Source organism: Aotus nancymaae, unplaced genomic scaffold, assembly GCF_030222135.1.
Source record: "Aotus nancymaae isolate 86718 unplaced genomic scaffold, 86718_ANA_hifiasm-v0.15.2.pri h1tg000025l, whole genome shotgun sequence".
In the NCBI taxonomy this organism is placed as follows: Eukaryota; Metazoa; Chordata; class Mammalia; order Primates; family Aotidae; genus Aotus; species Aotus nancymaae.
In genome coordinates, this window is record NW_026988438.1 from 33,906,601 (window position 1) to 34,050,779 (window position 144,179).

Genomic DNA, 144,179 nt, shown 5'->3' on the forward strand with positions numbered 1-144,179 from the left:
TCAGTATTACACCCATTTTACAGGTAAACAAGCCAAGGCTCCAAAGTTTAGAGAGTTACTCAAATTTACATAACTAGCAAATTAGTAACTGGCAGGACTGGAATTCAAACACTCATACTTGACTCTAAATCCCAAGAACCTCTACACCATAATCCTGTGCAACATTCCCAAGATGTAATGGCCTCGGCCATATTTTACCCCTCAGCAGCATCTGACCCTGCCGGCTGTGCTGCTCTGGAAGCCCTCTGCTTTCCTTATTCTTGGGGATTGCTCTTTGATTGGGTTTCTGCCAGTTAGATTGTCTCAGTCACTTCCAGGGTCTCCTCTTCCCAGGTCTTTTGTCTACCCTCTTCTATCTCTGCCATCACTGAGCAATCTCACCCACTTCCACTCCTTCATTCAGTCATTCATTCGACAAATATACTTTGAGCACTTCCTATGTGGCAGGCACTAGTCTAGGCATGTGAGATACCACCGTGAACAACGGCCTATCTCCCTCCTCAGATAAAGCTTATATTGTCGTGGGGATGCGGAGGACATAGATAAAAACAAATAGAGATCTATTTAGATTCAGGTGATTGATGCTATGAGAATACAAAGCAGGGAGGAGAGATGGGGAAGGTAAGGAAAAGGGAATTAAGAAGGAGATTGCAATTTGGGGTATATGAAGTCCTCACTGAGATAACATTTGGGAAAGATGTCCTTCATCACTTCTCTCAGAAGATTTCTAAATGTTCCCCTCTACCTCTCACTCTATTCCAACCTCACATTTTTACCTCTGGGCATATCATCTCTTCCTGTACCCACATCCTGGCTCCACCTGAATTCATCCTCCCCTTCTCTTCCTTCTGTACCTCTTCCTGTACTTCCCACCCTCATTAATAGCACCACCATTCTTTATACCACGATATGCACCCAGTCAAGAAATATATAAGGGGAACCTTCTAAGGGAATGCACTATTGTATTCTAGGTGCTAAGAGAATGCATTGGTTTTATAAGAGCTATTTTCTCCTTGAAAGACCATATAGGGTATTAGAAACAGATCCGATTCTGTGTTCAATCCCACCTTTTCCATTAATCAGCAGTAGATTTATCTACACAATGAGAATAATGGTACCCACTTTCTATTAATGTTAAAGTAGTCCCTCCTCATCCAGTGGCGTACATTCCAAGACCCCCAGTGGATGATTGAAACCTCAGATAGGCTGAACCGCATATATACTGTTTTTTCCTATACGTGCATACCTGTGATAATGTTTAATTTATAAATTAGGCACACTAAGAAATTAACAACAATAACTAATAATAAGATAGAGTGGTTATAATGATATACTGTAATACAAGTTATGTGAATGTGGTCTCTTTCTCAAAATATCTTCTTGTACCGTACTCACCGACTTTTGGACCACAGTGGATAGCCAGTGACTGAGACCTCAGAAAGCAACTGGGGGAGCTAATAGGGATTAAATGCAACCGCACAGGTAAAGTCAGCAAGTGAGCAAATGAATGAATAAATTAGTGAATGATATGCTTACTGCAGTGCTTATGAGGACCCACTCCCTTCATCGCTCAGCTCTATTACCTTTGATGTGGGCTCCATTTTCAAGCAGTGGCAATATGAGCTTCCCAGAGTTCCAGGCTTTCATCCTATCCAGCCACCCCAGAGGAGGAAAGAGTTCTTTTCTCAACAGTAGCACAAAACTCATTAGTTTTGACTGGGCATGTGACCACTTCTGAACCACTCATTACTTGGGCCAATCAGAAAATACAATTGCTCTTATTGACTAGACTTAGGTTACAACCCCCTGTGGAGATGCAGGTTGACTCAGGTTCACTCAAACCACTGGGACTGAGAGTGGAGAGGGGTGGTCCCTGAGAAATATCAAGAGTCTTGCAGGAAGAGAATGGATATTGGGCAGGTAAAACAATGGATGTCCACTACTCCCAACTACGGCACCTGATTCATTCTGTCTTGCATTATAGTTAGATGTTTTCATGCGTGTCTGCCCTCAGATTGAGAGCTTCAAAGAACAAGGGCTGAAGGTTTGTTATTACCTATCTGTTGGAGGACCCAGCTCAATCTTCTGAATACCACACATGCTCAATAAAGGTTTTTAACATGAATTGATTCATTACACTAGTGTAAACTATTTCTTCTTTTGCATATTTTAAGTTCTGTGGTGTCTTGTTCTCTTCTTATTACATGGAAATACATAAAATCTAAAACACACATACACTTTATAACACCTTAAAAGACATAGGTTTCTAACAGCAGAAGCAAATACACCATCTTCATAATTTAGACATATATTGACTTTCTCTCCTCTAAAATCTTTAACTCAGCCAAGTTTACACAGGTGAGAAAAAGAGCAAGAGTGGTGGTGCCTCTCTAAGCCACTTCACTTTGCCATTCTGTTTTCGTTCAGCAAATGCTGAATTTGCTGAAAATTCGAGTGCATAAGATTTGCAAGACTTGCCCTGCAGCCCTCACAAGGTATCATTATGCACTGGGCATCAGTCATATTTCACAAAAGTGTAGAAATGACCTTGGTCTTCCTCTGAACCATGTAATTTCAACCTCTATGGCCTTTTTCAAGGATACCTCCTCAAATTCTGTAATCCCAAGGGTGGCATTCTCTCCTTCCTCCTGGGTACATGGCTGCCCAACTAGAGACATGTCCCAGCCTTGCTTGTGTCTGGTGTGACCATGTAACTGAGTTCTCACCAAGTGATGTGATGATGCGTACAACTTCCAGATCATCTTCTTAAAGATGTCTAAGATTTGATTTTAAATAATGCAGCAAAGCAGTGGGGCATATTTGGGGGATATAAATAATACAAGTTCGACACATGAAGGTAGCTGTTTAAGCTCAGTGGTAGACGCATGGGAATATCTTATACTGCATTATCCCTACATTTGTGTATGTTTAAAAATCTGTATTGAAAAATAAGTTATGCCAGGCATGATTGCTCATGCCTGTAATCCCAACACTTTGAGAGGCTGAGATGGGAAGATGCTTGTACCCAGGAGTTTGAGACCACCCTGGGAGAAACACAGTAAAACCCCCATCTCTACAACAGATAAAATTAGCTGGGCATGGAGGCATGCACCTGTAGTCCCAGGTACTCGGGAGGCTAAAATGGGACAATTGCTTGAGCCCAGGAGGTTGAGGCTACAATGAGCCAAGATTGCACCACTGCACTCCTGGGTGGCAGAGTGAGACCCTGTTTCAAAAAAAAAAATTAAAAGGTGCTTTCTCCAGTTGTGTTCTCTCCTTTCCTTTATCCTGGTTAGAAAGAGGAGCAATCCTGGAAATCACGTGTTAAGGATGGCAGAGCCACTCCTCCAACCTGGGTCCTGGGCGGCTTCCTGGAGCAGGGCTTGCTTACCTGCTTTGGAGAGTTACCTAAAAGCTAAGTCGATTTCTCCCTCATTGGAGCCATTGCCATCTCAGGTTTCTTTGTGACAGCTACAGCGTTGTCCAGGTGACTCTAGCTCATTTATTTCCATTTTATTTCAAACCGTCTCCTCTACTCTAACAGACAGTATAATCTTACCTGCCTTCACCAAACCTTTACTCATGTCTGGCTCTCTTATAGGTCAGCACAATGTTAGAGCTCAATAAATGTTTACTATGGTTACATTTTTGTTGTTTTGAGGTCAGGCTGAGTCACCAACTATAAAAATAACTAGACTCCACTAAGACAACTTAAATTAAACTGCTCACAATGCAACTCACTGTCAAAACCTTTCCACAAATTTCACATTTAAGTTTGGAGGTCATCATTTAACACAGTTATGTACAAACCTTTGATTCTGAAAAGAACCACAAATTAGAGCAAAACTTAGGATGATATACTAATGTTGAGAACATTTCAACTAGAAAATAAAAGGTTAAAGAAAACTTCATTTTTTAAAAAAAATATATATAAAATATAGTTGTGTTGTAAACCCTGCAAGTCGTCTCCAACCCACAAACACGTTTTGTCTTCCCCTCTCCAAATGCGGCACATTTCCACACAGCGTTTTAGGAGTTTTGAATTTCAGTGTGCTCAGATGGTAGCAGTGCCTCCTCCCTCCTGGTGGCCTCACACAAGGCCTCCTTACACATTTACCTTGAGGCCTGTGATCTGGCCATACATTGGGCTTAATGGGAGCAAGAGGCATGTAGACCAAATCATTTTCTAAAAAGAGTGGTTAATCCTCGTCATGGATTGCCACAGAAGGTCATAGACCCTTTCCTCGGTGGGCCTTAGAAATAAGGTGGGTTTTCACACAGTGGCTTTGGGGTGAGGTCCCCTGAAGGTCAGGGGATAAACTTGGTAGGTAGACCGACAAAGAGGAAAACAAAAATTGGATGCAAGGGTGTTCGTTACTACTAAACAAAATTAGGAGTTTCAGGAAAACCTTTTACACGGTTAGACTGCAGGCTTGTCTCTGATCACCACTGTGACAGCCGGTGTGCCCGTCCTCCACTCTCCCTCCCCTCCTCCACTACCCTACCTCCCCTCCCGCTACCTCCACCTCCCTCTGCCCCCATGCCCTCCACCCAGACTTCTCAGGAGAATTCCATCTTTGTCAGACTAGTTCCTAAGTGGCTGCAAAGGTTGGAATTAGAGTGGGGAGGGGCCGAGAGGACTGGGGACTGCCATTTCAGATTCACTCTGAGAGCTACTGGGAGAAAAGCAAGGAATAGATCTGGAGGGTTAAAGAAAAGGGGGAGAAAGACAAGAGCCAGAATGGGCTGGGTCTGGAAATTCAGAAAGTGGCTAAAGTTGTCGGGAGTTTGAAAAAAAGCTGAAGAGGAATGGGATAGAGATAGATATGTTGTTACGTGATGTATAGTAACATTTCAGTCAACAAACAGACCGCAGGTGCAACTGCTGCCTCATGAGTGTCATGGAGGTGCCCTCTACAGTATTTTTTTTTCTTTTGGAGATGGAGTCTCACTCTGTCGCCCAAGCTGGAGTGCAGTGGCATGATCTTAGCTCACTGCAACCTCTGCCTCCTGGGTTCAAGTGATTCTCCTGCCTCAGCCTCCCGAGTAGCTGGAATTACAGGTGCACAGCACCACAGCCAGATAAGTTTTTATATCTTTAGTAGAGGCAGGGTTTCACCATATTTGCCAGGCTGAACTCCTGACTTCATGGTCCACCCACCTCAGCCTCCTCAAGTGCTGGGACTACAGGTGTGAGCCACCGCGCCCGGCCTTATACAGTATTTTAACTGTATCTTTTCTATGTTTAGACCACTTATATTCACTATAGTGTTACAACTGCCTACAGTGTTCAGTACAGTAACATGCTGTACAGGTTTGTAGCCTAGGAGCACTAGGCTGGAGCCAGAGTGTGTAGTAGGCTGCGCCATCTAGGTTTGTGTAAGTACACTCTGTGATGTTCCCACAACAAAACTGCCTAACAACGCATTTCTCAGAACATGTCCCCATTGTTAAGCAATGCATGACTGTACAGTCCCCAATTTAGGGTGGTTTGACTTACGACTTTTTGACTTACAGTGACATGATAACAATATACATTCAGTAGAAACTATGTCAAGTTCACATACAACCATGCTGCTTCTCACTTTCAATATCGTATTTGAAAAATTACATGAGGTATTCAACACTAGATTATAAAATAGACTTCATGTTCGATGTTTTTGCCCAACTGCAGGCTAAAGTAAGTGTTCTGAATATGTATGTGTAAGGTAGACTAAGCTATGATGTTCAGTAGACTAGATACATTGAATTCATTTTTGATTTACAGTATTTTCTATTTACCATAGGTTTATTGGAACACAGCTCCATCATAAGTCAAGGAGCATCTAGTGGGAGTGAGAAAAGAGAAAAAAAGAAACAGAGGCTTTTAAGAAGTTTTAGAGGCCAGGCAAGGTGGCTCTCGCCTGTAATCCCAGCACGATCGCCTGAGTCCGGGAGTTTGAGACCAGCCTCAGCAACATAGCAAAACCCTGTCTATACCAAAAATACAAAAAAAATTAGCCAGGTGTGGTGGTGTGCATCTGTAGTCCTAGCTACTCGGGAGGCTGAGGTGGGAGGATGGCTTGAGACTGGAAGATTGAGGCCGCAGTGAACCACGATTGTGCCACTGCACTCCAGCCTGGGCAACAGAGCAAGACCCTGTCTCAAAAATAAATAAATAATAAGAAACTTAGTACCATACTCCCTGCCTCTTTGTAGAACCTGTTCTCTGAAGGGGAATCTTTCTCATTTCGTGATATCCACATGTTCCTTGCACTCTGGCCTCAAGAACACCCAGGGTGAATGCAAGTGCCCCTTAATCGTTTTCAGTAGAAATCCAAAGTACTATAGAGTCAAGGGATCACTGTTTAGCCTCTCTTTTTCGAATCAGTTTAGGAAACCTGTGCACGATATCCCTACACACAGATGCATACACACACACGTGTGCACACACACATGCACACATACACTCTCTCTCTCTCTCTCTCTCTCGCTCTGTCTCTCAGAGATTCACGTGAATTGTTTTTTTCTTGACGGTCTTGCTCTGTTGCCCAGGATGGAATGCAGTGGCACGATCACGGCTCACTGCAGCCTCAACCTCGCAGGCTCTGGTGAGCCTCCCACCTCAGCCCCCCAAGTAGCTGGAACCATAGACGTGAGCCACCACACTCAGCTAATTTTTGTATTTTTTTGTAGACACGGGGTTTTGCCACCTTGACCAGGCTGGTCTCAAACTCCTAGGCTCCAGTGATCAGCTTGCCTTGGCCTCCCAGAGTGCTAGGATTACAGGTTCGAGCCACCGAGCTGGCCTAACCGTGAATATTACCATATGAAAGGCACTGAGAAATCCTACAGAAAAATTGTTAAACTTTGTTTAGCCTAACATGTCCAAAATGTAACTGGCTGTGGAAACCTCCATCCTACTTGCCCCTGTTTCTTTTTAGTAGACTTACTAGCGTTCCTCAGAACTAGCACCATAGGGAACACCTTTACGACGTTCTGTATCCAGTCTTTTTATTGTACTGATGAGGAAATTGAGGTCCAGAAGGGTTGGGAGCTGCCTTTCGGTATGTGCCAGCTGCAGAGCCAGAACCTGATTCACAAACATCCTTCTAAATCAATACTCTCTCCAGTAAATCACACTTCAGTATGTCTATTCCATACCTCTGATATATAAACAGTACACACAGCACATGAGTTGATAGCCTTGCAATTGCCAACTTACAAATCACCCTTTAAAAAAAATACAAAGAAATCGCTAGGTGAGAGCTGAGATCATGTATACAAACTTGAAGTGTGTTTATACACACTATTAATCGCCCTTGTCATGGTTTATACTAGTTATCCAAGCCTTGCTGGTATCAGTTGTTTATTCTCATTGCCTTGTCACTAAAATAATACCAATAACAACTATTAGCTCCCTTTTTGCTCTCAATGTGAGGGATAATATTAATATTTGATGCAAATTTCTAGCATTTATCTTTATGCATTCATTTAAGTGGAGTCAAAACTAAAAAAAATCACTTGTTAACAATATAATCAAAAACAAATCTTTATACTGAGCACTTCATTGATAGATCAAATCCCATTATCACTAACTAAAAGGAAAATCCTTTACTTTAAAATTTGGTTGAAATTGAAGCAATTTTCGAAAAAGAAAAGAAGGAAGTGAGGAGGGTGGAAATCTTTGTTTCTGAAGGGGTTATAACTATTTGTCGTATTAAAAAGTAAATTATGTTTGACTGTAAACTTTAAAAGGTAGGTAGCACACAAATTTTTTTAAAGAATACATTTCAAAAGCAGTCAGTACCCAACTTTAAAGAGTATTTATGAATAACAACACATTAGGAAAGATCGATTGGACCTTCTAGGAAGTTAAATATTAAGTGCCTGTGATCTGTATTTGTTACCTAAGGCTTCTTAATCAGGAGAAGAAGGCAAATGATACCCTGCAAATGTTTCTAGCATGCAACTTGGCTTATCTCCCTGTATTAATGATCCTTAGGGCAGCTGTTATATTAACCTTATCACATAGTACAGCAATAAGGGAAAACTATTGTGAAGGATGGAAAAAAAAACCATTTTGTTTAATCTCTGGGACCTTTTTTGAGCCTAGCAATTTTCCAATTGTCAAAGGTGGAAAAAAAATGAAAGTGAAACTTTTACTGAGTTTATTTACAATCTCAAAGAAGAAACTGGATATTTCCAAATGGTTGATTCAGTAAATATCATACAACTTGAAGAGGACACAGATTAAATTATCGACAAAATGCTCATTATGTGAGTTCTGGGTTTCATGGGGTCCACTAGGGAACTCCCACCAGGAATCAGAAATTGGCGCCTGAGAAAGGCAGTCTCTCCTTCAGGGCTCAGAACTGCTCATTTGTGGATATGACATTACCAAAAAAAACTTCCATTTGCCGCTTTTAAGACTTCTGTCTCCTTCTTCATACAGTCTCTATGTGCACACAGAGGAAATGCAGAGGCTCTGTCTTTTAATCCCTCTTTAACTTGGATAATACCAAACCTGACCCTGACACCATTCTACCTTCTCTTCTCTCATGGTGTTGAGAAAGCACCTAACTCTATGATTGCAATTAATGTTTTGTTCAACTACAAATGCTTGAGCTCAACCCACATACTAGCAGAGTGAACACAAGCTCCTTCCATTCCCTCAGCTAGGTAATATGCTTTTTCATTTTTTTTTCATTATCCCTTTAATGCAGAGCAGGGCTACTGATTAGCAAGAGGCAGTTTGACTCCAGCAATAGGTCTTCTTCACTAAGCCTCACTGTCATGGAAATTCCAGCTGCTACAAGAATAAGAGGCTCAATCCATATTTGCCAGCTCTAATATGAAATCTGTCAGAGCCCAAATTAATGAGTTCCAAATTCCTTACATCACGATAACAGGTTAAGACTGGTCAATTAATTACATAAATCCTTCCCGATTCATTGTGCGTTTGCAGCCCAGATTGTGTCTTACATTACTCCATGACACAAGGCCTTTTGGCTCCTGTTGTTCCGCAGAAAGGCCCCATTTAAGTGGAGGCTGCCTGCCACGGCAAAATGTTAAATGTCACACGTTAAATTTGCACTTTTCTGTAATTGCTTTTGTTAAAAAAAAAAAAAAATTAAACGAAAGCACAGGGCTCCCAGTACACCGACATGCAGAGGGCTGGGATTGTACTGCCTGGATCCCAGGGCAGGTCAGCCTGTGTTTTACCTCTAACAGTTAGCACATGCTCCCTGATGCTGGGTCCTCTGTAAGCAGTGGAACCCAGAACGTGCATATTTGTGAAAATAAGCCAAGTTTCCCTAAGATCTAAGATTCTTGTCTTTATGAATGTATTAAGATAGGATTCTCTACATAGCCAGCTTCCCTTGTCTACCAGTAAAACTATGGAATATCTTAAACACTGTTGATCTAAGCACTTTTCGGAAGTATGTGCATATTGTATTTGCATAGGCCTTTGCCTTCAAAAAAAAACAAAAAACAAAAAAGATATTCCGGATGGCTTTGCTATTGGGATTTGTCCCTGTAACACACCTACAGAGTGGATTAACTGAGGACCTCAAAATCAACCAGGCCAAATCTTTTCCTTTTTAAAACATCACAATGTGCTTGGAATCACAGCTAGTTAGAATTCAACCTGGATGTTGAAGATTCCTAGCGTGGTCTCTCACCTCACTACATTTCTCTGTGGACTTTCATGCACTGGAAACGGTTCCAGTTGTATTTCCTGAACCATCTTATTGCGGGATAGGGGTTCTGCGAATACACGAGCGAGCAAACGATGCTCCTAAGTATAACCGACACCTACGTAGGGAGCAGGTTCTTTCTACTTGGGAGCCCTAACACCACTCCACTACGCGGGGAGCTCGCCAGACTCAAACAAGGGCGCGTTCTGCAGAGGGCGGCTGCAGCCTCCGCACTGGCCCGGCAGCGCCCCCTCCTGTCCTCCGGCGGCCTGGCACCTGACGTGTTACCGGCTTTCTCCAGGGACTAGAACACAGTCCTTCTTAAGGGATCTCAGCCTAAAGCGGAAGTCAAACTTGTATCTCCCCGCTTGCAGCCCCTACACACACACACACACGCCCGCGCACACAAACACATAGCACCCTGACCCAGGCCCGTTTCTGGACCTGGAGCCACGCACTTCTTCCCCAGCAGCACAGTCCCGCCGCCAGGCGCGACTGTCCCCTCCCTCTCCAGACGGGAGGGGACAGGTTAACGCGGCCGCGCGCCCGCTGGGCAGGTTTTAGCCTCTTGGGGGCCTACAAGGGAAAGGGGTTAACTAATGTGTGCGGTGAGTGTGCAGATGACAAAATTTAGGGCGTGGAGAGTTTGCCCGGCCCCACCGTATTCGCTCGCGGGAACCCTCGGGGGCTGGGCACCACCGGGCCAGGGCAGCACGTTGTCGCCCCTCCTCGGGCCGGGCGCGAGCGTCTACAGAACAAAGCCTGGAGTCCAGCCCCGGCCCCGGCCCCGGCCCCCGCGCGGCCGCCCCTAGCCCAGCCCCCGGGCGGCAGGGCCCAATCCACGCGCGCTCTCTAGTCCCGCGGGGCCCTGGAAGCCGGGACACGCGGAGGTCCACAGGGTCATCGGCGTTCACAGCAGCCTCCCACACCAAGCGCACCACCCGGAGCCCCTCTGCACGAGCTCTGCTTATGCTCTTTTCCCCAGCAGCCAGACTCGTCACGGTAGCGCGGGAAGGGGCCTCGCAGGCCGGTCTGCAGCAGGTGCGGCCGAGAGCCGCAGGCCGCGCGGTAAATCGCTGTCTCTTTGCGGTCGTTGTTCTCACTCACCGCCCGCCGCCCCCTCCACCAAGGTTTTTTTTTTTCTTTCCGCCGCGCAGTTGCCATGGGTTACCAGAGCGGTTGCCATGGGTTACCGGACCGAGGCCGGCTGGCTCGCTACCTGCCGCCCAGTCGCCGCCGCCGGCAGAGCTGTCCGGGTGGGAGGCGGCGGGAGCGCGCGTGTGCGGGACGCGGCGCGGGGGATGCGCGCGGGCCGCGGAGGCGCTGCAGCCAACAGGCGGCCGAGGTTGCAGCCGCCGGAGCGCCACCGCCAGTGGGGTGGGGGGCAAAGCTATAAAGAAGGCCCAGAGGTAAGAAACTAACAAAAACACAACCACAAGTTATGCCCGTGCTGTGCCTCTAGCAGCAAAGACAAGCGGTGTGGGCATTTGGATGAATCTACACTTCTCGTCGGGGGAGAAAGGGTATTTTCCTCTTTAGCATAAGCCATTTGCATAGTGTCTTTAGACCAGAGTTTAATTTCAGGAGGAAACTGTAGCTTAATGGGTTTCTCTCTCTCTCTCTCTCTCTCTCTCTCTCTCTCTCTCTCTCTCTCTCTCTCTCCTCTCTCTCTCTCTCGCTCTCTCTCTTTCCTCTATATCTTTTGAAAAGAAGTCTTTGGAATCGTGGAGAAAGAGAAAGGGTCATTAACTATCAGAGTTTGCGCAGCTAAAAAATTAGTGTCCAATGCACTGCTCATGATCTAGAAAAGTTTCCAGTAAGACTGAAGCGCAATTGTGTCTGCTAAAAAGGACAATGGTGACTGGTTTGTAAGATGCATAAATAATAGAACCAAAGTCCTCTGTATATATAGCAAATGTTAAAGAAATTGTTGCTTATTTACATCCTTCTGACATTTTTGAACTCCACTCTATTAAAATTATTTTCTTATGACCTTTATTTGCAAAGAAAATTCTATGCTTTGAATGTCAAATTGCAGTAACTAATTTCAGACAGTATTTTGTATTTGAAAATGTGTTTATATATAATCAACTAAGAAAAGGTCTGTATTCCAAACAAAAACACAGAATTGTATTGAAATAAATTGTTTCCTTCATTGAAAAGATGTTTCGTTGTATTCATAGGATACCAGCTAATAATTTCAATATAAAGAAGAAGACTATTTAGAAACAGAATAAGCTTTGTTTTTTTTTTGTTTTTTAAATGTTGAGGCCTCTAATGAAAAAGGGTCTTCTTTTACAGCTCAAATACTGAAAGCCTTATTTGTACCACAGTAGCTCAATCATAAGGAGGCACCCAAAAAATACAAACCAAATTCAAAACAACATCCAGTTTACTGTTGGATATAACAGTGATTGTGGCCAGGCTAAATGAATTTGTTTAACTTCTTAACTGTCATAAAAGAAAATTTGTTCTTTTACTTTATACTGCATATCAGTTGTTTGTATTTAATTATTCAATAAAATGTGGACTAGGTTTGAAAAACTAGTAAGATACTTAATATCTTAAGGGATAATATCTGCTTAAAAATAAATACTTGTTTTTCCCTAGTAATTTTCAAAACTTGAAATTTCAACTAGAATTAAGTAACTTTCTTTCAAGTGAGACTTTATAAGAAGCCTAAGTAACAGGTTGTTGACTTTCACTGTTGACACCTTTGGGTTACATATAAATCTGGTTCTACAACAAAACACATAAATTGGCTTTATAGGTGAATAGTTTACCCTTTCAGAATTAGCCGGGGAAAATGCCATTTTGCTGTATTGTAATAATAAAGAATCCAGGATTACAATTCTTTACATTTAAGTCACATTAAAAATAGTGTTAAACATCTATTCTATTCAGGTTAATTACAAAAAGTAATTATTTTCTTTTTCCTAAAGAAAGCTTTATAAAAATATGCCAGAGAAAAATAAGAGATGAAGCAAGAAAACCATTGGGAATTGAAGTTCATCTAAATCTCTCAGCTGCAAAAAATCAGTTTTCAGAAACCAGTGTGTGGACACCAAAACAACTGAACCAAGGCTAAAAGCCTCAAATATGTATAACTATAATGAATATCAAACCATGTTTTACCATATTTCACCATCAAAAAATTCAAAAACACTGAGTTTTGGTCTAAGGCAGAATATATTCTCTTGTATAAAATAAGTGATCCAGCAAATTTGATTTTTTTCACGTTTAATGTAAAAATGATGAACTCATGACATTTACATACCAAATATTAGGCATTACTTAATGTTAATTTTGATGGCTATGATACATTATCTAAAAATAATACGACAATTGGTGGCACAGTATGTGTTTTTCAAAACAGCTGTAAAACAAATGTCAACTCAAATACATATTGCTGAAAAGATGAGGATCGCTCTTAAATGCCTGGATGGCACAAACTTTACATATTAGCATGGTAAGAAATTGCTAAATATTTTCTTTTCCTGTATTAAAATAATGAAGATCTAAGACACATTAAATCAAAATATTTACCAAAATTTAATAATGTTTTAGACCAAAGAAAAAAGGACAAATTAAAGAAATCATTCTTATTCCGAATTTAATTTTTTAAATGTTAGTTTTTAGTTTTGTTAGCTTTTTTTTCTGTTGGCTCTTTGAAACAAGCATTGTAAAGACTTTTTAATAATACAATAACTTTTAAATTCCTAGTGAAAATGAAAAGGTTGCTTTTTGTAGCAGCTCTGGCCACTCTCCAATTAGGCTGGGTAACATTTAATTAAAGCAACAAGTTATCCTAGTTATCTGAAAATATCTTTTTGTTAGTTTCACAGAAATATTTTGTACCATTCAACATGGAAGAAACTTGGGTAATTATCTCACGAAAATTCTGCCTTATCTGAAATCTGAAGTTCAAAACAGTTTATCTAAGGTACCTTTGGGACACTAAAAAAAAAAAAAAAAAGACATTTTATAAAATTATACTAGTCTTCAAGTGGATGCTTTAAAAGAAAGGGCTTTTTTAATGAATATTTCTGAAATTAGCAAGTTGACATCCTTTTCTAAATTATGGGAATATTTATTGGTAAAATTAAATTTATTAATTTTTATAAGATCTTTCCACTGATTTAAGTAATAAGTAACCACCACTGATACTGAAAGTTATCTAGTGATAAGAAATTGCACATTTAGTCAGAAAATAAATCATTAACCTGTAGTTCTAATTATGTGATAATGAAAACAAATGATTCGTCTCCAGAAACCATTTGGTGAAGCTGATTTTGGACAATGAAAATGTCTTTCTGAATCTGTATATTGCAATTATAAGTAATATTACTAGCATTATCTATGTTTTTTTCTAAGATGTAAACATTATTTTAATATGTCTCTACTCATAAGATACATTTCCATCTAAGTGTGAAACAGAATACTGGAAAGGTTAAATACTCTTAAAATAATTCAGTCAAACACCCAAAAGCATAGTGTTTTGCCAGTGCATGGGAGGTATCCACAAAATATCAGCCACATGTCTAAGAGAGGCAGTCTCGTCTATGCTGTTACTCTTCATAGTGGTTAATAACATATACACCGTGTTTACAGTAACACTGCCCCATTGATACAAGAAGAAATGCTGTATCTTGATTTTAAATGCTACTTATTTACCTATCTTTTTAAATTCAATAAAGCCAACTAGGTTTTTTTAAACATGTAAGTCATTTCATTTGAGGGCAAGATCTTGTTTACCAATAATGTCTGCCTATAAAGGATCTTATTACATTCACAGGATTTTTAGCTTTACACAGCAGCTTACCTAAAATAAGACAACATAAAAATACCATTAATAAACAACCCAACATCTTTAAGAATTTAAATACCTAACATCATGACAGTGAGCTTTAGGTATGAATATATTGTTACGAAGCTATCTTCTCTATGACTGGACATAATTTGCTGTTCCTAAGATAGTAACATTAGAATTATTTTTCAGGATTCCTGTGGAGCTGTATTTACTTTACATCCATGTGAACTGTTGTCATCACTACTGTGTCCAAGCCCAGAGGATGAACTGGAAAAGAAGAGAGGGGGAAAATAATAAAAAGAGGAAATTGGTTTTCACAACACACTCAAAGCCTGAGTAACAGAGGAGAACTTTAATTATCTCCAGTCACAAAGAGAGACAGGAAATTTGGACTTTTAATTAGCCATTTGGAGTGCAGTTGGGTATTTTTTTAGCTAGATAATTTAAACGCGAATAATTCAAGTCTGACTAAATGAAAGTCACATAATCAGAATGCAAATAATTGAATTTCTACTGCATTCATTAATTCAGTGTGGAGGTGTGTGTGAAGACTACTATGATGAGCTGTCACAGCTCAATAAAATCTCAGTCAATTAATTTTTTCATTATCTTAGTATTACATCAACAAAAAAGGGAAGTGTGTACATTTATCTATACACATGCATATGTGTACTATGTGTTATATAAATACATATACATTAAATCAAAATGCAAGGAAATACCTTTCTGAATCATAATCTATATCATTTTCTTTTTTTCCTTCTTCATCTTCTTCAGGGAAACGTCTGTTCATCAAGGCAAACTTGTGAATTGCTTCTTCCACAGAGTACTTAGTCTGCCCCGAAACACACGCCTCAATGTCTTCTGAATTCAGATGGCTCTGTAAGAAGAGGTGAAGGCTGCTATCTGAAAGCAAAAGTGCATTCTGTAGGACTCTATATATAAAAAAAAGGAAAAATAATTGGTGAACAGGATGGTCAATGATAGGGCAGAAGAAAGAAAAATCATTAGAAATGTACCACTGAAGTTAATTTCTCTACTGTGGTAAACTTTGCATCAATTATGGGCTCTGCCCATTAAAGGGAGGAAAGCATATGTTAACTTTTATTCAATTATTTGGAAATTTAGGTGGGTAAAAAAATGCAGCTAATAGTTAAGAACATCTGTTAAAAGAATAACTTCAAGGACATTTCTTCAATTTAACCATCTGTTATTACCATGTGGATTAATTATGGAAATATTTTGCTTATATAGTCATAGAAATTTTATTCTACTTTAAAAAAAATTTACTGCCAACAGCATGTCAATTCAGTGATCTTTATGGGATAGGCTGTCATGAAACATCAAAACTTTCACTGCTATTAAAAATTATATGAAGAGGTTGATACACTTCTCAGCATAGTTTATATTTTAAAACTTTACAAGTATAGTTATATATTTAAGTGCATGTTTACAACAGCTCATAAGAGAGATGGGTTTTTTTTTAATACTTAAGGTTGACTAGAAATTTCTCCAAAATCTTTGGCGGCACTGAATCTCTGTGTTGTCAAAATGAGCAACCAAATAAAATTGATCCCAGCCAACTTTACCATATACATAATTAAAATATGATAATTTAGTAATGAGTACATACTGCTCTTCCCACATTCAAGATCAAAGTTTACAAAGACAGAACAGATTTCAACCAGGGGATCAGAACTACATGGAAAATTAAAAACTATCCTGTAGTTTTTAATTTAAAATCTATAGATGCTCAAATTCATATCATCAGTGAATTTGTTTTCTCTGAAATTCACATCTTAGAATATGAAATCAAATCAAAGTACACCTTTATATTTAAATAAAAACTGGTTTATCTTTTTAGCAAAGATGTTGACATATGATAATTTAGTCTCTACTAACAGTTCAATAATTATGTAAGAGGACACACTAAGACCAGATATAGGGGACAAAACTAAAACACTAAAACCCAAGTATAATTTTGTCCAACAAAAGATTTTTCCGATATAATGATCTATGAAAAATAGATCATGTATTTCAGACCAAATGAACCTTGCCTTATACGCTGCTTGTTTAAATAAGTAATAAGGAAAGTAAATCTCCTTTGACCATTAATATCGATTTAGTGAAAATCTTAAGGTCATTAGAATACCAAGTCCTTTTCTACAAAATAAAACAATTATTTCTTAAAGAAGGCAAAAATGCCTAAAAATGCACAGTATTCAAAACCTAGTTGTCTCTTTGCTTCAGCAGGTTTACAGTTTGAGAAAATATTCTTTACTGGTCTATTAAAAGGAAAAGGAAAACTTTTGTGCTTTTTAAAAGGCAAAACCTCAAGCAAAGCAGCTAAATCCTTCCTTTTCCTTCTGTGTCCTCGGCCCTGGGTCCTCCCAGAAGATGACCATGTCACATGATAATGATGAATTTATCAAGTACAAATAGCTAAGTAGTAAATCCCTTTTACTACTCTTTGAGATTTATTTTCTACATTTACAAATGTTTACCATTCTTGTTTTAAATACTTCAGATTAAGAGAAGAGTTATAGAGCAACAGCCATTAATATGAACATGGATTGTGAAGTCTGTGAAGTCTGAGGAGTGTTTCCTGTGGCCTCTGTCAGCGGTTTCCTGCCTGCCCTAAGTACAAGGAACTGTTCATAGGATTGTACTCACTGCTTTGTTTCTGTTGGAAATGTGTTTTATTTTCTTTATAAAATAATGGGTAATCTTTAAAATTGATTTTAGATGGTTTGAGGCATTACACCACAAAAGTAATGAGCACTAATGCCAATGATATTGGACACAAATTCATTTTAGCTTTATTTCATGTCTGAAGCAATTCTACTGAGCCTTGAACCGCTCACGTACTGTTATTAACTCACTAGTTACTTAACACATGGGTACAGCAAACAAAAGTGATCAGAGTCCAGGTTGATCGGGACCTCAAGGCTACTGTCCTTTTTCTTGAGCTATAATTCAATTTCCAATTTTACTGTACATTAGACTCATTATTTCCGAGTTTTCTTTTCTGCTCAATACTGCCATCTGGGGGACACACAGATGAAAAGAGAAAGGGCCAGGCCCACCCAGCTCACAATTCGAAAGAGGGAGAAAGATGTGGCTGGGGAAGGAACATCTGAAGCCCTTTAGGCCTACAGTTCAAACCAGTGAGTGGGACAGGCACAGTTTTGGTTTTTGAATCCCCTCTGTTTCTCTGTCTAAATTCATGCCACCATACTCCATGATTATGAGTTATAAATAAGCAAAAATAATTTTAAATGTATTTATATGCTTTTAATTTTATAGTCAGATAGTTCATTCTGAAATTTAAAATGAAAACATTTGAGAGTGTCTTCCCATCTGGTTAGGTGAGCATAATTAATTTATTTTGAGTACTATTTTGCTTACTATCAGAGAGGGCTGTGACTGTCACCATCATACTATTAAATCCTATTTTTTCTTAGTCATGTTTGTGCCATATTTTCCACAAACAAATCTAATAGCAGAAAATCAATTTCAAACTTAATATAAAGAGTACTCTGTAAAACAGTCAACAAAATGTCATTTGTAGAAACCTCCATTTTAAAAGTACATGATTTTCAAACCTTTATAAAAGGAATAAAAAATAGCCTATAGGATTTTAAAGGAATTTCTAAAAAGATATTTATAGTGCAGATCAGAAGTTATTCCTTTCCCCATAACAATTTCAGACTAAACAAAGCAAAATCTGTTTTTTCCTTGAAGTGGAACCAGTTGAAAATCAGTTTTCCTCAATGTGATTTTATTAGATGTATTGTATGTTAGTTTAGCTGAGAACAATATATAGCTATGCAAAATAATTTCACCCTAACTAAGGATGTCCTGGATCTACTGAACTCAATACAGTGATATATATACACATCTGTATAGTATATGGAAAGTTAGCAGTCTGATGTAGAAAAAAAAATTGACTCAGCTTGTTTAGCTCTTAATATAAGAAAAAATAAAACCTACAAATCTTCATTGAAGACATTCATGATCTGTGCTGTGGTGCCCTCTATTGAACACAAAGACATAAAAATCATGTGTGTGTAAAACTAGTCACATTTCAACAGTAGCCTTTTGTAAAAAAAAAAAAAAAAAATTCCTTAATATTTGAAGAAATACAAAACCGTGATATAAAAGTTTAAACTGTAGGGTAAATGTAATTGTATTAATGGGATGAATTCAGTAAAGAAAGGAAGCTGGCTCCCAGTCATGAATAAATCTGTTCAAACCTAAATTGAAAATCCCTTTCAACCTAAAAATTAGTAAGAATTTCATTTTTCATAATTGAAGACTTAGAGTTTGTATTTTTTAGTCTGTAACTTTCTTTTCATAACTATTAGAAATGACTTTAAATTTATAATTACTCCAGAGCAAGAATACAAAAAGGAGATTATAGTCAAGACTGAAGCAAAATGAATATATTTGAATATATATTTCACAATCATACCAAATGTAGCCAGCATTTAAGAGTACTGCTCATTTTAAATTTGCCAGGTCCTGGGATTCATATAGTACCTCCACCTTTCCTATAATTTCTTTATCTATAAAACTGAGATAAGACCCAACTCCTAAGATTTTTATAAGTACCGAGATTAAAGCATGTAAAATGCCAAACATGTAGAAAGTGTTCGATAGGCCGGGCGCGGTGGCTCAAGCCTGTAATCCCAGCACTTTGGGAGGCCGAGGCGGGTGGATCACGAGGTCGAGAGATCGAGACCATCCTGGTCAACATTGTGAAACCCCGTCTCTACTAATAGAAAAAAATTAGCTGGGCATGGTGGTGCGTGCCTGTAATCCCAGCTACTCAGGAGGCTGAGGCAGGAGAATTGCCTGAACCCAGGAGGCGGAGGTTGCGGTGAGCCGAGATCGTGCCATTGCACTCCAGCCTGGGTAACGACAGCGAAACTCCGTCTCAAAAAAAAAAAAAAAAAAAAAAGAAAGTGTTCAATAAATGGTAGAAATTATTCTTATTTGGCACCTAGTCAAAGAAACAATTTTCTAATTCCGCTACAAAGATCAGTGCTTTCTTATTAAATATGTAACATTTCACAAATTATCTTAAAGAAAAATAGGTGTATATACACATATACAAAGACATTGTGGTCTCAAAAGATTTGAACATATTTAGTGCTTCCAGTTCATAACTTCAAAACTTACATAAAAGCCAGGCTTTAAAAATACATGCTAAAACCCTACATACAAGCAGATTTCCATGTTTTAATGCTGTGGTTCCTAAAATTCCTCTACAAACAAGGTGCAGGCTATTGATGGCTGGCCCTACTTAAGAGGTAACCAATGGGGCCTCACAGGATGTCAAGCTGGGGCCAAGACACACAACGTACACATCACATCCAATTTCCCAAAGTGAACCTGGGTTGGGTGAGGGGAGGGGGCACCAGGGCAAAGACATGGAGGGTGCTAACTTACACAACTCGGGAAAGCACAGATCTGTAGGACACAAAAGGGAGGCTGGGGCACAGAGCCCAGGTGAGGCCTGAAGCCAGCCCTGTGGTGTCTGACTCCTCACTTCCTTCAGGTTTAGGCTGTATAGAAGCCCCAGCTTTCTTTTTTAAAATGAAATCTTAGCTTGGAGACAAATGTTCACATACCCCAGTGGAATAAATGATATCACAAGAGAACCACCTGCCGATTCCACGATTTGACAATCCAATCAAATGACAATCCAGATTCTGTGTTAATGAGTCTAGCCCTTGAGATGTACACAGTGCTCCCCACTAGAATGGAAGCGTCAAGAAGATAAGGACTTGTTCATTCTGTGCAGTCCTATGTCCATGGCACACATCCTGGCCCAAAGCATACACTTAATTAACATCTGAATGAAGGATCACTGCATGGTTTTTGGAGTTTTTTTCAAGTCCTTTTCATCTGTAGGACACAATCACCCAGTAAGGCTGGATATGTGTGGATAATATTATCCCAATCTATACCAAACAAAGGCTTAAAAGGAATGAAGTGACTATCACAAGGGCATGCAGCTGGAAAAAAAAACCAGGAACCATGATTATGGGAGACCTAGAACCTGCTCCTTGAGTACCTGAACCAGGATACTTTCTACCATGACATCTGCATCACATACATCCAGCAAACAGTCAAGCCATGCACTGTGCAAAAATAACCTGGCACAAGCATAACCCCACTATGCTGAATGACACTCACTGGGTCATTAATTTTGGTACATCAACTGTGGATAGAAAGGTTGTGTTCAAAACAGTGAAGTAATTCCTGGTCAAAAACACATACCCTGAGCTTAACTAGCAATATAATTCAGAGGCACATTCTGTCTTCCGACCTGAAGTAAGACCTCTACAGAAGACAAGCTGCCACAGCTCCCCCAGGACAACATCTATACTAGAGTGACAGGCAACTCTGTAGAATCAGGTGGCAGGGACCACATCACAAGGGAAAGGCCATCAGCCACCTGGGCCTCATAGAGACAATTAAAATCAGAGCTCTCCTTGAGGGGAAAGGGCAGGAAAAACTTGGCCAAGTCTCTGTCCTGCCATGCCTGTGATACCCCCCAAAAATACAATGAAATGTTTTTGGAGGACTTGGCTCTGCTCATCAGTTCTGGTCTCTTGCCATTTGTATTCCTCTGGCTTCTGTTCCTTTGCCCACTCTCCCTCAATTTATAATCTTGGATTTTTCTGTATGTCTCTAGGACACCTTCAAAGGAAAGACACTATGTCAATCTAATAAATATAAATATTCATGTGCATACTTAATACCCAAACCCTTTATGAGAGAGCCAAATGGGGAGGAGGCAGTATATTATTTCAGGCTAGGTCTAAGGTCCTATTTAGTGAACCCCAAAGGAGATGACTGATCCTGAAACTACTAGAAAAAGAATTCAAGAGTCTGGGAGATTGGGCCCTGTCACTAACTAGTAGTCACATGACTCAGCCTGTTTCCTCATCTACAAAATTGGAAATTAGAAAAGCAAAAGCTGTCTCATGTCTAAGTGCATTAAGACAACAACGGCCAACACAAAGATAGCACACATTCTATGCCAGACACTGTCGTGAGTGCTTTACAGTCAATAACTCATTTAAACTCTCAACAGCCCTATGAGGTAGGTACTATGATTACCCCATTTTATAGATGGGAAGACACAGTCAGAGGTGGTAAATTATCTGCCCAAGCTCCCAGCTATTAAGTGGCAGAGCCAGGTAGCCTGGCCTCAGCGCAAATCAACGCACTACATGGCCTCTAGCATTCTGGGTATTCTAGCATTTCAAAGAGTGGAGATACTATGAACTCCAGCGGCTTTAACTGCAGTACCCACCATCACAGAGTAATCCAGAGTTAACAACTCACTGAGATTGTTCACATGCCACCAAATACTCCTTTATAAACATTCCCTTCAAAGGTTAGAGTTAAACCATTAGAGGAACCCAGAGGATATTAGCAGCCCTTCATAGAGCTGATTTTGGTCTATAAATTCTAAGCATTGTAAACAAAGACAGTTTTTAAGAAGCGCCTTTTGGGCCAGTGGCTCACACTTGTAATCCCAGCACTTTGGGAGGCCAAGGCAGGTGTATCACCTGAGGTCGGGGGTTCAAGTCCAGCCTGACCAAAATGGAGAAACCCTGTCTCTAATAAAATACAAAAAAAATTACCCAGGCATGGTGGCGTATGCCTGTAATCCCAGCTACTAGGGAAGCTGAGGCAGGAGAATCACTTGAACCCAGGAGGTGGAGGTTGCGGTGAGCCGAGATCACGCCACTGCACTCCAGCATGGGCAACAAGATCAAAACTCCGTATCAGAAAAAAAAAAAAAAGCACCTTCTGATAATTAGGCATATTTGTTTCCTGACAAATTTTTGCTTTTGTCAGGTAAACTCCTGAGTAATTTGAATCTGCTTGACAGCTTAAGGGATCAAGTATTTGTTATCTACTTCAATTCATTCATTGTTTTCTTTCTAGAAGACTTGGTCCCAAATATGTACCAGATGATGTGAACCACAAGATGGTGCTCTAATATAGGAAATGGACCACTGGGTTTTGCATTTCAGAAACAGGAACATTCTTCCCCACACCATCATGCAGCTCTTGCAAAGCACTTGCTCACACTCCTTGTCTGGCCACAGAAGTTTCTGGACACTCACTTTCTAAGGAAATCTTCCAAACCCTGGCGACGCTGATCCACATGTTGGCGATTGTTCATGTTGAAAAATAGGTTTTTAGATGGAAGTTCTGGCAGTTGTCTTAGGAGAAAGAAAAAAAATTTTTTTTAATAATTAATTCAAGGTGCTTCTATTACAGAAATCCCTCAAAGTGAAGGCAAATTGTGTATGATTATTATTATCACACAGTTATTCTATAATTATGATTATACATTATATAGTTATATAATAAGGGTATGAGGAAATCAGTTAGCTTAAGGAAAAACCCATCTTTAAACATTTCTGAGGCCTTTCACGTTGGTGAAATTTAAGTGATAAATTTTAAATTCAGATGCAGTAGCTAAAAAACTAAAGCTACATATATTGTAATCAAGGCAAAAGCCTATAAAAATCCTTTGTATCTTATATATCTTAATGAACATCAATTTTAAACATTAAATATAATGACAAAATCTCCTCAAAATACTCTAAATCACTTACACCAGCAATGCATTACTTTGGAGTCTCTGCCTCAGCCACACGAATTCTCTATATCTTCTTCGTACACAGGACGTTTTCATTGTAAAACACATGCTATTAGTCTGTACAGAAAAAGTAGAAAGATATGAGTCTTACCTGAGAAAAAATGTATTCCTCGTATCTATAATTCACAATATGATCCCAGTATTCATTCTAAATAGGATTTAAATCACCAAACTTATATTTATGCCAGTACTCTGAAATCTTGCATATAACCCAGGAACATAACAGCCCTGAAGACAGCCGGGAGGATGGGAATGAGCAGTGCTGCCCCAGGGCGAGGTATGACCTGGGTCCTAAAGGAGCCGCCTACTCACCTATGAGCACTGCTTTCAAGAACAAATCATAAAAAATAAATCCTAACATATAAATGACAGGGAGGAGCTCAGGTTCATCTGCTGCATTTTACGGCCATCCATGTAAGCTAGAGGAGCCTTTGGGGCTTAGAGACACCTCCTTGGAGTCCTTTATGAGACATTGCAGAAACTTTCATCTCCTTGACATGGCCACCCTGCAGATCACACAAATCACCAGGAATCCTGAAATCACTTTTAAACTAGAGATCAGCCTTCCCTTCTTTATTGGATATGAGAATGAGCATGTCCAGGCCAGAGAGTGGCTGTGGTGCGTGGAGATAAGCATCTGGCATAGAGGACAGGCCGGCTGAAATTCCAGTCCTGGCTCTGCTACAGGGAAGTCACTCAGACTTCAGTTTCCTGAGTGCTAAAATGGGATGAACTAGCACATATCTAATTAACAGCGTGGTTGTGAGGCTTGATAATAAGCACTTGGCCAATGTTATCTATTAATATGATTATTAGTTACTAAGTGTTGGTTTCCTTCTAGCTACCCTAAGGCAGACTTGGAAAAAGCCACTTAAAGTGTACCCACGCTAAGCTCAGCCACAATGCCTCTACTTTAGGTAAATATGAGAGTAAATATACTCCTTCAAGTAAAACAAGAAACTAGCAAATATTTGTTTCTTCTGGGTTTTGAAAATACAAATATCTCTATTCTCTGTATTTATTTCAAAATCTGATTTTCTAATCTTTACTAAATGAGAAACAATTTTTTACCCCCAAGATCAGTACTATGTCAAAAATTACTATTCTACCACTTAATTTGCCCAGTGATTGTTTTCCTTGGGAAATCTAAGTAATTATGTGCATTCATTTTTATTTTTTATTTTTTTTGAGATGGAGTTTCACTCTTGTTGCCAAGGCTGGAGTGCAATGATGCAATCTCGGTTCAGCGCAACCTCCGCCTCCTTGGTTCAAGCAATTCTCCTGCCTCAGCCTCCCGAGTAGCTGAGATTACAGGCATGTGCCATCACGTCCAGCTAATTTTGTATTTTTAGTAGAGACAAGGTTTCTCCTTGTTAGGCTGGTCTCAAACTCCCAACCTCAGGTGATTCGCCCATGTCAGCCTCCCCAAGTGCTAGGATTACAGGCGTGAGCCACTGCGCCCAGCCACATTAGTTCTTAAACTGTTCTCATGAAATATATGACACGGTTTCTGGTATTCTCATGTTTCATAAAGTTCAGAAAACTTCAGAATGTAGACAGGTTAAGAGGCTCACCCCCAAGGTACCCACTGGTCTAAATCCCACTATCTTTAACATTATGGCAGCAAAACCCACTGGAAGGAGTTTGTGGCAGATGACATTCTGTGGGTGGACTTAGAGCACACTGGGGCCTAACTCTAATGTGCTCCTTGGGGACTAGGCTAGCAGACCATGTTATACCAGAACTAGTGCCCTAACGAGGCTTGAGCAGGTATCTTCCCAGTACCCTCTCCCTAAAGAATCCCAGACCACTGCAGGGACTCCTGACATCTCAGATACAGACTGGGTCAATTCAAATTCCCTTTAATTTTTCTGCTTACAACCACCATGGCTGTCAATAACTAAAAATCCACATGGTACCTACACCAGACTAAGGTTCATCCATAAGTCCTTCATTTGCAGGGAAGGTTCAGGGAAATATTTATGATGGCTACCCAGCTCTAGGGTCTACTAGTTTAAAATTCCAAGTAAATATTAAGATTCCAGAGTTACATGACATCATCTCCCTTGAGGTTAATTTAAACAAGTTTAAATTTAAACTTGTTTAAATTAACCAGCTTCTCTACCTCCAAAGCTCTATGGGTGTAACATCTAAGAGAAGCCAACCAGAACTCTCTAGCTCTGCCATCCACTTTTAATTGTATGAGAGGTGGAAGTCTCTTCAAGATTAGAAGATACTGAGTTCACTAACTGATTAAGTTCCTCTAAATCTATTTGCTTGTTTTGCTGTCCACCAAGCCCAGGCTTACCCATTGTCAATTTATTAGCATTTCAGAGAAGTGCCAGAACAGCATCAAATAATATTTGTGGAACCCATTATTTGTGGCTCTGGGTGGAGATTTCTGAATTTACATCAGGCTATTTGTAGAGCAGAGAAGAATCTATACTTTCATTACCTGCTGGGAATAATTAAATTTCATGCCTATCATGAAATGTGTGATAAAGACACACAATTTTTTTTTAGAGAAAGTTAGAAGGCAACTAAAAATATTTCATTTTACTTCAAATGCTTATTCTCATATAGTCATAATTTTCCACACAGAATGCAACTCTAGTGTGAGCTTATGAGTAAAACCAAAACAGAACCAAAACACGCGGCATATCCTGGAATGGCTTTACAACACAATCAAAAAAGCAGTTCTGAGTTTTTCCTTTATTTTCTAAGTTGGGGAAACTTCAAAGAAAAAAGAGAAGAGAAGAGAATTTAAAAAAAAAGAAAAGTTCTATGGCTAGTGTTTGGGTGTCCAACGTACCAAGTTAGCTATTTACGATGGAAGGATTAAATGATGGCTAAATTTTACTTCACTTGTGCTATTCAGTTATGGATACAATCTGGGCCAATTTCTGTGCTCCTGAGTTGAAGTAATTTAGTTTGCATCTGATATGCATCTGATTTAGATGCAAAAAGTATTATCCTAAAAATCAGGGGCCAATAAACTATAGCCCAAGGGCCAAATCCGGTCTGATATCTGACTTTGCACATAAAGTTTTATTGGAACACAATTATGATCATGTATGCATTGTCTGTGGCTGCTTGCCACCTGCAACAGCAGAAGTGAATAGTTTTGACAGGAACTGTATGACCCACAAACTGAAGATATTTACTACCTTTACAGAAAAAGTTTGCTTACCCTTGTTTAAGATGATCCCAGAAGGCCACATGCCACACAACATTGTTCAAGAGATTGTGACACAGTAGGACCCAAGCAAGGCACATCATTTCTAGTTGCTTACTCATTACATTAATTACTAAGATTCTAGACAAATTAATCACAATAATTGCACATATCCATTTCCCATCTTCTGATTCTATATGTAAAACACCACACATCTCTTTTCCAAAGAACTCTATATCCTCTCAAACTTTAACATTATCAGGCATTATATTATCCAGAAATATGCTATAGCAGATCATAAGAAATACCATTAATGAGCTATAAGTACTCTTTACCCATGCATTTTAGATGCATTCACATCTTTATATGTGAAGGCAATAAACATTAAAATATTAATATTAACAAAGGAACAATAAAGGATTCAAATAAGTAATTTTCCAACTTTAGGAACCATCTTACTATTTCAAGTAAGATAAAACATTAGTTGTAATCATTCAAATTCAGGTCTTTGAATTAGAAAAACTTTTACAAGTGTCACCTTTAAGTATTCCATAAAATGTATCCCATAAAAGTCCCTCAAAATTATACTCTTTCTACTGACTACTGACTACATACTTACATGAATACATATCTCATAGTCAATGTAAGAATGCCAGAAGTCCTCCTTCTGAATCCTAGGATCTCGAACCCAGACACTTACAAACTCCTGTAATGGCATCATAAACAAAAAAATATGTTTCAGAACTGCAAGTAGGACTGGAAAGAACTGAGACAAACGACTGCACTAAAACAAAACTGAAATGAGCTTTACCCAATGTGGTACTTGTAATCCTTTCAAAAACAAGAAGTAAAGTTAGTGAATCAGGAACCACGAGCAAATCCAGAAAACACTTTTGCCACATAATGGAATTTTTTAAATAATGTAAAACTGAGGTGGGTGCACTTCTGGATAGTTTTACAGGTTATCTGAAGACAAAGTATACTGCACAACTGATTTTTAATTTTTAATCACAAAATATTGGTTCAGAATTTTTTTTAATTTAAAAAGTGATAATTTCTTACTTTTGTCATCTCTCCAAATTGAAACTATGGGCCCTTCTGAATAAGCTGCTTCCTAGGACACAAATAAGAAAGGGCACCAGGCCAAGTATGGTGCCTCACACCTGTAATCCCAGTACTTTGGAAGGATCTCTTGAGCCCAGGAGTTTGAGACCAGCCTGGGCAACATGGCGAAATCCCATCTCTACAAAGAAAAAAAAAAAAAAAAAATTAGCCAGGCGCACTGCTGTGCGCCTGTAGTCCCAGCTACTCAGGAGGCTGAGGAGGGTGGATCACTGGAGCCCAGGAGGTGAAGGCTGCAGTGAGCCTTGATTGTGCCACTGCACTCCAGCCTGGGCAAAACTGCAAGACCCTGTCTCAAAAGAAAAAAAAGAGAAAGAAAGGATACCAAAGGTCATGGGAAAAGTAAGCAAAGAGGGTTGAAGTTGACTTTGTGCATGCAACCCAGCCGCGTGAGAATAAGCAGTAATAACTTATTAATAGAAAGATGAACACCTCCTTTTACATCCTTTTGTATTTTTAAAATACATTTCCCATACATTAAATCATTTCATCTTCATATCTTTGTGTTACATGTAAAAGTTAGAGATATTAAAAATCATATATAGTAGATAATTTTGTTCTTTTATAAAGATAAGAATAGGAAACATGGGGTAAAATTTAAAACAATACTTTTCAAGAGATGCTCTTTACTAAATAGGTTTAGTTTAAAAATATGAAAATGTACAGCAAAAAAGTATCATGTTTCACATGATAAGTTTTTAAGTGTAACTTATTTACTCAGTGATCATAAATTTGCTGAGTTTGACTTTAAATAATACAGCTTTTTGATAAGATTGGGACTTCAAGACTGGCATTCAGGCATTTCTTACTGCTTCCTGGGGCACATCTGAGAGGCAGGCTATGAACACTCAAGAGAAGTAAAAGAGAGATCAGGGGCTTTCTGGACAAAGCACCTCCATTGTGTCAGACAGATAATTAAATGAGACTCTTCATTAGACGATTTTTTTTAATCAAAAAAATACACCACATTCTTTGAAAGTAACTTTTGCCACCTATTAAGTTTCACCTTCTAGGGCAACATACAGTTTTTCCTTGCACTAGAGACTTCTGTCCTACTGCTTGTCTTCAGTAGACAGGGAGTATGAATTACTGTTCCAAAAAGTCTTATTTTAAAATATTTTCATTATGTATTTTTAAAATCATTTAGGGGGCAAATTAAGAACAAGATAGGCCGGGCACAGTGGCTCACGCCTGTAATCCCAGCACTTTGGGAGGCCCAGGCGGGTGGATCACCTGAGCTCAGGAATTCCAGACCAGTCTGGCCAACATGGTAAAACGCTGTTTCTACTAAAAATACAAAAATTAGCCGGGCATGGTAGCAGGCGCCTGTAATCTCAGCTACTTGGGAGATTGTGGCAGGAGAATTGCTGGAACTCGGGAGGCGGAGGTTGCAGTGAGCAGAGATGGCGCCATCGCACTCCAGCCCAGGCCGACAACAGCGAGACTCAGTCTCAAGAAAAAAAAAAAAAGAACAAGACAACAACATAGTGATGCTCTAAATGCTTTAGCCATTATTTCTTTTCTTTTTTCTGTTTTTTGAGATAGGGTCTCACCCTGGCACCCAGGCTGGAGTGCAGTGGTGCAATCTCAGCTCGCTGTAGCTTCCAACTTTAGGGCTAAAGTGATCCTCTTACCTAAACCAACCCCGCTCCCAGCAGCTGGACTACAGGCGGGTGCCACCATGCCCAGCTAATTTTTTAACTTTTTATAGAGACGAGGTCTCGATATGTTGCCCAGGCTGATCCCAAACTCCTAGGCTCAAGCAACCCTCCTGCCTCAGCCGCCCAAAGTGCTGGGATTATAGGCATGAGCCACTGTGCCCTGGCCATTATTATTTCTTCTTCTCTATTTCCTTTTTTTTAAATGCACATTAAGAGACAACCATTATTTCTTAAAATACATTCTAAATTAAGAGGAAATTTAAAAAATTTTTTATAAAAAAATAAATATTTTTTAATAAAAAAATTAGAGGAAATAAAAAAAAAATTTAAACCAAAGTATCCATAATAGCCCCTAACCACAATATGATATGGCACATTCTGCCCAGGGATGGAAACAGAAGCAAAAATCCAGGTACTCTGCTCTTGGTCTATGCTTTTCACCTCCATCTCTTGTCACTGTGTATGCATGTGTGTCTCTTAAATTCATTTTCCTATAGTACTTTTCACATACCCACAGTTCTCAGAATGAATGATCAATCATTTAAAATGAAAAATTCATTTTAATTTCACGGTGGCCCAATGCCAAGGCCTATGAATCAATGAACAGAAGGACAAATAGAAATAGGAGAGAAGCACAAGTCCATATATATATGTGTATATATACATATATATATATATATTTTTTTTTTTAGACAGGGTCCCGCTCCATCACCCAGGCTGGAGTACAGTGACACGATCTCGGCTCAATGCAACCTCCACCTCCAGGGTTCAAGCAATTCTCCTGCCTCAGCCTCCCAAATAGCTGGGACTACAGGTGTGTCTCACCACCACACCTGGCTAATTTTTGTATTTTTTTTTAGTAGAAACAGGGTCTCACTTCACGTTGGCCAGGCTGGTCTTGAACTCCTGACCTCGAGTGATTTGCCTAACTTGGCCTCCCAAAGTGCTGGGATTGTAGGCGTCAGCCACCACGCCCAGCCAAAAAATAATATATTAAAAACCATACTTTAACACTACACTGGTACAAAGGTGTATATATTAATATTACATAGTAAAACCTTTTCTTATCCTGAAAGTTCATTTTATTATTCTGATGTTAAAAGCAATTAAATCAGGGTATTAAATATAAGGTGGAAAGAAAAAAATAAAAGGAATTAAAATATTTTCGTGGGATCAGGTGTGGTTGCTCATGCCTATAATCCCACCACTTTGGGAGGCTGAGCCAGGAGGATCATGTGAGGTCAGGGGTTCGAGACCAGCCTGGCCAATGTGGTGAAACCATGTCTCTACTAAAAATGCAAAAATTAGCCAGGTGCGGCGGCAGGCGCCTGTAATCCCAGCAACTCAGGAGGCTGAGGCAGGAAAATCACTGGAACCTGGGAGGCAGAGGTTGCGATAAGCCAAGATCACACCACTGCACTACAGCCTAGGCAACAGAACGAGACTCCACCTCAAAAAAAAAAGAAAGAAAGAAAACATTTTCATGGGCCCCTAATAGTAGTATGGCCCTGGGCAATGGCTCTAACAGAGAAGCTGGCCCTGCCTTCACTGTGATTAAAGAAGGATGTTGACAACAGAGGACCAAGTCATCCTGCACCTTTTTCACAGAGACAATGCGGACAGCTCCCAGTCATCATCAGGTCACCTGATAGCCACATTCCCTCAGAAGGTGGTGGCAGCTTCACTTTTCCACTTAAGAGGCAGAAGTTCTTGGATATACCAAAAAGGGAGATTATTTCCAACAGCTCAGTGTTTCACATTAACAGTAGAAGACATGCACCCATTACTGATATAGCGAGCCTTCACACAGATTAAATAAATCAAAAAGAAAAGAAAACATATTTGTCAATTTGCCACAAATCTGTTATTGAAAAAAAGAATTGCTTTGGCATTATCTTTTATTTAAAAAGATAAAAGATTTGACTAAAAGGGAAGGGGATGTTGAGTACATATTCTAAAACCATGCTGGAAACAAAAATATCTTCTAAGAACACAGCAATGCATTTTAAATGCACTCAAAATTCAATGCAGCACTAAGACTCCACATATTTTTTCAATCCTGAAAATCTTTAACTTGGCGTGCTAAATATCACTATTCTCTTGTGGATGGCAAACTTTTCTTCCTTTTCTGCTCCCTGAAACATTTCTGTGCCCCTGAGAGCCATCCCAGGCCACTGTTCTTTGCACCCTATTGCAATTCTAGGGTGACCTCATCCAAACACATTCAACATCCTCGAATGAGTTGATGGTCCCCATCCAAAGCTCCATCCCAGTTCAGGTACCTCTCCCATGGATCCAGCCTCTAGCCTGATCCACCTAGAAGTCCCCTGAGTATGCTGTGCCCATACCCTTCCCACATCATCCTGCTTCCCTTCTCAGTGAAAAGCATCTCCCACCAACCCCAGCGAGAAACCCAGTTCTCCCAAACTTCTGTGTTTGACTCATTCCCCAAATCCACAAAGACCAAGTTCTTCAGAGTCATTCTTCTTGGAACCACCAACTATTCCCTCTGCTGTTCCCTTGGTTTAAGGACCTCTTTCCCAACATTAACGCAAGAACTGCTAATTTATCTCTGGGCCCATATCCAATGCATTCCCCACATGAAGACAAGAATGGCTCCACAACACATAACTGATGATGTTGCTTTCCTGCTGAAAATCCTTCAAAGGCTGCCCCATAACCTTCAAGATCAAGTTCAAACTCCTCAGCTAGTACAATACAGCCTTTCATGATTTTCACTCTGCTTATCTTCAAAGGCTAAGTGTAGGTCCCCATATGCAACATGCCACTTCACACTTCCATGCCTTTGACCAAGCTATTCTCTTTGCCTGGATTGCTGGGCCACACTACTGCCCTTTTAAATTTTTTTTAAATCTTCTCTTTTCCTCTACTATTTTTTGCTAACTGCAATTCATTTTTCAAATGCAATTTGGTCACCACTTTTTCTGGGAACCCTTCTCAGATTCACTCAGTCTGACTTATTTAACCCTCCTCTGAGCCCCTAACATCTCTGGGTTGCCTTGGGCATAGTCCCTGCTCACCACGACCTACCGTGCTGTATTGTAATTACCTGTAGGCCTCCTCTAACAGGCGCTAAGCTCCTGTAGGGCAGCTTAGGCTGTCTTGTAAGACTTGAATGCCTGATACATCCAATGCATTCTCTTAGTATCATTTAATGAATAAATAAATGCCTGCAGGAATAAATAAACTGCCTTCAGGGAAAGAAGATCAAACTTCACTTGAAATTAAAACATCATCTACGTGGATTCTTGGGCTCCATGAATTAATGATAAGTTATTTAGCAGCTGGTCTAAAGTTTATCTTAATTTAACAAACCCCTTCCTCTAAGGATGTGCCAATTAACAACATAAGGATACAAGAGCAATGTTTAAGATCTGGGAGAACAAACTGTTTTCCAGCACCCTGAAGAACTCCGGAAGCACCTATTTACATAGAAATAATTGAAAATCCTTCTGATAGCTTCAATAACTTGGTCCCCTAAGACTTACACCAGGCAACAATTTGTTAGCCTAGCTAGAGTTAAAATATGTACTTGAAAGTAATAAAAATACATTTATTTTAAAATATTCTATAATTCACATGGGTCTCCCCCTCCCCCACTCTGCAATTAGCAGGAATTAGTGAAGTTTCGCCATACTCTCTGCTACAAATAGCACACCCAGGAAGCCAAGGTTCACCTCTAATCTCTTAATTAGACGCATCCCTCACGACACTGCCCGCCATCCTTCAAAGGAATGTTGACAGGCTGTCAGCCACAGAGGACAGTTTCACAGCCCCTTACCTAGAATCATATGGATTTCCTAGGAAAATTGCTTCAGCAGCTGCAGTTAGTCTATTTAATAACCTTATTAAACACTTTAATGACTTCTTGGGCCTAATGACTATATGTAGTATGAAAAAGCCAGGAAGAGTGGAATTAAAAATTTAGACTAACTGTCCCTACTGTTCTCCATGTGAAAACAGACTTCTAAAGAAAGGCAGACTCCTAGACTCTTTGGAGATCTAATTCCTGTGTTCTCCTATAATAATCACCCTCTGATTTCAATGTACCCTGTTTTGCCCCCATTCCCACACCCCAGGCTTGACCATTATCCACTTCTACCCTGTCCTTTTTTTCTTAGCCCGTACATGAAATGAAACTAATAATAAAAATAACTGTATTGTATTTATACAAGGACACTTGACATGTGGCAGGCATTGCACTGTTTCACAAATGTTTTCCTTCAATCTTTCCAACAACTCTCAGAGCTCAATATATTCTCATCCTACTTACAGATTTTAAAAATGAGGTTTCTAAAGCTTAAGCAACTGGCCCAAAGTCAAATGACCAGGCTAAGCTAGGCTTCAAACTCAGATCTGCCTTGTCCCAAAGACTGTACTCTCAAACATGTTCTATCTAGTGATTCTTACAGTAATAATAAATATTAGGCAATTTCCAATTTTACTGTAATTGCATTGTTTTGGATGGGGACGTTTTTTCTGCTTTTATTAGCTAAAATACCAATTCAAACAACATGCTCTTCTCAAACTCTGTCCTTCTGGGTTCTTAAAGCTTTGTATTTCATTTTTGTATTTCTAGCACCAAGCATGGTACTAGCACATAGTAAGTGCATATTAAATGTTTCGGAATTAACCAACTGATTACAAGTAAGATTTTTTAAAAGGCAGAGGTTCTCTATGCTGAAAATCATAAGATGCTATTGAAAGAAATCAAAGCAGAGACATACTATGTTCATAAATTGGAAGACTCAACATAGTAAAGAGATAAATTCTCCCCCAATTGATCTGTAAGTTTAACACAATTCCTATAAAAAATCTCAGCAAGATTCTCTTTAAAGACACAGATGGGCCTATATTAAAATTTATATAGAAAAGGAAAGGTCTTAGAATAGCCAAAACATTTCTGAAAAAGAATAAAGTGGGAGGAAGCCTTCTTCCCAATGTTAAGGCTTGGGAAGTAGCAAGACAATGGAGTCCTAGAGAAGGACAGACACAGTAGATCAATGAAATGCAGAACAGAAAACCCAGAGACAGACCGACACAAATATACCCACTTGACAAAGGTGCAAAAAAAAATTCAGTGGAGAAGAAAAAGCCTCTCAACAAATGATTATGGAGCAACTGGACATCCATAGGCCAAGAGATGAACCTCAACCTAAAGCTTGCACCTTATACAAAACTCAACACTAAACAAACCACAGATGTAAATGTCAAACATAAAGCATCAGAGAAAACTTTTAGAAAAACTTTTAGAAAAAAAAATTCAGAGAAAATCTTTCAGCCTAGTACTAGGAGAAGAGTGCTTAGACTTGATCTCAAAAGGGCAATCCACAGAGGGATAATCAATTAAGCTTCACCAAACTAAAAATCTTTGCTCTGCAAAAGACACCATGAATAAGGTCAAAAAAGCACATTACAGATTGGAAGAAATATTTGCAAATTACACATCCCACAAATGACTTGCATTTAGAATACTTTTTTTTTTTTTTTTTAAATAACCTCTTAGACGGACGAGGTGGCTTTCTCTTGTAATCCCAGCACTTTGGGAGGCCAAGGTGGGAGTATCCCTTGAACTCAGGAGTTCAAGACCAGCCTGGGCAACATGGTGAAACCCCATCTCTATGAAACATTTAACAATTATTTAAAAATTAGCTGAGTGAGGTGGCTTGCACTTGTAGTCCCAGCTACTCAGGAAGCTGAGGTGGGAGGATTGCTTGAGCCTGGTGGGTGGGTGGGTGGGAGGTTGCAGTGAGCCGAGATCACGCCACTGCACTCCAGCCTCAGCAACAGACAGACCCTGTCTCAAAATAAACTCATTCACTCACTCTAAAAACTCAATATTTAAAAAACAGAATTCAATTAGAAAACAGGCAAAAGACATGAAGAGACATTTCACCCGAAGAGGGCATACAGATGGCAAAAAAGCATGTGGAAAGATGTTCAATATCATTAAACACCAGGAAAATACAAATTAACCCCACGGTGATATAGCATACATACCTATTACAGTTTCTATGGAGAGCCACACTATTTTTTATTTTAGCCATTGTGATAGGTGTGTTTTTAAAATTTCCCATCATAGCCTAGCTTGAATCTTTGTAGCATAGTAAAAATGCGTAGGTGTTAACTGTAAAAATATTTACTTAGATTACAGAAATATCACAAAAGACAAAAGCTAATAAAGCAGAATGTCTAGGTGTTAAGTGAATATTAATTTTTCATAGCTTTGATAAGAATTTTCTATCATAAAAATGTAAGCTTGTCTCAGTTTGTTCTTCCTTCTTGGGACATTTTTTTCCTACTTCGAAGTAGTGTTTTACAGGTTCATGTATTTAAACTGGAGACTTATTCATTCATTCATTCACTTAAAATATACTGTGCACCAACAATGTGCTAGGTACTTTTCTATACAACTAATGATTATAGAATTTACCAATGTCTTAATCACCAGAGTGCTATTCAGGACCCCCATATAACAATCTCACAACTAAAATCTAGCATATTTGACATGCTATATTCTTTACAAATAACAATAGAAAGGCAGAAGGAATATACCAAATAACCTTCCTTTATTTCCTAAAACAACTGTTAACAAATAACTTAAAGGACATATGACAAGTGGTATTACTTGCCACTCTATAGCATGGAGTATGTTTAAATACCATCCTCTGGTGGTACTGAATGATGATTTTTTGAACAGCTTTTATTACTTCAGGATAAACAACTGTGGATGAGATTTAGCTAGACCTGCCTTTTACATGATTTGTAACAGTTCATGAAGTTGCAAGTTTCTTTACACAAGTAGTATCCCAAATCAGCAAGAGTTACCTTTTCATATCTCATAACACATTAGGAAAAGTGCAGTTAAAATTAAAAAAAAAAAAACCCTCGTCTTTTGCAACAAGAAATAATTGGCATCCACAAGGATGCAATCAGCAAAATCTAGAATGTGAAAATCTCTATAAGGCAAACGATGCAATTTCTTCAACAAATAAATTGCAAAAGGGAGAAAAGAGAGAATTAAAGACTTTAAACAACGTTATCAACCAAATGCAATATGTGGTCCTTATCTGAATCCTAATTAAATAGATAATTAGAACAACCAGCTATATAATTTTTTTTCAAAATAATCAAGGTAATTTGAACACTGAATATTTGATGATATGAAGCAATTGTTTAATTATTTAACATGAGATAATGTGGTCCATTTTTTAAAAGGTCATTTGTTAGAAATGCATACTGAAATATTTACAGATGAAATTATATAATATCTAGAATTCATTTCCAAATAATTTACTGTGGTAGCAGGAGGAAATAGGTGGGGTAGGGGTATAGCTTGGCTATGAGTTAATAATGAGAGTAAATTGTTGAAGCTGAGTGGTAGGTACATACATGGGGGTTCATTATATTGTCATCTCTACCATTATATTATCATCTTTACCTTGTGTATTCTTTTGTTTCGGGGGTTTAAAAGGCAAGGTCTCACTCTGTTGCATAGGGTGGAATGCAGTGGTTATTCATGATTGCTCACTGTAGCCTCGAACTTCTAGGCTCAAGTGATCCTCCCACATCGGCCAAGTAGCTGGAGTTACTGACACGCACCACCACACCCAGCTTTATGCAATTTTGTAACACAGATGTGAGTATTTATATAGGTATAAATACTATTTTGTTTACTGGTTTATTCACCATACAATCTTTCAGAAATCTTTTTATGTGACCATATATACGTCAATGATATTTGTTTTAAAATAAACTTTTTTATTTTAAACAGTTTTAGATATAGAGAAATTATGAAGATGGTACAAAGAGGTCCTATATACTCCACACTCAACTTCCCCTATTATTAACATTTTATATTAGTAAATTCATTAATCAATACTGACATTATTATTAACTGAAGTCCATACTTTATTAAGATTTCTTTAGTTTTCACCTAATGTCATTGATCTGTTCCATGATCCCACCCAAGCTACATTATATTTAGTCATTGTGTTTCCTTGGGCTCCTCTTGTCTGTGACAGTTTCTCAGGTGTTCCTTGTTTTTCACTGTCAAGGGTGACCTTGACAATTTGAGGAGCCCTGGTAGGTATTTTGCAGAATGTCTCTAATTGGGATTTATCTGATGCTTTTCTCATTATTAGATTGGTGTCATAGGTTTTTGGAAGGAAGGCCACCCATTTCAGAGGGTAAAGTGCCATTTTTATCACTTCAAGGGCACATGCTATCAATGTAGCATCACCATGGTGTTAACAGTGATCACCTGGCTGAGGAAGTGTTTGTCAGATTTCTCCACTGTAAAGTTATTCTTTTTTCATTTCTTAACAAATGTGAAGATGAATTTATGTTTACTAATTCTTTCTTTTTTTAAGCCACTTCTAATTTAAACAGAGCTGGTGAAGTATTTCTTGAAATGTGTTAGAACACTAAGCTGGAAGAATGAGATATTAAACTATAAATTCTATATGATCTCAGTTTTCTAAAAATGACATATACATATGTATAGAAAAAGACTAGAAAGAAATATCCTCAAGTTTTATTTTTCCTGTATACTTTTCCAAAATGTTCTGCAGTGAACAATTATTTTAAAATCTGGAAGAAGGGTTAAAAAACAAAAAAAAAGAAGGAAGACCTTTCTCTGGGACAGGCTCAGAAAAAAATATCAGAGTCCTCACAGTAACTGTAACACAAATGTAGTGCTCAGAATGAGAGCAGCATTCTCTGAAACCTAGTGTGTATGTGTGAAGACAATATTCCCGGCTACTTTTCTTTGCTTACAGAAGACTGTAAATTGCCTCTTATGGAAACTTAGCTATTTTTCAAACAGGAACACTTAATAACTGAGTATAACAGAGACTGAGAATTGATGTAGAGAGGCTGGGAGATGAAAAAGGGAGGAAGAAGAAAGGAGGGAGAGGGGAAAAACAAATTTAGGTTTTGGGGAGTGGGAAAATGTTTTGTCTTGTTGCTTCCCATCAAAGTACCCAGCATCACAGGCTCCTAGATAATATTATTTATTTGTTAATGATATTCATCAGTTCCAGCCCAGTCAGTTTCCAGTCCGTTTCCCACTATCAAAAGCATGCTTTCCTAGATAGACCAAGTCCAAAATATTACCGCAGGTCAGCATAAGCATATCTTGGACATGGCTGCTCATCCAAAATGGCAACATATCCCTCCCTGCCTGCTCTCCCCATAGCACCCCATCTCCTCCCTCAGTGGTGGGGTCCTCATGGTTTGTGCAACTCTCTGGGGCCCACTCCGGCCTGCCCTACTCAGGATATTCCCTGCCAAAGAACTGATGGATGTATCTTCGCTAAGGCGTCAACAACCAGTAGTGCCCAGAAGCTGCTGTTATACCTACTATGAAGTATGTGCATTTTGGAAGGGAAAAAGCACTTGTCCTAAAGGGATAAATCTCTAAAAGGAGAATGCAGCCATCATGATCCAGGAGAGCAGGGGAGACATGCACGCATGCGCATATATGTCCAAAAAGGGTTTCAGCCTGCACTTCAGGTCACATCACACAGGGAGGAACAGTTTAGTTATACTAAGTGAGCCCTGGGCCAAGGAAAGAGCACAGTGCCCTTATGGAGGGAGCAGCAGCATAACAGGCGCCTGGGAGAGAGAACGTCCAACTCCATGAAATGGACTGTGTCCAGTCAGAGCAAATGCTCACTCATACACCCCATAAGATGAGTTCCAAGAAGCTGAGGCAACCATTCTGAGTAGGGCAGAAAAATCAAACAGCTCAGTCTGGACATTCGAATATTAAAAGAACAAAAATGCCTAGCTCCACAAAAGACACTGTCTGAAACATGCTTCCTGTCACAGCCACCTGCCTTTCCATTTGGAATCTGGGTTCTGTCTCATTAAACAGAAGAGTTGATTCAGTTGGGTCCATCTAATTATTCTTATTAAAATATGTAACCATAATATTTTAATTGTAAATTAAAGTTGCACGCATGAATGAATCTGAATTCATTTTAATTTCACAATGGCCCAATGCCAAGGCCTTTTTATGGAGAAGATCCATCAGCTAGGATACTGCTCTCCTGGGAATTCAAACCAATGTGCAAATGGAACATGTTTAACTAACAAGGGAGATTCTCACTCCCTTTTCTCCTCTTTCTAGATTTATTACAGTCATAAAGCTGTTTTAACAAGAGCGACTACATTTGATTCCTCACCCTCAAAATGTTAAAAAAAAAAATTACTAAATGTTAAAATTAATACTACCAATTAGATAGAACCAAGATGTCACTCCCAGCCTGTATGAATCTTGTACAAGGATGGTAAATAAATCTCAATTCACGTGCCAACCTCATGATTAATTAGTAATGTCTGCTGTGGGTGCTGAGAGGAAAGTGCTACTCAGTGTACCCTCAGTCTAGATTCCAAAACAATCAGTCCTACTGCATTTGGTGCTTACATATTCCATTAGGTGGAACCTGAATTACTTTCCACTAAACAACCAGACACTAAGATATTGAAAGGCTCGACCTAAACCTTCTCTATTTCTAACTGGCATTGACGACAGGCTGCTGCTGGGGAGGTGACTAGATAAATATATCTTTTACAGTTAAAGGTTTAGAAAGCTGCTTCTTGACTTCTAGGATAAGGAGAAGTTAGCCAGTCAATACAGTGTGAAGGCTAGGGGAAGAGATTACTCCAGGCAGTGGAAAAAAACATGTGTAAAAGTCCATGAGGGTGAGAATGCATGGAACATTCAAGGCTCTAAAATAAGCTCTGAAATAAGGAACAAGAAGTGCACTTGAGTGGCAGGTGGGGGGCAAGAGAGAAGTTTGGAGAAAGAAGCAGGTTTGGATCTTGCAGAGTGCTAGAGACCATGTGCAGGTGTTTTGACTTTGTTTTAAGAGCAATGGATTTGAAGCCAGGCAATCATTCTAGCTATACCAAGTGACTCTGCACACTGTCACACATGGGTGCTGAGAGGGTAACTCCACCCGAGACTCCTTTGGGAGGACTTTGTTTTAAGAGCAATGGATTTGAAGCCAGGCAATCATTCTAGCTATACCAAGTGACTCTGCACACTGTCACACATGGGTGCTGAGAGGGTAACTCCACCCGAGACTCCTTTGGGAGGATGACCAGAAGCTCCACTCTTGGACCCCACCTGACTGCCCACGTGTCCAGCTCTTGCTTTGGCTGGTTCTCATTTGTGTTCTTTTTCTATAATAAGTAGTATCTGTGAGGATAACAGCTCTGAGTTCTGTTTTTCTCGTAAATTATTAAACTTGAAAGTGGTTCGGGAAAGCCCCAAACTTGTAATTGGTGTTGGAGGCAAGGGCAGTCCTATGGGAACTATGCCCTTAGCCTTGCAGTTTCATTAAGTTCATGGGCGGGTATTTCCCAGAGCAAGCAGCTTGGTCTCAGTATTACTTAGTACAAGATGGAAAAAGGATGCATGGTCTAGGTATTGTGTAAGGTCACCTTTGGGGGTGGAAGTGAGGGGGACTGACTGGAAAGGGGCACAAGGTACCTTCTGGGGAGCCGGAAACATCTATACTTTGATCTGAGTGGTAGTTACACAGGTGTGTAAAAATCCATTTAGGCCATGCTCAGTGGCTCATGCATGTAATCCCAGTTCTTTGGGAGGCTGAGGCAGGAGGATCACTTGAAGCCAGAAGTTCGAGACCAGTCTAGGCAACAAAGAGAGACTCTGTCTCTATTTAAAAAAAAAAATCCATTGAGCTATATACATAAGATTAGGACACCTTATGCATTTTACTGTACATATTATAGCCCAGTTTTTTGTTTTTTGTGAGTTTTCTTCTGAGACAGATTCTCACTCTGTCACCCAGGCTGGAGTGCAGCAGTGTGATCTCAGCTCACTGCAACCTCCACCTCCCAGGTCCAAGAGATTCTTGTGCCTCAGCCACCCAAGTAGCTGGAACTACAGACGTGTGCTACTACACTTGGCTAATTTTGGTACTTTTAGTAGAGATGGGGTTTTCCCATGTTGGCCAGGCTGGTCTCGAACTCCTGACCTCAAGTAATCCAATCATCTCAGCCTCTCAAAGTGCTGGGATTACAGGCATGAGCCATAGTGCCCAGCCAATTTTTCTGGTTTTTGGTTTTTGGTTTGAGATACGGTCTTGCTCTGTCACCTGGGCTGAAATGTGGTGGCGTGATCTTAGCTCACTAGAACCCCTGACTTCTGGGCTCAAGCTATCCTCCCACCTCAGCCTCCTGAGTACCTGGGACCACAGGCACACACACAACCATGCCCGTCTAGCCAAATTTTTAAAAGCTAAAAAACAAACAAAAACACTGCCTTTGAAAATGGGGGAGCCCAGCCTAGGGTTAAGTGATGCAAGTGATCTGGACTGCTGAGGAGAACCTGAAGCCAAAGATAGGGCTGAAATTAAGAATGTGAGAGCTAGCAAAGGACTTTCTGGAAAGATTCTCTGAAATAAATTGTTAAGTGCTTTCAATCTGGGCAGGGTGAGCTGGGACCATGAGACTATGTGAATGTGTGACTCATGTGCATGTGTGTGTGTGTGTGTGTGTGTGTGCGCGCGCGCACATGCTCCCTAGAAAGGCCCCTATGCTGCTTCCTCACTTCATCAGCCTCACCAAGTGATGATGTGCACTGCACCACAGCAGGCAGAGCAATGGGTACTGCCAAAGGAGGAACACTCAGTTGGGGCTGGCATGAGGGCTCTCCTACCCTCCTGCCAGTCAGAGAGAGGCTCAGGAGGCTAGCATGGAGGCTTGGGAAGCCAGGCTGCAGGCAGAAGGGCAAACCTTGCCTATGTTGTATGAAACCAAGCTCAGGTGACAAAGGGGGCAAACCTGAAACTAATGGCAGAAATTCCCCTAGGCTGCTACCCAAAGGAGGGAGAATTCAGGGATGCCAGGCATGGTGGCTCACATCCGTAATCCCAGCACTTTGGGAGGCCAAGGCAGGCGGATCATGAGGTCAGGAATTCGAGACCAGCCTGGCCAACATGGTGAAACCCCATCCCTACTAAAAAAACAAAAAAATTAGCTGGATATAGTGGCACGTGCCTATAGTCTCAGCTACTCGGGAGGCTGAGGTGGGAGAATTGCTTAAACCCAGAAGGCGGAGGTTGCAGTGGGCCAAGGCCACACCTTTGCACTCCAGCCTGGGTGACAGAGTGAGACTCTGTCTCAAAAAAAAAGAAAAGAAAAGAAAAAGAAAAAAGAAAAGCAGGAAGGTAGACCAGAGGGAGACTGCTCCAAGGAAGGGGTAGGAGGCAAAGCCTGCGAGAATGCTGAGTCACCAGCCGTGGGTGGGAGAGTGCTCCACAGCTGAGTCACTGGAACCCAAAATGAAGGCCATGGAGGCACCAATGGTGGGAGTGGGGGCAGGTGTAGGAGGGTGGGCATTTGTTCTTTCATGAGCCCTCCTCTAGCAATCCATGGGTTTATGGTTCATGAATGAAGAACTAACCCGTGTGAGTCAAAACATATGGGTTATTTATTTTTGGATTTGTGATGACATACCTCTTTCTGTTGTTCCGGAAACATTTTCAGCACAGGACACGATCAATCTGAAAAATAAGATATCCACACTGGGTGATTTGGAACCTCCAAACTGGAGTGGATACACCACTCATGGCCTCCCACGCAAGTCCCCTGACAGAGTCCCCCACTCCATAGTCCCTGACACGTAAGCCTCTGCTCCTCCCATGCTGCCCTCTCCTGCTGGCAGGACCAATGTGAACATCAGTCCACACCAGGGGTGAGGAGTCTGGATCCTGGTAAGTCCAAGGCAGCTGGATGATGACAGATCTTCAAACTGCAAGGCTGACCAGCCAGTCAGGCTGGGGCTGGAGCCCTAGTGAACTGAAGGAAGCTGGAGATGCTGGGGAGCAGGAGCCATGAGCAGGGGGGATGCTGGCAGGCAGTGGGAGATGGAGAGGGCTGGAAAAGATGCCCAGAGAGACCCACCACCAGGAGCAGCCCTGACGCTTCTACTGGAAAGTCAAACCTTCTGGGACCAGGCCCTTCCTGTGACATTTAAATTACTCCAGAGGTCACCTAAGAGATGCTGTGGCCCTCAGTGGGGGAAGTCAGGACCTTGACTCTGACCTTCCGAGCAGTATAGCCAGCCTGTTATTTGATTCCAGGCCCTGCATGTCTCTGGGTTGTCAATTGTTCTTTAAACCCACTTGCTACGTAAGCTCATTAGAATTAACACCTGCTGCCTACCAACAACAAAAAACAAATTTAAATTCCCTGCCTATATCCACACATACGTATTCTTAGAACTGAGGGTGTCTATGACTGCAAGCTTACTATGTGCTTTCACTTTGATAATATTAGTATGTGTCTGAACCCACTTTCCGAATCCATATTATCCCCGACACGTATTCTCAGAGTCTCTGTACTCATGTCACTGGCACCTTAGGGAACACAGGGAAGCAGGAACACAAGCTCCGCCTCCAGGACCATGTGGAGGTACAGATGAGAGACCCCACAGGGCCTCTAGAAAGGGTGAACCAGCTGCACTCGCACAGCAGCAGGCAGCTTTCCAAGAGGAAGAGTGTCCCTTTCCCCTGGAGCAGTCAGAGGACCCACAGAGAGGGAAGGGGACAGCAGAGGATCTCAGTGTTCAAGGGAAAAAAGCAGGACCTCCAGGGGAGTGGAGGAGCAACAACATCCACAGAGCCTGGTGAAAAGTGTGCCCTACAGTCCAGAGAGCATGACCAGGCAGATCAGCTGGGGGACAGGGCTCTCGGAGTGGGGTGGAATTGTAGCTGCCATAAAGATAAGTCCATGTCCTGATCCACAGAATCTGTGAATGTGACTTTATTTGACAAAAGGGTCTTTGGAGATATAATTAAGTTAAGGATCTTGAGATAAGATCATCCTGGATGATTGGACTAACCCTAAATCTGATGGCAAGTGCCCATATGAGAGAAAGAGAGGAGACACACACAGAGAACATTTGAAGACAAAGACAGGAGAGGGGGAGGGATGCAGCCCCAGCCACAGAGCCCCTGTGGCTGGAAGAAGCAAGGCAGGATTCTCTCCTAGGGCCTCTGCAGGGAAGCCGGCTCTGATGCCACCTGGATTTTGGACTTCCAGCATCCCAAATTGTAAGTGAATAAATTGCTGCTGTTCTAAATATCAAGTTTTTAGTAATTTATTACCACAGCCATAAGAAGCTAGTACAGAGGGGATGGATGATGAGATTGGAAAGATAGGCTGGGGTTGGAACTGGAGATTCGGTTCAGTCACTCTTCATGGAGTTCCTACTGTGTGCCATGGGCTGACCTGGAAGCAGGACACAGTGGAGGACACAGTTCTTGAGGCCACTTCCTAATTATAACGTGGAAATGACAGGAAAGGAAAGGACACCGTGTTATAGTAATGGAAGGACATACAACAGGGATAAACCTGGAGGACACAGGCTAAATGAAATAAGCCAATCACAAAAAAGACAGACACCATACAATTCCACTTGTATGAAGTACCAAGAACAGTCACATTCAGGGGCAAAGGTCAGTCGCCGTGGCTCATGCCTGCAATCCCAGCACTTTGGGAGGCCAAGGCAGGCAGACCACCTGAGGTCAGGAGTTTGAGACCAGCCTGGCCAACATGGCAAAACCTCATCTCTACCAAAAAACAAAAAATTATCCAGGTGTGGTAGCGTGCCTGTGGTCCCAGGTACTCAGGAGGCTGAGGTAGGAGGATCACTTGAACCTGGGAGGTAGAAGTTGCAGTGGGCTGAGATTGTACTACTGCACTCCAGCTTGGGTGACAGACCCCATATCAAAAAAAAAAAAAATTCAGAGACAGAAAGTGGAATGGTGGTTGTCAAATATGGGAGGGAGAGGGGGTGGGGAGCAGCTGAATAGGTACAGAGTTTCAGTTGTGCAGATGAAAAGAGTTTAGGAGATCAACTGCAGGACAATGGGAACATCCTTCATGCCGCTGAACTGCACACCTAGAAATGGTACAGATGGTACATTTTAGGTTGTGTGTTTTTTACAATTTAAGACAAAATTTTAAAGAATGGAGGGACTAAGTGGAAGTGGAGGGGGTTTACTGAGAAAATGGCACTTCAGCTGAGGCCTAAAGGATGGTGTGAGATAGCCAGGAGAGCAAAAGGAGAAAGGCCCCCTAGGCAGAGGACCTGGGTCGTGCCAAGGGGAGGAGGCTGGGAGAAGGAGAGCGGCTCAGGTCCGGTCATCATGGGATTCCTGCACCACGGCCAAGTTAGCTGGTGGGTTCCACCATCTCAGGATCTGGTCGTGCTCCCCACACACATCATTTGCTCCACGCACTGAACCTCTGCCCTTGTACTTTCACCCTTTCTAGGACCAGCAAACTCCCATTCCTCTGCCAGGATTCTGCAGGGAAATCACTTCCCAGGCTCTCTGCCCCATTACACAACTGCATGCTGTGCAGTCCCCTGGTGCCACTAACCTCGCTTGCATCATGATGTTTAGATGCCCTCTGTCTCTCCCATTTGACTGAATTTCTCCAACAGGACATAGCTGTGTTTCCTTGTGTAATTACACTTCACAACCATCCTGTGAGGATTTGAATATCCCCACTTCACAAGTAAGAAAGTGGAAGGTCAGAGGGGTTAAGTTGCCTGAGGTCACACTATGAAACAGTGCGAGTGCTCAAGTTCCATTGCAACCAAAGCCAGTCTGCTTCCCTAGGGTGGCCTTCCAATGCCACAGGCTGCCTGCATGACTCTGTAATGTGAACAAATGGTTCAAAGTTGGGGTCTTAATTTTCCCCAAAGGGCTTGAGCTTTTCCCACCCAGGCAGAACTCTGCAGTTCTATCTAATAGGAGTCTGATACTTGGCCACCTTAAGATGCTATGGACCAAGTCAAACTATGAAGTAGGAAACTGGCCCCGGTGGCTCACACCTGTAATCTCAGCACTTTAGGAGGTTGAGGCTGGCAGATCGCTTGAGCCCAGGAGTTCAAGACCAGCCTGGACAACATGGCGAAACCCTGCCTCTACAAAAAATACAAAAATTAGCTGGGCATGGTAGCATGCGCCTGTGGTCCCAGCTACTCGGGACGCTGAGGTGAGAGGACTACTTGAGCTCGGGAGGTCGGGGCTTCGGTGAGCCATGATCACGCCACTGCACTCCAGCCTGGGTGACAGTGAGACCCTGTCTTAAAATATAAAAGTAAAATAAAATAAAAAAGAAAGTAGGAAGCTTGGGAAAGTTGAAAGCAGTTTCAATCAGTTTCAACAAGTTGTTCCAAAACATCACTGTGAACTACCACGGTCAACCTTCAATACTGTAAATCTGTACGGTGAAAACTGTGGCAGGCACAGGGAGATAATTTCATTTTCTAAGCTCTAAACACTTCCATATTATGTGAATTTTTCTAGCAATGCAATAATTTTAAACTTTTTAAAGTAATAATTATTTTAAATACAGTAAATAGCATAAAGCTCTCAGAATAAATAGTAATTTTAACATAGATTATTTTTACCTCAGTAAAATAAATAGAAAATTATTTGATGCTACCTTTATAACACAAAAGAAAGTATCATTTTGTACTAGACCTTGCAATGGCATTTACTGGTGGAGAGAAGGAAATTCAATGATAGCACAATTGCATGGTTTGAGATTAAAGGTCAACTGTCTATAATTTAGCAAACCAAAGCTGTCAATCAGAAATTGCTCCCTGAGGCCAGGCGCAGTGGCTCACACCTGTAATCCTAGCACTTTTGGAGGCCAAGGTGGCTGGATCACCTGAGGTCAGGAGTTTGAGACCAGCCTGGCCAACATGGTGAAACCCGTCTCTACTAAAAATACAAAAATCAGCCAGGCATGGTGGCGCGAGTCTGTAATCCCAGCTACTCAGGAGGCTGAGGCAGGAGAATCACTTGAACTTGGGAGGTGGAGGTTGCAGTGAGCCGAGATCATGCCACTGCACTGCAGCCTGGGCAACAAGAGCGACACTCTTTCTCAAAAAAAATAAATTGCTCCCTGACAAAACTATGCCCTTTAGGTGAGTTGAGAAATTTTAGATTTGTATAGATTTCCAAACTCCTCAGACTAGCTTACGTGTCTGACATAATAATGCACATAAAGGGCCGAGCACAGTGGCTATAATCCCAGCACTTTGGGAGGCTGAGGTGGGTGAACCATGTGAGGTTAGGAGTTCGAGACCAGCCTGACCAATATGGTGAAACCCCGTCTCTACTAAAAATACAAAAATTAGCCAGGCAGGGTGGCACACACCTGTAGTCCCAGCTACTCGGGAGGCAGAGAAAGGAGAATTGCTTGAACCAAGAAGCAGAGGCTGTAGTGAGCCGAGATTGTGCCACTGCACTCTAGCCTAGGGTACAGAGTAAGACTCTGTCTGAAAAAAAAAAATCACATAGAGAATTCTTGTCTCATCAAAAGATTGTTATGCCAAGTACGGATATCTGCCTCCCAGTGACCATCTGCTAGGCTGTCTCCAGAATATTCTCTCTCCCCTCCACCAATGAAGAACCTCCATCACACCTGGATGGCCATCCATTCTCCTTCTCTCTTACCTTCATTGTAAGAATTATTATTTTTATTTTATTTCATTTTTATTTTAGAGATAGGGTCTCACTGTCACCCAGGCTGGAGTGCAGTGGCACATTATAGCTCACTGTTGCCTCAGATTCCTGGGCTCAAGCCATCTTCCCACCTCAGTCTCCCTAGCAGTTGAGACTACAGGAGCAAGCTACCATGCCTGGCTAATTTTTTAAATTTTTGTAGAGATAAGATCTCCCTATGTTGCTCAGGCTGGTCTCAAACTCCTGGACTCAAGCTATCCTCCTGCCTCAGCCTCCCAAAGTGCTCGATTACAGGTGTAAGTCACCACACCCAGCCCACTCCAAGAATTATTATTATTATTATTTTTTTTTTTTGAGACGGAGTTTCGCTCTTGTTACCCAGGCTGGAGTGCAATGGCGTGATCTCGGCTCGCCGCAACCTCCACCTCCTGGGTTCAGGCAATTCTCCTGCCTCAGCCTCCTGAGTAGCTGGGATTACAGGCACGCACCACCATGCCCAGCTAATTTTTTGTATTTTAAGTAGAGACGGGGTTTCACCATGTTGACCAGGATGGTCTCGATCTCTTGACCTCGTGATCCACCCGCCTCGGTCTCCCAAAGTGCTGGTCCAAGAATTATTAAATCTCACAACCAAGCTGGGCATGGCTTGGTTTCCATATTGTTTGAATTTTTCATTTAAAACCAAAAAATCAGCCAGGGATGGTGGTGCACACCAGTAGTCCTAACTACTCAAGAGGCTAAGGCAGGAGGATCCCTTCAGCCCAGAAGGTTAGGCTGCAGTGAGCTATATGCACCACTACATTCCAGCATAGACAACAGAGCAAGACTGTGTCTCTAAAATAAACAAGTTAAAAATAAATAAAATCTCACAACCATATCAAACAACAGGAATGATTTCTCAAATCTGCTGGTAACGTTAGATACGGATACACACAGGTGGCAGACACAAGGATTACCCCTTTCTGGGAAACATGGCAGTTCTGAAGACTCATCTAAGAGACTTGTGTATCTCTTCATAACCCCACTGCCCTGAGAGCATGGTACACAGATCTGCCCAAACCAAAAACTTGAGGAGCAAACTTCCTCTATTTTCCACCTTGCCATGCTTTTTCTATAAAATGCAAAATGTCTATGAAGCAAAAATAAAATTCTATAAAACAATGCTTGGCAATCTTTTTCTGTTGAGGGTCAGATAGTAAATGTTTGAGGCTTTGTAGGCCACAGGGTCTCTGTAGCTCCTGCTCAAGTCTGCAGTGCATAGTGAAAAAGTACTCACAGGTGCCTAACTGAATGAACATGTTTGGGTTCCAGGTAAACTCTGTCTACAAAAACTGGTGGCAGTAGTTTGCAGACCCTTGCTACAGAGCAAGCCATACTATGCCTTCAATACTTATATACTATACCTTAATAATACCTTTCTGAGGTCCACAGGTCAAAATATTTGCAATGCTAAGCTTGGTCTATATGCCTATGGAAGATCTTCTCTTTGGCAAGTAAACAACAGACCAAAAGTTTGTGGACTATATATGTGAGAAGTGAGAAAGGATCACATATTTTTTCAAATGATGAAATCAGGAATAACAAGTATGGTTTATACTATTATTTAAAATAAAAATGGCAAAGACTTTTTCTTTCTTTTTTTTATTATTATTTTTTATTTTTTCTGATGAGACCTTTTGCATCAAGGCAAAGACTTTTTCTAAATCTTTAGTTCAGATGCTCCCTGATTCATGAATCACTAATAAAACCCAATTTGGTTTTTAAACAAAATTTTTCATAACGTTTTTTGGCAAAATCAAAGTCTTAGAACCAACTGTTTAAAAAAAAAAAAAAAAAAAACATCAAGCTCAACAACGACAAAGAAAACCACCTTTACCCTAAATGCCTGACTTCACCACTGTGCAACCTGGCATGTAACAAAATTACACTTGAACTCCATAAATTTATACAAATAAAAAATCTGATTAAAAAAACGTGCAAGGCTTGGTACAAATCCCAGCACTTTGGGATTATATGCCGAGGTGGGAAGATCACTTGAGCTCAGAAGTTTGAGACCAGCCTGGGCAGCATGGCAAAATCCTAAAACCCCTTTGCAAAATTATAACTCAGAAAATTATGACAGTGAAAGAAATCAGACCTAACCGACTCTGTCTTGCTTCTAACCATTAAGCTGTCCTTGTTTATTCCTGGGCATAGGCTGAACTAACTTTTGGAAGGAATTCAGTTCATAGTGGGACTCTGAAACAAAACTGGTAACAGCCCTTTCCTGAAAAGACCACCTTCTTGCCTGGGGACCTGTCTGCCTTTGCAGGACTAACAAATTAGCTACAAGATTAGAAATTACAATTTAGGGGTCATGCAGTCTCTGGCTCCAAGAGTCTAAACCTTCCCAAATTGCTCCTGGGGATAATATTGCTATTGTAAAACCTAAGATCGGTGCTTTAGATGTTTTGCAGGCCCTGCAACTGCACTTGAAGGATCAGCTGACACCACCTAGACCAGTAATCTGGCTCAGCCAGTTCTGCCATCCCAATGAGGAACAGAAGACAGCAAGAGAACCTCATTTTGATCCTGCTATGATTCCATCTCCAACCTGACCAATCAGCACTCCCCACTTTCTAAGCTCCTACCTGCCAAATTATCTTTAAAAACTCTGATCCACAAAAGCTCAGGGACACTGATTTGATGATGGCACACTCCTGAAGTCCCAGCCACTCGGGAGGTTGATGTGGGAGGACTGCTTGAGCCAGGGAAGCAGAGGTTGCAGTGAGCCAAGATCATGCCACTGCACTCCAGCCTGGGTGACAGAGTGAGACTCTATCTCACCAAAAAAAAAAAAAAAAAAATGTGCAAAGGAATTGATAGACATTTCTCCAAAGATGACATACAAATGGCCAATAAACATGAAAACATGCTCAACATCACTAATCCACAATGAGAAATCAACTCACACCCATTGTTATATTAGGATAGATTCAAGAAACAAGAAACAAAAAAGCATTGGTGAGGATATGGAGAAATCAGAACCCTTCTGTTGGCAGCAATGTAAAATGGTGCAGCTGCTGTGGAAAACAGTATAGCAGTTCCTCAAAAAATTACAAACAGAAAACTACCACATGATCCAGGAATCCCACTTCCAGATATACATCCAAAAGAACTGAAAGCAGGCTCTCAAAGACCCATAGCAGCATTATTCACAATAGCCAAGAGATGGAAGTAACCTAAGTGTTCATCAGTGAATGTAATGGATGAGCAAAATATGGTCTCTCCATACAATCGGTACCATTCAACTTTAAAAAGGAAGGAAATTCTGCCACATGCTACAAAGGAGGATGAACCTTAAGGACATTATGCTAAATGAAATAATCCAATCGTAAAAAGACAAATTCTTTATTATTCCATTTATATGAGGTTTTTAAGGAAATTAAATTCATAGAGATGGAAAGTAGAATAGTGGCTGCCAAGGGCTAGAGAAAGGGGGAAATGGAGCATTTAAGGAGGAAATGGAACGTTCTTATTTACTGATATGGTTTCAGTTTTGTGAATGAAAAAGATCTAGAGATTTGTTATACAACGTGAATATACTTAACACTACTAAAGTGTACATTTAAAAATTGGTAAGATCTATACACTAGTACCATGTGAAAAAGATAATAAAAATGAGTAAGATGGCAAATTTCATGTGTTTCTTATCACAATTGAAAATAAAAAGTTTTTGAAAGAAGGTCAGTAATCTACTTAAATGTTTAATCTTGCTATTGACAGAAGTGCAAATAAAAACAAGTACCATATTTTTTTCTTTAAAAATAGAAATTTCTATAATGATAATATCCACTGCTGGCAAGGCTCATGAGAAATGGGAACTAAATACTGTTGGTAGGAATGTGAACTATGTCAATATTTCTGAAAGATAATTTGGCCACATATTTCAAAAGCAACAATATAAATTGTTTACATTCTTTAAGTCAATAATTTGACCTCTGCGAACTCAACCTAAAAAAAAATAGCAGTGCTACATGTGCAAAATATTTGTACAGGAAAGAATGTTCAAAATGCAGTGTTTAAAAAAAAAAAATCAAAGAAAAAAATGTAAACCTAAACGTCCATAAGCAGAGTAGACAAAAATGAATTATGTTCCAGCTGCATAACAGACTACCTTATAACCATTATAAATTGTTATAAAAGAATACTAAATGATTGAGGCTGTTCAAAGTATTGTTGATTTTTGTTGTTATTTTTTGAGACAGTCTCACTCTGTCGCCCAGGCTGGAGTGCAGTGGTGCAATCTCAGCTCACCGCAACCATGCCTCAGTCTCCCAAGTAGGTGGGCCTACAGTCATGCACACCAAGCCCGGCTAATTTTTTTGGATTTCTATTGGAGACAGGGTTTCACCATGTTAGCCAGGCTGGTCTCCTAACCTCAAGTCATCCCTCCACTTCAGTCTCTCAAAGTGTTGGGATTACAGGTGTGAGCCACTGTTCCAGTTCTTAAGCAGTATTTTTAAGTGAGTTCTTAAAGTACATATTTTTTTTTACTTCTTTATTTTCGACCTAGAGCTTATACACAACAAAGATAAAAATTAACAAAGTGGTCATTTCTGAGTGGTAGGATTATGACTAATTTTTACTTCCTTCTTTTCTGTATTTCCCCAAAGGATTACAGTGCATTCTTTACTTTTAAAGTTTATTTTAAAAAGTATGTTTTTTAAAAGAAAGTAAAACCTAATGTGCTCAGTTACTTTTATTATTCCCTCCCCCCAAAAAAAACAAACAGCAACCAAGTTAATTTCACTCTCTTTCATTTCCTCCCACAATGTTCAGCTATTTTTCTATTTAAATAAAAAAATCACTGACCCCTTACTTTCATCTCTTAAGAATAAATCATCTGCAAGGTTATTTTATATTCAACGTTTAGTTCTGTGCCAAGTTTTCCTGTATCTGCTCTCAATACTACCTATGCCCTTGGCTCCGCACTGGAGTGCCAGGGCCCTCCCAGATTTGCTGGGGAAGAGCCTGCCAAGGTCCTGCTCCTGGGGCAGCTCTACAGGTACCCAGCTCTCGTGATCCTCCCCAGACACAGGAGGGAGGACCAGGGATGGATGTCTGACTCCAGAGAAGCCAGTCCACAGGCTAGAGAGTGCCTAAGGCACAGCCTGGCACAAAAAGAAGAAAGGCTGGCAATGGCTCCCTCCTGGTACTTGGACTAGGAAATATCACTACATTTGGTGGTTCTTTGAGAATGGAGTCTGGAAAGTGATAAAAGAGAAACTGTAGAGATGATGACATCACAGCTGGGGTTCTGAGGGACCAGAGGTTATTGTGTTATACTCACATAACACAAGTAAATACGAGCCATGATGTAGATAACAGATACTAAAGACCACAGAAATTGGCTACCAGACAAGCTGAATAATAGGAGCCAGCTTCTGCTGCTAAAGTCTGCAGGGCTGCCTGGGGCCACTTCCCAGGAGCTTCAGTGTCCAACATCTCTGAGGTTCCCTATGCAGTGTCCTTACCATAAGCACCCCTTTACTCAAGGTGGCTTGAAGGTAACCCCAGTTTGGACAATCAAAATAACTCAAACAAAAAGAAAAAGAAATTAGAGCTGCACCAAAACATGAAAGCTGGGCTGAAGGTGGGCGACCATACACTTTTGGGGAGGGCCTGCAGAGCGAGCAGACCCATCTGCAAACCAGGCCCAAATTGTCTCCCTCAGTCCCAGATTAGAACTAGAAAAGGCAAACCAAGATGGAAAAACAAGCAGAACTCTGATATTCAGTTAAAGTTAGAAACACAAATAAAATTGCATTTATGTTTTTCCACCATTCAACACAAAAGAAAAAAATAAAGAGAATATGACAACACATCTTTTTTTAAAGTTTTTTAGCAGTCTAAAAAAATACTGGTTCATAGGACATAAATCAATGAAACCACTAACTTGCTAATCTCTACGACATACGAGTTCCATTTGTGGTCATGAACTTGTTGGTAGGCCAAACTTAGGGTTTAAAATCCAAGGGAAAAAAAAGACATTATAGAATTTTAACTTCACAGTTATTTTAATGTCATTTTGGAAAAGTGCTATCCAAGACGCATACACCAAGGACATACCTGCATGGGCATGTTGGGCCTGACCGCCACCTCCCTTTGTACTCACACTAAGAAACACCCCAGTTACTAAATAGAAGGAAAGAAGCTGCGAAATAATGAGAGAGGGGAAATGACCACTAGCACAGGTACTTCATAACTTGTACTGCGACATCCTCTCTTCAAAAACTGACCTTAAATGTTTCAGGTGATGGATGTCTCAGTTACCCTGATCTGATCGTCACACATCATACACATGTATCAAAATGTCACATGTACCTAAAAAATACATACAACTATGATATAGCAATTTTAAAAATACAAAAAAAACAAAAAACTACCTTGACTTCCCAGGCCAAATCCAAAAGCATTTTTCCCACTTCCCACTTTTCTTATGTTACCAAGATTCTTTTAATTAGTGAAATTTTTGTGCTAATAATTTTCATCTTTTGGAACATCAGATAAATCTCAGAACCTGGGGGGGGATGGTATTAGTATTAATTAAATTAATTAAATATTAGTGTTAATTAGTCCAATAAGATTGCCTTTCTATTTACCAAGAGCTATCTTCAGCTACTCACTTATCAGTCATCCCTTACCACCACACAGGGTTCTGATTAGGATGGGAAAAGTAGGAAACCATTGATAGCTGGGTGCATGGAGTTCTTTGAAGGCTGATGCATTCCCTGATGCCTTGCCCCAGGATTGTGAAAAACCTGAGAATGCAACCCCCTGAAGAAGAGCGGAAAATGCCCTGCCCTCTCTCCTGCCAACAAAATGTTTTTTCAATTCTTCTCACTCTACCCCTTCACCTGGTAAGACAACTTTGAAGAAGTACTATCACAACCTTTCATCAAAGTACTACCTAAATGATAGTATCAAAAGAATAAAATGCCTAGGATTACATTCAACAATAGAAGTACAAAATATATACTCTGAAAACCACAAAACATTGCTGGAAAAAATTAAAAGAGATAGAAATAAATGGAAAAACATACCATGTTCATGAACTGGAAGACAATTTAACATGTTAAGACAGCAATACTGCCAAAAGTGATCTATGGATTCAAACACGATCACAATCAGAATCCCAGCTGTCTTCTTTGTACAAACTGACAAGCTGATTTTAAAATTCATAGGAATTGCAAGAGATCTCAAATAACCAAAATAATCCTAAAAAAGAAGAATAAAGTAGGACTCCCACTTCCCAATTTCAAAACTTACTACAAAGCAATGGCACTCAAGGCACTGTGGTACTGGCACAAGTACAAACAAATAGATCGAAGGAGCAGAATTGAGAGTCCAGAAATAAACCCATACCTCCATAGTCAATTGATTCCCCCAACAAGGGTGCCAAAACCACTCAAAGGGGAAAGAATCATTTTTCAACAAATGGTGCTGGGAAAAGTAGATGGCCACAGGCAAAAGAATAAAGTTGAGCTCCTACCTTATACCACATACAAAAATTAACTGAATATGAATCAAATACCATTTTGTAAGAACAAAACACTATAAAACTCATAGAAGAAAACACAGCAGTTAGTCTCCATGGCCTTGGATTTAACAAAGGATTCTTAGATATGGCACCAAAAGCATGAGCAAGAAAAGAAAAAATAGACAAATTAGGCTTAATAAAAATTAAAAATAATTTTGCTTCAAAAGCCACCATCAATGACAACCCACAGAATGAGAAAATATTTGCATATCTTATATCAAAGGAACTTGCTTCTAAACTGTATAAAGAACTGTTACAATTTAAATAATAAAAACACCCAAAACAAGCAAATGATCCTGAACAATTTCTCCAAGGAAGATATACAAAGGGTCAACAAGCAAATGAAAAGATGCTTGATATCATTAGTCACCAGAGAAATGCAAATCTAAACCATGGTAAGATACCACTCTACTTCCACTAGTCTGGTTAGAATAAAAAAGTCAGATAGGCCAGGCGTGGTGGCTAACACTTGTAATCCCAGCACTTTGGGAGACTGAGGTGATCTGAGGTCAGGAGTTCAAGACCAGCCTGGCTAACATGGTGAAACCCCTGTCTTTACTAAAAACACAAAATAAATTAGCTGGGTATGGTGGCACTTGCCTATAATCCCAGCTACTCAGGAGGCTGAGACAGGAGAATCACTTAAACCAAGAAGGCAAGAGGTTGCAATGAGCCGAGATCATGCCACTGCACTCCAGCCTAGGCAACAGAGTGAGACTCCATCTAAAAAAAAAAAGGCGGCCGGGCGCGGTGGCTCAAGCCTGTAATCCCAGCACTTTGGGAGGCCGAGGTGGGTGGATCACGAGGTCAAGAGATCGAGACCATCCTGGTCAACATGGTGAAACCCCGTCTCTACTAATACAAAAAATTAGCTGGGCATGGTGGCGCGTGCCTGTAATCCCAGCTACTCAGGAGGCTGAGGCAGGAGAATTGCCTGAACCCGGGAGGTGGAGGTTGCAGTGAGCCGAGATAGCGCCATTGCACTCCAGCCTGGGTAACGAGCGAAACTCCATCTCAAAAAAAAAAAAAAAAAGGCAGATGATAACAAAAGCTGACAAGGAGGTAAAGAAATCAGAACCCTCATACATTACTGTGGAAATAAAAAATTGTGCAACCGCTTGGGAAAAGTCTGGCAGTTTCTCAAACAGTTAAACATACAGTCACCATTTAACTCAGCAGTTCTACTCCGAGGTATATATCCAAGAGAAATAAAAACTTGTACATGGATATTCATGGCAGCATAATTAATAACAGCAAAAAAGTAGAAACAATCCAAATGCCTATCAACAGGCAAATAAAATATGGTATATCTACACAATGAAGTATTATTTAATAATATAAAGGAATGAAGTTCTGATACATGTTACAACTTGGATGAACCATGAAAACATTACAGTAAGTGAAAGAAGCCAGTCACAGAAGTCTACATATCACATGACTCCATTCACATGAAAGTCCAGAATGGAAACTTCTACAGAGATGGAACATGGATTACTGGTTGCTTGCAGCTGGGACTTGGGGAAGAACTTAGTGGGTAGGGGAGAGACAGCTAAAGGGTACAGAGTTATTTCTTTTTGAGGTCATGAAAATACTCCAAAAGTGACTGTGGTGATAGTTGCACGTATTTGTGAATATACTAAAAACTATTGAGTTGTTTGCATTTTATTTATATTTTATTTTATTTTTTTGAGATAGGGTCTAGCTTTGTCACCCAGGCTGGAATACAGTGGCATGAACACAGCTAACTGCAGCCTCGACCTCCCAGACCCAAATGATCCTCCTACCACAGGTATGTGCCACTATGCCCAGCTAATTTTTGTATTTTTTGTAGAGACAGGGTTTTGCCACATTGCCCACACTGGTCTACAACTCTGGGCTCAAGTGATGCATCTGCCTTGGCCTCTCAAAGTACTGGGATTACAGGAGTGAGCCACCATGCCCAGCCTGCATGCACATTTTAAATGGGTGAATTGTACTGTATGTGGATCGTGTATCAATAAAGTTGTTTTTAAAACATGCTACCTGAAATTCAAAACCTAACCCATTTCTTTACGTTAATATACCTATCTTTTCTATTTTTTTTAAAAGTTCCTTTTTTTTTTTGGAGACAGGGTTCACTCTACCACCCAGGCTGGATGCAGTGGCGTGATCACAGCTCACTGCAGCCTCAACCTCCCAGGCTCAAGCAATCCTCCCACCTCGGCCTTCCAAGTAGCTAAGACTACAGGTGTATGCCACCAAGACCAGATAATTTTTAAGTTTTTTTGTAGAGATGAGGTCTTGCCATGTTGTCCAGGCTGGTCTTGAATTCCAGGGCTCAAGTGATCCTCCTCCCCTTGACCTCCCAAAGTATTGGGATTACAGACGTGAGTAGCCACGCCCAGCTTAGTTCTGTTTTTTAGAGAAAGATCTTGCTGTATTGCCCAGACTGGTTGAACTCCAGGGCTCAAGTGATTCTCCTGCCTCAGCCTCCTGAGTGGCTGGTACATGGCACTATGCCTGGCCTAACCCATTTCATTCACAATATAGAAGGAAACCTCCTCCTGTGAGCCACAATGTCTGCCCAAGGTGAAGGGCCTCCAAGCAACATCCATCCTTTGAGGTTTTCTCATCTTACCTGGATCTGACTTTGTCCTTCCTCCTCCCTCTCCTCTTCTAACCCCTCCTCCCACTATGCCTCAGGAACTCATGCAGGAGGTGCAAATGCCCCAATTCACACCCATCTCAGAAGCTTCATCTTAGCTGCACCCCAGCTTATCCACCCACCTCTCCCTAGTAACTCTCCCAAGTACTGGCTGCTCAAATCCTCACGTGCTCCCCTCTATCCCAGGACCAGGAGAAAACCAAATTGTCCTGGTCACTGTTATTTCCAGACAATAAACTACCAAGAAGTACCTAGAACCTAGGAATGTGACCAACCTCTTTCTCCTCATTTCCTAGCAAGACCTGCTTCTCTCCAGCTTCCTGCTCCTCGTGCCTATGGCTTTGCTGACCCCTCCAAACTGTCTTCTCCATTTTTTCCTGACCTCCTACAAGAAGGGCCTTGATTATGAGTAAAGCCCTCACATTCCAGGCTCTTGCCTTAGCCTATCTTCTTTATTCCTGTTACCTAACCCTCTGTTTACCCACCCCCATGTGGCCACAGCCCTGGCCATGAAATGTAAGGTTAGAAGTTCCCTCTGACCACCAGGGCCTGCCCTTCCTGATCTCACTTCCTCATTCTCACTCAACCTGCTGTTCCACTTGAATGAAACCACTAGAATCCTGACCCACCCTTCCCATCTCCCTCTGGACTTCCTGTCCTTCCACTGTGTCACATGCCCTCCCTCTGTACCTTCAGCTCCCTGTCCCACTGCCACACCAGCCACTTGTATCTCGGGGTCCTGAACCTGGATCAACCTAAACTTCGTCTCCCCCATTTTCTCTCCTGTGCTGCCCACCACTGAAGAAAAATCTCACCACTTCTGTGACTGGCTCCATGGCCAGGTTACAAGTTTGTATTCTCCTCCCTTTGTAACGCTGTGGTTATTGCCCGATGCCTTGTTCTTCAACCAGGTTCCTCAAGCAGATACAAGGCACCGGGCAACAAACACCATGTTATGAAGGGAGGAGGATGCAAACTAAGGAAACTAACACTTGTTGAGTGGGAATCCAGGGTTCAGGAGATAAGATCCGAGCAGACTCATCCTAGCAGCTTCAGACCTTTACTCTGCCCTCTAGCCTCTCACCTCTGCCTACCCCCTGCTCTCTATTCCCTCCATCAGCTGACAGTTGTACCTTTCACTTCATTAAAACAGTAAGACCAGGAGGTTTAGTTCTTTATCTTGGTCCTCTGCCTCCTTGTAATTCACCCATATATTCACCCACTTTCCCTTAGTCTCAAAGCACCAAACTCCCCCATCTTCAGGATCTTTTCCCCTACATTTTCCAAGGCCTTGGTCTGTCAATTATCCCAGCCCTTAACTCCAATCTCTTCCTTTTCACTAGGCCCTTCTTCCTTCCCCAGCAAACAAGCTCAGGCTCCTCTCATCTCAGTGGCGACAGCAGCCCTGGCTAATTCACTCAACCAATATTTGTTGAGTATTAAGTACCAGTCTTCAGTCACATAATAGTGGGAGAACACAAAGTAAACATGTAAGCAAACAAATTAACAAGATAATGAACAAGGTTAATGAGAAAAACAAAACTGGGTGATGTTTTTGAGAGTGACAACCGGGACTTGGTGAGGACTACTTCATATGTGGGTGGTCAGGGAAGGCTTCTCAGAGGAAGCCTTCTTATTTCAGCTGAAGCCTGAAAGAAGAAAGGAAGCTAGGGACAAAACAGTCTGGGGAAGGAACACTGCAGGAAGAGTGAGCAGCATGTGCCAAAGCGAAGGGCAAAAGAGCCTGGCATATCTGGAGAACAGAAGGAAGCCAGGAAGAAGTGTGGGGGATGCAGGAGAGGATCTTAAAGCAGGAAGACATGGACCTGGTCATGCTGGGCCTGTGGACCATGGTGAGGAATCTGGAAGCCACTGGGGCACTTTCAGCAGGTGTGAGACCTAACCTGACTTATGTTTTAACAGGATCCCTCTGGCTGCTGGGTGTGGAACAGACTGTAGGGGGCCAAAGCAGAAGCAGGGAGACCTGTTTGGAGATGATTTATGGTGCAGGCCAGAAGTGACAGTGGCCCAGAGAAGCAGCAGTGGAGGTGTGTACAAGGGGAAGGAGATATTGGCACGTTTCCTCACTTACGCTTATCCAGTGGAGGGAAGAAAAATGATGATGGACAGCTACAAGGAGAGAGAAACCACAGCATGTATTCAAGAATAATTCTTTGTGAGACATGTTGCAGGAGAAGGAGACAGACATTCCACACAGCCTGGGGCCTGCAGAGAGGCCCATGATGAGAAAGAAGGCCTATTCAAGGGCTGGCCTTGAAGTGCACAGACAGTGGCATATTCTTAGTGGAGGATATGGGCAGTTTCCGTGGTGAGGCATCACATGTGGCTTCTGAGCAGAAGCCACAGACTCCCTGTCACCTTCCACTTTAATCAGGGCACTTCCCCAGCGGGCCACTGGCAGCCCTCTTCCCTTCCACTCTATGCTCATTCTCTGGTTTGGCTACTACCACTCCCATATCACATGCAAAGGTGTCCTGAATCAGAACTGCCTTTGAGGGTGGACTGGTCACCTCCTAGCATTATCTTCATGCAGACATTCTGCACACACCTCAAAATTACTGTGTCCAAACCAGGCTGGTGGCCACATGATACCTTTTCCCTGCCATTCCACAGCCTAGACAATTCTACTATCTTCTATGTTGCCCGTTTTAATTAATGATGTCAGCATCCACATGGTGACTCAAGCGAGAATCTTGGAAACTGTCACTGATTCCCTTCCAAACCCAACAGGTCAGCCAGCCCTTACAGTCCTCTCTCTAAACACCTGTAAGTCCATTCCCATCTCTCAGCCTCCAGTGTCCCTGGCCTAGTTCAAGCTCTCATCAGTTCTCCTCTTGACTCTAGCTGGAAGAATGGTACATTCCATTGGTAGGGCCCAACATACTTAGTAAGTGGCTCAGGAAATGATTTTGGAATAAACAAGAAAAAGAATGCATGAATGAATGAGTGAATAAATGAGTGATAAAATCAATGAATAAACCAAAAAATGCATGCTGTGCAGAGACAAAGAAAATTAAAACATATTGAGCCTAATGAAGGAGATGCAACCAAGCAGGTACAAGCATCAGGCAATAAACCCAATGGTACAAAGGGAGGCGGATACAAACCAAGGAAACCAACATTTGCTGAGCATCTACCAGCTGTCAAGTACTAAACCAGGCACTTCATAAACAGTGCACTTCACACAGTATCACAAATGACGCACCCAGCAACCACATGATATATTACACTCTAGAGGAAGCCACTAACATTCAAAGATAACTGTCCCAGATCATTCAACACAAAGTAGCAAAGTTCAGACTCAAACCTAGGTCAGTAGGCCCCAAATCCTGTGTTGGCTACTGGACATATGCTTACTGGAAGGGCTGCACTTCAAAAGATAATTAACAGGAGCCGGGTACAGTGGTTCACACCCGTAATCCCAACACTCTGGGAGGCCAAGGCAGGTAGATCACCTGAGGTCAACAGTTCAAGACCAGCCTAGACAACAGGCAAAACCCTACCTCTACTAAAAATACAAAAGCTAGCCAGGGACAGTGGCGTGCACCTATAATCCCAACTACTCTGGAGGCTGAGGCAAAAGAACTGCTTAAACCCAGGAGGTGGAGGTTGCAGTGAGCTGAGATCACACCACTGCACTCCGGCTAAGGCAACAGAGCAAGACTCTACCCCCCCCCCAAAAAAAAAAGGCAACGAACACACAGACCAGACAGTGCTTCTAAAGGATAGTTACTGTTCTAAGCACTTTACATACATCATCATAACAATGGTCAGTTCATCTGGGCACAGTGGCTCACACCTGTAATCCCAAAACTTTGGGAGGCTGAGGCAGGAGGATCACTTAAGCCCAAGAGTTCGAGACCAGCCTGGGTAACATAGCAAGACCTCATCTCTTTCAAAAAGTAAACATATATCTCAGAAGTCATTGAAAAGATAAATAAATAATTAAAAAATAAACAAAAATAAATTTAAATTTAAAAAACAAAAACAAAAATGGTAGGTACTAATATTATCCCCATTTCACAGTTAGACAAACAGAGAAATGGAAAAGTTAACAGGTAATGCGTCAAAGGTCATATAGCTATTAAGCGACAGAATCAGGACTTGAACCCAGGCAGCCTTGCTGTGGTGTCCCAGCTGGCTATCACTAAAACTTTTCATTGCCTTAATGAAGGAGGTAATATGGGAGGTATGGGTTCCAGGTGCAGGGTACAATATGACTTATCTAGAGAGGCAAGAAGGTGCAAGCCATGTGTGGGATCAGAGTGATTCACTGGACTGAGATGGGGAGGACAGAGGAAAATGAGGCTCCTGAGAAATCATGGACTCAGACATGAGGCTTCCTGCACCTAGTCCAGGACCACACGAGTGTCTTAATTGAGATTTAAAGCACCACCATCTTTCACAAGGTAGTGAACAGTTACAGAGAAGTGCTCATTCTTTTCTTAGGCAAGATACTTAGTTTTCTCCTTTTTGAAGGTAGAGAAACTAAAAAAGCAAGAAAAGAACTGGTTTGTTAAATGCCTTATCATTAACTAAATGGCATAACCTCCTCCACAGTCCACAGAGATAAATAGCAGCACTCTGACCCCTTGGTATTTACTTTTAATACAGTTTTAGTTTTAAAAGACTATTCATAACATATTTTTTAAATCTCTAATTTTGGTCAGGAATGGTGGTTCATGCCTGTAATCCCAGCAATTTGGGAGACTGAGGCAGGCAGATCACTTGAAGTCAGGAGTTTGAGACCAGCCTGGCCAACATGGTGAAACCCCTTCTCTACCAAAAATATTTAAAAAATTAGCTGGGTGTGGTGGTATGCACCTGTAGTCCCAGCTACTCGGGAGGCTGAGATGAGAATCGCTTGAACCCAGGAGGTGGAGGGTGCAGTGAGCCAAGATCATACCACTGCACTCCAGCCTGGGTGACAGAACAAGACTCCATCTTGAAAAAAAAATTATATTTGGCACCCTTTGATAGAAAAAAATTCAAAGGCAGATCCCACAAACCAACCTTTAACTGGAACATTGCTTTGGGAAAGGCAAAGGAGAACAGGCCTATTAAGTCATCTAAGCAAACCCTTAGGTCATTTTGAACCTACTAGGATCCTAATCAGTCATAGAAAAAGTTCATTTTGAGGTGTGTAAGTGCTATGCTAGTCCCTTCTTTCTGAGAATGTCAGGGGGCGGGGGTGGGGGGAAGATCACAGCTTCAAAGCCTCCCAGCTGGATTATCCCCAGCCTTTGAGAGAGACCAATGTCTCCATGGTCATCCCCACCATTTTAAAAGGCAGGAAACATTTAAGTGCTGGTGAAAGAGCCAAAGAAATGTTCTGTGACCTCTGAAAGCAAATATTCTAAAGCAAGATCTTTCTTTTTATGTATTTTTAAATCTAAATTAATGTTTAAATAATATAATTCAGGAAGTCTGAAAAACAGAGAAGTAAAATATTGCCCATAACCAGGGTGACCATATAGCCCAGGTTGCTCAGGACAGTCTTGGTTTTCTCTTGCAATCACAGTACGTATAATTATTCATAACACCTTCATTACCCACTCAGTCATTTGAACTGTGCTTGGAAGTGTCATGATTGAGGCCAGGCACAGAGGCTCACACCTGTAATCCCAGGACGTTGGGAGGCTGAGGCAGGAGGATGACTTGAAGCTAGGAGTTCAAGACCAGCCTGGGCAACATAGTGAGGCCTCATCTCTCCAAAAAAATTTTTTTTAATTACACAGGTGTGGAATGTGTACCTGCAGTTCCAGTTACTTGGGAGGCTGAGGTGGGAAGATCACGTGAGACAGAATGATTTAGGCTACAGTGAGCCATGATCACACCACTGCACTCCAGTCTGGGTGACAGTGTAAGACCCTGCCTCAACAACAAATGAAGTGTCATTATTTCAATTAAATTATTCCTGGTCACCTTATCCATAAACCACCACAATAAACAATCATTATCACAATTTTGGTTTCCTTCCTTACAGTTTTTTTCTCACACATGTATTTTTTATTGATATAATCATAAGTGTTTTTATAAGCCTACATTTTCTGTTCTTCGATCTCATTACAATAAAAATATCCATGTTTCTGAATAAGGGGTTATCCTATTTGACTGTGTGGATGTTACCTTACCTGTGCTGCTGAGCAGTCAGATTGCTTCGAGTTCATTTTAAAGAAAGTGTATTTGGGAGGTATCTACGGCACCAGTATATAAACTTCAAGAGAAATTTCAACCTAAGTGGGGGTGTGACAAAAAATAATTACTATTAGGAGAACATTTTACAAATTCCTTTCATGAACAGGGCAGTCCTCTGTTGCATTCTAGACCAACTGGACTCCCTCATCCAGCCCTTATTTATGGAGCACTCATTTGCTTCAGGCACCATGGTAGGTGCTATCTGGAGATACAGGTCCTGTTGGCACTACTTCAAAGGTATCCTAAATCTCATCACCAACTTGATTGCTGAAACCCTACTCCTGGTTACCACTATCCATCAGTCAGACTGTTAAGACAGTCTCCTAACGACTTTGCAGTCTTGACAATCCATTCTCCATGCACTCAGAGTGATCGTCTCAATGTAAAATTCCGATCAAAACCTTTCCTACGTAAAGCCCTCTAATAGCTTCCCACTGCAAAAACAAGAAACAGTAAATCTCTTGCCATGACTACAAGGCCCCACTTCCCCCACCATCCCTGCCACCTCCTGGGCACCTCCTTGCACTCTCCTCCCCTCTTCTATGTTTCACTGCCTTGGCTTCTCTCTGTCCCTCACGCATGCCAAGAGCATCTCATTCCAGGGCCTTCACACCTACTATGTCCTCTTCTTGGAATGCTTTTGCCCTAGATTTTTTTCTGGTGTATCCTCAGCTCCTGTTTCCAAAGTTATCTTTGCCACAATACCGTAACTAAAGTTTTTCCCCTAAGTCACTCTCTTTCCAATTACACTATCTGGTTTATTTTTGGGTTTCTTTTTTTTTTTTTTTTTTTTTTTGAGACAGGATCTTACTCCGTCACCCAGGCTAGAGTGCAGTGGCATGATCATAGCTCACTGCAACCTCCACCTCCCAGGCTCAAGTGATCTTCCCACCTCAGCCTCCCAAGTAGCTGGGACTACAGGTTCACACCATGAAATTTGGCTAATAATTTTTGTTATTTTTTGTAGAGACAAGATCTCACTATGTTGCCCAGGCTGGCCTTGAACTCCTGGGTTCAAGTGATCCTTCTCGAACTCCCAAAGTGCTGAGATTACAGTCATGAGCCACTATGCCCAGCCCATTATTTTTTCTTTCTTTCTTTTTTTTTTTTTTTGAGATAGTGTCTCGCTCTGTCACCCAGCCTGGAATGCAGTGGCACAATCTCAGCTCAGTGCAACCTCCACCTCCTGGGTTCAAGTGATTCTCCTGCCTCAACCTCTCAAATAGCTGGGACTACAGGTGTGTGCCACTGCACTTGGCTAAGTTTTGCATTTTTAGTGTGGCTTCACTATGTTGACCACACTAGTCTCGAATTCCTTGGCCAGACTGGTCTCGAACTACTGACCTCGTGATCTGTTGAGAAATGCTGAGTGTATGATTGCTGAGAAATGCTGAGTGTATGATAAAATTACATTGTTTGCTAAGAAGAACAATGGCAAGGAAAACCTAGCCAACCACCCTAGCAAGTGGAAAACTATTTGGGGCATTCTAAAGTAGCAAAACAGTATATGTGTATCACATACTGGTTAAAACAATTCTTTAAGCACGGGCTATGTGACCCTGCCCCTGTGGCTCCCTCGTGCAGAATACTTTCTGGTTTGTCCTTGATCAGTGGTAAGCAGGCACCAGCAGGCTACCTAGTTTATCTTGGTTCTATGAGAAAACACAGAACACCTGTTTGTTAATAACAATCGCCTGTTCAGAGAGAATAAATAAATGGGTCAGAATCTGCTCGAGGCCCTCAGCCTGGAATGCCCCCTGAGGCTCTCAGCTTGGAAGGCTGTTGGCCCCCAGATAGTCCCACTTTGCTGTTCCATCTGGGTGTCTGCTTCTTAATGCTTTCAGTGCCACCTGGGTGGGGGTCTCTATGGCTGAGTTGGTCTCGGTAGAGATCCACCCACCTCGGCCTTCCAAAGTGCTGGGATTACAGGCGTGAGCCACCATACCCAGCCTATTTTATCTTCTTAATAGCACTTAACACAACCTGAATCTATACTATTTATTTGTTTTAATTATTTTTCCTGTATTGTGAGCTCCAAGAGGGTAAAGACGTTTGCTTTTCACTGTGGTGCCCTAGTGCCCAGCACATAACCACAGGTGGGCAATAAATACCTGCAGAATGGCCAAGAGAGCCACTGTGAGAACAGATCTTCATTCCATCCTCCAAGAATACAAAACCTTTTTTGTTTATGCTGCAATATGACCATTTTGTACTATTAAATGGAAAAATAAAATAAAATGTTCATCTGAGTACACATCATCAACACCAATAAGCAGGATCACCTGGATTCAAGGAATTAAATTTTGGCTTTGTAAAAGTATAAAGAAAAAGCCTCTGGCAGTCTGAAACTTAAGACATGGGTTCCGGAATGGTACTTAGGTCTATGACCAAGTTTTTAATAACATATTTGGAAAAAGAAAGACAACACACTGGACTTTTTATATAGCTAAAATCTCTTGATTTAAAGGACTCCCTTTATTCTGAGATTATGTCTTTCTTATTTTGGGGGGGTGCCAAAATATTCTTTCTTTTATAAAGTGGCAGAGAGTAGATCTGATAGGTTTGGGGAGGTGTTAATGCCTTTTATATAAAGAGCAAAAAGCTAGCAATCCTGTGCAAGACTCCCAACATTCTTTTTTACATTTTAGTAATCCAAGAATTCCACAAATCTGGGTACCACTCTCAGCATTCCCCAAAACCCCTCTCAAGTATGAACCCTGAAAGGGTTTTCCTGGGCCCTTAGTTGTACCAACTCCAATATGGTAGGACAGGCTGCCTGTGGTATAACGAAAGATCTCAAGAGCTTGTCTGGCTCACTGGATCATGTTCAAAAGAACATGATCAATTAGTGATGTCTGCCATGGTGGGGACGAGGCTAGTTAGGACTTGGGGAAAAAAGGCATGGGAGACTGGCATGAACAATGCAGTGGACAAAGGTAAGCTATGGCCTAATACATATCACAGCCCAACATTAAAACCATTTGGGAGTCAGGCACAGTGACATGTGCCTGTAGTTCCAGCTACTCAGGAAGCTAAGACTCAAGAGGATATCTTGAGCCCAGGAGTTTGAGGCCAGTCTGGGCAACACAGTCAGACCCCATCTCTTACAGAAAGAAAACCTGGTAAAGTGAAAAAATGTAATGATTTGCTGAGCCCCTGACAGAAAGGATAATGAAGTAAAGAGGGTGTCCAGCAGTCAGCAGGGTTTACTCACTTCCTCCTGGTACGTGATTCATTTCCTGCCTGAACAAAACCTTGGGAAGCTGTCAGTGCTCAAGCCATTATATCCAGGGTCTGCAGTGCACCTGACCTGGAAAGGAACACGTGGCCCAGGCAGGTGGGCCAGGAAAGAGCTCAGTGGGAAGGGCTCAACACTGACCAAATTAAACAAAGTTAGCAGAAGTCTTCTTCAAAGAAAGCTCATCTTGTGATCCCATCGGAAATCAAAGTCCAACGATGAACAAAGTATCCAGAAGGAAAACAAATGCACTTGAGGAGGGGAAAGAAAACCAAGACTGGCTTTATTCCAGGACCAGACTTAACATATTAGAGTTCTCTGTGAGTACATTTGGAATGAAGCAAGATTCAAGAACAAGAAGCTTTTACCATCATAAATTTCAAAAGGATGAAATAGGCAGAAATTGTCATCCCCATCAAATAACTCTGCCTATATATGGGGCTGTAAGCTCCATGCTACTCTGCCTGCCTTGTGGAAACAGAAAATGGCCACAAGAAGACACGGCTCCATCTGAAACAGGCCAGTGTCCACACTTTCACCCTGATCCAAACATAGGACTACTGTCAAGTCCAGAGCTCACAGAACCTTTGGCTCAGCATCCGTACCTCTAGGCAGGTATCCTTCAGAAAAATCAGCACTCAGGGAAAGCCACATGTGTCAGCTGCTCACTGAGCCGTGTTTATAAGTGGAAGAGCTGAGATAACCCAAATGTCCATTACTAAGGAAATGATTAAATAAAGTAGGATGCAGTCATGGAATACCTTGTAGTTCAAAAGAAAGAGGTGAATCTGTAAATGCTAGGATAGAGAGATGCTCATGATGCACAAATTGGAAACAGCAAATGGCCGAACAATATGCAGCATGATTCCATTAAGTGTGTACATATCTGTATACATGCTTGTATGCACAGAAGAAGATTCTAGAAAATATATGCCAAGGTAAACAGAAGTGGGATGGGGGAGAGGACTTTCATTTTTTTTACCTTGAACACTTTTGGATTAAGAACTTTTTTGTAAATATTATTTTTGTAAAAATATAGGCTGGGGGCTGGGTACGGTGGCTCATGCCTGTAATCCCAGCACTTTGGGAGGCTGAGGCAGGCAGATCACGAAGTCAGGAGATTGAGACCATCCTGGCCAACATGGTGAAACCCCGTCTCTACTAAAAATATAAAAATTAGCTGGGTGTGGTGGCACGTGCCTATAATCCCAGCTACTCGGGAGGCTGAGACAGGAGAATCACTTGAACCAAGGAGTTGGAGGCTGCAATGAGCTGAGGTCGCACCAGTGCATGCCAGCCTGGCAACAGAGTGAGACTCTATCTCAAAAAAAAATAGAAAGTAAAAAAAAAACTAAAAATATATATATATAGGCTGGGCGCAGTAGCTCACACCTGTAATCTCAACACTTTGGGAGGGCAAGATGGGTAGATCACTTGAAGTCAAGAGTTCAAGACCAGCCTGGCCAACAAGGTTAAACCCTGTCTCTACTAAAAATACAAAAATTAGCTGGGTGTGCTGGCGGGCAGAATCACTTGAATCCAGGAGGGAGAGGTTGCAGTGAGCCGAGATTACGACATTGCACTCCAGCCTGGATTGCAGACAGAGCATCTCAAAATTAATTAATTAATTTAAAAATATAAACAAATATATAAACACAAGTAACTTATACACATAGATATATAAAATAACAAGAGCCCCACACTCCTTTTTTTCCTCTTTCACTTAATTAGGGAAAACCAATACTAGAAAGGGAAACGCGGCCTGGAGAAGTGAACACTTGGCTCCTCTCCTGAGGCTTTTGTCATTTCTCCCTGCCTGAGCTAGCACATCAGGTTGCATTTTTCTTTAGTTATCATCAGTCAAAATCAACATTTAATTTTTGAAGCAGGGTTTGCATTAGAAGAAAAACAAAATAAGAACTGCAGAGCAAATCAAAATGGGTTTTTTTTCTTTTTTCCTAGGCTTAGCTCAGCTGAAGATAAATCTAGATGCTTTAGAAGCAAGCTAATCCCAGCCCAGTATGTCTGTGGTGGTATCAGGTGCTGAAAGACAAAAGCTTTAAAGGCCTTCGGTCTCATTGATACGTCTTTCCAACTCCACCCATCTCTAAACATATCATTTATTTGTGATGTATACTCCCTTGCTTCCAAATGGATTTGAAGCAGCTCCCAAATGGATTTAAGGCAACAGACAGTAGTTGACCTGAAAAATGGCAAAGCTGTTAACACAGAAACTGAGGAACAGAAATGGCAAGAATAAGGAAGAAGTAAAAATGCTATTTTAAACATAAACTCCTAACATTTCATAAGCATATTTAATTTTCAGTTGTTATATACCAGACTTCCTCAAGGAGGAGATAATAGCCTAGAAAGATACTGCTACAATAGCTACGTCAACTGATTCAGTGAATAAATCTAAATTCAACAAGCTTCCCAATGCTTTTCAGACATGACATTATTCATAAGCCACTCTTATGACCATAGAAGTATAATAAACCTCTTGACACAGACCTTCCTTCCTCCACTGACACGGGGGTTTGATTGTCTTCAATAACTAGCTTGAAAGGCAGCATCAAAATGTTTGGAGTTCAGGTTTGGAGTCATTCATATCTGGGTTCAAATCCCCAACTATGCCACTCATGGATGTGTGACCTTGAACAAGTTACTTACCCTCTCTGAGGAAGCCTCAATTTCCTCATGTGGAGAAAAAGGGATCTCATGTGGAGAAAACGTGCTTCTTTCATACGGCTATTAAAAGGATTAAATCATATAATGTACTTAAAGCACTTAGCAAGTGTACAAGAAAAATTAAGTATGGGCTGGGTGCAGTGGCTCATGTCTGTAATCACAGCGCTTTGGGAGGGCAAGGCAAGCAGATCACTTGAGCCCTGAAGTTTGAAAACAGCCTAGGCAACATGGCAAAACCCCATGTCTACAAAAAATACAAAAATTAGCCAAGCATTTTTTTGGCAGCCTGTAGTCCCAGCTACCCAGGAGGCTGAGATGGGAGGACCACTTGAGCCCAGGAGGCAGAGATTGCAGTGAGCCATAATTTTGCCATTGCACTCCAACCTGGGCAACAGAGTGAGACCCTGTCTCAAATAATAACAACAACAATAACAACAATAAATTTTTGAAAAATTAAGTATGACCACTGGCTGAATTCTTGGTACTTTTTTCTTCAAAATGTAAGAACAATGGAAGGTGCAAAAAACAATATTATTCCCATAAAAAAAGCTGGATTGGATATCTGCATATACATGTACTTCTTCACAGAACAGAGAGACAAAAGCAAGACTCGCCTTTCTCAAAGAATGCAGAAGGATCCCTGCACACTTAGCTATAAGAAATAACCATATATACCTGCAAACACTGTGGCAAAAAAAAATCACTGGGCAAATAGTGTATGGCTATTGGCACAGAAAATATGCATTAGCCTGGCTATTCAAGATTGACTACCATCAGAAATGTAGGAGATGTGATCTAACACTTGCATCTTAAAATTCTAGTATATTCTGGACATAGTCCAGTTGTTTTTTTGTTTTTTGTTTTTTGTATAAGATAAGGGTGATAGCAGTCTGCCCAACTGCTTTCAAGAAAGCTCCACTCTGAATGTGTCTCCAGACCAACAGTCCCATAAAGGCCTTTCCCATATCCTAGATGCTGAGGACATTTGGCCTATGAAGATGACCATTAAATCGTTATTCAGGCTTCCATTTTCCAAGTTAATTAGGTATTTAGTGGCCCTTGCTAAGTTCCCAGTAAAATGAACAGAGAACACAAACAGTAATAAAAACTGCCACTACTGATGACTACCTGTCGGCCTTGTGTTGAGTATGTTGTATGTTGTTAACAGATAAAGATATTAAGTCTTAGAGAGGTGAAGTAACTTGTTCAAGGTCATCACCACAAAGTGACCAACATGCTCAAGGGCAATGCTGGAATCTGTCTGTCACTAGCTAACACTACTCACTTTTCAGATCTTGGTTACAATCTCACTATCCCGCTGACAAGGTCAGCTCTCCCTAGGTAGCTTCTCTTGCACCATCGTCTTTCTCTGTAACTCTAATCATAAGAATAAAAGATTATTCTGAGAATAAAAATACCATTACCCTTATATTCCGGTAAATGCTGAATTATATTCAGGTAAATGCTGAATTAATCTGTGCCCCACCAAACCTTAAGTTACAAATGGCATGGCTCCTCACTATTCTTGTTTATTTAGCATCTCCGGCCTCGATCTTAGTAGTATCAGGCATGTAATGGGTTTTCCATACACATTTGCACAGACTGCATGAATAAATGGAGGAAAACAGTACCCAGAAATACCCAGCAGCTTAGGGTACTGCACTGATGAAGCATGGGTTGCCCAGTGTTCATCCACCCTGGGCTCAAATCCTGCTAAGTGACCCTGGTCCATCTGCTCACCCTCTGTGCATCTCAGTAGCCTCATCTATAAAACTGTGATCAACAACAGAACCTAATTCCATATAATTATCACAAAGTACAAAGAAGCTGATACGTGTAAAACACGTGGCCTAAAGCCTGGCTCATAACAAGCACATAATAAGTGCTGCCATTAATTATTATTATTGGGCTTAAAACCAAAAAACAGAACTACGGTTTGTCATTTGTTTTCCCCACTGGCACAAGCCCAGTGAAGATGAGTGTTGAAATGCCACAAGAGTTAAGAAACAGGTGCCTTCTTTCCCTCTGCTCACTTAATGCAAGGCAAACCCATTACGAAAAAAAGGATAATGTAATCACACCAATGATTCATTGTTCCTATGCATAACCCTGGGTTTCTGGAAAATCCTGGGTTGCTTTCACATCTGAAATCATGTGATTCTAAGCCAATTTACTAATTAAGCTAGACCAAGAATCCAAAACTGTCATCTGCTGCAATGAAATGAGAGCCCATTTTTTTAACTCTAGGTATAATTTTAAGCAAATAAGTTGCAAAAGATACATTCTAAATATAAATTTGATAAAAAAATCAAAATCTCAAATTTGTCAGCCTCAACTTTTACATAAAAGAAAGCACCCCCTTCAAAATTGCTTTCCTAATAGAAAATAAAAATTCACTTGATTCTGTATTAGCTATCTTGCAGTTTAAAAATCATCAAGTATTTTGTGATTTTTAAAAAGCTATAATGACACTTTTGGGACAGATGGGTTTAGATTAACATGAACCTGTTTATTAGATAATGTACTGTACAAAGTTAAGTTTCCAGGGTGTGATAATGACATTATACATATCTAGAAAAATGCCTTTGTTCCTAGGTTCAACTCTTGTAAACAAATATTCCTTGGTCACATCTATAGGGTTTTTACTCTAGGTATAATTTTAAGCAAATAAGTTGCAAAAGATACATTCTAAATAAAATTTGATAAAAATATCAAAATCTCAAATTCGTCAGCCTCAACTTTATTTACATAAAACATGCAAATTCTGGGCACCCAAACACACAAATACATTATACACTCCCGACCAATCCAATTAATACATTTTGTTTAAATTGTTTTTCTGATTCATTTTGGTGGGCTCTTTTCACTACATATCGCTTCTTTCTATTTTAATTCCTTTTCCTGCTATTTTAATCTGCTTTCTAGTCCCTTCTTTGGTTATCTTTTTTCTTTTCTTTTTTTTTTTTATTTTGAGACAGAGTCTCACTTGGTTGCCCAGGCTAGAGTGCAGTGGCTCGATCTGGATTCACTGCAACCTCTGCCTTCCGGGTTCAAGTAATTCTCGTGCCTCAGCCTCCCAAGTAGTTGGGACTACAGGCATTTGCCACCACAGACGGCTAATTTTTGTATTTTTAGTACAGACAGGGTTTCACCATGTTGGCCAGGCTGGTCTCAAACTCTGACATCAAGTGAACCACCCACCTCAGCCTCCCAAAGAGCTGGGATTATAGCCGTGAGCCACCACACCCAGCCTGGTTGTCTTTTTTCTTAAAATACTGTATCCAGAATCCCATGTAGTTCACAAACTATGTTCTAGAACTCAACTATGAAACTGAAAGCCACTAGAAAAAAGGGAACTACATATACTACGGAAGTAGTTACTAAATCTCAGCAAATTCACAGATCAATATAACAAGTAAAAGCCCAAAGGTTTCAGGGCAATGTATTTTAAACAAGCCACACAGGACCCATATTATAGTAGTCATAATATAAAAATATTGCCAGCCTGGCTAACATGGTGAAACCCCGTCCCTACTAAAAATAGAAAAAATTAGCTAGGCGTGGTGGTGCACACCTGTAATACCAGCTACTCTAGAGGCTGAGGCAGGAGAATTGCTTGAACCTGGGAGGCAAAGGTTGCAGTGAGCCAAGACAGCACCACTATACTCCAGCCTGGGTGAAAGAGTAAGACCTCATCTCAAAAAAAAATTGAACAGTAAACACATTACATCCTTTACAAGAAAGGACTACCCTTTGAAAATACATCGACAGACAAGCCATTTCAGTCTAACAAAATTAAAAAGGAATAACTTTTTTAAAAAAGAAAATGGTATTTGCTACCTGTCAGAAAATCAGGTTCTTGGGCCAGGAGTGGTGGCTCAGATCTTGTAATCCCAGCAGTTTGGGAGACCAAGGTGAGAGGATCACCTGAGGTCAGGAGTTCAAGACCAGTCTGGCCAACATGGGGAAACCCCGTCTCTACTAAAAATACAAAAATTAGGCGGGAGTGGTGGCGTTTGCCTGTAGCCTCTCAAGCTACTCGGAAGGCTGAGACAGGAGAATCACCTGAATCCGGAAGGAGAGGTTGCAGTGAGCTGAGATCATGCCACTACACTCCAGCCTGACAACAGAGTGAGACTCTGTCTCAGAAAAAAAAAGAAAAGAAATTCACATTCTTCAGGGCTTAGGATTTCATTACCAGTCTGATGATGCTCAATTTCACAGTTTTTTGTTTGTTTATGCCACAAGGAAATAATGATCCTTAAGAAGAGAAAGAGTGTGGGGACAACCAGGAGGTGGGGTTTTGTTACATGAATGTTCAGGAAAAGGACAGACTTTAGCCACACTTGTTTGGCAGGGCCCCCAGTTCATCTAATGCCTAAATTATTTAACCCTTAGTTAACAGGCAGCCTTTAAAGGCATTTAATTCCTCTGAATATTCTTTGCAGAGTCCCAGATACAGTAGATCCTCCTATGCTGGCAAAACAATCACAAAAAGCTCAGTTAAGTGAACTCAGCCAAGAAAGGGGCATCAGGTGAAGTGAAGCAATAGCCTCGGGAAGAAAGACTTCAGTTTACAAGTTCTAACAAAATCAGGAGTCCACTAGATTAATTAAGCAGCTCTAAAGATCTGCTGTACAACATTGTACCTATGGCTAACAATACTGTGTTGTACACTGGAAAGTTTGTTAAGAGGATAGGTCTCCTGGTGAGTATTCTAATCACAATAAAATTTTCTTTTTTAAAAAAAGAGGGGGCAGGTATCTGCTAAATGGTTTTTAGTTAGCGTCGTTCTCTTTTTGTGGCTGTGTACTATTCCACAATGTGAATGCACCACAGTTCATTTCACCAGCACCCACTGATAAGACATTCTCGTGCTGTTATAAGCAGTATGCAGTGATCACTTGTGCGAGTACATCTGAGGATAAATTTCTGTAAGTGGAATTGCTGGGTCAAGCAAGATCACCTGAATCATTAACAATATTGGCAAAGCAATGTATTTGCAAGTGAGTGACCTGTTTTCCTGTATCTTCCCTAACATGATCCATTTGCAAAATGTTTTATCTTTGTCAATCCTAGATAGGTGAAAAATGGCTTATTTCAATGTGTTTTAATCAGTATTTTTTTCAATTATGCATAAGGGCAAGCATTTTTCATGTTTGTAGGTGCCACTATTTTCTTTTATACAAATTGTTTATGTCTTTCAATTATTTTCTTACAGAGTTCCTGTTCTTTTCCTTATTAGTTCACGGGAGTTCTTTTTGTATTAGAGAAGTTAATACTTAACACACAACATAAAGCACAAATATATTTCTCTGGTTTGTAATCTTTTGGTTTGCTTGCTTATGGTGGTTGCTATGCCAATACTTTTTATTAGGTAATGAATTTTATGAAGGTTTTCCTTACGGCTTCTAGGCTTTACACCATCCTTACAAAGACCGCTCCTACTCCAAAGTTATAAAAATATTCTCCTTTAGATTTTTCTAGACACCAGTCATCTGTGAACAGTGAAAAGTTCTGTTCTATGGTTATGAATTACATCCTGGCCATAACGTGCTATGGGCCATAAGGTATGGAAACTAAATTTAATTTTTTGAAGTAACTTTTCTGACAGTGTGTACTTTATAAAGCACTGTTCCCTGACAGCTGATGAGGCAGGCAGTGCAAGACTTACTTGTCCTATTTTACCAGAGAAGTTAAATCACTGCCCCAAGCCACAGAGCCTGGAGCAGACACAAACGCAATGCCAGCTGTTCTCTTATCTCCTAGACATTGCCTCTCTCAACAAAAGGACAGCATCCACATGCATTAAAATCTTAAGGGATGTCTCCAAAGTCTTGTTCAAACAGTTGCAAAATAAAATAACTTTTCTATTCAAAAACAGTATTTATTTAAGTGGGCCACACAGTGATCCAATTAAACAGTGACTCAGCCTCAGAAGTCTGAGCCAATGTTCTCATCAATTGACAGAATTCCATGTTCCTATAGTGTGCCTCTATAACCCTTCAAAATTTAATTGAAAAGTAAGAGATGTAAATGTTCCCAGATGCCCAAAGATTCTGAGTGGGTTGTGAAGAGCTGTGTTTCCCAATTTGAAGAGATGGAAGGCAAGGTGTATCCAAATCACCAGGGGCTCTTTTCAACCCCACACGCCCTGACAATCCCCTCCCCACAATGCAACGGCCCCACCCTAGAAGTCTGTCTTACGCTTTCTTGAGTGTGTCGAAGATAGAAAAATATTTTAAGCCACTAGCCGGTGCAGTGGCTCACACCTGTAATCCCAGCACTTTGGGAGGCCAAGGCAGGGGAATCGCTTGAGCCCAGGAGTTCCAGAGCAGCCTGGGCAATATGGCAAAACCCCGTCTCTACTAAAAATATAAAAATTAGCCGGGCGTGGTGGCGCATGTCTGTAGTCCCAGGTACTCAGGAGGCTGAGGCACATGAATTGCTTGAACCTGAGAGGCGGAGGTTGTACCGAGCCAAGATCACACCACTGCACTCCAGCCTGGGAGACAGAGTGAGACCCTGTCTCAAAAATAAAAATAAAAATAATTTAATTAAAAAATGTTAAGCCACTGTTCCAGACAATGGGGTGTGCACTTGCACAATCCCTATAAGCCTTGCCCCTTCGGTTCCCTGGCCACTCCCTCAGCCAAGCTCTTCCGCGCACTCCAGGTGTCTTTTCACAGTGACCAGGCTATTAATAGTTTCTCGGCTTCCTCCCTCAGGCCCTTGGTCGTGCTGCTGTTCTCTTGACATTCTCCGCTTTCCACTTCCCCACCCTCAACTCACCAAGGTGGCTCCTTCCCAGCTTCAAATCTTGGTTTAAAGGCCACCTCCCCAAAGAGGTTTCCCGACCACCCACTAAAGCAGACTCCCCCAGGAACTCTCTGTCCTTTCATTTTCTCCTTGGACTTTGTCAAAGTTCATATTAATTTATTATTTACCTATTAATCTATTTTCTTGAGGATTATCTGTCCTCTGAAAAGTCCCTTGAGGGCAAGGACTTTGTCCGAATTACTTATGCTTTATAACTTTAGCACTTAGCACAGTGCCTGGCATATTGTCAGTGCCCAGAAAATATGCAGTAAATTAAATTCGATTGAACAAGTTCCAGCTGATTTATCCATTTCTGCATCTCCATAAAGTTTATAAGCAGCCCAACCACCTGGAAAGAAAAGATGGGCATAAGAATGACAGACCCTGAACCTCTCCTGCCAACCAACTTGTGAGCCCACTCATGGTTAATCATTCGTCTTGTGAGGAAAGAAAGAATTTAGCCAGCAACAACGCAGAGTGAGGTGGCCTAAAGAACACTTTGTTTTCCTGTTGTTGTTTTTTTGAGACTGAGTCTTGCTCTGTCGCCCAGGCTGGAGTGCGGTGGCGAGATCTCAGCTCCCTGCAACCTCTGCCTCCCAGGTTCCTCCCAGGAGAATCAAGTGATCCTCCTGCCTCAGCATCCCGAGTAGCTGGGATTACAGGTGCCAGCCACCACGCCTGGCTAATTTTTGAATTTTTTAGTAGAGACGGGGTTTTACCATCTTGGCCAGGCTGGTCTCGAACTCCTGACCTTGTGATTCACCCGCCTCGACTCTCAAAGTGCTGGGAATACAGGTGTGAGCCACCACGCCTAACCAGAACATTTTGTTTTCTATCTTTCCTCCTAAACTAGCTCCACTGGACTGTGGAGGATGAGACTGGGAAATAATGTTAACATTATGCCATTAAAAATTCAAAATAGCAGTAAGACCAAAAAAAATTATTTACTATATCCCAGACACTGTATAAAGCTTGCAACATGAGTTATCTCATCTAATCCTGGTAAGGGCCCCAGAAGCCAGGTAACATTATTACTCCAACTTTGAAAATAAGGAAAAGGTACCTAAGGCTGTGCAGCTGATAAAGTGAAGAAGCCAGGATTCACCCAGGCAGCCAGACTCAGAGGAACCCTCAGTACCCCTACATCCAATAGGGCATCCAAGCATCCCACTTAGAGGTAAATGCTCAACAGACAGCAGTAAGTGAAGAACACCAACCATAAACTGAGTTATTAATGGCTCAAATGCTTTAGGGGTGAGGGTTGGGGGTAGAGTTCTTCCCGTACATGAACCTGGGAAAAGCCGACAGCCAGATACCTGAAAAGACGTAATACTTATCTTCTGAAAAGAGGTAATACTGAGAAAAGCACAGTGCATTCAAACAACAGACCTAGTTAGCGTGACTAGCTATGAAGGGCCACCTAAGACTAAGCAGAGGACAGTGGCAAGTCAGTCCAATTCATAATCACTGAGACCAACTGTGTGAGAGTTCCAGGTTTCGTCCTGGTGAGAATTTTTTTCTTTTTTTGGATGATTAAGTAACACTCCTTGAGTTCTAATACCTAAAGATGTCAAGACTCAGATATGAAACAGAACACTTGTAACACAATGCTCACTGTTATGTGCCAGAAGAAATTGCACCGATAGCAGGGCTAACGGGAAGAACGGAGTGCGAGGCTTCATGAAGAAGGCGGGGCTTGACAGGTCTTGATGCTCGCATTAGGACGAGCAGAGAAAACAGGACCAGCCTGAGGTGATTAAGAGGCAGTAATGAGTTTGGGAGAAGTGAGGGGCCCAATCCCCCATGAATGGAGGGCTGTGCTGGCAGAATATCACGAGGAGGTTTGTCTGAAGGGCTGTCTGAGTGGGAAAAACTCAAATTCAAAGCATTTTTTTTTTTAATTCTCTTACTCAAAGACAATCAATCAACATAGAAAATTTCCATTACCAAGTGTGTGGGGACTTCTTCCCACCAACAAGCAGGCAATCAATTCTGCGACAGACACCGGCTGGGTGTCCTTCAACTCAGTTCAGTTCTGACCCTACCTACCTGGGGAGAGTATCAGATTCCAGAGGTTGAGGCTCAGACCCAAAAGACTGCCCCCACTTACAGTGCCAATCTCAAGCCCCAGGCTGTTTTACCCGTGCTTCTGACTCACTGGCTATATGCTGGGGATCCCACAACCTCCTCTTTGGGTTTAATTAATTTGCTAGAGTGGCTCACAAAACTCATTACTGGTTTATTATAAAGGATAGTACAAAGGACACAGATGAAAGTCTCTTCCGATGAAGCACAGGACAAGGTATGGGGAAGAGGTGTGGAGCTTCCATGCCCTCCCCGGGTGCACCACCCCCCAGAAACCTCCATGTGTTCAGCCATCCAGAAGCCCTCCAAACCCTGTCCTCTTGGGCCTTTTACAGAAACTTCACTGAACAAGGATGAATGAAGCATGAGCACCATGCAGAAATGTGACTGGACAAAAAGGATATGACCCAATACTAACAGACTGAGTGGGGAACCCACCAAGGCCTGTCTGTTCAGATTCTTCTGGTCTTGGTGCAGCACTGCTTCCCCCAGGGTAAAGGGTAGGACCCCTCCTGAAATGAGGATCTTATGATCTACAATCAGGCAAGATAAGTCAGAGAATTTCTTTATGGAAACACAGGGGAAGATTAGCCTTGGGGAGAAACAGGAGCAGATTGAAGGGAGAGCAGGAGAAGGTCAGAAAGAGGTCCTGTTTTCTAAGGCCTGCTTCTGAGGCCTAAAACACCCAAACACTGTAACAGGGCTATGGAAGTTATGGGCCAGGAACTGTGGGCAAAACCAACATATATATCATAATATCACAGGCTGTGATGAGCATTTTAAGATTGGGAAGTCCCTGAAGAACAAGAAGAGGAATTTGGACTTCTATCCTGTTGGAAGGCAGGGATGGAATAAGTGGAAGCTTGACATGATGGCAGTGATTCATCTAGGATGGGTGTCGGATGGATTGCTGGGGAGAGAAATTACAGGTCATGAGCTTCATCAGGAGACTGATGGAATGTGCCAGCCAGGGGAAGAGCTCATGGACTCAGGTGGGCAGGAAAAATGGAGAAGCACACTGGAAAAGAAGAAGCAGAGCCGAGGTTTTCTGGGCAGTGAAGTAATTCGATGTGATACTATAATGGCAGATACATGGCATTACATGTTTGTCAAAACCCATAGAACATGCAACACCAAGAATGAACCCTAAAGTAAACTGCAGATGTACACTTTGGGTGATGATGATGTACCAATGCAGGTTCATCAGCCATTACCAGTGTACCCGAGGCACTGATGTTGATAATGGGAGAGGTGGGTTATGGGGAGCAGGGAAGCTCTCTACTTTCATTTTTGCTGTGAACCTAAAACTACTCTAAAAAATAAAGACTATTAAAAAAAAAAAAGAATGCCAGCCTGGGCAACATGGCAAAACCCCGCCTCTAAAAAAAAAGTGCAAATTAGCTGGGTTTCACGGCACACATCCATAGTCCCAGCTACTTGGGAGGCTAAGGTTAGAGGATGGCTTGAGCCTGGGAGGCAGAGGTTGCAGTAAGCCGAGATCACGCCACTGCACTCCAGTTTGGGTGACAGAGTGAGACCCTGTCTCAAAAAAAAAATACAAATAAATAAATAAATGACAAGAAAAATTTGGACACAGGGCATGATGGAGAAAAGGGAGTCAAGGATGACTCATAGGCCGGGTGACTGGAAGAAGGCTGGTGTTCCCAGTAGAATGAGGAAGCTGGAAAGGGGGGCTGTTTTGAGAGGTAAGAAACTGAGTTCCACTGGGCACATGTTAGGATGATGGGGATATCCACATGGGAGAGGCAGTCTTCAGGCATCTGGACAGCAGCTTGGGGCTGAGATAAGGAAAAGATACAGAGATGCAGATGAGAGAAAAAAAATCAACATTAAATGTTCTGCTTCTAAACAGAAAGAGAAATTATCTTTTTTTAAAGGAACCCCATTGTAACACACTGGAAATAACCCTCTTTCCCTCACAGTGCCTCTGTTATGAAGACCCACTTCTGAGGAGCAGTTTAGGGGGACTGCCCCACTAAAGTGAGCAGGAGGGCATAGTGAGTGGTAAAGGTAGTGTGAGGCATTCGATTCCAGACCACCTGGTTATGAATTCACATTCTGCCCTTTGCCAAATTATTTCTTCTCTGTGCTTCAGTGCTCTCATCGGTAAGAGGGGATAAATGCCTGCTTCATGATCTCCTGTAAAGACCAAATGAGCAAGCATGGAGGCCTTTGCCGGGCTCCAACTGTGCCAGCTACAGTCACTGTTCATTCTCAGACTTACCCAGGACCCCCAACGTGAAAAATACTGAGGTGCCTTCCTCATGATCACAGAGCATTTGTTCTTTACAAAAATTTTCTGTCTGGGCACAGTGGCTCACGCCTGTAATCCCAGTGCTTTGGGAGGCTGAGGAGGGCGGATCGCTTGAGCTCAGGAGTTTCAGAACAGGTGGGCAACATGGCGAAACCCACCTCTACAAAAATACAAAAAAATTAGCCAGGCGTGGTGGTGAGTGCCTGTAGTCTCAGCCACTCAGGAGGCTGAGGTGGGAGGATCACCTGAGCCCAGGAAGCCTTGATCATGTCACTACACTCCAGCCTGCGAGACCCTGTCTCAAAAAAATTTCTCTTCAAGCATCTTTTGTTTGTCAGATGGGATAATAATATTTAGGGAGCAGCATATTTTAAATCTATATGCTCTAAAACTTGGCTACACTGTGGCCATTCCCTGTGAGAGTTGGATCATTTACTCACGGATGTCCAATGCCTGGCCTTGATCTAGAAAGTCCTTCTAAAAAGTGGGTAAAATGTGGCTGGGTGCAGTGAGTCATGCCTGTAATCCTAGCATTTTGGGAGGCCGAGGCAGGCAGACCACTTGACCTCAGGAGTTCAAGACCAGCCTGGCCAACCTGGCGAAAGCCCATCTCTACAACAAAAAAATAAAATACAAAAAAATTAGCCAGGTGCAGTAGCTCATACCTGTAATCCCACTAGGGAGGCTGAGGCATGAGAATCATTTGACCCTGGGAGTCAGAGGTTGCAGTGAGCCTCCATTGGGCTACTGCACTCCAGCCTGGGTGACAGAGAGATTCAGTCTCAAAATAAATAAATAAATTTAAAAACAATAGAAGTGGGTGAAATGCCAAAGTTATTATTCTTAAACTCTTACTTGCTGGCAATAATGACTGTAATCCAAGGGCATTTAACATGTGTCTGTCTAAAAACTCAGTTTGGCAAAGTCCTCAAAATAGAGGCCACCATTTTTCAAGGTTTCCCAACCACTAGCGAAGTGAGGTGACTAGCAAATGGCAATATCCGGTCTGTGCCTGGTTGTAAATCTTTAAGCTTATTTCCCAGCATATGAAGTTTCCTGTGTGTTTGTGCAGAAGGAGCTCAGTTTCTCAGGGTCTGATCATCTGCAGACAAGCTGATGAAGAACCTCCAAGTCATTGGCTGTGAGATCCCATAACCCAGAGCTAACACTGCCTGCCCCTAACCCAGACATTGACCTTCAGGGGCGGCAGGAGGAGCACATCTCCCCAGCTCTTCCAAATGACACTACAGTAAGAGCTGCTACATCAGTGAGAAAGGGGAAGATAATTACAGTGTGATAGAAAACTCTTTTGTGTGTGTTTGTGTTTATAACTTCTAAGGAGTGTTGGTTGCCTACATATAAAGCCCTTTGTTCTGCCCTGTATTTTGATTTCGGTTTGTAAGTTGAAGACTGGAGAATATCCATAGTTACAGAGGAAGAAGACTGGAGCTCATGGACAAATGAGGGGGATGGAGTGAGGGGTAGGGATGAGAGGAGGAAAGAGGGACCCAGAAGACGACACAAGGTCAGGAGCCCCACAGGGTGACTTTTCCACTAACCCAGTAAAGTCCACTGAACTAACAAAACACATGGTAGTGGTGGTGTATTTCTCCATCCAGGAGGGAAGGGGCTGAGTTTGTGTCGGAGCTGACACCAAGGTGAAAAAGAAAGTACATGAGGCCTCTCCCATCCATCCCCCAGGAAATTCACAGAAAACCTGAGCAGGGCTTTGGATTTCCCTGGGCCATGGGTTTGCGGGTTCTCACCAAGCTTAATCAGCTCTCTAAGGAACAGGAACCCAGGCTTAAAAGATGACACCGGGGTTAACAGAGAATGTGTGATTCTTCCCCAAAGCAATTAAACATAGTTTGATTGCACTATTTAATATCAAATGCCACAGGAATGCACTGAAAAAAGCAAATAATTAGGGAGTACCCACCCTCATTTGTGTTCACAGGCCTTACACAGCTCAAGTTCTTCCAGTGAAACGTGGTAAAGTAGGACTGAAATAAACAAGTACAGCTGATAATTCTTGTATATATACCTCCCCAGACACACCCCCACTTCTTTCAAGGTTCTGGGACGGTCAAGCTTATGTGGTGTGATCCCACCCTGACCCTCTCGTATCTGCCCACACCCCGGCCCTGCCACCAGGCCCAGCCATTTCTATGGACACATGGCAGGACTGGAGTGACATGTTCTAATGTACTTTAAAAGATTACTCTGTATGCCTCTGGGAAATTAGATTGGAGGGGAGCAAAGTGGAACCAGAGAGACTCGATCAGAAGTTAGTATGAAAGTGACAATGGCAACCTAAGATTCAAGACAAGGAGGGACTGAATTGAAGAATCATGCAAGACCTTCAGAGGGCTCAGAAGTGGGCTGAAGATGAGAAAGGCTCCTAGGTTTCTGGCCTGAACAAACAAATGGAAAGCATAGGCCTTTATTCAGATAGGGAAGGCTGAAGGAGGAGACGGTGTTGGGGTGAGCAGGGGAGCAGAGAAGGAATGACCCAAGGCTACAGAAGCCAGGTTTGCAAGCCCTCATCTGTACAGTGCACCACCACCTTCCCAAATCTCATTTTGTATTCTCAATTATGTGTTCTTTTTCTTACAGAGGGTCCCAAACTATGCAAGCCTTAGGCCCTTACAAAACCGGGGAGAGGACCAAGTATTGGGCAAGTTAATTTGAGATGTCTGCGACACACCCAAGAAGCCACAGTCAAATTCAATGTTAAATATCTAATCTGGAGCTGTCAAGAGAGAGCTAGATATCCACACCAGGGAATTAGCAGTTTATCAACAATACTTAAAGTCATAGAATGAAACAGCTTGTCCTCAGTGTGTCACAGCCTCTGGATCACCCAGGAATAAGATACAGGTTCCTAGGTCTCATCCTGGAACTACTGAATTGGAATATCGAGACCCAGAAATCTGCCTAACAAGTTTCCCAGATAATTCGTATGCACAAAAATCTCGGAAAACCACAGATCTAGAGAGAAAACATAAAGAAAAGAAGAAGACTCAGAATAGGCTCCAAGGAGCTCTCAACTGAAGGAATCAGAGAAAGCAGAGGAACAGGCAAGGGAATGGAGCAGAGTGGCCAGAGGAGTGGAGGAAAGTTGAGGAGTTCAGCATGATAAAGGCAAAAATTCATAAAGAGGGTCGGGGGAGACTGAGAGACTGCATTGCAGCCTCCAGCTCCTGAACTCAAGAGATCCTCCTACCTCAGCCTCCCAAGAAGCTAGGACTACAGATGTGTACCACCACACCCAGATTTTGCCTAAGCTGGTCTCAAAGTCCTGACCTCAAGCAATCCTCCCACCTCAGCCTCCTGAGTCACTGGGATTACAGGTGTGAGCCACCATACCCCAACTCTTTTAGTCTTCTTTAATTGTTGGAGCATCAATCTTCAGCCAGGAGATGGCCTTACTTCCCAGTGAGCCACATACTACGCAGAAATCTCAGACTTCAGGGGACTGGGGGTTTATTTTTATTTATTTATTTTTGAGATGGAGTCTCATTCTGTTGCCCAGGCTGCAGTGCAGTGGCGCAGTCACAGCTCACTGCAGCCTCAACCTCCTGGGCTCAAGCAATCCTCCCACCTCAGCCTCTCATGTAGCCAGGTGAGAGAGCTGAGGGGTCTCTGGCAATTCATAATTTATTGATCTGACACCACTTAATCCACAGAGACCTATCAGGCTATAACGGAAAGAATATGAGACTAGAAGTGCAGGGACCTGAGTTTGAGTCCCCTTTTTGCCTCTAAGTAGCTGTGTAGTTCAGATTAAATTATTCTGCCTCTCCATTGGGCCTTGATGGCCTCATTTGTAAAATGAGATTATTAGAATACAATGATCAGTAATGATTTTCTTTCTCCCGTGCATGACCAGGTAAGAATCTGAAGAAAGCTATAGATTCTCTCCCCCAGAATAATGCACTTTTGCACATGAATATGAAATCAGGCTGGGCGCAGTAGCTCACATCTGTAATCCCAGCACTTTGGGAGGCTGAGGTAGGTGGATTGCTTGAGCTGAGGAGTTCAAAACCAGCCTGGGCAACATGGCAAAACCCCATCTCTACAAAAGTACCAAAAAAAAAAAAAAAAAGTAAAAACAAAATCATATATTTGAAAGGGGTTCACAGAGCTGACAAAGACTATTTCCCTATCCCCAGAGGCAAGATTACTGAGGCCTAGCACAAGCTTTTAAAAATAACAGAGACTACAATAGAAATATATGCAGAATCACAAAGCCTTGAGTAAAGTTGAATCATTTATAGAACTAAAAGCATCTCTTCTTCAGAAACTGAGAGCAAGGAATAGTTACTTAGGGAAAAACAAATGTAAGTATCAATAGGAGTTGCCCTTGATAGAAGCCTGGCTAAGCCTTTTACATTTGCAGGTGGGTGGCTGAGAGTTACTACTGATTCCAGACCCAGAATGCTAGTTCAAATCTTGGCTCTAGCATTACTAGCTGTTTGACTTTGGGCTTTGTGCCTCAGTTTCCACATCTATAAAAAGAAAGAAGGGGAGAAAAAAATACCTATCTTAAGGGTTGTTAATGTACCTAGGACCCTTGTAACAGGGCCCGCCACAGTAAGCCCTAGATAGCTATTAGCTTACAATAGAAATCTGGACTGGACATGGTGACCCATGCCTGTAATCCCAGCACTTTGAGAGGCCCAGGCGGGTGGATCACAAGGTCAAGAGATGGAGACCATCCTGGCCAATACGGTGAAACCCTGTCTCTACTAAAAATACAAAAATTAGCTGGGTGTGGTGGTTCGCACCTGTAGTCCCAGCTACTCAGGAGGCTAAGGCAGGAGAATCCCTTGAACCCAGGAGGCGGAGGTTGCAATGAGCCAAGATCACGCCACTGCACTTCAGCTTGGTGACAGAGCAAGACTCTGTCTCAAACAAACAAACAAAAAAATCTGACACACATTTGCTGAGTAGTTAACACTGTAAGCTGAGGAGTTTAGAGAAATCATAAATACTTTGATGCCTTAGTTTCCCCAGACGTAAACTGAGGACAATGTTTCAAGGCTTAATGAGAGTGCCATATAAAAACTCTTTTCACAATGCCTGGCACATAATAAGTGCTCGATAAATGTCAGCTGTTGTATTAACAGTTCTGGGAGGCAAAGATTACCATCACCCTTTTTTCTGAATAATAGACAACTCAGAGAGTGTTAAGTGCCCTGCCAATGAAACTATGCTTAGAAAATTATTATACCAAGATTTCAACTCAGATGGGTCTGGAATCACAAGTTCTAACCACTACACTATACACCTTCCTCTTTGAATAGGGCTTAGAGAACAGAAGAGCTAATTCACAGCTACTAGATTACTAAGAGAAATGTTTGGAGATAACAGTGCTAAATTTGGGGGCTTCCCCACAGGGTCAACCATGAGCTTGGCCAAAAGCTTCTCCACCATGTTAGGAAATGAAAATCTGCGTAGACTGGGCTCTGTTCTCAACCAGTTGTCTTTCATCAAATGGTTGTGAAACCACAGCCCTGACTCCAAAAACGGAAAAAAAGAAGTCATTTTCCCCAGTAGCTGAATGAGCAAAATGAAGCCTTAAAATTAAAGTAGTGATCCTAGGGCTGAGAAAAGATATCCAGTGCTCCAGAGCCAAGCAGAACTGCTGTAGTAGTACACTAATGCTGCTCTTTCATTAACACACTTTTATTATTTTTTTTAAATGAACGTGTTTATTTCTATTATTTTAGGTTCCCTAACTCAGGGGTTCTTCCCATTAGTAAATTAAGAGGAAGTGTGTACCAGCCTAGAGGGGAGACTCCCTGGAGAGGCAAAGTGTCAGCTTGAGCAAGTTCCACTGTCAACACTGATGTCCTCCCCAGTTAAATCGTAATCAAAAGTGAAAATGAAATGGAGTGGCAGAAGAAACAGGACAACCAGTTGAGTCCATGCTAATCACTGATATTTCACATCTTTACAGTTTCTTCTAAATGTATTTTATTTTTGTATTTTTATTAAAAACTGCCCTTTAGGTCAATCTCAAGTCTACCCTTCCTTTAAAAAATAGTAATAAAAGTCTGAGCATGGTGGCTCAACCCTGTAATCCTAGTACTTTGGGAGGCCAAGGCAGGTGAATCGCTTGAGCTCAGGAGTTCCAGACCTGCCTGGGCAACATGGCAAAACCCTGTCTCTAAAAAAAAAAAAATTAGTCAGGGGTGTGGTGGCTGCACCTATGGTCCTAGCTACTAGGGAGGCTGATGTGGGAGGATCACTTAAGCCTGAGAAGTGGAGTTTGCAGTGAGCTGAGATCACACCGCTGCACTCCAGCCTGGGTAACAGACTAAGACCCTGTCTCAAAAGAAAAAGAAAAAAGAAAATAATATTAAGAATAATAAAGGTCCAGCTATGTACCTACCTTAGGAATAGGCATCACTGGAAGTGATGGCAGAGGCGAGGCAGGAATCCCTGACCTCACCTCCATTCTCCCACTGAGGAGCCCGGCAGAGGCCGGTCAACTATCCAAGCAGTGCCCCCTGGTGAAGGCCTCAGCCCTCCAGCCCAGCCCCCTCCCAGGAGAGGAGGAGGAGTTTACGCAATCCAAACCCAGTTCCCAGGCCCCCAAAGGTGGACGTAACTGTGGTGGAAGTCAGAAGCCTGCCAGCTTGTAGGCCTGGTTCTGCTCCCATCTGGCTGAATGATCCTGGCCACAATACTTGGCCTCCCCCCGCCTTTGCCTCCCTGTCTGTAAAATGAAAGGTTTGATGGAGATCATGTGCAAGCCTCCTCCCTGTTCTAATTTTCTAATTCCACCATTCTTAACGTGTCGTGCAGAGATAGAAGCCCTTCCTTTCAGCAGGACATGTTGCTCCCCATTCTATGACCAGCCCCCTGAATAATCCGTGTAATTTGGGAAAAGTATGATACATCGGAACTGAAAAACAGGCTGTTGCTTTCCTGGTCACCAAATCTGATAATCAGTCAATATGGATTTTCCCTCGGGCCTTCTCCCACAATCCCACAATCCTACGAATAAACCTGCCTACCGCTCCCAATACCTCAACTCAAAGCTACCTGTTCATGAATTAAAAAAAAAAAAAAAAAAAAGCCCTCCCGCCCGGCCCCTCCTCCGCCCAACCCGGCCTGGTGTAAGGTGCCACAGCACTTCTTCCGTAATCTAGAATTCACCTCTGCCCCACCTTCTCCCCGGGGTGTCTTTTCAGGCTAGAACCCCTGCATCCTCACGCTCCGTCTCCCCGCTCTAGCAGCCAGCTGACCATTTCTCCCTGCCTGGCACACCTCGGCTGAAAAGGAGGCGGCTCCTCTGCTCCAAGCCCAGGGGACCCAAACCTCTTCCCAGCCCGCAAGGGTGCAGGCACTTGGGTGCAGAGGGAAGGGCCAGCGCCTCTGGAAAGAAGGGCCGCTGTCCCCACCCAGGCGGCGCAGGGGAGGCCCCCTCAGCGGGTCTCTTCTCACTTACGGGCGACTCCTCCGGGCAGAGCAGGGTAGGGCCGAGCAGGGCTTGCGGGCCGCGGAGTTTGCTGACTCAAAGGCGCGCGGCGGTGGCGGCGGCGGCGGCGGCGGGAGCGCACACGAGCGCACGCGAGCGCAGCCCCGCGCACCCCGCGCACGTAGCGGCCCCGCGCCCGCGCTCAGTACCCGCCGTCCGCGTGTGGCCGCCGCTCGTCGTGCTTCCGCTCCCTCGCGCAGCCCAGCCCAGGTGTCCCCCCGCCCTGCCGAGCCGGCCTCCTGCCTGGAATTCGGTTAGGGAGGAAATGCCCCCGTTAGCCCGGACGCTGAAGCTGGAGGTGATCCAACAGCAGCCTTCGGCATCGCCGCCTGAGTCACCTTAAGCTTCCTAACCCCGACCCCACAGTTATGGGGAGCATTGCCGATGGGGAGAGGGAAGGACAAATAACGTGATAGAAGAATGGCAGAATGTTCATAGCATCTAGGTTGTGGGCTTGTGGGTGTTTGTATAAAATTATTTCAACGTTTGTATATGTTTGAAATGTCTCTTAATAAAGCATTTGAGAGGAAAGCTATGAGATCTGCCAAGGGACCTGACTCAGGAAGGCATTTCCCAAATGGCATCTGAGGTTGGGTCCCCATGCCTGTTTGCATGGAAAACCACAGCCATCACTTGAACTGCTAATGAGTGACTGAACGACACAGAATAATAAACATAGCCTAATATTTCATTTTTCAAGCATGAATTTTCTCATTGGACACAGCTTGTTGCTGTTCATCCTCCGGGAACCATTCCAGTCCCACCTGAAAATGCATCTGTTCCCGCCACACCTACGTTAACTCCCTAACAAAACTTACAAATATACAATGTTGTGTCTTAATATCTTGGATCTTGAAGTTGTATTGCTGAACCCTCAATCACGGGTATTTAATTTCCTAAATTGCACCAGTCATAACACACAAGTGAATGCAACCATGATCACTTTTGAAAACCAAATTACAGTGTAGTTTTTAAATTTTTGTCCCTAGGCTCCACAAAGAAAAGCATTGAGTAGAAAACAAAATGCAGCATATACCTAAGATCCTAAGAGATTCTGTAAAATTAAAATCTTTCTGAACTTATTGTCAAGAGCATGACTTTACAGCTGTAGACAGAGCCGCAGCAAATCCTTGGAGAGTCTACTGAAAGTCATTTAAATATCTGTTAGAATAATAACCCTATCAAGAATGGTAACTTGCAGTCTGAATCCAGGAAACTGACTTAAGTGCCGGTCATCTTTTTAGATTGTGGCATTTTTGTTATACCATCGGTAGGGTGGGGTAAAAACTGGGACTCTACAGTGGTTAAGAAACCCTGCCTAGTGGCCAGGCGGGTGGCTCATGCCTGTAATCCCAGCACTTTGGGAGGCTGAGTGAGGTGAATCATCAGGTGTCGGAGACCAGCCTGGCCAACATGGAGAAGCCCCATATCTACTAAAATACAAAAATTAGCTGGATGTGGTGGCGCATGTCTGTAATCCCAGCTACTTGGGGAGGTGAGACATGAGAATCGCTTGTACCAGGAGGTGGAGGTTGCAGTGAGCCAGGATCTCACAACTGTACTCCACCCTGGGTGACAGAGTAAGACATTCTCTCTCTCAAAAAAAAAAAACAAAAAACCCTGGCCTACTGAGAAGACCACCATAAACATTGCTTTTTTTTTTTTTTTTTGGAGACAGAGTCTCGCTCCGTCACCGGGAGCCAGGCTGGAATGCAATGGTGAGACCTCGGCTCACTGCAACCTCCGCCTCCCAGGTTCAAGCAATTCTCCTGCCTCAGCCTCCCGAGTAGCTGGGACTACAGGCGCGTGCCACCACGCCCAGCTAATTTTTGTATTTTTAGTAGAGACGGGGTTCACCATGTTAGCTAGGATGGTCTCGATCTCTTGACCTCGTGATCCGCCCGCGCTTCCAAGAGTAGTTCTTGTGCACAGAAAATATAATTTTGATGCTATTTTTAGAATATGTGATCTGTTAAAATTACAAGTTAAGAGTATAATTATTCCTTAGTTTTTAAAGTTTGCCTAACTGTGTGGAAAAACAGTTTTTCTTCTGGTCTCACTCCACAGTCAACATGGAAGGCTTCTTTGACTAAGATGTGGAGGTTTCTCCCCACACACCAAGCGATCAGTTAATTCTGCAGCGGTCACCAGCTGGGTGTCCTCCAACCCAATTCCTTTTTATTTTTCTTGAGATGACATCTCACTGTTGCCCAGGCTGGAGTGCAGTGGCGCAATCTTGGCTCACTGCCACCTCCGCCTCCCAAGTAGCTGGAATTACAGGCATGTGCCATCATGACCAGCTAATTTTTGTATTTTTAGTAGAGACAGGGTTTCACCTTGTTGGCCAGACTGGTCTTGAACCCCTGACCTCAAGTGATCCAACCGTCTCAGCCTCCCAAAGTGCTGGGATTACAGGTGTGAGTCACTGCGCCCGGCCCCAATTCAATTCTGATACCAGCTACCCGGAGACATCCAACAGGTTGAAGGCTCAATCTCACAAGATTGCCTCCCCTCGCTTCTGATGACAATTGCAAGCTCTGCCCAGGCTGTTTACCTGTGCTTCTGAACCATCAGCTCTAAATTGGGGATCCCATAATCCCATCCTTAGGTTCAAATAATTTGCTAGAATGGCTCACAGAACTGTGGGAAACACATAAATTTATCAGAAAGATGGCAGAAAGAATACAGATGAAGTGATGCATAGCGCAAGGCATTGGGGGAGGGGCATAGAACTTCCATGCCTTTCTCAGGTGGAGAAATTGCACACACACACACACAAACATTTATGACCAGGCTAGGAATGGTGGCTCATGCCTATAATCCTAGCACTTTGGGAGGAGACCAAGGCGGGCAGATCACCTGAGGTCAGGAGTTCAAGACCAGCCTGGCCAACATGGTGAAACCCCGTCTCTACTAAAAATACAAAAAATTAGCCAGGTGCAGTGGTGTATACCTATAGTCCCAGCTGCTCGAAGGCTGAGGCAGGAGTATCACTTGAACCTGGAGGGGGAGGTTGCAGTGAGCCAAGATGATGCCCCTCCACTCCCACCTGGGCGACAGAGCAAGACTCTCTAAAAAAAAAAAAAAAAAAAAAAAAAAAAAAAATGACCATTTCTGCCTCTCGGTGTAATGTCCTTATGGTGGGGAAAGGTATTTTATTCTGTGTCTCATGGCTCATGGCATATCTTCTCAGTTCTTTGTAATTAGGGCTGTAATGGGAGCACTTGAGAAACTCCTCACTTTCCTGTTGTATTTGTGGTAGATGTACCACGGCACCACCTTCACAGGGTTGTTGTGGAGTTTAAATGAAATAACCCAGGTAAAGCTTTTGTGCTGGGTAGACAGCAAGTTTTCAGTACATTTTAGCTATTATTATAACTTGATCCTCTTCTCCAATCTCTCCTGTCTCCAAGCTAAGTACACTTAGTTACACACATTAAAGAAAGCCATCTCCACCCACTGTCCTTCCTCCATCTCTTGGAAAAATTGCAAAATCCACAGATAGTAAAAATGGAAGTTGCCTGGACTTGGTGTTCAGATATTATAATTAACTGATAATGTACATAACATTGTGTTAAGAAACGCTTTATCTTTAAGTGTTCATGAATGGTCCTGCCTTCTTGGGAAACACTGTCACAGGAAATATTTGCAATGAAGGGAAGATGGTTTTTACCTTTCATGAAACAACTAATAATGGGATTTAAGAAAAAAATTAAACAAATGACAAATAATTTGGATTTTGATTTGTGATCTTGTGATCATAATTACTATTTTTTTCAAAAAGATGAAATATAGATTAATGGTGAATAAAATAACCACTCTCAAATATCAATCTAATATAGTTTTTCAAAATATGTAACGTAAGCCTGCCTCCCAGATGAAGGGATTTAACTTCTCATCCATGCACCCACCTTCTTATTCTTATTAGTGAATTAATGTGCTTCCAGTTAACACTCCAAACCCGCTAACTTTGGCACTTTCTTTGACCCAATTCCTTCCTTTAATTTACTCAGGTCCAAGATCCATACATCTCATCTTAGCCAGATCATGGTGGAACTCACCTTCTGTGTTCCATTCTCCTGCAGACACTCTGAACTCTCAGAATCCTACAGTAACCTCTCTACAGTGGTCCAATTTACTGGTTTTTCAAATGCCTTTAGCAACTGAACCCTTTCTTCAAATGAACCTCATTTATAAAACAAAGAAAAACACAATTCCATTACTGTACATTTATTTGATGAATTCAATTTTGTAGCTTTTGCTAATTATAAAGAAATCAATGACCATTGGAAGCTGTTTTGCTGAACACCAAGATTTGAAATCAGGGATTTTTGAAAAATCGTTGGAATCTCCTATCAGGGTCAACATCCCATTTATCCCCTCTATTTGATTGCTTAATATTAACAAAATTCCAAACTACTCAGAGAAGTATTTGCAAATGGTAACAATTCAGAAGTTTGAAAAAGGAATAGTTTAAATTTTTGTTTCAAAGTTGAAGCACTAAGGGTATCTCACATCCTCACATTTTATCACTAGCAGAAGTTGCAAGTAAGAAGACCAATCCTTACTGTAAATGCTAAAGTGTCTATAATATGAATTATCACCACACGATCTGCTTCATGTTCATTTGGCTTTACACAACCGACAGGAGCACACACCCAAGCAAAGGTAGGCACCTTGTGCAATATTCCCCAGGACCACCAAGGGATGCTCTGTAGTGAGTCCTGCTCATTCTGCTCTACCAAAGTAATTTCATTCCTGGGAAAGGGAAAACGAAAACAAAAAAGAGGACTTGCATTATCAAAAGCTATATTTTAAGGCCGGGTACAGTGGCTCACTCCAGTAATCCCGCATTTTGGGATGCTGAGGTGGGCAGATTACTTAAGGTAAGGAGTTCAAGACCAGGTTGGCCAACATGTCAAAACCCCATCTCTACTAAAAATATAAAAATTAGCCAGGCGTGGTGGTGCACAGCTGTAGTCCCAGCTACTCTGGCAGCTGAGGCAAGAGATTCACTTAAACTCAAGAGGCACTCCAGCCTGGATGACAGAGCGAGTCTCCGACTCAAAAAAAAAAAAAAAAGCTGCATTTTAAAAGCATTGGTTTCAATGGTGAATTTTATTTTATTATTATAAACTAAAAATAAATTGGTTGATTAAAACTGACAAAAACAAAACAAAGCTTAGCATTACTGAGCATATCAAACATAAACCCAGTCCCAATCATCTAATTTCTAAGCCTTTGATATAAATTGCAGTATGGTATAATTGGCACCAACACTCAACCAGAGAGACCAGTAGAGAAGCCATCTTCCTGCTTGAAGGAGCTAGGTTTTTTGCTTTGTTTTGTTTTGGTTGGGTTTGGTTTTCTCAGTGCTCTGCATGTGCTATAGCCTTTAGTACCTGTACACGTGGCACTAGTTCTGGATATTGGATGCATTATAGTCTATAACCATGTGGACGTAGTAGAGAACAGTGGTTAAGGCTCAGGGTCCAGCGCCAAAAATCTTGTTCTAATCCCCAAATTCTTTGGGCAAGTCACTTCACGTCTCTAAGCCCTCAGTTTTCTTATCTGTGAAGTAGCACCTACTCAACAGGGTTGTCATTAGGAAGTAATAGATATAAATTACTGGCTAGGTGTGGTGGCTCACACCTGTAATCCCAGCACTTTGGGAGGCCGAGGAAGGTGGATCACCTGAGACCCGGAGTTGGAGACCAGTCTGGCCAACATGGCGAAAACCCGTCTCTACCAAAAGTACAAAAATTAGCTGGATGTGGTGGAGGGGGGCACCTGTAATCCCAGGTACTCAGGAGGTTGAGGCAGGAGAATCGCTTGAACCTGAGAGGCGTAGGTTGCAGTGAGCTGAGATCGTGTCACGGCACGTGTCATCTTGGGTGACAGAGCGAGACTCCGTCTCCATAAATAAATACAGAAATAAGTAACTAAGTCCAGGACTGCAACAGAGTAGGAAAGAGCTTCATAAACATGAACATCTTCATAAACATCTTTCCTAAATAAATGGTCGCGTAATATCCAAATCTCATTATGACACCTTTTGCAGAAGAAAGTGTACTTGTACTCATTTTTACAATTTTCTGTGAATGGACATACATAGGATTAAATTTTTTTGTTTGTTTGTTTGAGACGGAGTTTCGCTCTTGTTACCCAGGCTGGAGTGCAAAGGCGCGATCTCGGCTCACCACAACCTCTGCCTCCTGGATTCAGGCAATTCTCCTGCCTCAGCCTCCTGAGTTGCTGGGATTACAGGCACGCGCCACCATGCCCAGCTAATTTTTTGTATTTTTAGTAGAGATGGGGTTTCACCATGTTGACCAGGATGGTCTCGATCTCTTGACCTCGTGATCCACCCGCCTCAGCCTCCCAAAGTGCTGGGACTACAGGCGTGAGCCACAGCGCCCGGCTCTAAATTTTTTTAAACAACCAATCTATATATGTGTATGAAATTACTCTGAAAGGATAAACTTTGGTTAGGAGAAATAAGGAGGTGGGGGCAAACATGGGAGGAAGTTTGCTTTTTGATCTACATCCTTTTGAACCATTCAAATGTTATGTAGAGTACATTCGACAATATATAAACAGGCCAGGCTTGGTGGCTCATTCCTGTAATCCCAGCACTTTGGGAGGCCAAGGCCAGAGGATCACCTGAACCCAGGAATTCAAGACTAGCTTGAGCAACATAGTGAGACCTTATCTCTGCAAAAAATAAATTAAAAAAAGATAGTCAAGCCCAGTGGTGCACACATGTGATCCTAGCTTCTCAGGAGGTTGAATTGGGAGGATTGCTTGAACCCAGGAGGTGGAGGCTGCAGTGAGCTGTGATTGTGCCACTGCACTCCAGCCTGGGTGACAGAGTAAGACTCTGTCAAGAAAAAAAAAATATATATATATACACACACACACACTATATATATATTTATATATACATTATATATGCATATATAAATTTTTTATATTTATAAGATATTTATTTATATATTTTCTATGTATTTATATAGAAAATAGAGTATAGTATATAAATATTTATAAATATTTTATTTATATATAAATACATATATATATATATATATATATATATATATATATATATCTACATACACAAAGAGACAAGCACTGAAGGTATTGTAGAGGCAGCAAAACTCCACCTCTGTCCTCTTTTAGGCTGGGCTGGAGAATTAAATTGACATAAGACAGATTAACAGGAGAAAATCATGCAAGTTTATTTAATAAAAGTTTTTCATGGCATGGGAGCCCCCATAAGAAAATGAAGAGCCAGAAGCAGTTAGAGTTATTTTAACAAGGTCTGTACAGAAGTTTCTCAGTCTCATCTTTACAACCTTGTTAAGAATGGTTGGAGTTTTGACAGGGGGAGGTTTGTTTGCTTGTTTGGAGACAAGATATTGCTATGTTCCCCAGGCTGTACTCAAACGATCCTCCCACCTCAGCCTCAGCCTCCCAAAGAAATGCTGCATCTTTCACATGGGAATTTCATGTCCTTTTAAGAAACAGAATGAAGGTCACATTCTCTCCCTTTCTTTTTTTCTTTTCTTTGAGACAGGGTCTTTGTTGCTCAGACTGGAGTGCAGTGGCACAATTATGGCTCACTGAAACCTTGACCTCCCAGGCCCAAGTGATCCTCCTACCTTAGCCTCCCAAGTTGCTGGGACTCCAGGCACAAATCACCATGCCCAGATAATTTTTTTTTTTTTTTTCGTAAAGATGGGGTCTTGCCAGGTAGCCGAGGCTGGTCTTGAACTCCTGAGCTCAAGTGATCCTCCAACCTTGGCCCCCCAAAGTGTTTGGCTTACAGGCATGAGCCACTACGCCCAGCCAGGGGTGTTATATTCTTAATTCCTCCAATATAAACAGACAATTCACAGAAGAGGAATTACCAATAACTAATAAACATAAAGGAGAATCCATTTCTCAACAGTTTATTTAAAAAAAAAAAAAAAACTTCTTTCTTTTTTAGACAGAGTCTCACTCTGTCTCTGTTGCCCAGGCTGCAGTGCAGTGGTATGATCATGGCTCACTGCAGCCTCAGACTTCCAGGCCCGGGTGACTCTCCCATCTGTCTCTTGGGTAGCTGGAACTACAGGTGCACACCACCACATTTGGCTAATTTTTTGTATTTTTAATAGAGATGGATTTTACCATGTTGCCCAGGCTGATCTCAAACTCCTGGGCTCAAGCAATCTGCTCACTTCACCCTCCCAAAATGCCAAGATTACAATGTGAGCCACTCACCCTAGCCCCAAAAATTTTTTTTAACTTTTATTTTTTTATTTTCTTTTACAGAGATAAGGTCTCACTATGTTGCCCAGGCTAGTCTTGAATACCTCAGCCTCCCAAAGCACTGGCATTATAGGAATAAGCTCCCACACCCAGCCAAGTCAAAAAATTTTTGCATTAAGGATATCACATATTGGCAACAGATAGTTTCATGCTTTGCTCATTAGTGTAAATTGGAAAAGCAATTTTATTTATTTATTATTTATTTATTTATTTTGAGACAGAGTCTCGTTTTGTTACCCAGGCTGGAGTGCACTGGCACCATCTCGGCTCACTGCAACCTCCACCTCCCAAGTTCAAGCGATTCTTCTGTCTCAGCCTCCTGAGTAACTAGGACTACAAGGCACACACCGCCATGCCCGGCTAATTTTTTTGTATTTTCAGTAGAGTCAGGGTTTCACCATATTGGCCCAGCTGGTCTTGAACTCCTGACCTTGTGATCTGCCTGCCTCAGCCTCCCAAAGTGCTGGGATTACAGGCGTGAGCCACCAGGCCTGGCCTATTATTTTATTTTTGAGATAGTCTCACTCTGTCACCTTGGCTGGAATGCAGTGGCACAATCTTGGCTCAATGTAACCTCTACCTTCCAGGTTCAAATGATTCTCCTGTCTCAGTCTCCCGAGTAGCTGGGGATACTTATTTTTATATATAAATTTATATATAAATTTTTTATATTATAAATATTAAAAATATATATTTTTATAAAAATATAAAAGGCATACACCACCACGCCTGGCTAATTTTTATATTTTTATTAGAGACAGGGATTCGCCATGTAGGCCAGGCTGGTCTTGAACACCTGACCTCAGGTGATCTGCCTGCCTCAGCCTCCCAAAGTGCTGAGATTACAGGTGTGAGCCACTGTACCCAGCCTGGAAAAGCAGCTTTAGAGAGCAATTAAGCAATGTTGTATTGAAAGGACAGGCAAGCCCCAAAATTGGGGCTTAGCCTGGGAGGGTTTTGGCTTTACCCAGGAAAGAATTCAAGGGTGAGCTGGTGGCGTTAAACAGCAACTTTTATTGAAGCAGCAGTGTACAGCAGCAGCAGAGGTACTGCAACTGTGGAGCAGGGCTACCCTGCAGGCAGTGTGCCCAGAATAGCAGCTCAGAGGTAGTTCGGCAGTCATAGTTATACCCACTTTTAATTACATGCAAATTAAGGGGGAGTTTATGCAGGAATTTCTAGGAAAAGCATGGTAACTTCCAGGTCATTGAGTCATTGCCATGGAAAGGAATGGCAATTTCTGAGTGTTGCCATGGCAATGGCAAACTGACATGGCACACTGGTGGGCATGTCTTATGGAAAGTTGCTTCCACCCTGGCCCTGTTTAAGCTAGTCCTCAATTTGGTCTGGTGTCCAAGCCTCTCCTCCAGAGTTGAGTCCCACCTCCTCTTTCACTATCAAAACTAAACTCATATGTGCCTTATGGCCCAGCAATACTACCTCTCAGTATCTCTCCTACAGAAACCCTCACACATGTGCCTGAGAAGATATGCACAAGGGTGGACACTGAAGCATGGTTGGTAACAGCAAAAAACTGGAAGCAAGTTAAATGTTCACCAATACAGAAATGTTTTAATAATCCATATATATTCATAGTGTGGAATATTATACATCAGATTTTAAAATGACCTAACTCTATATGTTACTGAGCAAGGACTAGCTGCTCAACACACATAGAAGCTGACATGGGACCAGGAGCAGTGGCTCATGCCTGTAATCCCAGCACTTTGGGAGGTCGAGGCAGGTGGATCACGAGGTCAGGAGTTCGAGACCAGCCTGACTAACATGATGAAACCTATCTCTACAAAAATTAGCTGGGTGTGGTGGCAGGCGCCTGTAATCGCAGCTACTAGGGAGGCTGAGACAGGAGAACTGCTTGAACCTGGGAAGTGGAGGTTGCAGTGAGCCAAGACGACGCTATTGCATCCCAGCCTGGGCAACAGAGTGAGACTCCAACTCAAAAAAAAAAAAAGAAGAAGAAAAAGAAACCAAGAAGTCGATATGGGATTGACTTTTGAGAAAATAAAAAGCTTCACTGTAACTTGACTGGCAAGGAGACAGGAGGCAATTCTCAAATCTGTCTCTCAAGCTGGGGTCTGGGGCAGGTTTTATGGGTAGAGAGGGATTGGGTTCATGCAAAGAAGCTGTGACCTGATGAGATCATGCAATGAGGTGATGTTGGGTCCTTGGCTTTTAGAAAAGTTTATACTCCAACAAAACAGGGAGCCCCTTGCTTTTTAACTTGGTCCCTGTTGCTTAGTCCAAGCACTTAGTTAGATTCTGCCTGTGGTTGGCTTTTTCATTCCAGCTGGCTCTGAGGTCAGGACCTGGGCCTGCTTGATTCTTCTGGCCATACTCTGGTTAGGTGACTTGCAACCTGGGGGTCCTTGGGAGCAGAAAAACAACTCATCATTTTGTCACATTTTGTTGCTGACAAAGTTGAACCAGATTGGACTAGTTCCAGGGTTACATATGGTTACATTGAAAGATCTTTAAGGCATACTGAGAAAGGCAAGATAGAAAATATAGTGCCCTGCTATTTGTTAATGGTGGAGGGTCTTGACTGCAAGTTGTCAGATTCTTGGCATTTTGAAGAGAGAATCAAACAAAATGCACAGCAAAGCAAGGAAAGAATGAAGTGAGGAAAGCAGAGATTTATTGAAAACATAAGTACACTCCACAGGGTAAGAGTAGTTCAAGCAGTGGCTCAAGGGCCCTGGTTGCAGGGTCTTCTGGGGTCCGAATACTCTCTACAGGATTTTTATTGGTCATTTGGTTGCACAAAGCAACCAATCAGAGGCTAAAGTGAAATTACAAAGTTGCACTCCTATGCAAACATCTGATTGGTTGCACAAAGCAAACAATCAGAGGTACTTTCAGTTTTCTGTCTGCCAGGGAGAAAGTGGAGAGCAGGGGCGGTTTGCAAAGGGAGTAGCCTTTGGTCCTTTTGTTACTTAGGTTTTGAAATTTGGGGTTTTCCTTTTGATTTAGTTCTAGGAAGTCAGCATGAATGCGGCTTTAGGTTTCCTGCCTCCAGACCCTATTCTCCTGCTTCACTACTGTTAATATGTTTTAAAAATTTTTCATTTATTTATTATTTTACTTTGTTTTATTTATTTATTTATTTATTGGTAGAGATGTTGGCATCTCACTACATTGTCCAGCCTGGTCTCGAACTCCTGGCCCCGTGATCTTCCCGCCTCAGCCTCTCAAAAAAGTTTTAAAATAATAAAACCTCTGTTTTTCTATGTAGATATATATATATGTATGTGAATATATGGTCTAGAAGGACAACTTCAAACTTTTATAAGAGATTACCTCTGGGGAGAGGAATGACCCAATATAGCTCCTAGCCTATATAACACCTTTATGAGAATGTTTTTAAAATTACCTTTCTTCCACACAATTTACTGCCATCTGCTGGAAAATTATCATTTAAAAATGTCAGATGTACTACCCTGTGAATAGTGACCCCTAGGGTTGTTCATGGCACAACTTGCACATCATAGTCTATGGCCTTAGAGGACATTCCTTGAGACTGAGATCAAGTTTTATTCTGAGGTCTATACAAAATAAGTTAATTTGACCACATAGGTAAACACTAGTTTTCAATGTGTTAAAATTTATTTTGTAACGTTTCTATGTACAAAAGCATTAAGTTTTGGAGAGGTGAGGTTTGTGGGTTAAATGGTGGGTTATGTCACTGACAAAATCAGAGACTCACTGCTTCCAAGTGCAGAAAAGATTTGAGCATAAGCAACTGGGTACTAAACAAGACAAATTAATTACCTCTCAGGTCCTTCCTTTCCAATAGCAGGAATGCAGTACATTATTGCATAACAAAGTATTTCTCAGTACCAGGTGTCCATTTTCTTTATGTTTCAAATCATGTTTTGGAGGCAGGAAGAATTGGTAAAGTAGTTACAACAATTGCTCCTCGCAGTTTACAATATTTCTGCAATATTAAGCAATTTAAATTACCATTAAATTTCTATATATGTGAGTTTAGACATAACACCAGTGAAACGTGATACTGATTTTTTCTTTTTTATTTTTTTAAAAACTTTAAGTTTCATGCATCTCCAATCATCATGTTTTATCTCCCCTCCAAAGGAGGAACAGGTAAGGATTATCCCACCTGACAATGATACTGATTTTTATAATGTTAAAGCAAACTAAATAGGGCCTGAGAAGGACTCTGTACTATTTTTTTCAGAGACAGAGTTTTGTGCTTCTCACCCAGTCTGGAGTGGAGTCATGAGATCTCAGCGCACTGCAACCTCCACCTCCTAGGTTCAAGCAATTCTCCTGCCTCAGCCTCCCGAGCAGCTGGGATTACAGGTGCCCGCCACCATGCCTGGCTAATTTTTGTATTTTTAGTAGAGACAGTTTTCACCATGTTGAAGAGGCTGGTCTCAAACTCCTGACCTGTGGTGATCCACCCACCTCAGCTTCCCAAAGTGCTGGGATTACAGGCATGAGCCACTGCACCCCACCAGAACTCTGTACTTTTATATTGGAGTCTTTATGTACAAACCATAATCTACCTTAATAGGTAGACAAAATTGAAAACCTAACTTAGCAGTATGTGCCTGTAACAATAGCTGAGTCTTGGCCGATCTCAGCAGCCATACTTTTAACTACTCATACACTGCTGAGTGTTCAAACTGTATTCTAATAAAGCAAATGCCAAGCTGTAACCAATCCAGCTCTTTCTGTACCTCACTTCCAATTTGTGTACGTCACTTCCCTTTTTTGTCTATAAATTTGTTCTGACCACAAGGCATCCCTGGAGTCCTGAATCTGCTGTGATTCTGGGGGCTGCCCAATTCGCAAATTGTTCATTGCTCAATTAAACTCCTTTAAATTTAATTCAGCTGAAGTTTTTCTTTTAACAATATTTGAATTGTGAAGAATTTTATTTGTATGAAAATATAAGGGCGAAGGGAAAAGTTCTTCATCCTCAGAAGTTTCACTGAAAAATCAATTCACAAAAGGCAGATTAGGCCAGGTGTGGTGGCTCACACCTATAATCCCAGGACTTGAGGAGGCTGAGGTGGGGGGATCCCCTGAGGCCAGGAGTTCAAGACTAGCTTGGGCAACATAGCGAGACCTCGTCTCTACAAGAAATTTTTTTAGGGCTGGGCGCGGTGGCTTACGCCTGTAATCCCAGCACTTTGGGAGGCCGAGGTGGGTGGATCACGAGGTCAAGAGATTGAGACCATCCTGGTCAACATGGTGAAACCCCGTCTCTACTAAAAATACAAAAAATTAGCTGGGCATGGTGGCGCGTGCCTGTAATCCCAGCTACTCAGGAGGCTGAGGCAGGAGAATTGCCTGAACCCAGGAGGCGGAGGTTGCGGTGAGCCGAGATCGCGCCATTGCACTCCTGCCTGGGTAATGAGCGAAACTCCGTCTCAAAAAAAAAAAAAAAAAAAAAAAGAATGAAACTCCGTCTCAAAAAGAAAAAAAATTAACAAACCTTTACAACATTATGCTAAATAAAAGAAGCCAGTCATAAAGACCACATATTATATGATTCCAGCTATATAAAATGTCTAGAAAAGGCAAGCGCATAGAGATACGGTGCTGAGCTTTTCTTCTCATGTTTTTCACAATGATATTAGTTGAATTTGTGTAACATGTATATTGAAAGGATAAAAACCAGAAATCTGCCAGTGTGGGCAGCATAGTGAGACTCTGTCCCTATAAAATATTTGAAAATTTAGCCAAGTGTGGTGGTGTGTTCCTGTAGTCGCAGCTATTCAGGAGGCTGAGACAGAAGGATCATTTGAGCCCAGGAGTTTGAGGCTGAAGTAAGCTATGATAGCCACTGCCCTCCAACTTGGGGCACAGGGCAAGACCCAGTCTTTACAAACAAACAGACTTACAAACAAGCAAACAAAAAAACAAATCCAGCAATCTGGGAAAGCAGGAACCATAAAAATCTGAAAACTGGAAGCAGCAAGTTCCTCTCAAAGGATTCATTTTATTTATTTATTTAGACACAGGGTCTCGGTTTTTTTGCCCAGGCTGGAGTGCAGTGGCACAATCATAGCTCACTGCAGCCTCAAATTCCTGGGCTCAAGCAATCCTCCTACCTCAGCCTCCTAAGTAGCTGGGACCACAGGTGCGTGTCACTATGCCCAGCTAAACTTGTATTTTTTTTTTTTTTTTTGGTAGAGATGGGATCTCACTATGTTGCCCAGACTGACCTCAAAAACCTGGACTCAAGCAATCTTCCCACCTCAGCCTCCCAGAGTGTTGGGATTATAGGCATGAGCCACTGCACCCTACCTCAGAGGATTCTTCAGGTAGTCACAGGTTTGGCCCTCAGTGAGAGCAGGTGCTGCTGAGAAAATGCATGAGTTTTGATAACAGCTGCCATGAATCGGTATCCCATGTCCCAGGCATTCTTGTTATCATCTTACTTAATCCTTCAATACCCCTGCCATTTGCAAGTGGCCAAAGTACAAAATATTTAATAGGGGAAAATATAGGCATTCCTTGTTATATGTTACTTTACCCCTGCAATAACCCCTTTGTTTGACATCACTAGAGAATAAAATGTTACACATTTTTAGATAAGATTAAAAAAAGAGAGAGAGTAACACTCCTGCTCACCTAGAGGATTCTGGCCAGTACAATTATCTGCAACAAAGTTGATAACCATGATTATTATAAGACCCAACACTAAAACTGTTACTAAAACCCAACACTTCACATGTAGGGAGACCCTTAAAACTCATAGTTAGCCCTCTTTTCTTCTTATTTACTGCAATTCTGGACTATCTGGTAGCCCATAAAACAGAAGGGAATAGGAAATGTTCAAGGCAGGCATCAAGATATCAGAAAGGAAAGAGAAAATCTTTTTGCAAAGCAAGTCTGAAAAGATCTCCTAAACCCCAACACCACTGCAAGGCTGATGTCCATCTTCCCCATCAGATTATGAGCTTCCTGAAGGCAGGAACTGTGCTGCCTCTAGACTCCTAACACAGGCTCTAGGTCTTCAATAAAGTCATAAGGATGGGAGAGGCAGGAAAGAAAGCAGAAAGCAAACTGAAAAGAACATTCTTTAAAAAATCTTGGGCCGGGCGCGGTGGCTCACGCCTGTAATCCCAGCACTTTGGGAGGCCGAGGCGGGTGGATCAGGAGGTCAAGAAATCGAGACCATCCTGGTCAACATGGTGAAACCCCGTCTCTACTAAAGATACAAAAAATTAGCTGGGCATGGTGGTGCGTGCCTGTAATTCCAGCTACTCAGGAGGCTGAGGCAGGAGAATTGCCTGAACCCAGGAGGCGGAGGTTGCGGTGAGCCGAGATCGCGCCATTGCACTCCAGCCTGGGTAACAAGAGCGAAACACGCCTCAAAAAAAAAAAAAAAAAAAAAAAAAAATCTTGCTAAAAATGCCCCTATGGGCTAATTCTAAGGGCAACTTTTTTTCTTTTTCTTTCTTTTTTTTGAGACAGGGTCTCACCCTGTTGCCCAGGCTGGAGTACAGTGGTGCACTCACAGCTCACCGAAGCCTTGACCTCCTGGACTCAAGCAATCCTCCCACCTCAGCCTTGCTAGTAGCTTGGACCATGGGCCCGTGCCACCACATCCAGCTAATTTTTAAATTTTTTTTGTAGAGACCGAGTTTCACCAGGTTGCCCAGGCTGGTCTCAAACTCCTAGGCTCAAGTGATCTACCCGCCCCAGCCTTCCAAAGTGCTGGGATTACAAGAGTGAGCCCCTACACCTGGCTCCAATTTTTTTCAATAGAAATAAATCCCTCGGCCGGGCGCGGTGGCTCACGCTGGTAATCCCCGCACTTTGGGAGGCCGAGGTGGGCGGATCACAGGTCAAGAAATCGAGACCATCCTGGCCAACATGGTGAAACCCCGTCTATACTAAAAATACAAAAATTAGGCGTGGTGGCGCACGCCTGTGGTCCCAGCTACTCGGGAAGCTGAGGTGGAAGAATCGCTTGAACCCAGGGGGCGGAGGTTGCAGTGAGCCGAGATTGCGCCACTGCACTCCAGCCTGGTGACAGAGCAAGACTCCGTCTCAAAAAAAGAAAAAAAAGAAAAGAAAAGAAAGAAATCCCTAACTAAATAACAAAATTGTATGAAGAAGAGAGGATACGTAGATATCCCCTGTAATACCTATTTCATAAAGCAAAAGGAAACTTGCAAAGACAAATATAAATATTAGGAGAAGGAAATAGCCCACATCTTTGCTTCAAGCATCCAAATAGATGTATCGCTTCTTTCCTTCCCCAGGAACACCTTGGAGAAGCCCTAAAAAGATTATACCTTCAGATGTTCTTCGTCGAGAGTCGCCGCGGTTTCCTGCTTCAACAGCGCTTGATGGAACCCGGCGCTTGTCCCCTACCCCGGCCGGCCGCCCACAGCCAGCCCTCCACACCTCCGTCACCTCCACACCGCGCCCTCGGACCGCCCCAAGGCCCCCACCGCCTCTCCAGCGCCGCGCAGCCACCGCCGCCGCCGCCTCTCCTTAGCCGCCGCCATAACGACCGCATCGCCTTCGCAGGTGCGCCAGAACTACCACCAGGATTCAGAGGCCGCCATCAACCGCCAGATCAACCTGGAGCTCTACGCCTCCTATGTTTACCTGTCCATGTCTTACTACTTTGACCGCGATGATGTGCCTTTGAAGAACTTTGCCAAGTACTTTCTTCACCAATCTCATGAGGAGAGGGAACATGCCGAAACTGATGAAGCTGCAGAATCAACGAGGTGGCCGCATCTTCCTTCAGGATATCAAGAAACCAGACCATGATGACTGAGAGAGCGGGCTGAATGCGATGGAGTGTGCATTACATTTGGAAAAAAATGTGAATCAGTCACTACTGGAACTGCACAAACTGGCCACTGACAAAAATGATCCCCATTTGTGTGACTTCATTGAGACGCATTACCTGAATGAGCAGGTGAAATCCATCAAATAATTGGGTGACCACGTGACCAACTTGCACACGATGGGAGCACCCCAATCTGGCTTGGCAGAATATCTCTTTGACAAGCACACCCTGGGAGACAGTGATAATGGAAGCTAAGCCTTAGGCTAATTTCCCCATAGCCACGGGGTGACTTCCCTGGTCACCAAGGCAGTGCATGCATACTGGGGTTTCCTTTACCTTTTCTATAAGTTGTACCGAAACATCCACTTAAGTTCTTTATACCATTCCTTCAAATAAAGAAATTTGGTACCAAAAAAAAAAAAAAAAAAAAAAGAAAGAAAAGATTATACCTTCATTCTGAAACGTTTTTGAATTTTATTATCAAGATAGACTGTTTCAGTTTCCAGTTGGCAATAAGATTAACAACAGAAACATTTCATTTCTAGGCCAAGTGCAGTGGTTTACACCTGCAATCCCAGCACATTGGGAGAAAAGGCTGGATCACTTGAGCCCAGGAGTTCAAGACTGACAGAGCCATAGCATTGCCATCTTCGACAAGCACTGCCATTTTAAAGTTCTTGATTGAAAACCGCCTAAATCCAAAGGGCATCAGTCTAATGGCTAATGTCAGCATGACTGTAAACCACAAATGACATCTCCCACCAGAAACATTCCAACCCTAAGATAAATCCCTCCTCAACCAGAGACATGCCACCCCAAGATAACCTCTGACCAGAGACATTCCAACCCTGCAATAAACTTCTTCACACAGAAACATTTCAAGCCTGTGATAAGCTCTCTCGTCCTAAAACCCTTCAATACTCTTAGTCTGTAACAGAGAGTGTGCTCCCGACTGAAATTGGTCAGAAGCCTCTCTCAGGTTTATTCACCAAAATAAACCTGTCTTTGACTGTTGAGATGCTTTTCATGTTTCTTTCCTCTTTCTTTAACTCTTACAGAGACCAGTCTGGGCAATAAGGCAAAACCCCACCTCTACAAAAAATAAAAAAATTAGTTGGGTTTGGTGGCATGTGCTCGTAATCCCAGCTACTCAGGAGACTGAGGTGGGAGGGGTAGGAGGATCACTTGGACCCAGGAGGGGCTCAAGGCTGCAATGAGCCATGTTCACATCACTGCATTCCAATCTGGGTGACGAAGGGAGACCCTGTCTCAAAAACAAAAACAACAAGAATAACAACAAAAAGAAAACATTCTATTCCTTTGTTATCAATACCAAGTAGCATTTAATTGTGTGAGTCAACAATAAGACAAAGTGAATTACAGTCCGTCCTGTTCCCATGGCTCATCTGGACAGTCTCACTGTCTGTGATTCACTTTTCTTGGAAGTTTGGGTGAACCAAATGAAGCCAGTCATGAGCTGCCCTGGAGTATTTCTTGTACAGAAATTAATGTACTTCAGCTGCATAACAAAACTTTAATGTAAAACATCCTGCCATACCTGTTTTAAAAACAATGTTGAAGTAGCTTGTTATTTTTTCCCACAATTATTTCTATGTAAGAAAAGCCATCAAAGTGTAAACCAAAAATAAAATTCTAAGACTCCCCCAATCATCTAAACGGACTTGCTCCTCAGCCAGGGCTCTTAAAATGTAATGTGAAGGACTGGTTCAGGCCATGAAGGGAAGTGGGGGTCCGACATGCCTCGTTATGCCTCTCTGCCATTCACATCAACACAGACTTTAAGTTTGATAAGAAGCATTTTACAGCTGGTTCTCGCTGAAACCTGCTAGCTAAAAGCTTCATCTGTGGCCAGGTGCGGTGGCTCATGCCTGTAATCCCAGCACTTTGGGAGGCTGAGGTGGGTGGATCACGAGGTCAGGAGATTGAGACCATCCTGGCCAACATGGTGAAACCCCATCTCTACTAATATATGAAAAATTAGCCAGGCATGGTGGTGAGCGCCTGTCATCCCAGCTACTTGGGAGGCTGAAGTAGGGGAATCGCTTGATCCCAGGAGGCAGAGATTGCAGTGAGCAGAGATCATGCCACTGCACTCCAGCCTGGCTACAGAGTGAGACTCCGTCTAAAAAAAAAAAAAAAAAGCTTCATCTGCTTGATAAAACTTTGGTCTCCACAACTTCTTATCATCCAAACATTACTTTTTACTGATCCCAGGTCTGTAGACAAACTCAACTAATTGTCAACCAGAAAACGTTGACATTTACCTATAGACTGGAAGCCCCCTTCACCTCACTTTCTGGACCAAACCAATGTATTTCTTAAATGTACTTGATTGATGTCTCATGTCTCCCTAAAATGTATAAAACCAAGCTCCACCCCAGCCACCTTGGGCACATGTTGTCAGGACCTCCTGAGGCTGTGTCACAGGCGCATCCTCAACCTTGGCAAAATAAACTTTTTTTTTTTTTTTTTTGAGACAGAATCTCACTTTGTCACCAGGCTGAAGTGCAGTGGCACGATCTCAGTTCACTCTAACCTCTGCCTCCCAGATTCAAGCAATTCTCCTGCCTCACCCTTCCAAGTATCTGAGACTACAGGCACAGGCCACCATGGCCAGCTAATTTTTGTATTTTTAGTAGAGACGGGGTTTTACCATGTTGGCCAGGATGGTCTTGATCTCTTGGCCTTGTGTTCAGCCTGCCTTGGCCTCCCAAAGTGTTGGAATTACAGACATGAGCCACCATGCCCAGCCTAAATTTTCTAAATTAACTGAGACCTATCAGATTTTCTGAGGTTCACAAAACTAAACCCAGAAGCACAGACCATCATAATCTCTCCTTAGCCCCTGCTTTGATTTATGTTTATCTTCTTAAAGTTTGTTCATTCATTCAACAGGTACTTACTGAGCATCTATTTTGTGTCAGCCCACAAGCCAGCTTTTTCAATAGACATTATCCCTGTCCTCATGAAGCTAACAGTCTATTAGAAGATGGATTTTAATCCAGTAACCACAAAAATAATTAAGTATAATCTGTTTTAAGTGCTATAAAGAAAAAGTACTAAGTGTTACTAAGGTAAAAACTGACAGGACCGACCTTACCTAAAGGAATCAGGAAAGGTTTCACTGAGAAAAGAGATTGGACAGTGACATCTGATGTTTCCGGCATTTGAAATCACACGTTCAAGGGCCCTGTGGCTGAAGCACAGAGCTCGGGAGGATCACTGGAGAAAAAATTGCAAACGTAGTTATAGGAGATGAAGCTGCAAAAATTTTCACAAGGACTTACAGCCAGGTTAGGGATTTTGGACTAACTCCCAAAACATCATGAAGCCAGTAAGGAGTTTTAGATAGAACAGGAATATGATCAGATTTCCATTTTGAGAAGATCACTCAGAAGAATATTTGTTACAGGGTCTCTCTATGTTGCCCAGACTGGTCTTGACTCTTGGTCTAAAGCAATCCACCTGCCTCAACCTCCTAAAGTGCTGCTATTATACTGAGCCACTGCGCTCAGCCTTGAATAGGATTTATTTATTTATTATATATATATATGTTTTGAGATGGAGTCTCACTCTGTCGACCAGGCTGGAGTGCAGTGGTGCTAACTCGGCTCACTGCAACCTCCACCTCCCAGGTTCAAGCGATTCACCTGCCTCAGCCTCATGAGTAGCTGGGATTACAAGGCGCCTGCCACCATGTCCAGCTAATTTTTTGTATTTTTTGTAGAGACGGGGTTTCACCATGTTTGCCACGCTGCTCTTTAACTCCTGACCTCGTGATTCGCCTGTCTTGGGCTCCCAAAGTGCTAGAATTGCAGGCGTGAGCCACCGCACCTGGCCTTGAATAGGATTTAGAAGAAGAGTGAATACAAGGAGACTAGAGAGCAATGACAAATATTTGAGTAAGACATGATGGTAACTGGCATAGGGTGTTGGCATTGAGTATGAAGAACATTGAAAGTTTTAAGAAGTGTTTAGAAGGCAAGATTGATGGTTGTGGTTAACTGTAAGTGGTTTACTTAACAGTAATTTTATTTATTTATTTATTTGCCCCATCAGGTACTCATAGTGAATTGGCAGTAATTTCAGAGAAGAAGAAGATTATTCTCATAATGCTTAAGAGGTAACAAGTTAGAATGGGAAAAGCCTGGGTTGTAGAAGCAAAAGTACATTCAATTTTCATCTCTTGCTCTTTGTTAGCTGTGTAGTTTTGGACTTGTTACTTAACTTCTCTGAGCTTTAATTTATTTATAAGTAACTCATATTAATGTCACTCTATAAACTCAGATGTGCAAGAAATACCTTGAGTTTTAAAAAAGTCAACAAACTAGCTTTTGGCCAGGCATGGTGGCTCATACCTGTAATCCTAGCGCTTTGGGAAGCTGAGGTAGGAGGATCACTTGAGGTCAGGAGTTCCAGACCAGCCTGGCCAACATGGTGAAACCCCATCTCTATTAAAAATACAAATATTAGCCTGGCGTAGTGTCACATGCCTGTAGTCCCGGCTACTCGGGAGGGGCTGGGACAGGAGAATCGCTTGAACCCAGCAGGCGTAGCTTGTAGCCTCCTCAGCTACTCAGGAGGCTGAGACAGAAGAACTGCTTGAACCTAGGAGGCGGAGGTTGCAGTGAGCCGAGATCGCGTCACTGCACTCCAGCCTAGACAACAAAGTAAGACTCCATCTCAAAACAAAAAAGAAAAGAAAGGAAGAAAAGTAAGAAAAAAAGAAAGGAAAGGAAAGGAATAAAAAATAAAAGAATGGATAGGGCTGCTGGTTGCCCTTTTATTTTTTTGATGATATGCTAAACAAGGGGTGGATTATTTATGCCTCTGCTTTTTAGACTCTGTAGGGTAACTTCCTGACGTTGCCATGGCATTTGTAAATTGTCATGGCGCTACTGGAAGTGTAGTAGTGAGGACGAACAGAGGTCACTCTCGTGACCATTCTGGTTTTGGTGGGTTTTGGCCAGCCTCTTTACTGCAAGCTGTTTTCTTTTTTTTTTTTTTTTGAGATGGAGTCTCACTCTGTCGCCCAGGGTGGAGTGCAGTGGCATGATCTTGGCTCATTGCAACCTCTGTCTCCCAGGTTCAAGTGATTCTTCTGCCTCAGCATCTGGAGTAGCTGCAGCTACAGGCACGTGCCACCATGCCCGACTAATTTTTGTATTTTTAGTAGAGATGGGGTTTCACCAGGTTGGCCAGGCTGGTCTCGAACTCCTGACCTCATGATCCGCCCCCTTCAGCCTCCCGAAGTGCTGGGATTACAGGCGTGAGCCACCACACCAGACCCAGCAAACTGTTTTATCAGCAAGGTCTTCATGACCTGTATTTTGTGCTGACCTTTTATCTCATCCTGTGACTTAGAATGCCTCACTCATCTGGGAATACAGCTCAATAGGTTTCAGACTCATTTTACGCAGCTCCTGTTTAGGATGGAGTTGCTCTGGTTCACAGGCCTCTGACACAGGGAATCTTTCATTTCCATCACATGACCTTTCAGAGGAACCCTCTTCTATCACTACCTCCTGAACACCTCAAATGTTTCCACTAATGATTTCACAGTGGGTAGAACAACATCCTCTTTGGGGGATGGTTGGGAGGATAACATGAGTAAAACTAGCTAAGTCTGATACATTGTCATCCCCCTTCCCTTAAGATTCAGGAAAGGTGATACATTTCAGAAACAGAAAGAAAAAAAAGTTCAAGATAGAACCATGTCCTCAAAACGGCATTTGGAAGGGCAGAAGGTAGTAACAACTCTTCCAGCCTCAGAGCTGTGCTGTTGCTGGTTCTTGTAAGGTCTTTTAGGCTGACTGATGGCACCATGGACACCATGGTAACCTCTGTGATCTGCATAGACACTCCAGATGAGTTCTTGGAACTAGAAAGTCTGAAGTAACTGGAAGACCACGAAAAGGGGAAGAATGATCAATCCCTGTGGTGCCTAATTAACTTGAGACTTTCTTCTATTGTTCCTTATTCCTGCCTCAGTTGATAAGGCAATTGGATTTTGTAACTAGACCCTATCACTCCCTCTCAGCTTGCAAAAACTGCCCTAAACTGTAACTTTTGTAACTTTCCACTACTTAACCCAAACCTATAAAACCAACTCCAATCCCACCGCCCTCTGCTGACCCTGTTTTCGGACTCAGTCTGCCCGCACCCTGGTGAACCAACAGCCATGTTGCTCACACAAAGCCTGTTTGGGGGGCCTCTTCATTCAGAGCACACATTTAACAGTTCTCAGCCCAGCACAGTGGCCACTTGGACGTAGTATTGTGAGAGAGAACCCTAAGGACCAAGCTGGCAGACTCTTTCAAGGCTGAGGTTAATTTCTACCAGTCCTTGAAGGGGCAGCTGTTGAAAGAGGAAGGGCAGTGGGCACTGAGTCAGGGTAAATGTGGGGTTGATCTTGACATGGAAACACAGGAGAGAAAGTGGGCTAGGGAAGAAAGGAAAGGTGGGCAACTGTGTCTTTTCTCCCAGTGTCACTCTTTGCTGGTGTCCCTCTTTGTGTCTCTTTCCACATTCCGACATCTGGTCAGATTTTTCTCCATAGCAGTGTTAACCCAACACGTGTACTCAGGGAAGAAAATGATATCCTTAAGTTGTTCTCAGTCTATTCAGGCTTGTTTTGATGTTCTGGTGGGTTCTCAGTTCTCTACCAGGGAGGTAGAGGGAGAACTGCAAGGGCCAAGAGGATGAGGACTAAGCTCTGATTTTTAAAACTTGCCCGAATTCCTATCTAAGGGGTCTAGGGAGTCATGCCCTACAAACCATAAATTCTCATCAGATGGGTTTCATTTAATCCTATATATCACGACTTACTTTCCAATCTGACTTGGGCGTAACATTATGAGAAAGGAAAAGAATCAAAATATTTAATCCCAAAATATAGTTCCCTGCCATACCTTGAAATTGCCCTGTAAAGTCTCATGTGGGAAAAATCCACATTCTATAGAGAAGCCCCTTTCCCCTTTGTTTTCTTTCCTTACTTCCCGGATCCAGGAGATAATCAAATACGAGCCAGGTACCCTTTTAGGTCTGATAAGACACATTTTACAACCTGCTTTCTCTCTGAAGTCTGCTATCTGAGAGATTCCTCTGCACAATAAAACTTGGTCTCCACAACCCTTTATCTTAACCTGGACATTCCTATCTATTGATCCCAGGTCTTTGGACAAATTCAATCATCAACCAGAAAATTCTTTAATTTACCTATAGCCTAGACCCCCTGCTTTGAGGAGTCCTGCTTTTCTGAACAAAACCAATGTATTTAAGTGTATTTGATTGATATCTCATGCCTCCCTGAAATATATAAAACCAAGCTGCGCCCCAACTACCTTGGGGACATGTTCTCAGGACCTCCTGAGGGCTGTGTCACAGGCTGTGGTCACTCATATTTGGCTCAAAATAAATCTCTTAAAATATTTTACAGAGTTTGACTCTTGGTTGAAAATATTTTGGCATCCAAATACATGGGGCCTCAGAGAAGACTCAGGATCCCGAAGGAGTTGCCCAAAACCAGAGCTAAGGTACCAGCAGGGGCCCACTGAAGCCCGACTGAGTTCAAGCTTGTCCTCCCCAGCCCTAGACGGAGTTCCCCCTTTGGTTGACGGTCCTTGATTTATTCTGAGCTAGTTTTCTCCTAGGAAGTTGTTTAAGGATCCTAATTCTAGTTCAGAGACTCATTCTAAATGAATTCTCTATTGCTTTTTCTCCTAAAATTTATCCTGATTTGGTTTGCCTGTGTGTATTTGCGTGAGGAACTGAACTGTTGTTTTCACAGACAAATGAGAGACTGAGTTTTTCAGCTCCGAAGAGAAAGCGCATTTGCTCCTCCCAGCCAAAGGCACCCCTGGGTGACCGGGGACTTGTGGAAGTGTCTAGGGGGTGGACCACCTGAGATGTACAGTGACCCTGCAGGGAAATTCCCCTCAAAATTAATTTTAAAATGACTCATCCAGGAAACATATAAGGGCTGATCACCCAGCGTTTTGAGCCCTCTTAGAGGTCATAGACCCCTGGAGAGAGAAACTGAGACCCCTAAGAAGGTGGAAACGACTCAGTGGTGACACACTGTGGAGTCTTGCCCACAAGCAGCACTTCGTCCAGCACACAAAATCCTAGGATACAGCTCAGTTCCTCCTTTTAAGAAAAAAAAAAGGGCAGGAAACAAATCTAATAAGGAGAAAACGAGGAGAATGGCCCCCTTCTGAGCATTCCATAGGTTTTGTGGCACCACTACTTGCCAGGGTTTATATAAAAGGGAAGTAATATGGTCTTTGTGCATGTTTACATTAAGGAAAAAGAATCCTAAGATCGACCTGCAAACTATAGAGTACTTAGGTTCTATTTTTTTTTCCTGCCTGCTTTAATCGGCTGTTACTTTTCTACTGAGATAAAAAACCACCGTATGGCTCTAACAGTGTTTTTTCAAGCTAAGTTGTATTTATTTCACAGCTAAAGTACTGAAGTAATAGCTAAGTTGTATTTATTTCACAGCTAAAGTACTGAAGTAATAGCTATGGGAACTTTGTGTGTGAATGTGTGTGTATATATTTAAAGGCCTTTATAATAGACTTCTATAATTTTATGTTCAATTGGCAATTGAATCCGTTGTTTCGTTTGTTTTTTAGGGTTTTTTTTTTTGGACACTGAGTCTCACTCTGTTGCCCAGACTGGAGTGTGCAGTGGCATGATCTGGGCTTACTGCAACCTCTACCTCCCAGGTTCAATCGATTCTTGTGCCTCAGCCTCCTGAGTAGCTGGGACTACAGGTGTCTGCCATCATGCCCAGCTAATTTTTGTATTTTTAGTAGAAACGAGGTTTCACCTTATTGGCCAGGCTCATCTCAAATTCCCAGCCTCAGGTGATCCACCCACCTCGGTCTCCCAAAGTGTTGGAATTACAGGCATGAGCCACCAAGCCCTGCCAGAATCCGTTTTAATTTCCCTCTAGCACACCAGACTTTCTCTTCATACCTTATGATGTAAATTTTTCTATCTGGTTTTCACCTGAATTGCCTTTAATATGAAAATTTAAGGCTATTTAGCTGACAATTGCCTGTGGTAAGATTTTTAGAAAATTGAAAAAAAGGCCAGGCGTAGTGACTCATGCCTGTAATCCCAGCACTTTGGGAGGCCTAGGCAGTCAGATATTAGGTCAGGAGATTGAGATCAACCTGGCTAACAGGGTGAAACCCTGTCTCTACTAAAAATACAAAAAATTAGCCGGGCGTGGTGGCACGCACCTGTAATCCCAGATACTCAGGGGACTAAGGCAGGAGAATCACTGGAACCCAGAAGGTGGAGGTTGCAGTGAGCCAAGATCTCACCCTTGCACTCCAGCCTGGGTGACAGAGTGAGACTCCATCTCTAAAACAAAAACAGAAACAAACAAACAAAAAAACTGAAGACATGTAAATCTGCTTATGTAAATTCCCCACTGCATAGCCTTTTGTGTGGAGCATTTATAGGGGCTGATGGCAAAAACTGAGTACTTTTCAATAACAAGGACTGAGCTAGAGCAGTTCTACTTGATGTGGCATTTGCTGCCTTGCTATGGAATATTAACTGAAGCTACCCCTATACTCTTAGAAATGATGTTTCCCGACAAGTTCCATGATAAATAAAAATGGTTTACATGAAATCTTCCTACCTAATAAGCCAAGAGCCTTTTTCCTGGGACTAATTGTGAGAAGCTACAGTGCCAAATAGCTCCCATGAGCTGTATGTTTAAAAAATGGCATTTCCAAGGTAAATCTTGTTTCGAAAGCAAGTGCTCTGGTTAAAGGAGGGTCAAAAAAATATTTTAAGTTATTTGGGTGAAGTATGTTTAGGTAAGCAAATTTACCTTTCTGAGTTCTCCAAAATCCAGATTGTAATTTTAAAATAGTATAGCTGTCTGCATGAGTTCAGTGATAGTTAATAATAATTGTTTTAAGGGAAAAGTGTAACACTTAATATTAGATTTTAGTCCTAACTTTTTAAGTGCAGATTAAATCATTATTTCTTGGATACAGTAACCCTCTAGAAAGTACCAAATTATAAATTTTCTTCAGATTTTTAGTTGGTTCCCTAATGGAATAGGTTTCTTTTTCTGTTCTATCATGTGAATTACTCTCATAACTGTCAAACTATAAATGTTATTTATCTCTCCTTGTTTGACTTCCAAGGAAACCAAAATCATGGTATTCTGAAGACCAGAAATGTGAACCTCCCTCATTTGGCATCCCGTTGGCCCCAGGGATGTGTTTCACTAACGCTCTGCTGCTAAGACTACACAAGCTGCCTCCCTCTAGGCCCAGGGACTATCGCAGAAGAGGTGGGAATGTAAGATGGTAAGGGCTGGTTTTGAGGAATAAAATTAGGAGAAGATCAAACCCTCCAAATCAAGAAGGGGGCACAAAAAATGCCTAAGCAGCTGATAAAACAAGTTTACTTGCCTTCTAAACTATTATGTGTCACTTTTTTTAAATGTGAAATTAAACTGATTCTTTATTCACAAATTTATAATACCACTCTACTGCAGTCTTTGACTCCAAGATATTTTAAATCATATTTGGTCACTGAGGAAGACATAAGTTATAGTAAGCATACTTGTTCCAAAGTCTGGGCCCTTTCATCCGCACCAGCCCTTTTCCAAAATAACTTGCAGGTCTTCAGCGCCTATATAATGTGGATCTAGAATCAGAAACTTTATCTGCCCTATAATCTTATCCCATGCAACTCCTAGTATTGTTTGGGCCAAAACTCCTCCCCCAATTATAACTGAAGTTTCTTCGCTTTGGAAATGATTAGCCAGTTCCTGCCCTTGAGAGGCCATTTCTGAACCTTGGCTGACAAACAGTATTTTTGAATTTATACCAGTCAAATTGGCTTAGTACCAGCCGTACCTCAATAGATCCAATCCACTACAGTGATCCGACAAATGTTGCTGGTTTGTCACCAGCATCAACTAGAGCCTGCTGAATTTCTCTTTGTGTTGGAATGGACTTCTCTGTGTATTCCTGATGTTTGAACCAAGAGCAGATAATCTGCAGAAATCATTAAGCACAGCCCTAGCCATTGTCATCTATTCAGTCCTGCATATAATGATGATAAACATATATGTCCTGGACCACATAAATTATACCAGTCTCTGTGTTAGGTGGATGGAGATAAGTATGTGGATTTCTAATGTAACCATCTTTGTATGGCGGCTCATCTGGAAAGTGATAAGTATTAGACCTTTCGAAATAGGGTCTGTCATGAGGCAGATTGGAGAGATCATGTAACTCCTTTCTATAAGGCTGCAACTGACCATCTGGTATTCCTGAAGGATATGAAATTGTTACAATAATTTGTTCTCGGCCGGGCACGGTGGCTCACGCCTATAATCCCAGCACTTTGGGAGGCCGAGGCGGGTGGATCATGAGGTCAAGAGATCGAGACCATCCTGGTCAACATGGTGAAACTCTGTCTCTACTAAAAATACAAAAATTAGCTGGGCATGGTGGCATGAGCCTGTAGTCCCAGCTACTCGGGAGGCTGAGGCAGGAGAATTGCTTGAACCCAGGAGGCGGAGGTTGCGGTGAGCCAAGATCACACCACTGCACTCCAGCCTGAGTAACAAGAGCAAAACTCTGTCTCAAAAAAAAAAAAAAAAAAAAAAAGAATTTTTTTCTCCTGTAATAAAAATTGCAGTGACTCAGGGACCACAATAGATCTTCCTTTCATATATTTCAAAATGCATTTTTCCATATCAGTTTGTTGATTATGAATTGCATCAAATAGAAGTTTATGAACTTTTCCCCATGTTTCCTCTGGACCAACAGATACAACTGCGTCGACAGGTAAAGTCATATTAACATAATGGTGCCCTCCACTTTCCCTTTCAATGATGGGCGTTACAGCTGCCAAGGAGGTTGACATTTCCAGCATAAGATCTATATTTACTATTTGATGCATGTCTGATAACTTTTTGTCTTTCTCATGAATTTTCATTTTCTATATATATATGTGTGTGTGTGTGTGTATATATATATATATATATATATATTTTTTTTTTTTTTCAGACAGAGTTTTGCTCTTGTTGCCCAGGCTGGAGTACAATGGCGTGATCTCGGCTCACCGCAACCTAATCTTTGGTAAAGATGTTGGTGGGCGGATCTCTTGAGTCCAGGAGTTTGAGACCAGCCTGGCTAACATTACAAAACCCAGTCTCTACCAAAAATACAAAAATTATCTAGGTGTGGTGGTGCCTTCTTGTGGTCCCAGCTACTCAGGGGCTGAGGTGGGAGGATCACTTGAGCCTGGGAGGCAGAGGTTGCAGTGACCCCAGATCAAGTCACTGCACTCCAGCCTGAGTGACAAAGACAGACTCTGTCCAAAAATAATAATAATAATACAGAAGTTATAAAATAACATATGTTTTTATTTTTGTTCTAAAAAATATGTATCTCTGTGTCTACTGCACTTTCTTGCGAGTGTGCACTTTTTTTTAATCCATCTACCATCTATCTCTACCTTTTCATCTGAGTAAGTCCTGGAAAGATATTGACAAAAAAGTAAGGAGTGGATTGGGAGAAACATGGCTTTTACTTTCTACTGGTTTACACTTTGGTACAGCTTGATTTCTTTTTTCTTTTTCTTTTTTTTTTTTTTTACCATTAACATACGTACATCAATTTTATGATTTCTTATTTCTATTTTGAAAGAACAAAAACATATTGTGTGGAGTTTATAAATAATAGGAGTTTACACTGATGATGGAAGTGTAAATTCCAACAATATATACAAACATAGTTTGACATTATGTTTCAAAATCCTTAAAAATGTACATACTACATGATGGTAGCAATTCTACTTGAAGGAATGTATACTAAAGAAACAAACAAAAATGCCCATCAAGATGCCTCATAACAGCCTGGGCAATATGGTGAAGCCCCATCTCTACAAAAAGATATGTGTGCCTGTAGTCCCAGCTACTTTATAGGCTGAGGTGGAAGGATGGATTGAGCCCAGGGAGGTTGAGGGTGCAGTGAGCCTTGATCATGCCACTGTACTCCAGCCTGAGCAACAAAGTGAGATCCTGTTTGAAAAAATAAAATAATTTCAGGCACGGTGGCTCATGCCTGTAATCTCAGCACTTTGGGAGGCTAAGGCAGGTAAATGACTTGAGGTCAGGAGTTCGAGACCAGTCTGGCCAACATGGTGAAACCTTGTCTCTGACAAAAATACAAAAATTAGCTGGATGTGGCAGTGCGAGCCTGTAATCCCAGCTACTTGGGGAGAATTGCTTGAACCAGGGAGGTCAAGTCTACAGTGAGCCAAAGTTGTGCCTCTGCACTCCAGCCTAGACAACAGAGTGAGACCAAAAAAAACCAAGCTGCCCAATGGAAGGGTTTTGTTTTGTTTTTGAGACACGGTCTCACTCTGTTGCCCAGGCTGGAGTGCAGTGGTGCAATCTCAGCTCACTGTAGCCTCTACCTCCCGGGTTTACCATTTTCCTGGTGTTGAGCATTTTGCTGGGTGTGTGCCATTTGGACTTTATTTTTATGCATCATTTATAGTTTTAGAGAAGAAGTTCAATAGACAGTTATTGACCAAGTCATCAACCCCCAAAGATAGTTGAGAGGAGTGGCTTAAAGGTTTTCTCTCTTCTGTCTCAGCAGACACCCTAGAGTTCTCAGAGTTTCAGGGCTATTAGAATCTTTTGAAGACTGACATGGATGTTAATTCTTCATTAATAAAGGGATAAGCACTACAGGAGCCATTTAATGAGGTACCAGTTCTCCTGGGAGAATTATTCATTTGCTTGATTTTCTCTCCTGTTTCTCCCACCCCCATGCTGATGGTCTGTCAGGTTAACCAAACTAGATTCATCCAGTTTTTGTTTTTGTTTTTTTTTTTTTTGAAGCATTCTCTCTCTGAAAGACAAGGAAGCTGTCTTAGTCCATTCAGTCTGCTATAACAAAATACCGTAAACTGGGGAATTTACAAACAACAGAAATTTATTTCTCACAGTTGTGGAGGTGGGAAGTCAAGGCTGATTTGGTGTCTGGTGAAGGCTGGCTTCCTGGTTCATGGATGGCCATCCTGTGACTGTAACCTTACAGGGGGGAAGTAGCTAGTGAGCTATATGGGGCCTCTTTTGTAAGGGCACTAATCCTTTCATAAGGGCTCTGCCCCCATGACCTAATCATCTCTCAAAGCCCCACATCCTAATATCATCACCTCGAAGGTTAGAATTTCAACATACGAATTTTGGGAGTAGGGTCAGAAACATTCATTGCATTGCAGAAGGTATATGTATTAATTGCCTATTGCTACATAATAAATTACCCCCAAATTTAGCAGATTAATTTGGGTGCAGTGGCTCACACCTGTAATCCCAGCACTTTGGAAGGCTGAGGCAGGTGGATCACGAGATCAAGAGATTGAGACCGTCTGGCCAACAGGGTGAAACCCCATCTCTACTAAAAATACAAAAATTAGCTGGGCCTGGTGGCACGTGCATGTAGTCCCAGTTACTCGGAAGGCTGAGGCAGAAGAATCCTTTGAATCCAGGAGGCAGAGATTGCAGTGAGCCAAGATCACACCACTGCACTCCAGTCTGGGTGACAGAGTGAGATTCTGTCTCAAACAAACAAACAAACAAACAAAAAATTTAGCAGAATAAAACAACAAACGTGTTATTTCACACAGTTTCTCAGAGCCAGGAATCCAGGGGTGGGTTAGTTGAGTGGTTCTGAATATCTTTGACGAGTCAAGCTATTGGCTGGAGCTGCAGTCATCTCAAGGCTTGACTGAGGCTGGGGAATCAGCTTCCAGGCTCACACACAGAGTTGTTGGCAGGCATGGTTTGTTCAGTGCCTGTTGGCTGGAGCCTTCATTTCTTCAATAGGTAGATCTCTCATAAGACTGCTTACCTCATGCAGCTTGCCTCCCCCAGAGCAAGTGATCTGAGGTTAGGCGTGGAAGCGGGGAGAGCACGCACAACAGAAGCTGCAATCTTTTATAACCCATTCTTGGAAAAGTGACATACCATCTTTTCTGCTACACATTTTTGGTCACACAGACCAAGGTTGGTACAATGTGAGAAAGGACTACCCACGGCTGTGAATACCTAGAGGCAGAATCACTGAGGGAGATCTTGGAAGCTGGCTATCACAGCATTCAGCCAAGCGCTACTGCCTCTGCAACCCACTCTTACCTCCTGAGGATCAGTAGAAACAGGGAAACACAATTTCACTCTTAAACAACGAGCTTCGTGCTTAGTCAATCTGGGAACTGTAAACTTACCCATGGTTTGCCAAGTCCTGTTTGGTTTATAGAGGCATATGTTGGAGGGAGTGGAAATTTCTTTGCTCTCTCAGTGATATTTAATTAGAATTTTGCCGCATTTTCTGTTGTGTTTGTCTGGTCTTCATAATAGGTCTTCATTTCCCCATTGAAGTAACTAACTTTATATAAAATTCCACCAGCTCTCTATTTATAAAATTACGGGTGCTTTTTTCATTAAATGCTTTTTTCCCTGAGGGTGGCCAACTTAATAATTATAATACCTTTTCATAGAGCCTTTGTGTTACTTTGGACTTAAATTCACATACTTCAGCATGTATTAGAAAAGACACACATATGTATTAATCTGTTCTCATAATGCTATAAAGAAATACCTGAGACTGGGTAATTTATAAAGAAAAAAGCTTTAGGCCAGGCACCAGTGGTTCATGCCTATGATCCTAGCACTTTGGGAGGACAAGGCTGGCAGATCCCTTGAGTTCGAGATCAGCCTGGCCAACATGGCAAAACCCCATCTGTACTAAAAACACAAAAATTAGCCAGGCATGGTGGCATGTACCTGTGGTCCCAGCTACTCAGGAGGCTCAGGAAAAGGAATTTTTCCAGCTTGAGGCTGGGAGGTAGAGGTTGCAGTGAGCCGAGATTGCACCACTGCACTCCAGGCTGGGCAACAGAGTGAGACTCTGTCTCAAAAAAAAAAAAAAAAAAAAAACGGCTAGGCGTGCCTCACACCTGTAATCCCAGCACTTTGGGAGGCTGAGCCAGGTAGATCACCTGAGGTTGGGAGTTCGAGACCAGCTTGACCAACATGAAGAAACCCTGTCTCTACCAAAAATACAAAATTAGCTGGGCGTGGTGGCACATGCCTGTAATCCCAGCTACTTGGGAGGCCAAGGCAGGAGAATCGCTTGAACCCGGGAGGCAGAGGTTGGGGTGAGCTGAGATCATGCTACCGTGCAACAAGAACGAAACTCTGCCTCAAAAAACAAAAAGAAGACGAAGAAGATTAATTGGCTCATGATTCTGCAGGCTGTACAAGAAGCATTGTGGCTTCTGCTTCTAGGGAAGCCTCAGGAAACTTAAACTCATGGTGGAGGGCAAAGGGGCAGCAGCACTTCACATGGCCAAAGAAGGAACAAGAGGCTGGAGGGAGGTGCCACACACTTTTTGTTTTTTAAATTTTTATTTATTATTTAATTTTCTTATACCTATTTCAGATTCTCAAGTGCCACACACCTTTAAACAACCAGATCTCACAATAACTCACTCACTTCACTGTCATGAGAACAGCACCGGGGTGATGATGCTAAACCTATTTATGAGAACTGTGCCCACATGATCCAGTCACCTCCCACTAGACCCCAACTCCAACACTGGGGATTACAATTCGACACGAGATTTGGTGAGGACACAGATCCAAACCGTATCAGCATATTATTGTGAGCATTTCCGTGAATATTAGAATAGAGGCTGCCCACGGTGGCTCATGCCTGTAATCCTAGCACTTTGGGAGGATGAGGCAGGAGAATCCTTTGAGCCCAGGGGTTTGAGACCAGCTTGGACAACATGGCAAAATTCCATCTCTACAGAAAAATACAAAAATTAGTCGTGTATGGTGGCACACACTGTAGTCCCAACTGCTCAGGAGGCTGAGGTGGGAGATTGCTTGAGCCCAGGATATGGAGGTTGCAGTGAGCTGTGATCGTGTCACTGTACTCTAGCCTGGGTGACTGGGTGACACAACAACATCCTGTCTCATAAAAAAAAAAAAGAATGCAGCTGTATATACATATAACATATTCTTAAATTCACTTATGCCTAAATAAAAGCTACTATTAGCTAACTCACAATGTAACTTAAAAATCTTGGTAAGAATCATTTAAAGAATCATTTACAACCAATATTCTATAAAAAGTAATGTAAGATCCTGAAAAAAATAACACTCCTCTTTCCACATTGTAGCATATGGCCCTAGGCATTCTGTTTCTCAATAAAGGATACAAATGCCCAATGAAGGATATTAACTGTGATGGTAATAATGCAATCTTGGGTAATTGCTCTTTACAATTGAGAAAGAACTATACAAGGCAGGTCATGGTGGCTAATGCCTGTAATCCTAGCACTTTGGGAGGCTGAGGGGGGTGGATCACCTGATGTCTGGAGTTCAAGACAAGCCTGGCCATCATGGTGAAATCCCGTCTCTACTCAAAATACAGAAAAAGCCAGGTGCGGTGGCAGGTGCCTGTAATGCTAGCTACTTGAGAGGCTAAGGCAGGAGAATTGCTTGAACCTGGGAGGTGGAGGTTGCAATGAGCTGAGATTGGGCCATTGTACTCCAGCCTGGGCAACAAGAGCAAAACTCCATCTCAAATAAATAATATATAAAAGAACTATACATAAAAATAATTTTATTTGATTTATGGTTGAGTTTGCTCATCTTTTCCTTACCAATATTTTTGTACAACTCAAATATTACTGCTTACTCTTTAAGGAAATACACCCACTGTTGCAGGACTCAAGAGATTCCTTCCTCCACCTTTCTGCAGACGAAGAAATGACTTCTGATATCCTTTGAAACCATGAGCTGTGTCCTAGGTCTGGAGTTCTGCCCTCTAGCCAGGAATGTGTCACTTCCACACCTAGCACGCTTATCATCAACTTTCAGCCTTTCTTCTGCTACCCCATTCCTACTGTCCCCATTCACGCTGTGCCCGGTAGGGATGCCTGCTGGGCTTTTGCTCTAGTCTCTTTTGCCTTCCTCATTCAGTCATCAGCAGGCCCCGCTTCTGCTTACCCATTCCTTTCTTCACTTCCTCTTCCCACAGCCCCCATTGTAATGCACCTTCCTCCATAGAGTTCTGGCCACATCATGTTCCTCCAGCTCCAGATTTGGTCTGGGCCCTCATAATGGCCACGCTGACACAGTTCCCGCCTATCGTTCTGCCACTACAGTGTTCATGTCCTCTCTTATGATGGTGGACACAGCTTGGCACTGTGCTTCCTGTACGTCCTCTCCCATAGACTCAATTCTAGTTTCTTCAAAGCAAGAAGAATTAGGGTAATAATAGTGGCCAAGGACTGTGGCAGATGATTTACAGATACCAGTGACTCTCAATCTGGGGTGATTTTGTCTCCCAGGGGAGATTTAGCAATGTCAAGAGATGGTTTTGTCGCAACTGGAGGGAGTGCTACTGGCATCTAATGGATAGAGGCCAGGAATACTGTTTAACTTTGTACAGTCCGCAGGACAGTCTCCACACAAAACATTCTTCAACTCAAAATGTCAATAGTTCCAAAGCTGAGAAACCCTGTTTATATGCTGCTCATTTAGTCTTTTTTATTTTTTTGAGGTGGTGTCTCTTGCTCTCCTACCCAGGATGGAGCGCAGTGGCGGGCAATCTCAGCTCACTGCAACCTCCGACCCCCGGGTTCAAGCCATTCTCCTGCCAGCCTCCTAAGTAGCTGAGACTACAAGCATGCACCACCATGCCTGGCTAATTTTTGTATTTTTAGTAGAGAAGTGGTTTCACCATGTTGGCCAGGCTGGTCTCAGACCTCTAGCTATCCACCCACCAAAGTGCTGGGATTACAGGCATGAGCCACCATGACCAGTCTTATTTAGTCTTTATAAAAACCCCACAAAGATCTGATAACCTCCTTTTCCAGATAAAGAGGCTGTTCCTTTCCTCAGTTTCCTTTTCCAGAAAACTGAGACTAAGTGATTTTCCCTAGCTCCCTGGATGGAACTAGTGTTTGCATTCAAGACTGCCTAGAGAGTCTGCTCTTTTTTCTTACCACCTTCACCTTGGTGGAAGCGTCTACTGACTGACAATCAGGAGCAGCTGGGGCAGGACTGAAGCTGCTGCATGCCTGCGTTGTTCAAACTGCAGCTTCTGATTTATTTGTGAGTTGTGCGTGAAATTAGTGGTGGTCTGGGACCAGCAAAAATAGCAACAGCCAAGCAATCACAATAATAAAAGATAAGAAAGACTAGAAAACATATAGAAGTATTGTTTGGTAAAACTTTTAGTTTTTATGCTCTATGTTAAGGTAAAATTTATTTACTTATTTTATTTGAGAGTGAGTCTCGGTCTGTGGTCCAGGCTGGAGTGCAATGGTGCCAACTTGGCTTACTTCAACCTCCGCCTCCCAGGTTCAAGTGATCCTCCCACTTCAGCCTCCCGAGTAGCTGGGATTACATGCGCACGCCACCTCGCCTGACTAATTTTTGTGTTTTAGTAGAGACGGGGTTTTGCCTTGTTGCCCAGGCTGGTCTCAAACTCCTGGGCTCAAGCGATTATATACTGGAGACACCATCTCCCCAGTAATTGTATTTACTAAGCATCTGCTCTACTTGTGTCTATTCTAGGGAGAAAAGATACAGTAGAGAACAAAACAGTGAAGCTCTATTGGAGTTTATATTCTGGTGGGGGCTGGCAGGCAACAAACTGTCAGGTAGAGGGAGAGGACAAAGTATCCACCTAATAAAGACTACAGTTACTTTCAGAGCTGCCATCTGCATAGGCACCTCCTCCCCTGACATCCAAGCATCCCAGTCATCCCATTCACATGCATCTTGGTTTCTTTTCTTTTCTTTTTTTCAGACAGTCTCCCTCTGACACCCAGGCTGGATTTCAGTGGCGCAATCTCGATCTCGGCTCACTGCAACCTCTGCCTCCCAGGTTCCAGAGATTCTCCTGCCTCAGCCTCCTGAGTATCTGGGATTACAAGCGCCTGCTACCACGCCTGGGTAATTTTTGTATTTTTACTAGAGATGGGGTTTCTCCATGTTGGCCAGACTGGTCTCAAACTCCTGGTCTCAAGTGATCTGCCAGCCTCAGCCTCCCAAAGTGCTGGGATTACAGGCGTGAACCACCACGCCCAGCCTGCATCTTGGTTTCTTTCTGATGACTCCAATTTATATCTCCTTCCAACAGTGCAGTGATCAAACTCAGCAAGCACAGAATTTAGAGAAAGAAAAATTTAAGGAAAAAAGGAGCTGAGAATGATTAGGATATCGGATAATGTAATCCCGAAACTACTTGAGCTTTAAAAATACTATTAACGTGCTCTAGAAATGCCATAAAGAAATAAGAATGTCATGGGGCTTTTAGCCATTTTGTTAAGAATGTTATACGTTTAAACAATTTGCCCTGCCTCCCAATTTCTTTTATTGACGAGTAGATTTTTAAAAAATAGCTTTCTTGGAGTCCTTGTCATGTTTATAGACGGTGACTCTACTTGAACAATGGATTCTGTATGTAGGAGCAAAAGGGCTATGAATTATTGATTTGAAGTCAATAAATAATTAGACTAGTGCTTCTTTGTTGCTGTGGTACAGTAACACTGTATGATACAGATAAACTGTCCTATTAGAGATTTATGAGATGCCATATACACATATTAACTGCATCTGTCTAGGACTGGAAATGTCTGGTTTGTGAAGTTAGTTGAATTTTTGGTGAATGGCAGGTAAGGACATTGCAAAGAATGAAGCTGTGAACTTAGGTGAAAATCGCACTTAGGCTCTGGGAGCACATGGTGGATGTGTGGGGTACTTAGATACGTGACTGGTTGAGATTTGGTTTTTTTTTTTAGATGGAGTCTCGCTTTGTCACCTTAACTGGAGTGCAATGGCATAATCTCGGCTCACTGTGACCTCCACCTCCTGAGTTCAAGCGATTCTCCTACCTCAGTCTCCTGAGTAGCTGGGATTATAGGCACCAGCCATCATGCCCAACTAATTTCTGTATTTTTAGTAGAGACAGAGTTTCACCGTGTTGGCTAGGCTGGTCTTGAACCCCTGACCTCAGGTGATCCGCCCACCTCAGCCTCCCAAAGTGCTAGGATTACAGGTGTGAGCCATTGCACCCAACCAACTGGTTGAGATTTTATTCATATCCTCATAGAATGGTTAATCTAAACTAGATTTTATTCATATCCTCATAGAATGGTTAATCTAAACCATATGTATGCTAGGCACAGAGGCTAAAACAGTGAACAAAACACAATGCCTGCTCCCAGGAGCTTGTCAGGGGAAGTCAGGCCAATTAGCTAGCAATCACAATACCACAAGGGAAGAGGTGGTGGGGTTGAGACAGAAGCTCATGGGAGGAGGCCTAACTCATAAACTTCTTTTGGGGGAAAAATGTAAATTAGCAGAGAGAGTAATTGAAATCAGGAGGAGGTTGGTAAGAAATGGGATAGGTAAAAGAAAGGAGAGATCATAGAATGGCAGGGCATGTCGAAGGACTGTACATGAGCATTCTGAGGGGCACAAGGAAAACTTCAGCCAACCAGAATGCCTGTAATTTCAACAGTGAAACTTCGTGTTTGAGCATCACTTTTAGGACACTATTAGAGTGCACATATATTAAAAGGACGGGAAAGGAAGGAGGGTAAAGTCATTTCTTAGCTTACTGATTTCACCTTGGAAAGCAGAATCCAAGGTTCTGAGGAGTGGGAAACAGGACAGGTGGGTTTAAAGAATACTGGAGAAGGCCAGGCGCAGTGGCTTACGCCTGTAATCCCAGCACTTTGGGAGGCCAAGGCGGGTGGATCACTTGGGGTCAGGAGTTTGAGACCAGCCTGGCCAACATGGTGAAATTAAAAATACAAAACTGGGGAGGGAGGCAGCAAACCATACTGCCAGGTGTGCACCTGTGCAACAACCTTGCATGTTCTTCACATGTACCCCAAAACCTAAAATGCAATAAAAAAAAAAAAAAAAAAATACAAAACTTAGCCAGGTGTGGTGGTGCATGCCTGTAGTCCTAGCTACTCAGGAGGCTGAGGCACAAGAATTGCTTGAACCCAGGAGTTGCAGGTTGCAGTAAGCCAAGATCGCACCACTGCACGCCAGCCTAGGTGACAGTGAGACTCTCGCTCTCAAAAAAAAAAAACTGCAGAAAAGACCTAAAACAGGTCTTTAGTTTTAGGACAACCTTTTGTCATGAATTAATTATTTGAGAGTATGTTGCAATTTTGGATCATTTCCCTAGAAATTTCTCCCCCAAAGTTTTGCATTAAATTCATGGGGCCTCTTGCATCAGGTTAAGAACTCCTGTTTTGAAGTATAGGTGTAGATAGTCCCCAGTGGAATGTTATGTGAGGCGATGACCCTAGATAGCTATAGGAAAACCAGAGAGGGGAAAGGAGATCTCTGGAAGACAGGAGGAACTAAAAAAGAAATTTCACAGTTTTTCAACTATTGGCCCTGGACGGTAATGGTGCATACTATGATAAAAAGTAGGTATGCCATTGCGAATATTGCTGCAATGAATATACACAAAGACATGGAATCAACCTAAATGCCCATCAGTGATAGACTAGATAAAGAAAATGTTGTACATATACACCATGGAATACTATGCAGCCATAAAAAGGAATAAAATCATGTCCTTTGCAGGGACATGGATGGAGTTGGAAGCCAGTTCCAACTCCACATGTTCTCACTTACCAAAGACCACATGTTCTCACTTACAAGTGGGAGCTGAATGATGAGAACACATAGAGACATGGGGGGAATAATACACAGTGAGGCCCTTTGGAGGCAGGTTGTTGGGTGAGGGAGAACATCAGGAAGAATAGCTAATGGATGCTGGGCTTAATACATAGGTGATGTATTTTCTCAGGAAAACTTCGATCAAGTTCTAAAGAGTCTTTTTTTTTAAATTTTCCTAAGACAGGGTCTTGTTGTGCCGCTCAGGCTGGAGCGTACTGGTGCGATTTCAGCTCACTGCAGCCTCAACCTCTGGGCTCAAGTGATCCTCCCATCTTGTCCTCCCAATGTACTAGAATTATAGGCATAAGCCACTGATTTACAGTCTTTTTTTTTTTTTTTAGATGGAGTCTTGCTCTGTTGTCCAGGCTGCAATGCAGTGGCATGATCTTGGCTCACTGTAACCTCTGCCTCCCAGGTTCAAGTGATCCTCCTGCCTCAGCCCCCCTAGTAACTGGGATTACAGGCACTTGCCACCATGCCCGGTTAATTTTTGTATTTTTAGTAGAGACAGGGTTTCACCATGTTGGCAAGGCTGGTCTTAAACTCCTCACCTCAGGTGATCCATCTGCCTTGACCTCCCAAAGTGCTGGGAGTGAGCCACCACACCTGGCCTGATTTACAGTCTTCTAATAAGAGTCTTAATCTTAAAGATATTTGTTCCTTTTTTTGAGAATTAAAATGTTGGCTTTTTGCTGAATAAAAATGAGTTGACAATAATAGTTTACTTGACATGGTAGGAAAAATTATTCTAAAAACCCACCAGCTCTGAAGTAATTTATTTTAGAACTTTTCATTTGGTTTACCTTACAGATATCTTTGCATTTTTATTTTGAAATTTAGCAAGTATTCTTTATTTTCTAGGGGGCAGGGACAAACTGATAAGAATCAACCAGTAAGCAAATAGTAAAAAGAATGGGTTATAACTGCTTTTTGTCAAAAAGTTGGAGAGTCAGTCAAAGTTCAGGAATTGTTTGGGAGCTACGTTTTATCCTGATTAGTTTCTCTTGACTGACATTTGTGTGTCTAGTCTATAGAAAATCACTGCAACCCCAGTAGAGTCAAAACAATGTATGAGGGACCCCCTCAAGAGACTTAACATGGAAGTCATAGTAATGAATACCAGGGGCAATAGCTGAGGATGTGGCAGAATGTGAAACAAAATTCAGAGTCCACTGGCCAGCACTTATGCATTGCATCTGGGTTTTCTGTGGTATAAGCCATCACACAGCACAAAATACATTTCCCCAGTAGTTTCTTTTCTTTTTGAGATGGGGTGTGATATGGTTTGGCTGTGTTCCCACCCAAATCTCATCTTGAATTGAGGGACCAAGTGGGAGGTAATTGAATCATGATGGTGGGTTTTCCCATGCTGTTCTCATGATAGTGAATAAATCTCACAAGATCTGATGGTTTTACAAAGGTAGTTCCCCTGCACATGCTCTCTTGCCTGCCACCATTTAAGACATGACTCTACTCTTCCTTCACCTTTCACCATAATTGAGAGGCCTCCCCAGCCATGTGGAACTGTGAGTCCATTCAGCCTCTTTTTCTTTATAAATTACCCAGTCTCAGGTATGTTTTTTATTAGCATCGTGAGAACATACTAATACAGGGTGTCACTGTGTTGCCCAGGCTGATCTACAAAAGGGATCCTCCTGTATCAGTCTCCCAAATAGCTGGAATTATAGGCACACTCCACCACGCCCAGCTAATTTCCCTAATAGTTGACTAGGAAATCTACCTGTAAGAAGCCCAGCTCAGCTTTGTGGGTGCTGGGCATTCCAAGATTCAGGTGTTTACCTAGTTCAGGCCATTGTATACCAACACTTTCATAATCTCCCTGTTAACACTGTTAAGATACATCATATGACTTTTTAAATTGATGTCACACCATAGGAGTGGGAGCAAAGAAAGACATGAAGGTAAAAGTAGGAGAGAAAGCTGTAAGGTGACAGAAAATGATGGCAAGATCAAATAAAAGAATAATGAAGGAGAAAAATAAGAGGCATGACATTTTAAAAAGTCAGTTTAATTTTATTTTTTAGTTCCCCCAGCTTTATAAGGCATAAGTGACAAAAAGTATATATATATTTACAATGTTCAATGTGATTTTTTTTTTTTTTTTTTTTGAGACAGGGTCTCTCTCTGTCACCCAGGCTGGAGTGCAGTGGTGGGATCATAGTTCACTGCAGCCTTGATTCCTCAGGCTCAATAAATTTTCCCACCTCAGCCTCCCTGGTAGCTGAGACTACAGGCATGCACCACCATGCCCGGTTAATTTTTCTGTATTTGTGTGGAGACAGGGGTCTTACCATGTTGCCCAGACTGGTCTTGAACTCCTGGGCTCAGGCTATCCACCCACCTGGGCCTCCCAGATGCTGGGATCACAGGTGTGAGGCCTCAATGTAATGTTTTGATATAACCACCTTACCCTCATTCTACTCTCTGCTTTTACTTTTGTTTTCTTTAGAGACAGAGTCTTGCTATGTTGCCGAGGCTGGAGTGCAGTGGCCATAGAGCACTATAGCCCCAAATTTCTGAGCTCAAGTGATCCTCTTCCCTCAGCTTCTTGAGTAACTGGGATTACAGGCACATGCCATCACACCCAGCTCTAAGCTGCTTCTACGAGGTCAACCTTTGCAGATTCCACATATGAGTGAGACATGCAATATTTCTTTCTGTGCCTGACTTTTTTCACTTAGCCTGATGTCCTTCAGGTGTATCCATGTTGTCACAAATGACAGCATTTCCTTCTTTTTAAAGGCCGTTGTGTGTGTATGTATATACATATATATAATATTTTCTTTGCCCATTCATCTGACACTTAGGTTGATTCTGTATCTTGGCTATTGTGAATAATGCTGCAATAAACATGGGAGTGCAGCTATCTTTTCAACACACCCATTTCATTTCCTTTACATATATATATATATATATATATATATATATATATATATACACACCCAGAAATAGGATCGCTAGATCATATGGTGATTTTATTATTAGTTTTCTGAGGAACCACTATTCTGTTTTCCATAATAGCTGTACTAATTTACATTCCTGCCAACAGTGTGCAAGGGTTTCTTTTTCTCCACATCCTTGCCAGCACTTAATATCTTTTGTTTTTGTGCTAGTATCCATTGTTCACAAGTATGCAGTGATAGCTGATTGTGGTTTTCTTTGCATTTCCCTGATGATTAATGATGTTGAGCATTTTTTAAATATAACTCTTGTCCATTTGGTATGGGAGAAAATATTTGCAAACCATACATCGGATAAGGAGTTAATATCCAAAATACAAAAGAAACTCAAAACAACTCAATAGCAAGAAAAAAATAATAACCAGATTAAAAAATGATTTTTAAAAGTATTTTTTCAGCTAAGTGCCTTCTCATGCTGCAACTTTTTCTCTCTTTTTTTGAGAGTCTAGCTCTGTCACCCAGGCTGGAGTGTGGTGGTGTAATCTCGGCTCACTGCAACCTCTGCCTCCCAGGTTCAAGTGATTCTCTTGCCTCAGCCTCCCCAGTAGTTGGGATTATAGGCACACACCACCATGTCAGGCTAATTTTTTTGTATTTTTAGTAGAGATGGGTTTTCGCCATGTTGGCCAGAGTGGGCTCAAACTTCTGACCTCAGGTGTTCTACCCACCTCGGCCTCCTAAAGTGCTGGGATTATAGGCATGAGCCACCTTGCCTGGCCAGCTTTTTCTTTAAGCACTGAATTATTTAAATACGATTCACATACCATACTATTTATCAATTTAAAATGTACAATTAAATATCTTAGTTTAAAGCTTGTGCAACCAGAGGCATGACTCAAATGTGGCATGTTCTTTCTTTTGGCTGGCTGAACAAGGTGTCCCAGTTGCTTATGTCTGCTTTACTCACTCCTGTATTTCAATCTCGTCTGATTGAGTGTTCTCACCAGTGTCCATCTTAAAATGTAAATGCCACCAGGAAAATAAATATGTCTGTGCAGAGTAGACCTGGGTCCAACACCGAGTGCAGTACCAGCTCATTACAGAGCGAATGGTTAAAACTTCATAATAATCCCAGCTACTCGGGAGGCTGAGGCAGAATTGCTTGAACCTGGTAGGCAGAGGTTGCCGTGAGCCTATATTGCGCCGCTGCACTCCAGCCTGGGTGACAGAGCAAGACTCCGTCTCAAAAAAAAAAAAAAAAAAAAAAAAAAAAGTAGAACCACTATACTTCAAGCCCCATTTTTTTTTTTTTTTTTTTCTGAGACAGAGTCCAGTGGTGTGATCTCGGCTCACTACAACCTCCACCTCCCAGGTTCAAGCAATTCTCCTGCCTCAGCCTCCAAGTAGCTGGGACTACAGGTGCACACCACCATGCCCAGCTAATTTTTGTATTTTTTAGTAGAGACGAGGTTTCACCATGTTGGCCAGGATGGTCTCAATCTCTTGACCTTGTGATCCGCCCCCCTCGGCCTCCCAAAGTGCTGGGATTACAGGTGTGAGCCACCGCGTCCAGCCAAGCCCAAATTTAAATCTAGCACCCTTCCTTCAACATTCCTTTCCCCAAATAGATACTAGGTCCTCTTCCAGGTGCTAGGCATAACAGCAGTGAAGAAGACAAGTACTTGTTCCCATGTTCTAGAAGAGGAGAAAGCAAAAGATGCAGTCCTTCTCTGCCCTGGTTTGCCTAACTACCACCTGTGGAAAGATCAGTATCTTATTTTTTCATGATACTACAAAAGAGTAGTATTATTTGTTTTAAGAATCCTGTCCTATATTAGATGTCATGTTTTGGTGCTAGAAAATGGTTGACTATGGCTTTCTGTGGAGAACAATTGAGATTTCAGAGTGAATCCGAGTTTTTCATTGTATTGCCACTCTATGTAATGAACTGCAAGAAGGCTACAGCATTCTCTCTGCAAAATGTCCCAACTTTTATGCTTTTCATCATGTCAGAGGTAAGTTTCTACAATATTACTCAGAAAGTTTTCTTGGGGCAAAATCAGATATTCATGAAAGCTAAACAGAGAGACTAGAGAATTAAGAGGGAGAAAGCTCACTGCAACACTGCTAGAAGGATGAATTCCCTTTAAAGTGTGTCCATCCTGGGGTCTATCCAAAGGTGTTCAGTTACTGAAATACCAAAAAGACCTTGTTAAGTGATGCCATGCATGTTGAATATATATCTACTTTGGTGTCTTAATTTTATTCTTAAATTTCCTAATGACCATTCTCACCTACTTTTCCCCTTGATGTCTATCCCTCATTTCTCTGTATTCATTTCACTTCAATCTCTCCTACTCTCATCAAAATAAGAATGTAAACACTAGAAGTGGCTTTAGGGCACTAAAAATATTAGCTCAATATACAAGAATGATCAATTCAGGATATTAAATCAGGGTGTTATTAGTGTCCAATAAATGCATCAGGGAAATAGTTGTTGGGTACCACTGAGCTTGACTGATCCTTTTTTTAAATTTTATATATTTTTTATTTTTATTATTTTTTAACTTTTTTTTTTTTAAGATGGGGTTTCACCATGATGGCCAGGCTAGTCTTGAACTCCTGACCTCAGATGATCCACTCACCTCGGCCTCCCAAAGTGCTAGGATTACAGGCGTAAGCCACCGCGCCCAGCCAACTGATCCTTATAGTAGAAATTGAAATATGGCCAGTAGTGGTGGCTCATGCCTGTAATCCCAGCACTTTGAGAGGCTGAGGCACGTGGATCACGAGGTCAGAAGTTCGGGACCAGCCTGGGCCAATGTGATGAAATCCCATCTCTACTAAAAATACAAAAATTAGCTGGGCATGGTGGCACATGCCTATAATCCCAGCCACCCAGGAGGCTGAGATAGGAGAATCACTTGAACCCAGGAGGCGGGAGTTGCTGTGAACTGAAATTGTGCCACTGCACTCCAGCCTGGACGAGAATAACAAAACTCCATCTCAAAAAAAACCAAAATTGAAATATAAGGAAAAAGGTTGGTATGAAAGATTATTTAGTATTAGATTCAGTGTCATATTTTCTCCTTTAAGAAGTTAAGATGCAGAACTTCTGAATAAAGATAAAAGGGAGTCTATGGTCTTGTTTTCTAGAAAGTGACCAGGTGCAGTGGCTCACGCCTGTAACCCCAGCACTCTGGGAGGCCAAAGTGGGAGGATTGTTTAAGCCCAGGAGTTTGAGACCAGACTGGGGAACATAGTGAGACCTCGTTCTACAAAATAATAAACAAAATTAGCCGTAGTCCCAGCTACTTGGGAGATATGTGCCTGTAGTCCCATCTACTTGGGAGGTTGAAATGGGAGGATTGCTTGAGCCTGTGAAGTTGAGGCTGCAGTGAGCTGTGATCATGCCATTGCCCTCCAGCCTGGTGACAGAGCAAGAACATCTCAAAAGAAAAAAGACTTCTAGGCTGGGCGCAGTGGCTAATGCCTGTAATCCCAGCACATTGGGAGGCTGGGGCAGGCGGATCAAAAGGTCAGGAATTTGAAACCAGCCTGACCAACATAGTGAAACCCTGTTTCTACTAAAAAAAAAAAATTAGCCAGGCGTGGTGGCAGGTGCCTGTAATCTCAGCTGCTCTGGAGACTGAAGCAGGAGAATCGCTTGAATCTGGGAGGCAGAGGTTGCGGTGAGCCGAGATTGTGCCACTGTACTCCAGCCTGGGTGACAGTGTGAGACTCCATCTCAAAAAAAAAAAAAGGCTTCAAAAAGTCAAGAACAATTTTTTAAGAAGGCATTTTAGGCCAGGTGTAGTGGCTCACGCCTGTAATCCCACAACTGTGAGGTCAAGGCAGGTCTTGAGTTCAGGAGTTCCAGACTAGCCTGGCCAACATGGCAAAATCACCTCTCTACTAAAATACAAAAATTAGCTGGGCATGGTGGTGGGCACCTGTAATCCTAGCTACTTGAGAGGCTGAGGCACAAGAATCACTTGAACCCAGGAAGTGGAAGTTGCAGTGAGTAACTGCACTCCAGCCGGGGCGACAGAGCGAGACCGTCTCAAAAAAATAAAACAAATAAGACATTTTCAAATTGGCTGGAATTCTGTTACACATTTTGTTTATATAAGGCAAACATGCACATTTTCCTGGAAAGCACTCTTCTAGCGATTGATGTTATCACAGTACTCCACACATCTCATGCTTGAGAGTTACAGGGACGGCATGTGATGCGTCAGGACAATCAGACATCTTTTAGATTCTTTTCTTTGCGATGGAGTCTCGCCTTGTCACACAGGCTGGAGTACAGTGGTGTGATCTAGGCTCACTGCCACCTCCACCTTCCGGGTTCAAGAGATATTCCCGCCTCAGCCTCCTGAGTAGTTGGCATTACAGGCGTGTGCCACCATGCCTAATTTTTGTATTTTTAGTAGAGATGGGGTTTTACTATGTTGGCCAGGCTGGCCTTGAACTCCAGACCTCATGATCCACCTGCCTTGGCCACCCAAAGTGCTGGGATTACAGGTGTAAGCCACCATGCATGGCCAAAGGACAATATACTGTTTCGAGAAATGCCCTTACTAAAACTGAATGTAGGGCCAACTACTAATATTAATAAGGTTCTCTGTCATCTGTGAACCCACTGCTGGGAGCAGTGGTAGGTATGTAAGGAGGTACTTAATATTAACTGCAGTTATTTTCCTTTCTCTGTATGAATTTTGGAAATCAACTAAAATGTGTCTATCATCTCAGCCCTATCAGAATACTTATGTTCTTTAAAAGACAGTTACAACAAACCAGATTTTAAAATCTCACTTTAACGAGACAGTACCCCCCAGTGGTCATATGAAACTAATTTTTATCTCCCAACTGGGTGGAAACACATATTTTTGTGGAAATACATATTTCTAGTTATTTAAAACTCTTAAGCTAAAAAGATCTAGGATATGTTCATCAATGCCTTACGGGTATCATCCAATTTACAAACATAATCCAGTGAGGGTGGGCATTCTTATTTCTATTGTGAGGGCAATCGGACAAAGAAAAAGAGTCTAATTGCATAAAGGAATATAAAACTATTTATTAACCACTGTTCACCAGTATTTACAATAAAGTAAACAATATACAGTTGGATAACATTCTGATTACTACAAAGTTGTTTTCCTGGCTTTTGTTGAACCAGTAAAGCAAGTAACTGAAAGACTGAGCCTACATGTAAAGGAATGAGTTGGAGTAAAGAAAAAACATGCAGGTCAATAGGTTAGATTACAAAAGGTTGTTCATACATTTATGTCAGCAGGTCATAAACAGCCAACATCTCTCTCTGATTAGGTTTCTATGAACCAAGTCTTAGATGTTCCATGAATCATGACCTTTTAGTCAATGTAGCAACAGGGATTTCAACAGTTTGTTAAGGAATGGCCTGCTAGCAGGTTTTTAAATGTTCATTTAACTTAGTTTTGTTTAGCTAATTAAAACACACTAGCACTTGTCTAGTTTCCTCATATGGATGGGGAAACCTCCTGTAATGGTAGTGATAAATGTTCCTTTTAGGAATTTTGCCAACAAAAAACTGCATTTATAGATATAGATGCTTTAAAATTATCCAATTTAAATTGTCCTATCAATTATAATCACTTATTTCTTCACATACTTGAAATGTATGGCTTCAGGAAAAATTTCAATTTAACTTGAAGTGATTAGCTCTTATTTTGCTCAGAATAATAGCATCTCAGAAACATGGGTTTACTTGTGACTGTTTGGTGAATCTTTAAAAACAAAAACAAAAAAATTTACATATGCATTTTATGTATACACATACAAAAAAAACACATAAAAAACCCAGAATGGTCCTTAGGCTTATGAGAACACAAGTTTTGACTGAGTAATGACTATGGACGTTTTCCCTAACATTTAGAAAAGCTGTTCTTTAATGCAGAGGAAATAATATACCATGGTATCAAATGTTCTTTTCTGATCAAGGAAGCAACTACAGAAAGCTTTTATTGATTTGTTCAAAGTAACCAGTGCTATGGATGCAAAAAACCCCCCAACAACTCTTCCAACACTACTTTCAAAACGAACATATCAAACTTGATTTTCATTGGATGTAGTTATTTCGTCACACTAATAAACCAAAAACAAGACCCAAATTTTATATATATATATAAATATATATAAAAAAAGTGAACAATTATTGAGCTTCATCTTCTGGACAAGAATGCCAAGTTAGTCTTTCTTCATAAAAAGCAATCACAATTTGTGGACACTTCATATTTGCCTCTTTCGCCAGCACCAAGTCTGCCTCATCTGAATCTTTCCTGTTTTAAGAAAAAGAAAAACTCAGTCAGGAGTCTAAATTGTTCATGTCAATTGACAACCATTGATTTAAGAAATAGGGGCCGGGTGTGGTGGCTCACGCCTGTAATCCCAGCACTTTGGGAGGCCGAGGCAGGTGGATCACGAGGTCAAGAGATCGAGACCATCCTGGTCAACATGGTGAAACCCCGTCTCTACTAAAAATACAAAAAATTAGCTGGGCATGGTGGCACGTGCCTATAATTCCAGCTACTCAGGAGGCTGAGGCAGGAGAATTGCCTGAACCCAGGAGGCGGAGGTTGCGGTGAGCCGAGATCGCGCCATTGCACCCCAGCCTGGTTAACAAGAGTGAAACTCTGTCTCAAAAAAAAAAAAAAAAAAAAAAAAAAAGAAATAGTCCAAACAGCTCTCTGTGGCTTCATGACCTGCAGGTATTGGAAGATTCACAGCTAAGGTGCCGGGACTTCCTGAAAGCCTAGAAATGGTATTGCTGTCTCTAAGCCAGACCTGGTCACCTGTCTGGAGTGAGAAAAAGAGCCATGGAATATGAAGAGACATGAGATGGTGGATAAACCCCCAGGAATTGGGAGCTTCTTTTTCTGTTCTTGTTTTGGATACATTTGAAGATAAAAAGTTGTCAGGCCTCCATGTGCAAGCCTAGACTCAGAAAGTCTGAATTCCTGCTGCCTCAGCTGATCGCTCCCCTAACCTCCACCTGCATTCACCATTATCCCTGATCACCCAAGGGAGCTTCCCACGAACATTAAGCTTCTCACCCCACCCTGCCATCTTAACTGTTCTTGCTCTGTGAATATCCCACCACTCCACCCTACCACCTTGACTACTCTTATGCCTTACCCCACCTGCCTTTGTAACTCAACTTATGGTAATGTATACTCCTTGCCCCTACCCTCACCACTGTAACTGATTTTACTCTGTAATACCCCTGGCTCTCCTTCTCAAAATTGCCCCAACCTATACAACCAATTCCCACTCTTCTCCCTTTGTCTGTCCTTTCTCAAATTCAGCCCGCTTGCACCCAAGCACGAAATAAAACAGCCTTGTTGCGTGCGCGCGCGCGCACACACACACACACACACACACACAGAGGAAGAAAAGGAAGAAAAAAAAGAAAGAAAGAAAAAAGAAGTAGTCTAAACAAAAGGTATTTAAGTGCTCCAGGAGGGTTATACATTACTTGTTGCTATGTTCTAATAAACTTTGTTTTCCATAACAGGCCAGTTTGCTGACCCTTGCTTTAAAACACTACTAGTAAAAGTAACCAGAATCACCCTCTCAGTAGATAACTAATTTTTTATTTTATTTTATTCTTTTATTATTTTTTATTGCATTTTAGGTTTTGGGGTACATGTGAAGAACATGTAAGATTGTTGCATAGGTGCATACGTGGCAGTGTGATTTACTGCCTTCCTCCCCTTCACCTATAGATAACTAATTTTTTTAAGAAAGTCTATTCAAGTCTATTCTTATTTTCAAATATAACAATCACCTGCACACTCACCATTTCATGAGAAACATCAACTCTCCACTGCTGTCTGTGGCACCAATTATTCTTTCAGGATCAAGACCTCTGGCAAATCCTCTTGGTTTGTCAGCCTGTTGAGAAGACATTTTTTCATACAGCAAATTCAGAGTATTAAATTGTTTTCATGGCATATTCTAAATTAAAACGTTCCAACACCAAGACAGAAATGATTAGAGCAGAGCCCATATTTAGTAATTAAAAACATCTGATTTCCATTAATTTTACAAGGAGAAAAACCACCTGAGTTTGATACTCAACATAGAATACTTAAAATTTCCAAAAACATTCAGAATCAAAAGCCAAAAATTACTGCGTTGACACCAAGGGCAGAATTGTGTGAGGATACAGAAAAATTAATCCCTTTATTTCTGGTAATAATAAAGTCTTGAAAGTTAATATATTTCAAATTACTTCCAGGAATTAGTCTTAATTACTGACATATTTTAAAAGTACGAACAAAATACAAACAGTAGGAAATATTAAAAATGTTAAAACTCATACCAATGATTTGTAATCACATTCTAAATGTTCGAACAAATCTAACCCTTGGTCCAAGATAGGTTTGAATAAGGCCCAACACGAATTTGTATACTTTCTTAAAACATTGAAACTTTTTTGGAATTTTTTTTTAAGCTCATCAGCTATCACTGGTGTTAAGTCTATTTTATGTGTGACTCTCGACAATTCTGCTAACGTGGCCCAGGGCCCCAGGGCAATCAAAAGATGACCATCCTTAATAAGTACTTTCTAATGTGGCTCTCAAAATGTGGTCTACAGATTAACTGGGGATTCCAGAGACCTTTTTGGAAGGGGGTTGTCTAAGGTCCCCTTTTTCCATCTATCTGTGACTTTGGATTGTCTTCATATACCTCCACCAAAATGATACACCATAGCAATCAAATGTGTTTAAAATTGCCTTTTGTTAAGGCACATGTTGAAGACATTTGTAAAAATGTAAAATGCTATTATCAACTTTTTGTTTTAGTAAAGTCATTTTTCATAAAGTGATTAAAAGCAATAGGTTTTTATTATTGCTCCCAACCTCACATGATCTGTACGCCTTGGCCTTCCAAAGTGCTGGGATTTCAGGTGTGAGCTACCACGCCCCGCCCCATCAGAGTTTTATATCAATGTGACAGGCTCTGGAATCACACTGCCTGGGTGAGAATGACGGGCCTACCCTGCTCACGAGCTGTGTGGCTTTGGGCAAGTTAATTAACCTCTTTGTGGTGAGGTTAATAAAATACAATTTTAGTATCTACTGCATAGGTATTTCATATCACATGAAATGTAAAGGATTTGGAACACAGTATGGCAAATGGTAACAGCTCAAAAAGTATTGTTAAAGTTGTACTTAATTATCTAATAATTTTTTGAAACAAGGTCTTGCTCTGTTGCCCAGGCCAAAGTGCACTGGCATGATCACAGCTCACTGCACCTTGATCTCCCAGGCTCAAGCAATACTTCTGCCACAGCCTTCCAAGTAGCTGACTACTAGGCATCCACCACGTCTGATTGATGTATTTTTTTCTTTGTAGAGATGGGGTCTTACTATGTTGTCCAAACTGGCCTCCAACTCCTGGGCTCAAGCGATGTTCCTGCTTTGGTTTCCCAAGGTGCTGGGATTACAGGTGCGAGCCACTGTGCCTGGCCAAAACTGTGCTTCTGTTGAGCATGTGATTTACTTTCAGAACCAAATATGTAGTCAATCTCGTTTCTTCATCCATAAAATAGTGACTATACCTATGACCTTATATGAGTTGTCATGAAGGTTGGACTTCTTGGCTTCTAGTTCAAATGATCAAGTTTCAAATCCCAAGTCCTTACCAATTAATATGTATTGTCTGTTTAGTGCCAGAGCCTAGAATCTAATTCAGCACCACGATGTCTCCCCAAATGGCCATACTAGGTCAGTAGGCAAGACAAGTATGATCTAGTTTTACAGTAGAGGGTGGAAGTAAGAAGTTACCTGACTTCCTGAAGCCACAAAGATATAAGTGAAGCAAAGATTGGACCAAAGCATACGTATACTGAAGGAACTAAATCTCCCAATTCATGCCAAGAACATGTGTAACAGTTTTTATTATCGAAGATTATATACTTCAAAATCAGTGTATTGTTTGGCAATACAAAGATGACATGCAAGTACTTTCTGATAGTCAATGCCATTAATGAATTATAATCAGAAAGGTCTATTTGCATTGTTCTTACTGTAATGCAAAGGCTTTCAATAATCCAATCTTAGTATTGTTTGTACTAAAGATTGCTAGCCTTGGATCACGGGTAATTGGTTGGATCAGTGATCAACTCCATGAAACTAAGAAAAATTGCCTAAGTAAGTGGCATAAGTACTTACTGCACATTTACACAATGTAGACTAAACCACACCTATCCTTATTGTCCTAAGTATTAAAATATTTAAAGTACGATTAAGAGGACTTTCAGAAAAGTATTTGAGGTTTTTTTTTTTTGAGACAGAGTCTCACTCTGTCACCCAGGCTGGAGTGCAGTGGCACGATCTCAGCTCCCTGCAACCTCCACCTGCCGGGTTCAAGCGATTCTCCTGCCTCAGCCTCCTGAGTAGCTGGGATTACAGGCATGTGCCACCACGCCTGGCTCATTTTTCTGTTTTTAGTAGAGATGAAGTTTCACCATGTTGGTCAGGTTGGTCTTGAACTCCTGACCTTGTGATCCACCCGCCTTGGCCTTCCAAAGTGTTGGGATTACAGGCTTGAGCCACTGTGCCCAGCCTGAATTTTTAAAAATCAAACCATCAGACGGGCACAGTGGCTCATGCCTATAATCCCAGCACTTTCCGAGGCTGGTGGATCACCTGAGGTCAGGAGTTTGCACCGGAGGGGGAGGTTGCAGTGAGCCAAGATTGCGCCACTGCACTCCAGCCTGGGCAACAGAGTGAGACTCTATCTCAAACTCAATCAATCAAGCCATCAACCTTTTACAAAAGGATAGGCTGCTGGGCAATATTGTATACTTACAGCATCTCTTTTCTTCTTTGATTTACTGTCATCAGATTCACTGTCAGATAAAGATTTTCTTTTTGTACCATCTTTTTCTTTGCCAGCTTTTTGAGAATTAAGAAATGCTTCAATTAACTCTGGACAATCTAAATTTTCTTCAGGTTCCCAAGTATTGTCAGCACTGTTTAAAAAAAAAAAAAGTAGATTCGATTAAACATGATTCAACACCATTATCCAGATCCATTTTAATAGACACCTGGGGAAATAAAAAGTCCTCTGTACTGCAGATACTAATCATTTCCTCCTTCCCTACATTTTATTTCTCCCCACCCTGGAGACAGGGTCTTGCTTTGTTGCCCAGACTGGAGTGCAGTGATGGGATCAGCTCACTGAAGATTTCAACTCCTGGGTCAAACGATCCTCTGCCTCAGCTCCCTCTCCCCACTCACCCAGTAGCTGGGACTACAAGCATGCACCACCATACCCAGCTAACTTAAAACACTTAAAAAAAGAAAAATAGAGAAGGGGTCTCTCGCTTTGTTGGCTAGGCTGGTCTTGAATTCCTGGTCTCATGTAATCCTCCAGCCCTGGACTCCCAAAGTGCCAGAATAACAGGTGTTAGCCCCTGCACCCAGACCCAACAGTCTTTTGAGAGAAATCTGCTACTTTACCTCCAAGTTAAGTAAACCTCACTGTAACAGAATAATTGAAATGGCTGACCAAATGCAAATTCCCAATTCCCACCCTAAATCAGTATGTCATATCATGTCTAGGGTTGGGACTTCCAATGCCATGTTTTAAGACATAATGATTCTGAAGCATTAGACATTTTCAATTTTTGCTGGGTGTTCAAATTGGGAAATGGTATAGACTGGGCTGGTTAAACTAAGAGCTAAATCCAGTCTTTTGTATGGTTTGCAAACTAAAAATATTTTTACATTTTTAAATGGTTGGAAAAATATTTCAAACAAAATTACAGTAATTTGAATTGTAGGGCCCACAAATGAAATATCATTGGAACACATCCACGCTCATCCATTTAGACGAGCAGAGATGTAGAGACAAGAGACCTGTGGCCCACAAAGCAGAAAATAATTATTATATGACACTTTAGGGGGAAAGGTTGCTGACCCCTGATACAACATAAGGCTGAGATGACGATTTCTATGGATTTTTTAGAACTGCTGTAAAAAAGAAAATGAGTATCAATTAATAGATGTGAAAGTAAGATCGCCCTACACCAGCAACAGGCTTGCAAACTTCGTGCTCTGGTCCAAAAAAACCTTTACAGAACTAGGTGTGATGAAGTTAGTAATTTTAGGGATGCTGAGGTGGCCAGATCATGAGGTCAGGGGATTGAGACCAGCCTAATCAGCATGGTGAAACCTCGTCTCTACTAAAAAAAAAAAAAAATACAAAAATTAGCTGGGCATAGGGGTGGGCTGGGCGCCTGTAATCGAAGCTACTCTGGAGGCTGAGGCAGTAGAATTGCTTCAAACTGGGAGGCAGAGGTTGCAGTGCGCTGAGATGGTGCCACTGCACTCCAGCCTGGGCAACAGAGTGAGACTCCTGTCTCATTAAAAAAAAAAAACAAACAAAAAAAGAAAACAGTCTTCTACATTACCTATTACATTGCACATGGCATGTGCAGTATAATCATGCTAGTGGCCTGAAGTTTTGGGAGAAGAAAGAGGGAAGAACCCATCCATTTCCAAATGTTTTGATGGGTAAAAATAATTTTTCATGTT

General features: G+C 41.9%; 2 protein-coding genes, 1 long non-coding RNA gene and 3 pseudogenes across 8 annotated transcripts in view; 2 read left to right on the plus strand and 4 right to left on the minus strand.

The window, feature by feature from the left end:
- The first annotated feature begins 11,069 nt into the window (after positions 1-11,069).
- On the plus strand, positions 11,070-17,953 carry LOC105713989 (uncharacterized). The gene is made up of 2 exons (XR_001106705.3): positions 11,070-15,382; positions 17,018-17,953. It is a non-coding gene; the product is annotated as an uncharacterized LOC105713989 (long non-coding RNA).
- On the minus strand, positions 12,904-88,913 carry SNX10 (sorting nexin 10). Of its 5 annotated transcripts, none has more exons than XM_021670144.2 (7): positions 88,704-88,913; positions 42,659-42,705; positions 26,980-27,066; positions 23,142-23,242; positions 22,644-22,742; positions 15,213-15,425; positions 12,904-14,757 (listed from the first exon to the last, which is right to left on the minus strand). In XM_021670144.2, exons 2-7 carry the CDS (start codon positions 42,680-42,682, stop codon positions 14,676-14,678), a joined length of 606 nt encoding a protein of 201 aa, XP_021525819.1. In that variant the 5' UTR covers positions 42,683-42,705; positions 88,704-88,913; the 3' UTR covers positions 12,904-14,675. The 5 variants fall into 5 exon arrangements, with proteins under 5 accessions (XP_021525819.1, XP_021525820.1, XP_064236600.1 ...); XM_021670145.2 differs by lacking the exon at positions 88,704-88,913 and adding an exon at positions 88,523-88,537; XM_064380530.1 differs by lacking the exon at positions 88,704-88,913 and adding an exon at positions 88,423-88,438.
- Positions 78,167-106,255, plus strand: LOC135276509 (uncharacterized; annotated as a pseudogene).
- On the minus strand, positions 101,051-101,191 carry LOC135276582 (U8 small nucleolar RNA; annotated as a pseudogene).
- Positions 106,256-116,426: 10,171 nt separating the features above from the next.
- LOC105713956 (ufm1-specific protease 2-like) lies at positions 116,427-119,954 on the minus strand (annotated as a pseudogene).
- Positions 119,955-136,649: 16,695 nt separating this feature from the next.
- Positions 136,650-144,179, minus strand: part of CBX3 (chromobox 3) — a 13,178-nt gene continuing 5,648 nt past the window's right edge. For both annotated transcript variants that reach the window (XM_021670148.2, XM_021670149.2), the window contains 3 exons: positions 142,450-142,612; positions 139,430-139,524; positions 136,650-137,909 (listed from right to left, as the gene is read on the minus strand). In XM_021670148.2, the coding sequence (XP_021525823.1) occupies positions 137,783-137,909; positions 139,430-139,524; positions 142,450-142,612 (385 nt within the window). In that variant the 3' untranslated portion in view covers positions 136,650-137,782. The remainder of the gene's footprint in view (positions 137,910-139,429; positions 139,525-142,449; positions 142,613-144,179) is intronic.

What these genes read in the sequence shown, in the direction of transcription:
- SNX10 (XM_021670144.2), bottom strand. Translation starts at nt 42,682, where the DNA reads ATGTTTCCGGAACAACAGAAAGAG. An exon ending in ACTATGAGATATGTATTCAT is followed by an intron (nt 23,243 to 26,979) that starts GTAAGTATGTAG and finishes TTTTCTGTACAG; the next exon opens with ACTAATAGCATGTGTTTTAC. An exon ending in TTGGAAGATTTCCTTAGAAA is followed by an intron (nt 15,426 to 22,643) that starts GTGAGTGTCCAG and finishes TTTTATATATAG; the next exon opens with AGTCCTACAGAATGCACTTT.